This window comes from Bos indicus x Bos taurus, chromosome 19, assembly GCF_003369695.1.
Source record: "Bos indicus x Bos taurus breed Angus x Brahman F1 hybrid chromosome 19, Bos_hybrid_MaternalHap_v2.0, whole genome shotgun sequence".
NCBI lineage: Eukaryota > Metazoa > Chordata > Mammalia > Artiodactyla > Bovidae > Bos > Bos indicus x Bos taurus.
The window spans coordinates 6611102-6755280 of NC_040094.1; the positions used below are offsets into that span (position 1 = coordinate 6611102).

The 144179-nt window shown below is 43.3% G+C and overlaps 1 protein-coding gene across 9 annotated transcripts; it reads right to left on the reverse strand.

Moving 5' to 3' along the window:
• Positions 1–533: 533 nt before the first annotated feature.
• MMD (monocyte to macrophage differentiation associated) lies at positions 534–61240 on the reverse strand. Of its 9 annotated transcripts, XR_003506991.1 has the most exons (9): positions 59621–60660; positions 52999–53080; positions 47964–48124; positions 44432–44506; positions 42813–42914; positions 40626–40695; positions 15347–15551; positions 13880–15191; positions 12570–13249 (listed from the first exon to the last, which is right to left on the reverse strand). XR_003506991.1 is itself a non-coding variant. In XM_027519560.1 (7 exons), exons 1-7 carry the CDS (start codon positions 59776–59778, stop codon positions 32965–32967), a joined length of 849 nt encoding a protein of 282 aa, XP_027375361.1. In that variant the 5' UTR covers positions 59779–60177; the 3' UTR covers positions 31209–32964. The 9 variants fall into 9 exon arrangements, 3 of the variants coding, with proteins under 3 accessions (XP_027375361.1, XP_027375362.1, XP_027375363.1); XR_003506993.1 differs by lacking the exons at positions 12570–13249; positions 13880–15191 and adding an exon at positions 534–2163; XR_003506990.1 differs by lacking the exon at positions 13880–15191.
• Positions 61241–144179: the final 82939 nt, after the last annotated feature.

Below are 144179 nucleotides of genomic sequence, written 5' to 3' on the forward strand. Positions count from 1 at the left end.
TGTTTGTGACCACAGAGACCCAGCTACTCTTCCTCTTGCTAAGGAACGCTTAGAGCCATTCACTGGGGCCTTATTTAAAGATATTACATTGATAAATTAAATGGAATAATATATCCAGCTTGCCTAGCACATAAGAAGGCTACTTTCTTTCCACTTCAGTTATTATACAAACACAGTGAAACAATGGACAGCACACATTGCTCTAAAGAATTGCTTTTCCCTCTGAATTTTAAAATGGCAATAACTGTAATACTGAAGCTATTATTGCTCTCGTTGACTCTAAGTCTCTTGGCATTGGCTGGAAGTGTATGTGAAGTGAGTCTTTTCTTGGCCTCTCCCCCACAGGCTTGGTGATGCAGCCTGGTCTAGAAAGTGGTCTTACAGCAATTGTGGTAATTACCACCCGGATTGAGATGCTCCTGCACGTCAGTTAGGTCTGTACTGGGCATATGTTCTCTCTATTTCCCAGAACCTCTGTGAGTGAGGTAGCAGCATCCTGATCTAATGGATGAAGAAACTGAAGCTTAGGAGAGTCTTGGCCAAGACGGTTTTATTAATGATGAAATTCATAAATAAAAGGTTTTATTTAATACCTGCCATGTCAGTGGTGAAGCATAGCTAACCCTTGATTAGAATCTTCTGAAGAATTTTAAACGCTTTCCAAACTATTTTTTAAGCTTGGGTCACTGTGACCCAACACCAAAGGCGAGCAGTTGAGAATGGCAGGTGGGAATTCTTGCCCATCTTACCTTCCTTTTTCCTTTTTTGGGCGGTGCCAGGTCTTCATGCTGCACTGGGCTTTTTCTAGCTGTGGCTAGCGGGGGCTTCCCTTGCTTGCCGTGCGTGGGCTTCTTGCCGCCGAGGCTTCTCTTGCGGAGGAGCATCGGCTCCAGGCGTATGATTTCAGTAGTGATGGCTCGAGGGCTCTGAAGGACACAGGCTCAGTAGCTGTGTTGCTCGGGTTCAGTCACTCCGAAGCACGTGGGATCTTCCTGGATCCCAGATCAGGGATCAAACCCATGTCTACTGCATTGGCAGGCAGATTCTTAACCACTGGAGCACCGGGGAAGGCCAGGAGGCAGATTTTTTTTTTAATTATTTTTTTATTTTGGTTATGCCGGCTATTTGTTGCTGCGTGCAAACTTCTTCTTGTTGGTGTGGGCGGGGGCTCCCACCAGAAGTCTGGTGGTCACGGGCTTCTCATCGGGGTGGCTTTTCTTGTCGTGAAGCCTAGGCTCCTGGAGCACTTCAGTGGTTGCACTGCGTGGGTTCAGTAGCTGTGGCTCGCAGGTGCTAGGGCGAGGGCTCAGTTGTTGTGGCGAAAGGCTTTAGTTGCTCCCGCCAAGTGGGATCTTCCTGGACCAGGGCTCCAACCCGTGTTCCCTGCACTGGCAGGCAGATTGCTATCCACTGCGCCACCAGGGAAATCCCTAGCTTCTCTTTCTTGGACACTGCTGATTTTGATCAAAACATCTCCAACTATAGGGGTCTGCCCTTGGGTTTTCCCTTCTCCTTTGCCACTGTCTCTGGGCAACTTTACTTATGCTTAGGGCTTTAACTGCCAACTCCATTCTGATGATTTCCAAGTCTTTAATTACAGTTCAATCTCTTTCCCGAGTTCCAACCCATTTAGTCTTATAAAACTTAATTTTTGTTGGTTAACATATACATTTTACACTTAGCAACAGGTGTAAACTCTGAAACATCCATCAGAAAAGAATGTCCCTGAGGCACTTACACAAGATATCAATAGACATTCACACAGTGACATCTCGGACAGATAAGTGCCCTTAGATCAGGTCACCAAATAGGAAAGATAGACAGCTTGAGCGGAGAGCATGGGACATAAAATGAAATACATATGTAGAGACTGACCATCATTTGAAGCCAACCCATTTATATCCAGCTACTCATGAGATGTCTCCTCCTGGGTATTCCTAAGGGACCTCAAGCTCAATATACCCCAAACCGAACCCATACCATTCCCCCAAGCAAGTGTCCCCTCTTCCAGTTTCCATATACCCAGAGAGTCACGGCTGGAACCAGCAGGTCACAGAATCCTCCCACTCTTTCTGTCTCTCTTCCTGTATCCTGTTGGTGGCCCAGCCCTGCAGAGGAGAGATTCTTGGAATAAGGTCTCCAGACCACCTGCAGCAACTCCATCTGGAAACAAGTTAGAAATAACGATGCTTGGACTCCATCCTTGTTCAGAATGAGCATCTTTGGGGCTGGGACCAGCAATCTGTGGTGTAACAAGCCATCCCTGTATTCTGGTGACACTCTAAACTGACCTGGTTTATTAGCTCTCTAATTACTCCATTCTGGAAGCTCCTAAGTCAAGTCTTCCTCTTCTCGCACCTGAATGAGTACAATCATTTCCTAACCATGTACCTTTCTCCAGCTTCAGACCCCTATGAACTTCCTCCCCTTTCTTGCCAGCATGCTCCCTCCAAATGAAAATTTGATCATGTCTCTACCACACATATTAGGTTGGTGCAAAAGTAATTGCATTTTGCAATGTTCCAAATAGGAAAAGGAGTACGTCAAGGCTGTATATTGTCACCCTGCTTATTTAACTTCTATGCAGAGTACATCATGAGAAATGCTGGGCTGGAGGAAGCACAAGCTGGAATCAAGATTTCCAGGAGAAATATCAATAACCTCAGATATGCAGATGACACCACCCTTATGGCAGAAAGTGAAGAAGAACTAAAGAGCCTCTTGATGAAAGTGAAAGAGGAGAGTGAAAAATTTGGCTTAAAGCTCAACATTCAGAAAACTAAGATCATGGCATCTGGTCCCATCACTTCATGGCAAATAGATGCGGAAACAGTGGAGACAGTGGCTGACTTTATTTTTCTGGGCTCCAGAATCACTGCAGATGGTGATTGCAGCCGTGAAATTAAAAGACGCTTAGTCCTTGGAAGCAAAGTCATGACCAACCTAGACAGCATATTAAAAAGCAGAGACATTACTTTGCCAACAAAGGTCCATCTAGTCAAGGCTATGGTTTTTCCAGTAGTCATGCATGGATGTGAGAGTTGGACTATAAAGAAAGCTGAGTGCCGAAGAATTGATGTTTTTGAACTGTGGTGTTGGAGAAGACTCTTGAGAGTCCCTTGGACTGCAAGGGGATCCAGTCAGTCCTTATCCTAAAGGATCCTGATCCTAAAGGAGATCAGTCCTGGGTGTTCATTGGAAGGACTGATGTTGAAACTGAAACTCCAATAATTTGGCCACCTGATGCAAAGAGCTGACTCATTTGAAAAGACCCTGATGCTAGGAAAGATCGAGGGCAGGAGGAGAAGGGGACAACAGAAAATGAGATGGTTGGATGGCATCACCAACTCAGTGGACATGAGTTTGGGTGGACTCCGGGAGTTGTTGATGGACAGGGAGGCCTGGCGTGCTGCGGTTCATGGGGTTGCAAAGAGTTGGACACGACTGAGTGACTGAACTGAACTGAACTGAATGTTGAACTTTGCTATTTGATATTGGAATACATTCATAAATAAATGTGGTTTTGCTATACATCATTTTAATGCATATTTATTGCCTTTTTTTTTTTTTTGCCAGTGACTTATTACTTGCTGTGTATTTTATATTTATTTTAGACTATGGAAGTGATGTTAGATAAAAAGAAAATTCGAGTAATTTTCTTATTTGAGTTCAAAATGGATTGTAAAGCAGCAGAGACAGCTTGCAACACCAGTAACACATTTGGCCCAGGAACTGCTAATGAATGTACAGTGCAGTCCTGGTTCAAGAAGCTTTGCAAAGAAGACAGGAGCCTTGAAGATGAGGGTGTGGTGGCTGGCCACTCGAAGTTGACAATGACCAACTGAGAGCTATCATTGAAACTGATCCTCTTACAACTACACGAGAAGTTGCTGAAGAACTCAACATCAACCGTTTTACAGTCATTTGACATTTGAAGCAAACTGGAAAGGTGAAAAGACTCAATAAGTGGGTGCCTCATGAGCTGACCAAAAGTAAAAAAAAAAAAAAAATCATTGTTTTGAAGTGTTGTCTTCTTTTCTTCTACACAGCAGCTGTGGACGGTTTCTCAATTGGATTGTGACATGTGATGAAAAGTGGATTTTATACAACAACTAGTGATGACCAGCCCAGTGGCTGGACCGAGAAGAAGCTCCAAAGCACTTCCCAAAGCCAAACTTGCACCACACAAAAGTCATGACCACTTTTTGATGGTCTGCTGCCCATCTGATCCACTACAGCTTTCTGAATCCTGGCGAAACCATTACATCTGAGAAGTATGCTCGGCAAACCAGTGAGATGCATTGAAAACTGCAATGCTTGCAGCCGGCACTGGTCAACAGAAAGGGCCCAATTCTTCTCTAGGACAACACCCAACCGTAGGTCACACAGCCAACACTTCAAAAGTTGAACAAATTGGACTATGAAGTTTTGCCTCATCTGCCATATTCACCTAACCTCTTGCCAACTGACTACCACTTCTTCAAGCGTCCAAAAACTTTTTGTAGGAAAAATGCTTCCACAGCCAATAGGAAGCAGAAAATGCTTTCCAAGAGTTTGTCAAACCCTGAAGCACAGACTTCACATTACAGAAGTAAACAAACTTATTTCTCATTGGCAAAAATGTATTGATTGTAATGGTTCCTATTTTGATTAATAAAGATGTGTTTGACCCTAGTTATAATGATTTAAAATTAATAATCCAAAACTGCAGTTACGTTTGCACCAACCTAATAACTTTCTTCAAAGTTTCTCCAGTGCCTAAGGGGCACTCTTCCCAAGAAAATATAATGCAGGCACATAGAATTATTTAGTGTGGCTACTAGACAATTTTTTAAGTTGAAAAAGAAACTGGACTTCCCTAGTGGTGCAGTGGATGAGACTCCAGCTGCCAGTGCAGAGGACATGGGCTCACTCAGTCCCTGGTCCAGGAAGATCCCACCTGCCTCGGAGCAACGAAGCCGGGTGCCACAAATACTGAGGCCACGTGCTGCGACTCCCGAAGCCCAGGCGCCTCTGGGCGTCTGTGTTCCGCAAGGAAAAGCCCCGCAGTGAGCCACAGGGAAGAGTAGCCCCCAGCTAGAGGAAGCCCTCACGCATCAGTGAGGACCCAGTGCAACTACAACTAATTAATTAAAAAAGAAAAGAAAGAAACCAAACGATCCCACATGCCACAAGTAATGATCCTGAGTGCCGCAACTAAGATCCAGCACAGCCAAATAAATAAATAAATATTATAAAGATAAATGAATTTAAATAATTATTAAAACCCTATATATCTAAATGTTATTTCAACATGCAATTAATATAACAATGAATAAGGTACTTTACTTTTTTTTCCAAGTCATTGAAATCTGGTCTATATCTTCACGCTTACTGTGTATCTCATTTCAGATGTTTTCATGGAGAATATTTGGCTTATATTTAGATTTCATAAAATTTGCACGTTGAAAGAGTTGAAAGCGTAGATGTACTTATCCAAGGTGCTCCAAATATACTTAAGGGTTTTTCGATAGCTGAATTGAATACCACTTTTAAAATTTAAATGAATTAAAAATGAACTTCTCAGTCAAGAGACCACATTTCTAATGCTCTCTAGTCGCACCGGCAGTGCCGCCAGCCCTCAGCGTGGCTTGGAGAGCGAGCCTGACCCTCAGCCCCTCTGGGACCTGCTTCCTCCCTAGCCTCAGTGCCGCCCCTCCCTGCCCTGCTTCCCTGAATGGTTCACCACAAGGAAGTGCGTTTCCTGAGATACTTGGGTCGTTTCAGTGCCTCAGGACCTCCCCCATGACACCTCCTTCCCCTCAGTTCTCTCTCCCTCATCTCCTTCTCGATGTGGCAAAACCACTTATTTTTTAAAGTCAGCCCGAGAGACACCTCCTCCATTAAGCCTCCATCTCTGCTCCCCAGGACTGACCAATCCTTCTCTGAGCTGAACTGTATCACCTTCTAAGACTCATATAAATACTGAATTTTATTTACTTGCTCATATTTCTTTTTTTAATTAAAACATTGCTTATTTTATATCGGCATATAGTTGAGTAACAATGTTGTGTTTGTTTCGGGTGTACAACAAAGTGATTCAGTTATACATGTATACATATCTCTTGCTGCTAGTTAGTAAACTCCTGAAATCTTGTTATTCATTTCTTTTTACCCATAGCACCTAGAACACCACCCCAATGAACACATGAGTAATACCCAAGTTTGTGCCTTTTTGTTATCACATACTCTCCTCCACGGACCTGCAGGGCAGCGGTTCACTATGACTGAAGAATTAGTAAAAATTGTAGCTATGTGAGACGATGGATCTGTTAATTAATGTGATTGTATTAATCCTTTCACAGTGTATACATGTATCAGAACATCACACTGTATATCTTAAATCATATTGTACAACCTAAATATATACATATTTTTAAAATATATATATATTTTATTTAAGTATAGTTGACTTACAATGTTTCAGGTGCACAGCAAGGTGATTCAGTTATATGAATACATATATATTATTTTTGAAATTATTTTCCATCATAGGTTGTTACAAGGTTGACTCTGGTTCTCTATGCTATATGGTAAACCTTTGTTGATTGTTGCATATTTATTTTTTAATTAGAAATCTAGCATTCTATTCACACTAGGTCAAACGAACGGAATCAAAATGTCATAATTTTTTAAATTAGGCAAAAATTCATAAGTTTTCTAAAATAGTACTTATTTTCATATATGTATATTAAAGCTTTTCTACTACACCTGATAGAGGCTTGAGGAAGATTAAAAACAAAGAAGAGATGGAGAAATTGGAGAACATAAACTAAATGAAATGGGAGCACTGAATATGAAATAGAAAAAGTGAAATAAACTAGATAAAAGTAAGATCATCATATAGTACAGTTGTTTTTAAATATGACTGCTCGTTAGAAACATATCTAGAGCTCTGGAGGAAAAAACCAATACCTGAGCATTTGTATTTTTCAAAAAATTTCAAGATAATTCTGATATGCACCTGGATTTTAAAAAGCAATTACAGGTTTTTCTATTATATCCTAGTTTTGGTGATATAGAATTCTATTATTTTTCTGTTGACCAATCGTGATAAATGGTGTTAAGTGAGTAATAATAGTAATAATCACAATAGTAAAAGAAGTTTGTCAATTTTCACAATCAATAGTCAGACAAAGAATAAATGATAATTACAATTGCAAGCCATAATAGGAACATGATTAATTTAACAATATGAAATAATTACATTAATTACATACAATTTGGGGGGCGGGGGTCAAGCAGAGTGATGTGGTAAGTGGAAATGCATTTACATTCAAGGTAATTATTGATAGGTATGACACTATTACCGTTTTCTTAATTGTTTGGGGTTTGTTTTCTTTACATCTTTTCCTTCTGTTGTGTTTCCTGCCTAGAGAAGTTCCTTTAACATTTGTTGTAAAGCTGGTTTGGTGATGCTGAATTCTCTTAATGTTTGCTTGTCTGGAAAACTTTAGGTTTCTCCATCAAATCTGAAGGAGAATCTTGCTGGGTAGAGTATTCTTGGTTGTAGGTTCTTCCCTTTCATCACTTTAAATATATCATGCCATTCCCTTCTGGCTTGTAGCGTTTCTGTTGAGAAATCAGCTGATAACCTGATGGGGTTCCCTTGTACGTTATTTGTTGTTTTCCCTTTTTGCTTTAAATAGTTTATCTGTAATTTTTGTCTTGATGTGTTCCTCCTGGGACTCTTTCAGGGACTCTCTGTGCTTCCTGGACTTGATTGACTATTTCCTTTTCCATGTTCAGGAAGTTTTCACCTATTACCTCTTCAAATTTTGTCTCAGGTCCTTTCTCTCTTTCTCCTTCTGGGACCCATATAATATGAATGTTGGCATGTTTAATGTTGTTCCAGAGGTCTGTTAGGTTGTCTTCATTTTTTTTTTTTTCATTTTTTTTTTCTTCAGTGGCAGTGATTCACACCATTTTTTCATCCAGATCATTTATCCATTCTTCTGCCTCAGTTATTCTGCTACTGATTCCTTCTAGTGTATTAGTCATCTGTTTGTTCTTTAATTTTTCTAGGTCTTTGGTAAACATTTTTTTTGCATCTGCTCAATCTTTGCCTTCATTCTTTTCCAGAGATCCTGGGTCATCTTCACTATCATTAATCTGAATTACTTTTCTGGAAGGTTGCCTATCTCTATTTTATTTAGTTGTTTTTCTGTGACCTTATCTTGTCCCTTCATCTGGGACATAACTTGCTGCTTTTGAATCATGGTTAACTTTCTGTAGTATGATTTTTGTTTTAGCTGCTGTGAGACAGTGCTTTTTCTTGCTTCTTCTGTCTGCCCTCTGATGCATGAAGCTTCTTGATGGGAGGGACTGGTGGTGGGAAAAACTTGATCTTGCTCTGGTGGGCAGAGCTTTGCTGAGTAAAGCTTTAATCCAAATACCTGCTGATGGGTGGGGTTGCCCTTCATCCCTGGTAGTTGTTTGGCCTCAGGCAACCCAGCCCTGGGGTCTTTGGGCTCTATGGTAGGGTTAATGGTGACCTCCAAGAGGGTTTCCGCCAAGGCAGACCTTCCAGTGTCCCCTTCCCTGTGGGGCGCCTACTGACCCACACCTCCACAGGAGGCCCTCCCACACTAGCAGATACTTTTGGTTCCGTCTCCTGTGGGTCACTGCCCCTCTCCTCTGGGTTTTGGTGGGTGCACAACTTTGTCTGTGCCTTCCAAGACTGGAGTATCTGTTTCCCTCAGTCCTCCGGAAGGCTATAACCAGATCCCACCAGCCCTCAAGGCCCGATTCTCTGGGGATTCCCAGTCCCTTTGTTGGGTCCCCAGGCTGGGAAGCCTGAAGTGGGGTTCAGAACCTTCACAAGAGTGTGAGAACTGCTTTGATACCATTGTTCTCCAGTCTGTGGGTCACCCGCCTGGTGGGTATGGGATTTGATTTGATCGTGACTGTGTCCCTCCTACTATCTCAGTGCAGCTTTTTTGTCTTTGGAGGTGGGGTATCTTTTTTTTTTTGATGGTCCTCTTGCTGATGGTTGTTCAACAGCTAGTTGCAATTTTGGTGCTCTTGCAGGAGATGTGGAGAAGGTGATGGCGCCCCACTCCAGTACTCTTGCCTGGAAAAACCCATGGATGGAGGAGCCTGGTAGGCTGCAGTCCATGGGGTCGTGAAGAGTTGGACACGACTGAGCGACTTCACTTTCACTTTTCACTTTCATGCATTGGAGAAGGAAATGGCAACCCACTCCAGTGTTCTTGCCTAGAGAATCCCAGGGACAGGGGAGCCTAGTGGGCTGCCGTCTACGGGGTGATGAGCGGACGTCCTTCTACTCCACCATTTTGCTACAATTCTCATTTGAAAAATCATACTTCCATAAAACTGGAAAGGAAAATAAATAAAAATTTGAAAAAAAAAAAAAGTATTTGTGCTCTTGCAATTGTCATGTTATGGCAATGTTCCTAAAGCTGAAGGACAAGAGATGGGCCTTCTGCCTTGCCATTTGTTCTTTCTCCAAAGGTGACAGGCACACTGCTGAGTGTTCCCTTCACAATGGAATTAGAAACAGAAGACTGTAAGCTCTGGTGATTGTTATCTTTCTCTGGTTTTCCTGGACTCAGTGCTTTAACTTCTCTGAATCTTGGTGTCCTCCTCTGTAAAATGGATGATGAGTCGTGCTGTCACTTCAGTCATATCTGACTCTTCGTGACCCTATGGACTGTAGCCCGCCAGCCCCTGTGTCCATGGGATTCTCCAGGCAAAAATACTGGAGTGGGCTGCTATGCCCTCCTCCAGGGGATCATCCTGAACCTGCATCTCCTGCATTGCAGGCCAATTCTTTACCCACTGAGCCACCTGGGAAGCCCTAAAATGGATGATAACCTAATGCACTAAAGAATGTAAAATGTGCTATAAACTGGAGTTAAGCAAACGTAAGGTCCTATTATCACTTACTCTCACAAGGTCACTAACAAAGATGAGAAGAGAGGAAACGCCTCCTTTATGCCTGTGGAGGCAGCTGAGAAGCGAGGTGCGTGGATGAGGCATGGATGAAGTCACGGCTGTCTCATCCTGTTTCTTCATCACATTATGTCTCCATAGGGAGGAGGTGCCGTTTTGCACTCTCATTGGTTCTGGGGTGTTACCCAATTCCTATGTCTGGCTTTTTCTCCTCCAAACCTTCTTTTACTGTCCTGAGATCTTTCTATATACAGGCCACTACATAAAAGATTTCTGAAGTTCAAGGAAGGACTGAAAAGCAATAATAACATTGTTTAATTATTGGGAGTTAAGATTGTCAGGTGTAAGCTGTAATGATTTAGCTCAGGATACTTGCTGAGCTGGGGACTTCTCTGGTGGCTTAGCAGTAAAGAATCCACCTGCCAATGCAGAAAATGTGGGTTTGATCCCTGGGTCAGGAAGATCCCCTGGGGAAGGAACTGGCAACCCACTCTAGTACTCTTGCCTGGGAAATCCCGTGACAGAGGAGCCTGGTGGACCACAGTCCATGGGGTCACAAAGAGTTGGACACAACTTAGCAACTCAACAAAAAAACGACAAAGACAGCTTGCTGAGCTGGGTTCCCTCTGCCTGCCTACTCCTCCCAAGGGGAAGAACGTGACAGGGTTGGGAGGAAAATAAGACAGCAGGTGGTGAGTGTACCCGAGAAGGGGTGCTCCTCCCCAGAGTCAGCTTCAAAGGGGGTGGGGCGAGTGGCCCTGGAAAAGTGTGAGTTCCAGCAGCGGGGGGCCCTGCCCTAGGCCTGGGCCCCAGTGGCGCCTTACATGCCTGTGGCTTGAGAGCAGAAGGGAGATATAATGCCAGAGGCTGAGAGCAGAGAGAGTCCAAAGCAGCCAGTGGCTCAGTTTCCTAAGCTCCAGGGAGCCTTCCTAGGGAGACACTCACATTTCTTTGTGTATCCAAAAACGAGTATGAGAGAACTGGTCGACCTGATGGTGTCTGCGTCACGCTGGGGGAGCTGGTCCGCCAGCCACACTGCAGGTTAGGCAGAAGAGAGGTCTGGCAGAGGCCAGCACAGTGCTGACAGGTGCCCCCTCAAGTGTCTGATGCCTCCCCCACCTCTAATGCCCACTCACTGTGTGATGATCAGAACTCAGATGCAGTCCTTGCAACTGCTTGGAAGGAAAAGCAGAAGACATGGGATTAATCAGGACAGCCTGGAACTGGCTTGGCTAAGAATTCAGTCAGAAGCGGGTAAGGCAGGGGATGGAGACTTTTATAGAGATGAAGTCAAGTTACACAAAATAAAGTTGGGATGCAATTAGAAAAAGCCTGCGCATAGAAATAAAGACCAAGTGCAACCAAAAATTAAATGTGTGTGTTAGTCTTTCAGTCGTGTCCCACTCTACAGCCCCATGGAGGCCAGGCTGCAGTGTCCTTGGGATTTCCCAGGCAAGAATACAGGAGTGAGTTGCTGTTTCCTTCTCCAGGGCATTTTCCCAACCCAGGGATTGAACCTGGGTCTCCTGTATTGAAGGCAGATTCTTTACTGTCTGAGCCACCTAGGAAGCACCAAAACATAAATACATAAAACTTTTTTTAAAAAGTAGGGGAGAATAACCAATTTACCCTGTAGAAGAATTCTAGATAATTGATGTCGACATTCTGCCCTCAAGAGGGGCAGCCAACTCCCCGCTCCCTAGTGTGGGCTGTGTGTGTGCTTGGTGACTTTTCAATTTGGACATGCCATACAGCATGCAGAATCCTAGTCGCTGACCGGAGATCACACCCAGGGCCCTGGGTTCTAGGAGTGCCCTAGAGTGCAGAGTCTTAACGACTGGATCACCAGAGAAGTCCTGGCATGGTGACTTTCTTCCCAAGAGTGCAGGGTGGGAAAAGAGGGAAAAGGGTAACTTGCCAGTGCAGAAAGCCAACAAGCAACGGCTCAGCCAGGTGGACCCAGGTCAATGTCAGGAGTGGTAGGTCGTGTTGATAGTAGGCACTCCTGGTACGACATCATGAGAATGGCACTTTGCCGATTTCCCTCTCAAGATCCATAACCCTGTCTTACCATGTGCTAAACATCAGACACATCCCAGGCGAGGAACATTCTAAGGCTACCTGACTCGTCCTCCTCAAAATCGTCAAGGTCGTGACAAACAAGGGAAGACTGAGAAGCTCACAGCCGCGAGGAGCCTGAGGAGACATGATGACTCATTGTATCTTGGATGGGATCCTGGACCAGATAGAGGGCATTAGACAAAAACTAGGGAAATCTGGATCAAGTATAGACTTAGTTAATCATGATTAAGCAATTGTGATTCATTAATTATGGCGAATACACCATTCTAGTGGAAGATGTTAATAACAGGGAAAGCTGAGTGAGGGGGTATATGGGAACTCAATACTATTGGCACGTTCTGCAAATCTCAAATGATTCTAAATTTAAAGGCCTATGGGAAATACATGAATCTTTTAAAAAATGATTAATTGGGACTTCCCTGGTTGTCCGGTGGTTAATACTCTGTGCTTCCACTGCAGAGGGCACAGATTTGATCCCTGCCCATGAATGTTCCATCTGTTGTACAGTGTGGCCAAATAAATAAATATATCAATTACACAGTGAAAAACACCGCTGTGCCTTTATTACTGGCGTTATCAGGGTAGGGCTGAGAGGAAGGCACTATACAAGAATTATCCTATTTTCCTGTGACTCAAGTGGGAGTCAGTCAGTTTTGGTTGAAGTAACACAGAAAAGCTTTTATATTCCTGTCACAAATATGTGGCCCCTCCAGTGCCTGGCTGATTCTGGATGAACACGTTTTCTGCACCATCGTCTCCACAAACTTTGCTCTCTGATGTTAATAACTGTTAGCAGCTCTTTGGTTGTTCCTTGAGCCAGAATATCTACTACATCAGCTAACTTCTTTTCAGAATCCAGAAAAGAATGGAAGATTGGAAGTCAGAGTACCTTTGAGTGTCACTTGATCGCCATGCTCTTTGACTTGAGCTTTCTCATCCCTTACTTCTTTAGCCATGAACTGATGATAATGATGGTCCCGGGGGTAGTACAAGCTTAAATGGTGGAAGGTATGTGAAAGCATTCTGTGACCTAGAAAGGGCTGTGATATTTTATTTTAGAACGTGCTTCTCTTCTGGGAGATTAGGACTTCCTGTGTCTCATCCCCTTTTAAGCAACACTCTGGCTTATTCACTCAATTCAGCTTCACAGACATTTGTCAAGGATCATTAACACGTCAGCCACATGAAGTGCCTCACCTGGGTAATGACGTCCCTGAAAAAGTAAGAAGTAGAGAAACTCAGGTTTGTCAGAATCTCCATCGCTTGGAAGAGTTGCATGTGGCTGGATGGACAAGCTGCTTGGGTGGGGATTATAATCCACAAGAGGCATTCGTGAGTCCTGACACCTTTGGTTGCTGGACATTGAAAACCTGAATCAAAATGGCCTAGATAAGCTGTTGGTTCACCTAACTGGGAGGTCCAGTGTTAGGAGGTCTTCAGGGTTCCATGATACAGTGGTTTAACCACAGCATCAAGGGTACAATTTTTCCTTTTTCTGTTATCTGTAGTGATGGCTTCATCCTGTAACTAGCTCCTTTCAGGGTATGGGATGGCTGCCAGCAGCAAGTGGAGTTCTTAGCTTCCTTGTTCATGATAAGGCAGGATGGGGAGGGCACTCACACCTCGTGACCTTGACCGTCTTATCTTAATTAGCCACCCCCACCTCCTGTCTCTTTCTCTAATCTCTCTGCATTCTTCCTTTCACAGTTTGAACTATTATTTACTTTGCTATTTTGCTTATTATTTGTTTATATGTTTACTCATTTATAGTCAGCTCCCTGTCTGGAATATCAGCTTCGTGGGGTCATGGATTTCATCTTGTTCACAGTGGTCCTTGACCCACCTTCTAAGGAGAGTGGGGATCCTCCTTGACCTACAAGAGAGAGGCTGAGCCTGCAAGGGCGGTCCTCCTTTCCTGCCTCCTTCCTAAGTCCACAGTGCTTCTTGCCTGGGTCCTGACCCCTTGGTGGACGTCGAGATGTTACTGGAATTAAGATGATCACAGGGGCCACTTTGAAGAGGTCTTTCCAAATAAATCATCTTGAGTTGGTTTAGTCTGGTTAGAAAAACAGAACTGTTGACCAGATTTATCTGGGGAAGCTGGGAAGACAAGGTTGATGGACAAATTGTCCCTGCAGTGAGAAGGGCAGCAAGGTCAAATGGGTGACCAACAAAGTGGCATAAGATGAACAGATTAGGACCAAGTCGGAGCAGAGGCGGGCCATGGTCGGGCTTCTCTCCTGCAAACCTCTGTCTACATTCCTGAGCATATTAATCACACTCTTGCATGGCTATGCTCCAAGGGTCCTATGAAAGATTAATAATAGTTCTTCACAGTTTTAGAGCATTTCATAACTTATAAGACATATTCCCAGACATTATCTCACTTCATTGTCACAGCCATTCTGTGCAGTTGGCTTGATCACTCCTCTTTTGCAAGCAAAGAAACCAAACTTCAGAGCGACTTTCCAAAAGCCATGAAGTTCAGAAGAGGGAAAAACTGGGTACAGACGTTTTCCTTCAAGTCTTGAGTTCATGCTGCCTCAGTGCAGCTGAAGAAAAATGGGCTAATGATTTCCTAATGAAAACACATCTTTAGGCCTAGGCTTTTTTATTTTGCATTATTTGTCATTCCATTTAGAATTGAGTTGCTCTGTACTTTTATATACATATGTAATTTTCCATAACAGAAAAGCTTAAAAAATTAAAAGGATGGGGTTAAATGGCTTGGCCAGCCCCCAGCAGAGAGAACCACAGGAAGGTCAGGCCCCAAGGAAGTCAGGTGCTGAAGGGTTTGGGTTTCAGTGCTTTAAGATTTGACTTTAAAAAAGAAATGAGAAAAGAACATTTGAGAATAAGAAATAAGAAAAATCACGTGCATGCACAAGCAGCTAAAAAAAAAAAAAAACACACAAAGGGATGAGTTGTTCCCTCCAGGTTTTATATTCTCTTGCCAGATCATTTAATTATGTTTCTATTCTTTTTTTCCCAAATTTAATTTTCCCCCAGACTTAAATAAGGAGCAGCTGATGCTTCATAGAAGACTTTGTGGAGCAGCCTTTCTGGAGGTGTTATTTGCAGGTCCTGGCTTGATGTCCATTTCACTGTGTGATCTTGGGTTATTATTTCCCTCCTAACAGGTTCACTTTCTTTGACTGTAACATAGAAATAATACTGTTTACCACCAAATGACCTCCCAAGAAAACTGAAAAAGAAGGCAGGGTGATAGCCACGAAGGTACTTGGAAATTTTCCAAAGTAGAATGTCTTAAGCTGGGAGACGTTATTATTAGAGTATTCCTTGGACTCACCTGAGTTTGTGGGTCACTACAGTCCAGGACTCTGGCAGCCCCTGCTGCCCTGGAATTAAAGTTGAAAGGACTTAAGTGGTCAACCTGCCTGGGATCTTAGAGTTTCTGAAGCTGGATGTCTTCTGGTTGATTTGGTTGGTTGGACACAGATTTCATCCCAGGAGGTATTATTGATTTGCGCAGATGATTCAGGAACCAGAGTGTCCTGAGAAAGAGATGTGGTCAGTCCTTGATTATCCATGCTAAGGGGCAGATCATAATCTCAAAGAACAGGTCATCTGAAGGACTGGGATTATTTATCTATTGGCAATACCTTGGCATTCAGGATCTTAGTTCCTTGAGTATGGATCAAACCCATGCCCCTTGTACTGGAAGTTTTAATCACTAGGCCACCAGGGAAGTTCCAAGGAGTGGGATCATTTTAATTCAACATCGCAATAATACAGTTTTGTTTTTTTTTTTTTTACCTCCTTAACTTTGTTGCTCAGGCTTGAATTTGTAAAATGGAAGAGGGTTGACCAAGATAGATTTTGGGTGGAGGGAGGAAGGTCATGTGGGGTTACTAAGCCTGGCTCAAGACTCATCTTTCTTTGCTTTCCCTTTCAAAGGCTTCAGGACAGGTGCTGTTGGCTTATCTTGTAACAGGAGGGAAAGGGGCAGGGCAAAACTTTTGAAAGAATGACATACCCCAAGGACACAACATAAAGCAATTAGAATCAAATGGGTCCAAGATGGCAGACAGGTTGACTTTGATTAGACCTTGATCCTCAGTCAGCAAGCTAAATACACACCCAGAGGCGCCATGATAGTTTCAAGGCACGTCAAAAGACCAAGGAGTGGCCCAGTTCCTGGAAATCTCCACCCCTTCTCCAAAATAGATGGAATAATCCTCCCACTCATTCAGTTCAGTCGCTCAGTCCTGTCTGACTCTTTGTGACCCCATGAATTGCAGCATGCCAGGCCTCCCTGTCCATCACCAACTCCCGGAGTTCACCCAAACTCATGTCAATCGAGTCAGTGATACCATCCAACCATCTCATCCTCTGTCGTCCCCTTCTCCTCCTGCCCCTAATCCCTCCCGGAATCAGGGTCTTTTCCAATGAGTCAACTCTTCACATGAAGTGGCCAAAGTATTGGAGTTTCGGCCTCAACATCAGTCCTTCAAATGAACACCCAGGACTGATCTCCTTCAGAATGGACTGATTGGATCTCCTTGCAGTCCAAGGGACTCTCAAGAGTCTTCTCCAACACCACAGTTCAAAAGCATCAATTCTTCGGCACTCAGCTTTCTTTATAGTCCAACTCTCACATCCATACATGACCACAAGAAAAACCATAGCCTTGACTAGACGGACCTTTGTTGGCAAAGTAATGTCTCTGCTTTTTAACATGCTGTCTAGGTTGGTCATAACTTTCCTTCCAAGGAGTAAGCGTCTTTTAATTTCATGGCTGCAATCACCATCTGCAGTGATTTTGGAGCCCCATAAAATAAAGTCTGACACTGTCCCACTCATTAGCATATGACATTACCCAGCGTATAAAAACTAACCATGCCACATTTCACATTTCACTCACTGTCTGCGATTGCCCACAGTCTGTATGTGGAGTGTGCTTCTCTCTGAATCTGAATATGTACATTTCTTACCTATCACTTTGTCTCTCACTGAATTCTTTCTGTGATGAGACATCAAGGATCTGAGCTTCATTAGGTCCTGAAACCGTGTACCATGGGTTTTGGCTGGGTTTGAGTCCCAGACACATGGGTTCAAGTCCCAAGGAGGGTTTTGGCTGGGTTTGAGTCCAGTACATGGGTCCCAATCTGTGGTAAATGGTTTCAATCTGACAGCCTGGTTTCTAAGTTTCTTCTCAAGAAGACGTTCTTTCAACAAATGCTCCTGTCACACGAGTGTATGTTCCTCGGTTCTTTGTCTCGTCACAACAAAGATTTGGAGCGACGGACATTAAAGCCCTCGGCGCGTCACAGCTCTCGGGTCTTGGACAAACTGTGTTACAGCTCTTAGGCAAATCAGTGTTACAGTTCCATTTTATTTAGAAGATAGCAGGAGAGTGAGAGAGAGAGAGAGAAAGAAAAGAGCGCACGCACGCGGGAGAGAGAGTCTGTGAGAAAGCGCTTTGGCTCCTCCTTTTATATGTTTTTTCCTCCACCTGGGCCTGCCCTATGCAAATTGGGCTTAGCCAGGAGTGCTGTTTGTTCTGCCTGAAGTCTTCACTCTGGTCCTCGGACCTTCCTTTGACCTTCCTTGTCTTTTAGCCACCGCCATTTTGGACTCCTTTTCCCTATTCTACCTACCTAACAATCCCATCAGTGCCATTAACTTTATTTAATCATTCATTCATTTGCTTATTCAATGTATGCTACAAGTAGCTCCTATGTGTTGAGTACTTCTTAAGGATCAGGTGTACAAAGATTAGAAACTTTCCTTTACCTTGAGGTCTGTTGTGGGGAACAGATGAGTCCCATATGGTGTGATTAATAGCTGTCATAGTGGAATGTCTTTGGTGACTGTGAAGGAGGAGCCCTTCCTAAACCCAGCAAAGACAGTAAAGACTTCCAGGAGGAGTTAACACTTGGACTTGAAGCCTCAGTAGGAATTTTTCATGTGGATGGATATTAGTGACTGTGGGGTGAGGGAAAGCATTCCAAGAGGAGGGCACAGCATGTGCAAAGGCATGCAGGCATGAGACAGCAATGGTATATTTGAGGAACAGCTAGTATTCTGATTGGCCGGATGGTACCTGTGGATTGGCAGTAGAGGAGTCCAGGTAAGTAGGTCCCAGATCCAGCACCAGGCTTATCCTGAAGGACATGGGGAACCACTTCCGGGAGTCAAGTCATTCTCATTTTAGAAAAAATGCTCTGGCAGGAATGTAGATACTAGAATAGAGACATGTGAGATTGAAGGAATGGGGTGGATGCCCCGTTGGGAGCTTTTGAAACAGGAGGGAAGGGGACAGGGCATGTTGTAAAAGAATGACGTAGCCCTAGGACGTGACATAAACTGATTAGAATCAGACAGGTCCAAGATGGTGGATAAGTCTACTTCTACTAGGCCGTGAGCCTCAGTGTAATACATTAGCAAGCTAAATGACACACTCATGGGCACCATGACAGTTCCAAGGCTGACCGTAAAGACAAAAGGTGGTGGCGGCCCAGTTCCTGGAAGTCTTTGCCTCTTTCCTCTGACTCAGACGGTAAAGAATTGCCTGCGATGAAGAAGACCCAGGTTTGATCCCTGAGGCAGGAAGATCCCCTGGAGGAGGGCGTGGCAACCCACTCCAGTATTCTTGCTCAGAGAATTCCATGGACAGAGGAGCCTGGTGGGCTATAGTCCTTGGGTTCACAAAGAGTTGGGTATGACTGAGCGACTTTCACACTTTCCCCCAAATAGTGGGAATAACCCTTCTACTCTTTAACCTATGAAATTACTCAGCCTATAAAAACTGACAACCCCCACACCCTTGTGCTGCTCTCATTTTCTGAGATGGCCCGCACTCTGTCTGTGGAGTGGGTTTCACTCCAAATAAATCCACTTCTTACCTATCACTTCTCTCACTGGATTCTTTATGTGATGAGACATCAAGAACCTAAGCTTCATTAAGTTCCAAGACTGGGTGTGATCTCAGTTAAAAGACTGTGGGTTCAAGTCCCAGTGTGGGTTTTGGCTGGATTCGAGTCCTAGCCCATGGGTTCAAGTCCCAGTCAGAGGCTCACAGTTTCACTTTTATAGTAAATGAGCTGAGAATGGATAAAGGCCTCCACTCAGCAGGTGTGGATGGAGGAGGGGAGAGTGGAGAGAGAGATCTGAGCAGAGGGTATGAGACTAAGGAGCTGGTGGAAGGTGGGGGTCTAGACTGACTCCCCTGTTCCTGGCTTAGGTGACTGTGATGACCAGCCCACTGGCTTACATAGGAAACACAGGGGGAGAATCAGGCTTGGGAGGAAGTTGATTTATTTCGCTTTGAAAAGACTGAGGTGAGTATGGGACATCCATGTGGAAATAGCCAGTATGCAAGACACGAGAGTGTTTGGGGCTAGAGACCCTCACCATGGACATCAGTGAGGTCACCCAGGATGAGTGGGGAGGGAGAGGAAGCAGGCATCTGATGGTCGTTCAGTCGCTAAACTGTGTCCAACTCTTTGTGACCCCATGGACTGCAGCACGTCTGTGGTCTACTATCTACCGGAGTTTGCTCCAATTCAGGTCCTTTGAGTTGGTGATGCCATCTAACCATCTCCTCAGGAAACTGATGTTTTAGGTGAAGTAGAGCAGGACAATCCAGGAAAGAAGACTGAGTAAGAGAAGTCAGAAACGCAGCGGGGAGCCAGGAGGCAGCATGTTAGGGAGGCCAGGGCGGATTTCAGAACAGACAGTGGACAGAGTTGTCAGGTTCCTAGGGAGGGTAAGTCTGATAAAAGCCAAAAATAAGGGGCCTGGTTGGTAGAGCAAGGCCTGTAACATAACTGGTGGGCTTGAGGAACAGCCTTATCGAGGAGGAGGGCTGCCCTTCACTGACAGGGGAGATGTAAAGAGCTGGGAAGGAGAACCTCCTTGTTCTAGTTCCTCAGGTCAGTTCAGTCCAGTCGCTCAGTCGTGTCTGACTCTTTGTGACTCCATGAACCACAGCACGCCAGGCCTCCCTATCCATCACCAACTCCCAGAGTTTACTCAAACCCATGTCCATCAAGTCAGTGATGCCATCCAACCATCTCATTTCGTCCCCTTCTCCTCCCACCTTCAATCTTTCCCAGCATCAGGGTCTTTTCCAATGATTCAGCTCTTCACATCAAGTGCCCAAAATACTGGAGTTTCCGCTTCAGCATCAGTATTTCCAATGAAAATTCAGGACTGATTTCCTTTAGGATGGACTGGTTGGATCTCCTTGCAGTCCAAGGGACTCTCAAGAGTCTTCTCCAACACCATAGTTCAAAAGCATCAATTCTTCTATGCTTAGCTTTCTTTATAGTCTAACTCTCACACCCATACATGATTACTGGAAATACCATAGCTTTGACTAGAAGGACCTTTGTTGGTAAAGTAATGTCTCTGCTTTTTAATATGCTGTCTAGGTTGGTCATAGCTTTTCTTCCAGGGAGCAAGTGTTTTTTAATTTCATGGCTGCAGTCACCATCTGCAGTGATTTTGGAGCCCCTCAAAATAAAGTCTCTCACTGTTTCCATTGTTTCCCCATCTATTTGCCAGGAAGTGATGGGACCAGATGCCACGATCTTAGTTTTCTGGATGTTGAGTTTTAAGCCAACTTTTTCATTCTCTTCTTTTACTTTCCTCAAGAGGCTCTTTAGTTCTTCTTTGCTTTCTGCCATAAGGGTGGTGTTCCTAGCCAGGAGCTAGTCCACATTCTCCAGGGCACCTCTGATGAGGAAGAACTTTTGGGAATGGAATTCAGTGCCTCCTGATTGTCAGGTCCTGTGTTAGACATTTCATGCAAATAATGTCACCATAGTCCTAGGAGGGGACAGCCTAATCTCCCTTTTCAAACAGAGGACATCAAGGCTTAGTCGAGTCACTTATTCCTCTCTGTTCCACCGGCCAGGTCACAGCCTCCAAAGCAGATCTGTGAAGAGCCAGCCCTTTGTCTCTCACTGGCTCAAGTTGCTAAAGCTGATAAGGAAAGAAGATAGTCTTGGGCCAGACACAAGGTAGATTTCCACCACTGAGGCCACCACAGAAGCAAGTTAAATCAATGGGCAGAACAGAGATAAGACACTGCACAAAGCAGCTTTCTTTTCCGGGAGCAAAGATCAGCTAGGGAGGGGTGGAGGTGGGGGCAGGTAGGGGAGAAAGTCTGCAAATCTCCCTCTTAAACAATCAGACAGTTCAAGGCTGCTTGTGAGGAAATACACGGGCCCACTTCTTATTTCTAAGATTGGTGCTCATTTTTAAATTAATACTTTTACAGTGTTTGACTATATTCTGAGATTGGTTTTATTGCTAAAATCTGCATTTTAAAGATAAACCAAGACCCAGGGTCTTGCACATGTGCTTTTCTGCTATTTAGGAAATGAACTGCCCAGCCACAGTTCATTATTGAGAGCACAGCGTTGGGATCTCTCTAGATGATCCCTCAAGGAATTCCATCGCTAATCACAACACCAAACATGTGCCCGCGGACCTTACAGTGGCTTCCAAAGCCCTATATATCCGCCATTCAGTTCCCCTTTTAAAGGAAAAATAATCCATGACACTTGTTAAAGGTGAGTAGGCAGACTCTTTCAGAGGCTACCGCAATGGCGTTTTGGAGTAAGGGCCACTAAGCTCAATACAATGACCGGGGGGAAGTTACAGTCAAGGAACGGGGCTGCGGGCAGGAGTGGGGTGGTCAGTGGGTGGAAAATGACCGAGCAGGCCAGGGTTGTAAGATACCAGTGCTGGGGGATGAGGAATTTCATTAGCTCCCAAAGGTAAGGATTTTCCTTTTAACTGACCCAGCAGGATTCATGCTAAGACTGGACTAAACAGGCCAAGGACAGGGCCCGAGGTCAGGGACTTGTCAGAAAGGGAACTCGGGAGGCTGAATCGAACTCGGTCAAAGGAGACGGGCTCTGGCAGCCTCCCTGACTTCGTTGCCAAGAGTGCTCCCACCCTGCTCACAGGGCTCCTCCCGGCCCCCTCTGTGCTTGCGCGGTCCCTCCCCAGGAAGGCCTTTCGCAGCGGCAATCGGCCCCGCGGGTCCTTCCAGTCTCCCCTCTCAGAGAGCGCCTGTCCTGAGCACAGGTCCTCCCGCCCCCACGCCCCCTGCCTCTCTCCTGCGTGCTTTCCTCCACGGCACCATCTGCCAAGCCGTTTACCTGTACATTTTGTTTATAGTCCCTTTCTCCTCCAGGAGAATGTCAGTCCCATGAGGCAGGAATTTGCTGTCTCCCCAGTGCCTGGAACGGCATCTGGCATGTCAGAGGGGCTCACGCTTTGTTGAATGCATTGAATGCCTGGATGCTGAGGGTCTCCATAATACCTTCAGATCTTGATTATCTACGTCCATAGCAAAGGATGACAGTCTCCAGGGTCGGAAGCCCCTTCCAGCCAACTCATAGCTTACTTTTACCAGGTGTTATTTCAACTTGTATACAATAACCCAAGAATCACCTCAGATGTTGCTCAGTCACTCGGTTGTGTTCGATTGTTTGTGACCCCATGGACTGCAGCATGCCAGGCTTCCCTGTCCTTCACCATCTCCTGGAGCTTGCTCAAACTCATGTCCATCGAGTCAGTGATGCCATCCAACCATCTCATCCTCTGTCGTCCCCTTCTCTTCCTGTCTTCAGTCTTTCCCAGCATCAGGGTCTTTTCCAATGAGTCAGCTCTTTGCATCAGGTGGCCAAAGTATTGGAGCTTCAGGTCAGATGAACCCTGGAATATTTGCCACCCATAAGAATTCTAAGGTGTTATGTGCTTAGGCGGGGTTGAAAACGGGAAAAGGAAACCCAGAAATATTGAAACAAAGAAACCCATCTAGGAGTTTGCTGCAGAACACTTCACATGCATACAGGGTCATCTTCCTCAATTGCCAGAGGAATAGATGAGTGCCCCACCCTGCTTTTGTCAAAATCTTGGCTCCCTGTGCACCAATGAGAAACAGAAATACAGACGCAGTTATGAAGAAGGAAAGAGTGGCTTTATTTCTTTGCCAGGCAAAGAGGGAACACAGTAGGATAGCACCTCAAGGATTGTACCCCTTTCCTGGTGAAGTGTTGTTGTTTAGTCACGGATTCGTGTCTGACTCTTTTGCAACCCCATGGACTGCAGCCTGCCAGGCTTCTCTGTCCATGAGATTTCCCAGGCAAGAATACTGGAGTGGGTTGCCATTTCCTTCTCCAGGGCATCTTCCCAACCCAGGGATCAAACCCACTTTGGCAGGCAGATTCATTACCACTGAGCCACCATGGAAGCCCGATTAGAAAAAGATTTGTCTATTTAGGCAGGCGTATGTGATAAGGATCAAGGCAGTAATAGTTTACTTCTGTCTTCTGCAAGTTTCAGAAGGGTGGGGTTGCTGACAACATTAGGGTGTGTGCAGGGTCTGAGGTGGTCTAATCTCCTAATCTTGATGAGTTTCCCTTTAATCCTGTGGTTTTGTGGCTGCTCCTCCCTTGATTAGCAACTGTTTGAATCTGCTCTTTGGAACTCAGAGAAGGTCACGGAGGCTGGAGTCTTGCCTATAAGAAATGGTGAACAAAAAGGCCATTGTGCCTGGGAGTCCCACAGCGCTCTGTTCAGCATCACACCCTCTCTCTTCTCCCGAGAGGTCGTGTACAACAGGCCCTTAGTAGGCAATCACACAAGCTGCTGCTACTATCTGCCGTCAGCATCATCTTCCCTCCAGAGGCCCCACGCAGCGTTTCTCAGGAGCACCCATGCTGGTTAGGAAACCTGTCGGACTGTTCGCTGCCATGCGCCCCTGCTTATTCTTTCCCTGTGCCCAGACTATCATCTCCGCCCTACCCTGTCTCTACCCACTGCCCCCTTATTTCTCATCTCCCTAGTAAGTCCCCACACACCCTGCCAGTCTCAGCTGAAACTGCCTCTACGGGGAGGACTTCGGACTCCCCTGGGCAGGGTTAATCACCTCCTCCAATAGCAGCCAATACAAACACTGTGATTAGGTTGTATTATAATTACTAATTTGTCCCCAAGTCCTCTCCCCAGGAGAACACGGGGGCCTAGAGGGCACAGACGCAACTTACTGTCAGCGCCAAAGGAAAGGTCTCAGCGGGCAGGTGTCTCTCACGCCTCACCCTTGCCTGGGAGGCTGGGGAAAGCCCACTTCAAAAGCACCTGACACGCTTCTGAGCTTCTGGAGTGCAGGGAGGCTCTGAGAGCAGACTTCACACAGGCTTCCTCTAAGGCGTGTTCTTCCAAAGCAACAGCTGATTTTCAGAGGATTTGAATCTGGCCCAGCAGATGCAAATCTACTGCCCTGAACAAGGCAGCTGTTGAAAAGCTAGTTAAAGCAGCCACTTCCTACCTGTGGGCTCACACTGGCATGTTGACTGGCCACTGTCATTTGGAAAGTGCCAGAAAACAGGTCAGCAAAACTCCACTAAGGCCTTGGGACCAGATAAAGGAGTGGAGCCAGGGGATCATCTGGCCTGAGTGACAGGCAGGAGTTTTGTCTTTTTATAGCATCCGCGGTAGGAGATCAGTCTCTAGCACAGATTTGATACCCACAAAACAGTTGATAGTGGCTCAGACATGAGTCAGACCATAAAGAAAGCTGAGCACTGAAGAACTGATGCTTTTGAACTGTGGTGTTGGAGAATACTGTTGGGAGTCCTTTGGACTGCAAGGAGATCCAACCAGTCCATCCTAAAGGAGATCAGTCCTGGGTGTTCATTTGAAGGACTGATGTTGAAGCTGAAACTCCAATACTTTGGCCACGTGATGCGAAGAGCCGACTCATTTGAAAAGACCCTGTTGCTGGGAAATATTGAGGGCAGGAGGAGAAGGGGATGACAGAGGATGAGATGGTTGGATGGCATCACCAACTCAATGGACACGAGTTTAAGTAAACTCTGGGAGATGGTGAAGGACAGGAAAGCCTGGCATGCTGCAGTCCATGGGGTCACAGAGTCAGACACAATTGAGTGACCGAACAACAACAGACAGTAAAGAATCTGCCTGCAACGCAGGAGACCTGGGTTTGCTCCCTGGGTTGGGAATATGCCCAGAAGAAGGGAATGGCTACCCACTCCAGCTGGACACAACTGAGTGACTGACACTTTCTCTTTCAAACATTTGATGGATGAACGTGCAACTTCAGGGGGAATAAGTTGAGATAAGACGGAGGAGACATTGTATATTGTAGTTAACAGTAATTCTTCATTTTTAGAAGTCCCTCAGTTGTTTCTCTGCGGCTGCCCTGGGCCCTGGTCGCTGCTCGAGGGCTCTCTCTGTGGTGGGCGGGGCTGACCTCTGGCTGCGCTGTGGCGGCTCCTTCCTGGGGCGGCTGCTCTTGTGCGGCCCAGGCTCCAGGGCACAGGGCTCAGTAGCTGCGGCTCATGAGTTTACTTGCCCCGCGGCGTGGGGGACCTTCTTGGACCAAGGACTGAACCCATGTCCTCTGCATTGGCAGGCGGATTCTTAACCACTGAACCACCAGGGAAGCTCCTAGAACTGATTCTTGAACAAGCCATCGAAGGTGGGTCTGGTAGGTGAGCCTCCAAAGTGGCACGTGTAGCAGTAGGCATGGACCACATTGCTGCCCGGGAGTGTGGCCCAGTCAACCGGGGGCCTCCGGGTTGACTAGGTGGAGGGCGCATGTTCCCCTCTGGGCACAGAAGGAAAACTGTCCAGCTTTCCTTGCCCACCTTTGTCCACATAGTGCTCTGGATCTGTTTCAAGAAAGCAATATTTAAAGAACATTGGTAACAGAGGGCACTAAACCACTAGAAAGCCAGGGGTGACCGCCTGCCTCAGTTTAGCTTCAGCCACAGTCCCATGAACTTCTAAGAGCTAAAAATTGCAGGAGACTTTTTAAGAGCGCCACTAACTGTTCCTTCAGGTTGCTTCTGCTTGAAAATCTCTGCAGGTGGGCTAGAATCATTTAAAAGCTCAGCCATATGGGGAGGCCATTTGTGTAGCGCCAGTCATATGCCAGAATGCATGAACTAGGCACTTCTGGGGTATCATTTCATCCTGGGGCTGCAGCCCGAGGGAGGTCCTGGACCCCTTCTGCAGGTGGGCATGGAGGCTCCAAGGTCACGAGGGATTTACTGAAGCTCATCTTCACTGGCAATCTGTCCCAGGCTGGCTGATCCATGCCAATTCAGTATGCAGCTTGCAGATGAGATCAGAAAACACTCATGTTTTAAAAGAACCAAATCTTCTTGATGGATAGCATTTCCTGACCTTTTTGGTGGCTGACATTGTTTGGGTGTCGTAAATCTGATCTGGCACGGAATACCAGGGGTAGATGCAACCTCTCCCGGCTGGGGCTGACAGCATGTTTCCCAAGGCCCTCCTGAAGCCTGGCCAGTTGTTTGGCCTTGGCTTCCGAGTGCAGGCAAAGTCTGAGCGACAGTGAATTGTGTAGAAGAACGAGAGAGCTGTTGTGTTGGACAGGCTCCTGATGGCAATAGTTTTGACTCGCTTTGCAAGTGGCTAGACTGCACAGTGGCACTGCTTCTTGGAAAAATCACCCCGCTGATACATCACAGGGAAGCATGTAGGGGGAAGAGGCGCAGAATGTAAGAGGTTGGCACTGTCTGTTCCAACTAGCAAAAGCAGCAGAAAGACGCGAATGCAGTAATTCTAACCTTGTTAAACTAAAAACATTTCTCAGGTCCTCTTGGGAAACTTTATTTTGCTTCCCAAGGAAGGGAGTGAATCGGCTTCTTCGAGGTCAGTTTCATTTGGAAATTTTCCTTTTTCACTTTCCATCTAATTGGCACACAAGAAGAGTAGACATAACCTGAAAATGTCAAGCAAAAATCTGGAGGTTTGGAATGAGTCTCATTTTTAAAAGGTCTTCCTTTGGGCTTCGCTAGTAGCTCAGTGGGTAAAGAATTTGCCTGCAGTGCAGGAGACCCCGGTTCGATATCTGGGTTGGGAATATCCCCTGGAGAAGGGAACGGCTGCCCACTCTAGTATTCTGGCCTGGAGAATTCCCTGGACTGTATAGTCTGTGGGGTCTAAAAGAGTCGGACAGGACACAGCGACTTTCACTTTCACTTTGGGTAAACCCATTAAGAAAACTTTGACCCAGGGATTGCACTCTTGAGAATGAAAACGCTGACTCCAGGATCCCTGGGTTTAATCTGGCTCTGACACTTATCTTGAGCAAGGAAATTCATTTATCTGTGCTTGTTTTCTAATCTGTAAAATGGAGATAAAACTGTCTACGCATAAGGTTTTTTGTAAAGAGTGAGATAGTCCATGTAACTAGCACAGTACCAGTCCCCCAGACATAGAAAGTACTCAAATTGTTTCTTATTATCTCAAAGACCCAGTCACAAACAGGGGCAAAACTTTATGCAAAGCTGTTCATACAGCACTGTTTACAGTAATGAAAAATCTGAATCTAAAACCCCCCAATTAGGTGAATGACACAGGCTGCATGTCTGGTCTGGAAAGATGATGGAGCCATTAAAAATGTTGGCTATGAAAGCTATATAATAATTTTTTAAAATGTTAATATAATAAGCAGGAAAAAGCAGTTACATAATTGCATATGTGGCATATTTACAACTGTACAAAACAAAAACCAAATTCCTTAAATAGCAGGGGAAAGAATGGCAGAAAATACAAGATAATGCATTAGGATGAGTGGACTCCTTCTAATTGAGGGCAGTCTGCACTGAGGCTCACGGGTTGCAGAACCAAGTGTTATTTCAGTTTATTATTACATGCAGAGAAGAGGACCAGAGGGAGGCAGGATAGGCAGAACAGCTTTCCAGACTTTCATAAGTTTAGTTCCAGTTGGAGGATAATCGCTTTACAGTGTCATGTTTGTTTCTGCTGTGCAACGTGAATCAGCCAAAGGTATGCATGTGTCCCCTCCCTCTGGAAGCTCCCTCCCGTCCCGCCGGCATCCCTCCCCTCTAGGTCGTTACTGAGCCCTGAGCTCCTGTGTTGTACAGAAGCTTCCTGCCAGCTGTCTGATCTCCACACCGTAGTGTCTATGTTTCAGCGCTATTCTCTCAGTTCGTCCTGCCCTCTCCCTGCCCTGCTGCATCCGCAAGTCCGCTCTGCATGTCCGCACCTCCATCCCTGCCCCACAAACAGGTTCATCAGCACTGCTTTTCTAGATTCCGTATATATGTGTTAGTATACAATATTAATAGGCTCTAGGTTCATCCACTTCAGTTCAACCAACTCAAATTTATTCCTTTCTATGCCTGAGTAATATCCCATTGTCTACATGCACCACAACTTCTTATTCATTCATCTGCTGATGGACAACCAGGTTGCTTCCATGACCTGGCTATTGTAAATAGTGCTGCGATGAACATCGTGTTGCATGTGCCTTTTACATGATGGGTAGTCGGTCCTCTGAACCCTTCGGTAATCTAGCTTGGATTTTCCCTTATTTAGGACACAGTCTCATGTTTCCATGCCAGTTTCTCATCAACTTTTACTGTGGTCGCTATGAATGTTCTAGCGGACCCTTGGTCAGGGAAGCCAGTGAGGCCAAGGAACTGGAGTCAAGCCAGTCGGTGCGAGCCGCATTGGCTTTCAGGGACCAGATCCACTGGGTATAACAAGTGTGTCCTGAAAACACTTTATGTTGTCTTTCTCACGCATGACACCACCCTCCAACCTGCCCCTCCCTTTCCACTCTCATTCCCAGGCCTCTTTACACTTCTGCTGTGAGGGTGGCGCTGTGCTGCAGATGGAGCTGGGTGAGACTCAGCTCCTGCCTGCAGAGGGGTGGTCCCTACCACAGAGAGGGCAGACAGACAAACACTCCCCAGGGCAAAGGATGGGGCCAAAAAGGGGCAGCGGTGCTGAGGCCCAACTGGGAGGGCACATGGGGCCGGAGCCTGGGAGTGCTGGTGGAGGTCTGGACCCAGCAGAGCCTTCCAAGCCGAGGAAGAGCGGGTACGAAAGCACAGGGACAAAGGCACCATGAAGGCAAGACGTCATGGGGCTAGTCCGTGGGGTTCAGTCGGGGAAAGAATAAGGAAGAGTCAGCATGAAATTAAAAGACGCTTGCTCCCTGGAAGAAAAGTTATGACCGACCTAGACAGCATATTAAAAAGCAGAGACATTGCCAACAAAGGTCCATCTAGTCAAGGCTATGGTCTTTCCAGTAGTCATGTATGGATGTGAGAGTTGGACTTTAAAGAAAGCTGAGCGCCGAAGAATTGATGCTTTTGAATTGTGGTATTAGAGAAGACTCTTGAGAGTCCCTTGGATTCCAAGGAGGTTGAACCAGTCAATCCTAAAGGAAATCAACCCTGAATATTCATTGGAAGGACTGATGCTGAAGTTGAAGCTCCAGTACTTTGGCCACCTGATGAGAACTGACTCACTGGAAAAGACCCTGATGCTGGGAAAGATTGAAGGTGGGAAGAGAAGGGATGACAGAGGATGAGATGGTTGGATGGCATCACCAACTCGATGGACATGAGTTTGAGTGAACTCCGGGGGTTGGTGATGGACAGGGAGGCCTGGTGTGCTGCGGTCCGTGGGATTGAGGAGTCAGACACGACTGAGCGACTGAACTAAACTGAGCATGTGAAGAGGCCACAAGCCATAGGCAGCCTGAGCCGTACAGAGCCATACAACCGTCAGTGGCAGTCCTGAAGCAGGGGAGAGACATCCTCATTCTTTCAGGGGGATGACGCTGGTAAGCGTGGAGGATGAGCTTGTCTATTGAGTGTGACCAGTGGCGGGTACACGAGGAAGTGGCTACAATAGTCTGAGAATCGCTTTCTAGGGCTTTATAGGGAGCTGCAGTGGGAAATGGGTTGAGGAACCAGATCAGGGAGCTGGGCCTGAGGTGGAGGTGACAGCTCTGGCTGCCTGGTTGAATCTTGGGGGTCGGCAGTCAGAGAAATCAAGGATGTAGACGGCTACGGCCATGCCATCAACCAGGATAAGATATTTCAGAGATGAGTTTGGTGGGGGAATGAAGATGACCTCAGCTTGGGACCGGGTGAGGAAAATGTGCTGGAGGTGGGGAAGAGGCAGTTGATTAGAGAGGTCTGGCCTTCAGAGAACAGTTTAGGCTGGAGGTACTGATAAGGATTGATGCTTTCAAACTGGGGTGCTAGAGAAGACTCTAGAGTCCCTTGGACAGCAAGGAGATCCAACCAGTCCATCCTTTAGGAAATCAGTCCTGAATGTTCATTGGAAGGACTGATGCTGAAGCTGAAACTCCAATACTTTGGCCACCTGATGTGAAGAGCTGATTCATTTGAGAAGACCCTGATGCTGGGAAAGACTGAAGGCAGGAGAAGGGGACGACAGAGGATGAGATGGTTGGATGGCATCACTGACTCAATGGACATGACTTTGAGCAAGCTCCAGGAGATAGTAAAGGACAGAAAGGCCTGGCACGCTGCTGTCCATGGGGTCACAAAGAGCTGGACACAAATGAGCGACTGAACAATTGATAAAGAAGGAGATACACAGAGTGAGCAGATGCTCCAGGAAGAGATGAGGTTACCCTGGTGGACTAGACAACAGAATTCTAAATAAAACCTCAAGACACCCAATCTTCAAATAGATTTGACAGAGGTTTGTGTGTGGTTTACTGAGGTTCTAAACTGTGTGAAAATTGTTTTCTTTCCCATGTGTATGCCTGACCAATTTTCATTTCAAGTTTTTGATCCATTTGTTCTTGCTGACTCTGACAATGCTGTGATGCAAACTGAACAGGAGGCTTCAGAACTGGAGAGAACCTGGGTTCCTGTCCCAGCTCCCTGAATGAGCACGAGGCAGGTAAGCCTGACTGTTTCCTACCCTGCAGAAGAGGGAGAATGAAATCCAACACTCACAGAGTTGCTACTCACTTACAGTATGTGTCTGCTTGGTAACAAAAAAGCATGTAAGCTCAATCTTATAGGATATTATATAAACTAAACCAAAAGGCTTCTCTGGGTAACATCATTTATAAAATTTATAATCCTTAGGCCCAGACTGGCATATTTTAAGCTGAAAATGTGGTTAAATGTTTGCACTGGTTCTAGCAATTATTAAAAAGTGGACTAGAAAATTCTAGATGACAGGGTACATTTGTTTTTATTCCCATCCTGACTTTTCAAAAAAAAAAAAAAGAGAGGAAAAAAAGGCTAGTATACAAATTACATATGCTAGATGAGCTCAGGCGTTCAAAAATGCATTATCATTTTCACAGTCATCTAATTTAGAGACAGTGGAACAAGTCCAAGTAACAATTTTATTTTTGTCTACAGCACAATTTTTTACATACACTTTAGTGGTTTTGACAGTGGTACTTTTGAGCAGATTTCAAATGAATCCACAAAAGTTAATATACTTAAAATTAAATATACACAAAAAACAAGAGGCATCCAGATGCTCAGAGCCATGCAGAAGGGATGGTCTGGTTGGCGTTTTCACTGGGTACCTTGCCTATTTGGGGTTGCAGAGAGTCGGACATGACTGAGCAACTATTAACTTTCACTTTTGCCTGTTTCAGAATTCATCAGCAAAAGGCAGTTCTTCTGCTCCTCATTCCCATATAACTTATCAACGTCAGAGTTCTAAGCATACACACACACACAAAATAAACCCTCCTTTAAGGCTACATCAGTACAAAATTTCAATGAACTGAATTCAATATACTGTCAAACTAACAATTCCAGTGATCTTACCCAATCACTAGAAAACAGGCAATATCAGCACCCGATCTAAATGCAAGGTTATTTATTAAAACACCAACAGGAGATTAACCAAAAAGCAACTAATATGTTAATCTTAATATAAGACATTGAAGAAAAACCAAAAACAATATATTAAATATCACTCCACTGAGCCAGGCTGTAACTGATGGACAACAGACACGTGAGTTTGTCAAACAGTGCTTTAGATACTTTTCTAAGATAAAAAGTGTATCAGGAGATGCAAAGGAAAGGGAGAAATGTGAATTTATGCATTGAGTTCCACAACTTAAAATGACTATCAAACCGATAATATAAAGCTAAGTGACAATAACTTAACCACTGGGCACCAGACAGGTATGACCACTATTCACTGTAATTCACAGCGCTCTTCAGGAGTGTTCGGTGGACGGCCAAGCCAGCAATCCTGTCTTAATACAGACTGGATACTCCTCTGTGGGAAAAGACCCCGAAGAAGTCACGGCAAAGGCATAGAGAAAAAGTTCAACCTTTTGAAAAAGTTAGTGATATCAAAATGCTTTTCTATCGCTGGGAAACCAAACTAGGTCAAATATGTGGCCCAAAGCAGCATGGAATTCAGAGTCAGAGGTTGGCAGGAAAGTTTTGGAAAAGTTGCAGCTTTTAAAAATTGGCAATCTCTCCATGCTTAATAAAACTCTCAGAGAAGAGGTATAATGTTTGTTCATTTGTGGAATGTTGACAGACTGCTGCAAAAATTCACATGAATGAAGAACCGCACAGATGTGCTTCAATGAAGTATTTTTTAAAAAATTTACAAAAAACTGAAGTTTCTATTTAAAAAATAACTACGTATGCCAAGATGAAACATGGTAAAAAGTAGTGTAATTTCTAGTCATGATTCTTTTAACAGCTAATGGGAAAGTGATAGAAATCATTTTCTCTTAAAAAGGAAGTTTTGTTATTGCACTGACTTTTACAATCTGACCTAGTAATTTAGAAAAATCATGTAGTAAAATCTGTAAAATTAAAATACAAAATTCTGGTTTGTAAACATCAGTTGGCCAAGTCTCTCCAGAGTCCTTCATGATAGTGGAATGGAATGAATAATTAACTCACTACCTTATTTACTTGCTGTGAGGGGGAAAATCCCAGAACACAGCTTTCATAACTTTCACAGTAATTATATTCAAAAGATATCAAGAAAGTCAGTGCAGTTGTCTTCTTTTCTTCCTCTGTGCAATTTTCAGCTCTTATCCCACTCTTAAGTGCCATAACTGAAATAATACTGGTTTGGAGACCTAGTACAGATTGGTCATAAATGTCGCATAAAATCTGTAGGACTTCGGTAAAGATATTTCCAAATGGCATAGTAATGCACTGCAGCTGCCGTGGCCACAAACAGGTGCCAGATGGCATGCGCAAATGGAATGATGCCATCGCTCTTGAAGAACACAACTCCCAGGCAATAAATTAAGCCCCCGCAGGCAAGTTCGTGAAGTCCATCCGTGTTGTTCTGTCAACAGAGGAAAAAAACGAAAAGGTTTGGATGTTACTCTGATGACAGCTAAAACCATCCCTGCAAATGCCCCCTAAGTCTCCTGATTTTCCAGACAACAAAGCAGCTCTGCGCAAACAGAATCCTTATCTGTACACATGAACTACACTTAAATCGACCTGGATTAACCTCGGAAATCGGCTGTCTGGATCTCACCAAGCAATCAGGTTATAGGTTCCAAGGCAAACAGCAGCATCTTCTGCTCATCTATAGCTTGTTTAAGCAGACTGCAATCGCATCTAAAATGAACGGTCATTCATTTGATAAAGTACAGTCCTTGGCTTTCATCTTTCTCTTGAGCAGCCTTCTTCCCTACTAAGGTACACTCAAGCCGCTCTGCTTATAATCCACATCTCCAGCACGGTTTTCACTCCCTTTGTCTTCCTCAAACTCTGTTCTACACTAATCACTTTCCTCAGACTCCTCCTGTTTCTGTGAGCTTGTGGCTCCCTTACAGCTGACATAGCCAGAAGGAAAATCCTTGCTAGGAGTGACCTCTGAGATCGTACAGCACAATACAGTTCCTAGCCTTCTAGATGCACCAGGCCTTTGTGTCTTTGTGCTTGGGAGTGTTTTAGCTCAGCAGGAAATTAACAGTCAGGTGTGCTTTAGCACAAAAAGGAGACTTTATAAAGTACTCTTGGTTTTCAAAGCCCTTGACTCATCTACAAGATGAGACCGGGCTGTGTGAATGGCAGGTGAAGAGAACAGAGGCAGGGCTCAAGATGCTGATGGACAAACTCACGAGGGTTTCTGGAGACCAGAACAGGGAGGTCTCCGGTTCCGCAGGGTGAGTGGGAACCTACAGCAGCTTGTGGCCAGGCCTTGGAAGGGACAACGGTGGGGGTGTTCTGGAGGCCTGGGCCCTGCAGCCTTGGGAGCCTTAGAGCAGGGCCCTGCAGAAGTCCAACAGGGGACTGGGGGGCCCCGATGCGTGGGCTGCCTGTGCCGAGGTGAGGGCGATGGCCACATTGGACACAGAGCCAGGCGTGAGGACCCAGGCCGGGGGCGAGGGCCAGCCCCATCTTCAAAATTCACATAGGCACCGTGGTGTTCTGCAGGATCAAACAATGAGGAAGGAGACTTCTCAGATTGCTCCTTAACCTTGGTCAGATGGGACATCAGTCAGATTTCATTTTCTTTAAAAAGTAAAACATAGCAAAACAAAACACCAGACACATTTATTATTTCCTAGAGGTTATAGAGCAATTAATATCCATTAATAAGAGTACATCATAAGAAATGCTGGGCTGAAAGAAGCACAAGCTGGAATCAAGATTGCCGGGAGAAATATCAATAACCTCAGATATGCAGATGGCACCACCCTTATGGCACAAAGCCCAAGAAGAACTAAGGAGCCTCTTGATGAAAGTGAAAAAGTTGGCTTAAAGCTCATCATTCAGAAAACGAAGATCATGGCATCTGTTCCCATCACTTCATGGGAATTAGATGGGGAAACACTGGAAACAGTGGCTGACTTTATTTTTTTGGGCTCCAAAATCACTGCAGATGGTGAGTGCAGCCATGAAATTAAAAGATGCTTACTCCTTGGAAGGAAAGTTATGACCACCCTTGATAGCATATTCAAAAGCAGAGACAGTACTTTGCCAACAAAGGTCCGTCTAGTCAAGGCTATGGTTTTTCCAGTGGTCATGTATGGATGTGAGAGTTGGGTTGTGAAGAAAGCTGAGCGCCGAAGAATTGATGCTCTTGAACTGTGGTGTTGGAGAAGACTCTTGAGAGTCCCTTGGACTGCAAGGAGATCCAACCAGTCCATCCTAAAGGAGATCAGTCCTGGGTGTTCACTGGAAGGACTGATACTAAAGCTGAAACTCCAATACTTTGGCCACCTCATGCAAAGAGTTGACTCATTGGAAAAGACCCTGATGCTGGGATGGCAGGAGGAGAAGGGGACGACAGTGGATGAGATGGCTGGATGGCATCACCAACTCAATGCACATGAGTCTGAGTGAACTCCAGGAGTTGGTGACGGACAGGGAGGTCTGGCATGCTGTGATTCATGGGGTCGCAAAGAGTCGGACACGACTGAGCGACTGAACTGAACTGAGTAATACAAAATTCCCTGTATACATGTATTAGGGACATTTTCCTTAGAGAGGATTAGGTTTTCCTAACAGAGGGTTAGGATTCTTACAGGAGCATCTGACCCCCCCAGTGAAGAGTCACTCATCTAACATAGCCTCCTTATTTTAGAGATGAAGAGACTAAAGTCAGAGAGATAAGTACTGCTTTATCAACTTTCAAAGAACCAGAACATGGTTAATCTTAAAACCAGATTATGTCTGCTTCATTATCAACACCATTATTGTGTTTCTATGTCCCTATTAAACGTTTGAAACATCCATTTAATCTTCATAACCCTAAATTAAGTATTTTTATCCCAACTCCACAGATGAGGAACCTGGAACACACAGAGGATAAATAATTTGCCCACGGCCATGGAGCCTTTAAGTACCAGAATCAGGACTTGAATCAAGACCAAGGTGTTTTGTTTCCTGAAGTTACATTCCTTTTTTAGAGAGGGAGGGAAGTCTTTTAAAGACTGATGATTCATTTATATAGTGTAATGCATAGATATTAAGTGGACTGTAAGGTTTTGTGAAATGCATACTTTTATGTAATTCATATCACCCCTATGAAGATACACAAATATCCTAACACTCAAAGTTCTTTGGTGACCCTTCCCAATCCTAGACAACCCCTTCCACTAAGGCAACCACTGTTCTTGTTGCTATTACCACAGACTAAGCCTCTCCATTCTAGAAGCTCACATAAATGGAATTATACTGTATGTACAGTTCTGCGTCTGGCTTCTTTTTTGCTCAATATAATATTTTTGGTGCTAGTGATAAAGAACTCGCCTGCCAATGCAGGAGATGTAAGAGATGCGGGCTTGCTCCCTGGGTCAGGAAGATCCCCTGGACGAGAAAACAGCAACCCACTCCAGTATTCTTACCTGGAAAATCTCATGGACAGAGGAGCCTGGCGGGCTACAGTCCATGGGGTTGCAAAGAGTCAGACACGACTAAAGTGACTTAGCTCGCAAGTGTGCACATGTATGCATGCTGGTGCTAATGTCATTCATTCCTTTCTATTACTTGGCATTTCATTAAGTTTTAATATCCTTTCCATTTGGGGGCTATCATGAATAAAATTTAATCCTTAAACTGTTTTACAAGTCCTTTTGTAGATACATGTTTTCATTTTTGCTGAACTATAAATGTGTGCTTAATTTTATAATAAACTGCTAAGCAAATTACCAAAGTGGTTACATTTTATATTTTCCAAAACAATGAATCGAGGCTCTAGTTATTTCACATCCTTGTTGGTATTTGGTGGCGTCAGCCTTTTTAATTTAACTATTGGGTATGGTGTGGTGGTAAGCTTTTAATGTTCATTTCCCTGATTTCAGAGATGACTGGTGACATTGAGCAGTTTTTCAAGGGTTTACTGGATACTTGTATCTCTTTCTCTTTTTATTATTGATTTACAGTGCTACAGTGTTTGGTACATATCCTTTGTCAGATACATATAGAGAAACCAAATTTCTCCCAGCCTGAGGCCTGACAGTTCAAGTTCATTGATCTTTTCTTCTGCAGTATCCCATCTGTTCTTAAATTCCTCCAATACATTTTTTTTTCAACATACAGTTTTCAGATCTAGAATTTTCATTAGGCTCTTCTTGCTTATCTAGCAGTATTTGTTTAGTTAATGGATGCCAAGAGTACAAATTTTGTTGTTTTCCAAACGTTGAGTTTGTTCTGCCATTTATTTACTAGAGGATCAACTTTATCCTTTGAGGTTTCTGGGCTTTGTTATGGGAGTGCCACAGCTTTGTCTAAGATGTGATCTTGCTAGGGTCAATGGAATACTTATTTTGCTCTGCGTGGTCTCTCCATTCTGGCTGGTTGGAACTCTGGGATCTCCAGTACTGGGCTCATTCAGGAATATCCACTTACTTCACAGCCTTTCAACAGCTATCTTCAACCAGGGTATGCAGCGTCTTGCCCAGCACAAATGCAGCTTAGTATTTGGGCAAGGGCACAAGGAAATCCCTTTGCAGATTTCTGGAGACTCTTCTCTGTGAAGCTCCCTCGTCTCCAGGACCCTGCCCCAGCCCAGTGAGCTGAATTGTTGGTTTGTTTCCTCCACCCAGATGGCTGCTCCTGGACTCCACTTTCTTTCACTGTAGTTTGGAAAGCATTCCAAACAGGGAGAAAACTGCAGTGCATTTGAAGCTCATCTTTTGGTTTCTCTCTCAAGAATCATAGTCCTATATGTCTGTGTCCAATGCCAAAAAATTGTTATTCATGCACTTTTGTAGCATTTTTATAGCTCTTTGTGGTAGAAGGGTAATTCTGACACTCGTTATTCTGACTGCAACACCAAAGGTTTGAGTCTTCATCATCTGTGCTGTTCCTGCTCCTTCAGATGCCTGGTTCCTTTTGACCTGGTCTCTGCTCACCGGTTTCATCACAGAACTTGTGTCATCTGCACGGTCACACCCCTCACATGTCTATGCACATTCAGACGCTGCTTCCCTGTGCCCGGGCCTCCCTCCACGCTGGGTCCGTCTCTGTGCCACCTGCGCCACTCTTCCGCCTCTTGGCTCCCGTCTGTCCTTCTGAATCAGCGTGAATAGCATTTCCTCGGGTATTCTGTCAGGCCCTCCCAGAGTAGGCTGCACTTTCCCCAAAGCCTTATAAAACTTGATGACCACTTCTTATTTTATATGAATGGTATTTTTCTGCTTGATTCTAAGTTCTATCAGGGCAAGGGTGGGGATTTTCCTGTTTGATAAACGTGAACAGTAGTCACCTGTTATTGTGCCACTTGAAAATGTCCATGAAAGATTTACACTAGTAAAAATACTGGATAAACTTGTTTTTACGATACCCAGAGGGAATTTACCTGAAGCTTCACTCTAACGATTAGTAACCTATCACACAGACCTTGCTCTGGGTGTCCTCAATCGCCTTCCAGGCAGATTTTCTCACTTCTGTCTTTCACCTCCCTCCTCTCACCATTCCCTGATGCCTTTACCAACTAAACTATATATATTTTCGGTGCAAGGTAAATTACTAAAGCCATTATAAATCTTGTATCTCAAAGAACGTATCTCGTTACAATCTCATAAAGCATACCCTTTGAAAAAACACAAGCAAACATAAATCCTAAATATTTTACAGGCATTTTTGTGACCAGAGCGAGAACTATATACAGCAAAATTCTTACAAAGTGCCTGTGAGCTCAGGAGTGAAATTACAGGTACATTTCTGACCCTTGCAGGCTAAGAAGAGAGTTCAACTAAACAAACCATGACTTCCTTAATTAATACAGTAGCCAGTGCCCAAAAATGCAGAGTATAGACTGGAAATACATAAGCTAAAAGCACAAGTGAGCAGTGGGTGGGATTGTGAGGTCGTTACGTTATTGTTCCAAACTGACAAATGCACATGGATTTCTCAATACTGATTAGTCTGACTCCTACAGGTAATGCCACGTTTTCACTCAGTAAAGTCCCCAAAGGACAATTTCAAGCAAAGTTAAAAAAAAAAAAAAAGCACTTTCCTGGGAAAGAGAAATAATACGACTTAAAAGCAAGTGAAAGGAAATGTAAGAGTGAAGGGATTCAAGAAATATCCAATAAAATGTTGAGCCAAATGACCTTTTGAAGTCCTTCCAATGCTTAAATTTTAAGAAGTCATTAATTTAACTGTTTACAATAGCCAAGACATGAAAACAACCTAAATGTCCGTCAACAGAGGAATGAATAAAGAAGATGTGGTACATATATACAATGGAATATTACTCCACTATAACTGAGTAATATTTTTAATATTACAAGCCATTAAAAAGGATGAAATAATGCCATTCGCAGCAACATGGATGGACCTGGAGACTGTCATACTGAGTGCAGTCAGTCAGAGGAGAAACACTGTATGACGTCCTTTATATGATACTGAGCGCAGTCAGTCAGGGGAGAAACACTGTATGACGTCCTTTATATGATACTGAGCGCAGTCAGTCAGGGGAGAAACACTGTATGACGTCCTTTATATGATACTGAGCGCAGTCAGTCAGGGGAGAAACACTGTATGACGTCCTTTATATGATACTGAGCGCAGTCAGTCAGGGGAGAAACACTGTATGACGTCCTTTATATGATACTGAGCGCAGTCAGTCAGGGGAGAAACACTGTATGACGTCCTTTATATGATACTGAGCGCAGTCAGTCAGGGGAGAAACACTGTATGACGTCCTTTATATGATACTGAGCGCAGTCAGTCAGGGGAGAAACACTGTATGACGTCCTTTATATGATACTGAGCGCAGTCAGTCAGGGGAGAAACACTGTATGACGTCCTTTATATGATACTGAGCGCAGTCAGTCAGGGGAGAAACACTGTATGACGTCCTTTATATGATACTGAGCGCAGTCAGTCAGGGGAGAAACACTGTATGACGTCCTTTATATGATACTGAGCGCAGTCAGTCAGGGGAGAAACACTGTATGACGTCCTTTATATGATACTGAGCGCAGTCAGTCAGGGGAGAAACACTGTATGACGTCCTTTATATGATACTGAGCGCAGTCAGTCAGGGGAGAAACACTGTATGACGTCCTTTATATGATACTGAGTGCAGTCAGTCAGGGGAGAAACACTGTATGACGTCCTTTATATGTGCCATCTAAAAAGAAGTGAAACAAATGAACTTATTCACAAAACAGATACAGACCCACAGACTCAGAAGAGGAAGTTATGGTTGCCAGGAGGGGAGGATGGCAGGAAGGGCCAGGGAGGGAGTCTGGACTGACGTGCACACACTGTTATATTTAAAATGGACAACCACAAGGCCCTACTGTACAGAACAGGGAACGCTGCTCGATGTCATGTGGCAGCCTGGATGGGAGGGGAGACTGGGGGAGAATGGATACATGTGTATGCAGAGGTGCTTTGCTGTGCAGCTGAAACTATCACAGCATTGTTAACTAACTATCCTCCAATATAAAATAAAAAGATTTTTAAAAAATGAAAAAATTTACCCTTGTCCATGGATTTAGGTTTAAGACACTAAGTAACTTAAAAAATTCCCACCTTCACATTATCTCACACCTCTTTGGGTAAAGGGTGGGAGTGGGGTTATCGCCAAGAACAAATACAGCAGATTACCACATGGGAGGAGACACTTGGGTGTATAGCTTTTCCAAACTGCAGACAGCAAGTAGTGCAAGTTGTAGCACTTTGTAATTTATATATTTTTTCTTTTGAGTCTCTAATAGGCATATTACAACTTCAGAAATAAAAGCTACAGATTGTATGTATAGACATATTAAAAGTCACAGTGATTGGAAAGAAAATAAGGTGAAATAACTAAATTATGAAGAAACTTACCATTGATGTTACCACCAAGGCAGGAGAAAAGCCCATTGTGAGATAGAAAAAGAGCTCAATCACCTTATACCTGCAGAAGAGAAATGTGTTAATATAATTTATCTATTCCTACAACACTTAAACCATTTCCTTGCCATTTTTTCTTTTGAAAAACAAATGTAAACTCTTAATGAAATGTATTTTCCCTACAGGAGACCATTACAGACTGAAATACTGTAGTTGAGTATAACAATGAACGAATACTTCTTTCAGGATTGTTGTTGTTTAGTCATTAAATCCTATCTGACCCTTCTGTGACCCCATGAACTCTAGCCCTCCTGGCTCCTCTGTCCATGGGATTCTCCAGGCAGGAATACTGGAGTGGGTTGCCATTTCCTTCTCCAGGGGATCCTCCTGGCCCAGGGATTGAATCTGCATCTCCTGCATTGGTAGGTGGATTCTTTACCACTGAGCCACCAGGGAAACCCTTTCAGGATTGATAAGGCATCAAATTCTACATGCTACATGGAAAATGTTCTTTGCCCAAAGTTATCACTGAATCCAATTAACCGTGCACCTTCCCTTTCTAATCCCAGTGTTTGCCTTCACCGTCATTCCAATTCATCACTATAAGACACTGAAATTATGAAGCTGCACAAGGAATAGCTTGGCGCCTCCTCTATCAGTGGCAAAGGGATGGGAGCCTTAAAGAACTAAGGGAATGTGTTTCTGATGGTCTATTTTGTATCTGCACAAACTCTTAATTTGTAAGGCTCATCATCTTAGATGCAGATTATTTGAAAATGCTAAAAAAACACACTGTACTGAAATTCAAGTTATATTTATGCCTAGTCAAACTACACTTTAAGTTTCTCGAAGGCAAGGGCCAAAGTATATTTATGTTTGGATCTGCAGGGCCTAGAACAGTATGTGGCACCATTTAGGTTTTCCCTAATACCTGCCAAACCAAATGGCCAAGGATGACTCGCATCTCGTTCTTAGTGTTTTGTACTCAAAGTCCACCAGGAGGTAATCATATCAGGGAACTGGGGAAGAATGTGGGTTTGGTTTACATCAGAAGGCCTGAAACAGGATAAAAAATAGTTGTCTTACTTTACTTCCTATTTTATCCAAGGGTATAAATTAGGGGTTTGAGTCTGAGAAGCAAACTGTTCCCTTGGATATATATATATATATATAATGCATAACACCACTCAGAATTGCTAATTATGGTCAAAAATGCACTTAAGTGAATTTCAAAGTTACAGAGAAGTTAGCTAAAACTACTATTTTCTTCTGAAAAGAGAAAACAATTTATTACTTTGTGACAAGCACACGTTATAGTCAATTCTGAGGGCCATTCTGCCAAAAACAATAGATAAAGAATTTAATAAACTGTATCCAAATAAATGATTTCATGGTTGTGAGTTTCTCAAGTTCAGGCATATGAAATGATGAGAAGAGCCATGGAATAGGAACTAGGCCACCTGGGTCCTAATTCCAGATGTGTCACTGATTTCATGCATGTACTGAATGTTCTCAGTTTTCAAGCATGAAGCAGAAATAGACGACTTGAAGGTCTCTTCTAGAACTAAGATGCTAAATTTCAATAAGCTTTCTTTTTATATTGCTTCACACACTAGGACCTTTGAATACCAGGTTAAAAAAAAATGTGTTCCATGGTGAGGATACTAAGAGTTCATATACCCTTCCAAACATCCCCCTTTCCAGGAGTCTTGGGTTGGAACAGCTGCTGGGCTCCTAACTAGGTTAAGTGTTATGCTGAGGGCTTAATATCGATTATCTTCAACCTTCCTAGAAACTTAGAAAAGCAGTTATTTTTCTCATGTGGTAACTGTAAGTCACAGAGGCAGGCTAGTTTGTAGTTACAACTAGTCTGGCTGAGGATGTGAAGTGAAGTCTGACTCATTTCAGAGTCAGAACTGAACTGCCATTGCAGATGAGAGAGAAGGCTACTTTGTCCTTCAGCTACATCATGTGTTACACAGGCACCATTCATTTGTCTACAGCAATCTGTCCACCAGTGATATAGAGCAAATGGTTCTGAAGATTTGTTAAAACAATATATATTCTGTTTATGTATTTCTACTATTTTGAAGTACAAATGTAAAGTAAATCATACTGTAATGTAGATAAAATTTAGGAAGTTAATTTTAAAGGTATTAAATGTAAATTATTTTCTCTTACTTTTCATGGTAGAGAAATACATAAATGGTTCCTCCAGCTGCCATGAGCCAGATAAACCAACGCATATGAGATGCCAGGGGTCCAAGTTCACGGAGATTTAACCTAAAAATGTAAACATGACAACAGAGAACAGAAGTGATAAATGAAAGGAATTCATAAAACCTGTGTTTTCCTCTAGTCCTGAAAACTGATAGAGAAGGTAAGAGGATAAGACCAGAAAGAAAAAGCACTCAACATGTGGTGGAGGTATCTGGGCAACTGGGGTAAAATTAATAACTTAAAGAGACATGTACAGGTGAGCCCCAGCACACCACGACACCCGACTTTCCTGATTAGGCGGGCTGCTGCAGAGGCCACTTGCCTTCTCACTCCTGACTGTGTACTTGAGAGCAGACTGTTTACAAAGATTACTGAGAACAAAACCCTCAACTGGATCCCACACACACAACAGATACCTAATACACAGACCAAGTATCTCTGCCAAGAGAAAACATCAGAAGAATTAGCCCAACATATGTCATGTAAGATATTTTGTTAGAATTTAACCATGGACTCCTGTGAAGCCTGAACTTAAAATGCTACAAATTCATCTGTACTAAATTCTGATTAATAGATATGGGGGAAAAAATGTTATTCTGAATGACTATTACTACAAAATTAGTATTTCCAAATGGAAAAGGTACCATCTGCATATCGAAGACTTACATGTGAACAAACTGTTTATTGTAATATTTGTTTCCTCAGTCTACATTTAAAATTTTTATTTACTTATTTTAAATTGAGGTATACTTCACAAAAGCCTCCAAGTATTCTCGCTCCAATATGATGCAGACCTATAATTTAGTAACAGGTACTGGGGAGAGACAGCACTTACTTTTTACTACAACACATAATTAGGTTTCTTTTGAATGATGGATGCTACATTAGTCAGAATCCAGAGACTGGGTGTTTCTAATGACTATAGTAGTTGACGGCATAATATCAATTTCCGAGTGGTTAAAACTGGACCATACCGTGGTAGAGGAAAACTAATTTTTCTTTAATTATGGATTCAAAACAGCACAAGACTCTATCTTGTCTATACCGAAAAGACAGGAAGAACCAGGACACTGAACTGAATACCAGGCATTTTAAATGGCTAACTAATTAGGCTAGCTCTCTTATTCACATAGCTGAAGAAATGAGAGACGCATTCCATATATAGTAGCTACTGTGCTGTGAAGACAAGCAGTGTGAATTTCAAAAGTTAGCTTGTTTTCTTTACATATATATTTATAGCATTTCCATTTAAACAATTAGATGTCCAAGTATTCTGAATAGCAGAAGCACAAAGAAAGAAAATGGAAGGCAAAGGTAATCTATTTCCAAAGTGAGCGTGCTACCTACACACAACTTTGTAGCACTTCTCTGGAACATTCCAGGGCAGATGTGTATTCTGAGTGTCAGCAACCTTGTTTCCTTACAGTCTGCAAGCTGACTCAAGCAAATCAAAATGGGAAAGGAAAAAAACCCGTGTATGTATGTTTTTTGGGGTGGAGGGCAGGGACAGGAAGACAGGAGGGAAGAAGGACTGAGAATTCTCTCATAAAAATGCTGTCTTCAGAAAAACTGTATCTTACCATGGAGCGTAAGACGCAGCAATGAAGAAATAGATGACCATTCTATCGCACATGTGAAACCAATGCTCCACTGTCCTGTGGGGGCAAACACATCAGACAAAGTTTTCAGAAAACTGTAAGACTGGAAGTAGGGGTTGTCACTCTGCTAGGCCACAACAGCCACTCTTGTTCCTAGTTCTCATGGCATACATAAATGGGCTTTCAAAGTCACACAGCTTTCTTTTTTTTTAATAAAATGAAGCCACAAATAAAAGCTTTATTATTAAGATTACACATACCAAAGATTCTCTCCATGTAAGAACCCCACAACAATCAGAAACTCTGAAACTATTAAACAATAACAAGCAAAATCTGTGCTTTCTGATGTTTTCCATTTCTTTTAGATCCTATCTAACAGGAAAATGAAGTTCCCCGAGGACAGACCACCTCTCAACCCCTATCATGGTGCAGGGCACAAACCTTTGAGGGCTCAGTAAAATACCCCCTAAAGCCACAGTCTTTTTAGAATGTCTCTGAAGCAGCCTTTACTCCAAGTACCTTAATGCAGACAATAAGTTGCAATAAAGCAAATTTAGAAACTAATTTAGGAACAGCAATGACACAAACAAGGGGAAAAAAAAAATGGTTATCTGCTGTCAAGAGGGTAGCCGCCTGCGCTTCTAAGCAAGTTTTCTCCTGCAACTGAAGGGTCAGGAAGTGTACAACGATCCGGCTCCCCAAGGTCTATTCACAGAGCGGATAAGACAGGATCTGCCCTTCACTGAGGGAACGTAAAAAGTACAAACGCACTGCACTGTCTTTAATCCACTTTCAGCCCAAGTGGTGGACACGACGGCTTGGTGGTTGACCAGCATTAGACCTGCCTCGCCACACACCCTGGGGTGGCCAGGGCAGGCCGAGGGTGTCCAGCCAGTCAGTGCTGGTCACTACATTAATGTTCTCAAGCCTGACTGCCTTTCAGAATCGTCCAGGGAAGCTACAATACAGTCACAAACTCCAGGCCAGCAGATCCTGACTTAACAGGGCTAGAAGATGAGGCAGAAGGTGGAGGGAAGAGGGGAATCTCTTTTTTTAACTGCTTGGACGACTGTGATTCTGAGCCAGTTCTGGGGCCTTTCTAATTCTGCTTTCCAGACGGTGGCAGCACCCAAAGTCAAGCTGCAGCTTGTTCAAGACCCACCCCGTAGGGACTGCCCTGCCGGCCCAGGGCTGAGACTCCATGCTGCCAGCACGCGGGGCCCAGGCGTGAGCCCTGGCGTGGGAACTAGACCCCACCTGCCACAACTAAGAGTTCATCTGCGGCAGCTAACACCTGGCGCAGCCAAGAAAATAAACAAATGAATAAAATATTAAAAAAATAAAACCCCACCACCCGCCTCTCTGACACTCACCCTCCAGAAACAACATCTGTATCAGAGTACGTATGAGCATTAAATGAGACGATGCGGCCATGTGATTAGCACAGCACCCAGCACATAGTAGGTACTTAACCAATACTCATTCCCTTCCCTCTTTTACTTAAATTAAGGATATACTGGGATATTTTTAAGAATTAATGCAATTAAAATAAATAAAATTCCACCCACAGCTTATGATTCTAGCAGTGTTATTGCAAGGTTCAAGAGAGACTGGTTTCTCTTACACCTTCTTCTCAGGCCTTGGCAGGGAGGCCCTGAATACTGAAGCAGGTACCTACAACTCTTTATTGATTCAGAAATCTAGACAGCAAAGCCAAGTCAGACAAGGCAATCACAGGCACTGCACTATGCCAAAAAGATAATGAAGAGGCTCTGGCCTCTGCGACAGTGTGTCCTGAAGAGTCAGGATAGGTACTTTTGAGGCATGCTTCTGAGTGTGTCCCTGGGCTCCTTCATGATTCAATGCTGTGGTTTTATTTTAAGCTCAGGAAACTGTCAGCTTCTGGGTGAAGGTAGCAGACTACAAACTATAAGCAATAATGTGAAGGGTGTGGTGGAAGTAAACCTCAGGACCGGAGTCAGAGGACCTGGGATGATCAGATTCTGCTGCAATCGATGACTTGGGCAAGTCAGGGAGCTTCTCTGGGTCTCAGTTTCCCCAGGTGAAAATGATGGGTCTTGGATTAGATGTTCCTTAAGAATCCTTCTTGGAGAAGGCAATGGCACCCCACTGCAGTACTCTTGCCTGGAAAATCCCATGGACGGAGAAGCCTGGAAGGCTGCAGTCCATGGGATCCCTGAGGGTCGGACACGACTGAGCGACTTCACTTTCACTTTTCACTTTCATGCATTGGAGAAGGAAATGGCAACCCACTCCAGTGTTCTTGCCTGGAGAATCCCAGGGATGGCGGAGCCTGGTGGGCTGCCATCTATGGGGTCGCAAGGAGTCAGACATGACTGAAGTGACTCAGCAGCAGAAAGGATCCTTCTGGTTCTAAAACTCTGATCTTTAAATGTGAGGAAACTAGTAATCATCTCATCACTAGCAGAATCCCAAATCCTGCTTTTAAATAAAGCATATCTTTTTAATGTTAGATTGTCCAAATAGCTTGAGATTTCTTTGAACATTCTATAAAACCAAAAATTACCTTCTAAAATTATACTAAATCACTTTTGGTCTGTTCTAAATCCTCCTGAGAAGAAACTTTGCCCTTTGGGGTTGTACAGATTCTATTTCATAAGCAACTAAATGGTGTGCTCTACCTTTGTATTCTCCCCAATTAACTCTTCACTCAAAGGATGATTGCTTTTATGTTCTTCTCGTTGGGAGGTGAGGGACCGCAGTATTGTTTGGAAAGCGTTTAATAGCTAATAAGTAGCAACATCTGTGTGTTTTGTTTGAGTAGATACACTGGATCTAATTCTGAAAGCTGAACTTCACAGAACAGTAACCTGAGCTGTAATATACCTGCAGTATGGCTGCAGTGATTGTAATTTTAAGTCACCCTCACATGCATCATCTCATTCACCTATCACAACAGTCCACCAGTCGGGCATTACCATTCTCATTTTAGTGATGAAGAAACTGAGGCTACATGAGGCCAGGTTGCAGGTTGCAGGGCTGGGACTGAAAACCCAACCGATGAGTCCAAGCCCAGGGTCCTGCCCACCACCCCTCAGCTGCAGTGGAGAACAGGCGTCAGGGTTCCACACTGTCAGTCCTAGGGAAGCAATGTGGGTTGGTTTGGTTGTTGGTTGGTTGGGTTTTATTTCGGCTGAGCAGCGAGGCTTGCAGGATCCCTGACCAGGGACTGAAGCCGGGGCTCCAGCAGTGAGGGTGCAGAGTCCTAACCAGTGAACTGCCAGGGAATTCCCAGCAATGTGGTTTTGTTTGTGTTTTGAACAAAGACCCACTTTTTAAAGATACACATGGGGGGTCCTCAAACTCCTTCCAATCCATAGAAAATTTCCTGAGCAATGAATGGGACAGTTGAGTCTACCAGGAAGGGCAATGTCCACTCTTCGCCTCAGCTGCCCAAAGCATGCCAGCAGGAAAGGCCAACCTGAACCAGTGATTCTGTGTGATCTGTTCAAACAGCTGCCATTCACGGTACCTTAAGTGGCTCTTTTTCCATGCTACAATGTGAAATACTGTGGAAACGATGAAGAGGGCACAGAGGCCCATTCCATAAATCCAAGCTGTTATCTTTTCCCAGCAGTCATCAGACAGCCGGTGAAGGAGGGCACTGCCCACAATGGCCGGAACAATGAGGAACTGAGAGAGAGGGAAAGAAAAATAAATATTCAGTAAAACGCTGAATTGAGAGCTGTTAAAAATACCCAAGTTTATGAGGGACAACTTTAGGAAGATCACTTTAAAACACACATCTCCTTTCCCGGATAATTAGAACAAGCACCAGATGAAGCTGACGTTTTGCTGCGCTGAGAACAGGTGCTGTGTTTAGGGCCCGGAACCTGTGCCTGCCAGTGGGGACATGGTCAGGCAGCAAAATTACTCAACTGTTGCAAAACAGACGTCCTCTATCCTAATTTTGCTACCAAGCACGTATCCAGATTTCCCAGGGATGACTTGATCTTGAGATAGTCCTTCCTGTTTCCCCAAAGTGCTACTGAAAGCCCAAATTTCAGCAAAGGGTAACTAAATGAATTAAATCAGTGCATATAACGCACATACCACACTCAAATCATTTGTCCCATCATACGTCCTCATTTCTAGTCGGGATGTCTACATCCCACCAGTTTGGGGGCTACTGTAGAGTGAAAAGGGGTGGAAGGGTCTTTGCATTATCTCATTTTCTGAGATTCATTTACCTATTTGGCTGTGCCAGATCTTGGATGCAGATGCGCGATCTAGTTTCCCAACCAGGGGTTGAACCCAGGCACCCTGCACTGGGAGGATGGAACCTCAGACATGGGGCCACCAGGGAAGTTCCCGGGTTATTTCATTTTTAACAGCACCTTTCAAGTAGACAAAGGTAATCCATTCCTACCGAGTCAAATAATTTTAAGAGACTAGGATCTTAAGAGGGAATTTTGCTTTTACGCCATATTTTACACTACATATGGACACAAAGTGCAAAGTCTAGCCATAACAGTATGACTAATAAACATTTTATAATAATAGAAATCATCAGGAGAAATCAACTACTTTATTAGATACCAGAATAAACATACCTGGCAAAGAATGCAAACTTTAGAAATCTCATCTATTTTTGTCTCCAACACCTATGTTTTCTCTCTTGCAACAGAATATTAACTCTTCCAGATAGGATCAGCACTGAATTTCAATGCTGATTACAATGGCTGAGAACAAAATGTGAAAATTAAGGACAACAAAGTAAATTTTTCATAAAACAAAATTTATTTTGAGACTATGTCCTTTCTATTTTTTTTTATGTTAAAGTATCTTCCTGAGAATTAGACGGAAGTTTTTTGTTTTGTCATTTTTAGAAATTTTAATGCTCTCTGAAATCCAAAAATCAGGGATACAGTTTAGTAAGTTTAATAAGATGACGTTTTCTGTTCTAAAAAATTAATGTGTATGTTTTGTCAGTTTTCCCTTAACTTTGGTTTATATAAGTGTTCCTGATGACCATCCAGGAGAGATAAACTAAAGGATTATTCAGGTCTATTTCAAGAAAATACTATTCTTAAAGGTGACCTGTGCATCTCAACAACCAAACAATTATATTTAAATGCTCAGCATTATGCTAAATAATAAGCACTTCACTGGTTGCTTTCATAGGTCAGTATTTTGAAAACTATCAGGACACTATTTTTCTACCTTTTATCAGTACTTTGCAGTTGGTAAACGGATACAATGATGGATGTATACTGGAACAATAAGTGAAAGAAAAGGCCATATAAGCTATCATTCAAACTTTATATCCCTTATATCCTAATCCTGATGTAGACTTAAATACATACACACACATACACACACACACTTATTTTCTTAAGGGCCTGTGGACAATTATCTTAAGAAATAACTTTAATTTTAGCTCTGTTAAATTCATCAGACATTTAGTTAAGAATAAAAAATGGAAACCCAAATGTCTGTCAAAAGATGAATGGATAAAGAAGGTGGGATATGTATAAACACATACATACATATACACATACACATGTAATAGAATATTACTCAGTCCTAAAAAAATGAAATATTGCCAATTTGCAGCAATATGGAGGGACCTAGAGATTATCGTACTAAGTGAAGTAAGTCAAAGAAACACATGATATCATTTATATGTGAAATATAAAAAATAAAATAAATGAATCTATACACAAAGCAGAAACAGACTCACAGACATAGAAAATAAACATGACAACCAAAGGGGAAGGGGAGTGGGGGCAGGAAGGGGGATAAATTAGCACTACGGGATTAACAAATACATGCTACTAGACAAAATAGAAACGCTCAAAGATTTACTGTATAGCAGAGGGAACTATATTCAATATCTTATAATAACCTATAATGAAAAAGCTGGCTTAAAATTCAACAGTCAAAAAATGAATATCATGGCATCTGGTCCCATTACTTCATGGCAAATAGAAGGAGAAAAAGTAGAAACAGGGACAGATTTTATTTTCTTGGTCTCAAAATCACTGTGGACAGTGCCTGAAGTCATGAAATTTTAAGACGCTTGTGCCTTGGAAAGAAAGCTATGACAAACCTAGACAGTGTATTAAAAGGCAGAGACATCACTTTGCCGACAAAGGTCCGTATCGTCAAGGCTATGGTTTTCCCAGTAGCCATGTATGGATGTGAGAGTTGGACTGTGAAGAAGGCTGAGCACTGAAAAATAGATGCTTTCAAACTGTGGTGCGGGGTAAGACTCTTGAGAGTCCCTTCTACTGTAAGGAGATGAAACCAGTCAATCCTAAAAGAAATCAATCCTGAATATTCATTGGAGGGACTGATGCTGAAGCTGAAGCTGCAAAACCTTGGCTACCTGATGCAAAGAGCCAACTCATTAGAAAAGACCCTGATGTTGGGAAGACTGAAGGGAAAAGAAGAGTGGCAGAGGATGAGACGGCCAGATGGCATCACTGCCGCAACGGACATGAATCTGAGCAAACTCTGAGACATAGTGAAGGACAGGGAAACCATGGGGTCACAAAGAGCCACACACGACTTACTGACTGAACAACAGATGAAAAATAATCAGAAAAATGTGTGTGTATATATATACACGAATAAAACTGTATCACTTTACAGTACTGTTGAAACTGTCATAGTATTTTAAATCAACTACACTTCAATTAAAAAAAAGAATAAAAGATGGGTATCTAGAAAGTACAGCTAATAATCAAATTAGGCTGTGCATTCTTTAAGTATGGACTCTAAACATTTTGACCCTCTGGGGTTGTGAGGCTCACTTCACAAAATATGTGTCATTAATGCAAAGACAGGGGTCAGCTCAAATCTAGAGAATTTCACCAAATCCTTCCTGCCCTAAGAATCTAAGCCGCAGGTCCAGGGAGACTGTCCACTAGTGAGGTTACTCCAAATTTCATTACCGAAGAAGCCCTTTAACGGGGCTTCTTCAGGGCAAGCATGTACAAAGTAGGTAGAAACTCTTTTCTAAAGAAAAAATACTCAGCAAGATTCTAGCATTTTACTTATTTAAATAAAAATATTTTGAGCACCTAAAGAAAAAGGACAGTGATAAAAGAGAGTAACATTTCAATACCACAAATAACATTTGAATTCTACTATTATAATACTAGGGCATGGCAACCCATTCCAGTATTCTTGCTTGGATAATTCCACGGACAGAGGAGCCTGGCAGGCTATACTCCATGGAGACTCAAAGAGTCGGACACAACTGAGCGACTAACACTTTCGCTTCACTATAATACATAGAACTGATACTTTAGAAAGTTGGATTTCTGCTAAGTAATGACCAGACAGCATTGTTCTATTAGATTACAAGGGAATCTACCAAAAACTAGTTGATTTCAGGTTTATTTGGCATCACGTTCCTTTATAGAAAACACTATTCTCTGGAGAAGGGGCTTAAAGAAATGAAAAGGCACAACTTGAATTCAAGCAAATTTTATTCCAATAACATTTATATGTAACCTACATATCATACTAACACTGTCTAAAATAACTGAATCAGCCTGTTCTAAACACTCTTCACTAAAGAGATAAATTGATCTCCTCTATCTCTTATCTTCAGACTACATACCAACCACCATTTCCCCTCAAAAAATTTCACTAGATGCAACTTTCAAAGGGAATAATGAAATCATAGATAAAAGGAAGTTTATAGTGACACAAGAAAATGCCAATAAAATGAAAATACACACATAAACACAAACAATGGGCTTCCCTGATGGCTCAGATGGTAAAGGGTCTGCCTGCGATGCGGGAGACCTGAGTTCAGTCCTTGGGTCAGAACGATCCCCTGGAGAAGGAAAAGGCAACCCACTCCAGTATTCTTGCCTGGAAAATTCCACGGACGGAGGAGCCTGGTGGGCTACAGTCCATGGGGGTCACAAAAGAGTCGGACATGACTGAGCAACTTCACTTTCTAGATAGTTTTGCTTTTCTTATGTATTTTTCAGTATTTTCCATTTTTCTTAAAATGAACATGTTTTGCTTTTAGAAGGAAGAAAAATCTGAATTCAGGAATTAAACTTTTCTTTTACAGTAAGGACTAACATCTGCTCTGAGAAGCAATGACGACCGTGGGGATGGGAAGGATGTGGCTACCTATTTTAGGGGATCACTCAGGGGGAAAAAATCTTTATCAGCAAATGGGGTGAACACTTCTTGCTAAATGAACACAGCTGACTGTCTTGAAAAGGTAATTCATTTCATTCCAGGGGTGACAGTCTTTATAAATAATTTCCTTTGGTTTTTCTTATAACACTTAATTTCTTTCAAAGAAGATCTTATCTGAGAAAGCAAATTCAGGATCAACAGAGCTGACTGTAGGTCAGAGCACTCAAAGTATCTAACGGCTCACAGTTTCTGATGACATGTACTGATACGAGGTCAGGAAAGGTCACAGGGATGGGTGAACCGGATTGACAGGGCTGAGATTAACAGAGATGATCGCCCCTTCTTCCCACCAAAGCGCTTGGGAAGCATGGAAAAGGCAGGCAGCTCGTACTCACTGCATGTGTGTAACAGTTAGCAGCATGTTCGTAACAAGTTGGCTTGTAGCGGCCATTGGCAGGGGCCCGGTGGTTCATGAACCTGTAGAAACAAAAGACATCCCATGAGAAAAGCTCAGAGTGTGTAAAGAACGATGGGAAAGCTTGTCAGAGTTTGCCTGGTCTTTCTAACTGAAGAGGTGACTGCTGGAAATACCTAGCTACTGGAACAAAACCAAAGCCACAAAGCCGGTGTAAACTGAATCAAAGCCTTTGTCTAAAGTGCATGCCCTAGTTAACTGGATTCAGTATTCTTTCAGTTCATTCAAAAAAATCTTCTACCAATGAAAAGCAAACAAAACTCCTATCTATCCCCTTCAACGGGTACTCTTCAACTGGGATACTTAAAAAAAATAAAAAATTAAAAATGGCATAACCAAATCTGAAATCTAAAAAAAAAATCAAGGTCATTTTCCTAAACTTTATAAATACCAGTAACCACGATTTAATGTGAATTCAATGCGTTTGAAAGTTCCTATTTTGTCTCTCAAAATGTATAAAGCTTTATATATATTAGATCTTTAAATGCTCCATCCCATTATTAGCAGGGCTGCCAAACTAGTTTCCCTGTATTGCATTACCTGTTCCGGCCCCAGACAGCTTAAATAAATGATACTTGGCTGCCTCCAGGCCACTGGAAACAAGAGGTCCATTTTCACCTGCATTCTTCCTGAATTAAAAAGAGTTTGCTTCAAAATCTAAATATGTGACTAGTGCCTGACACACTGGCCAGAACAGTCATGTGTGCCTGGGCTTAGTCGTGTCTCTTTGTGACCCCCATGGACTGTAGCCCCTCGGGCTCCTCTGTCCATGGAATTTTCCAGGCAAGAATACTGGGGCGGGTTGCCAGGATCTTCCCAACCCAGGGACTGAACCTGAGTCTCTTGCGTCTCCTGTAGTGGCAGGCAAATTGTTGATCACTGAGCCGCCCGGGAAGCCCCTAAGAGCGCCTGAATCTAAATACCAACACTTGGTGTGTACACGTGACCTGCCTCCTGAGAAACCTATATGCAGGCCAGGAAGCAACAGTCAGAACTGGACACGGAACAACAGACTGGTTCCAAATAGGGAAAGGAGTACGTCCAGGCTGTATATTGTCACCCTGTTTATTTAACTTCTATGCAGAGAACATCATGAGAAACGCTGGGCTGGAAGAAGCACAGGCTGGAATCAAGGTTGCCGGGAGAAGTATCAATAACCTCAGATATGCAGATGACACCACCCTTATGGCAGAAAGTGAAGAGGAACTAAACAGCCTCTTCATGAAACTCAAAGAGGAGAGTGAAAAAGTTGGCTTAAAGCTCAACATTCAGAAAACTAAGATCATGGCATCCTGTCCCATCACTTCATGGCAAATAGATGGGGAAACAGTGGAAACAATGTCAGACTTTATTTTTTTAGGCTCCAAAATCACTGCAGATGGTGAGTGCAGCCATGAAATTAAAAGACGCTTACTCCTTGGAAGGAAAGTTATGACCAACCTAGACAGCATATTGAAAAGCAGAGACATTACTTTGCCAACAAAGGTCTGTCTAGTCAAGGCTATGGTTTTTCCAGTGGTCACGTACGGATGTGAGAGTTGGACTGTGAAGAAAGCTGAGTGCCGAAGAATTGATGCTTCTGAACTGTGGTGTTGAAGAAGACTCTTGAGAATCCCTTGGACTGCAAGGAGATCCACCCAGTTCATCCTAAAGGAGATCAGTCCTGGGTGTTCATTGGAAGGACTGATGCTGAACCTGAAACCCCAGTACTTTGGCCACCTCATGCGAAGAGCTGACTCATTGGGAAAGACTCTAATGCTGGGAGGGACTGGGGGCAGGAGGAGAAGGGGATGACAGAGGATGAGATGGCTGGATGGCATCACTGACTCAACGGACATGAGTTTGGGTAAACTCTGGGAGTTGGTGATGGACAGGGAGGCCTGGCGTGCTGCAATTCATGGGGTCGCAAAGAGTCGGACATGACTGAGACTGAACTGAACTGAACTGATGGGCTTGGGGCCTGCAAGATGTCAACAGGCTTTACACAATAGTGTAGGTTTTTGCTTGAGTTAGTTTAAGGGGGTGTGGGTAGGAGGAGGAGACTGTTACTTGTCACTAACAAGTTCTGACTAGTCATGTCTTATCAATTAACACGATGGAAAAACGGTACCAGGCTAAACCAAATGGCACAGACAGGTTGCCAAAAACTGACTAAAAACACGTGGCCAAGCAATTCCAAATAGTGTCCAGTTTATGAACAGAAGACCAGCCAACATTTCTCCCTGAGTTAAAGAAGGGCCTGGTAGCCCTAGAGCAAATGAGTAAAGATCAAGTGGCAGTCCCTGCCAAGCTGACACAGAAAGTTCGAGTGGAAGATCCCTTAGGGAACGGAGTTGGCACTGTGAAGACACCTTCCCTGTCTTCACCAAAGGGCAGCTATCTAACTAACATGCAAAAGATACACATACTGAATGGGATTCATCACACGGCTTGGAAACTATTAGAGAGAAATGTACAGTTAACAGCTTCAGAATTACTCCAAGATATTCTCACACATAGATAAATAAATCTTTTCTCCCCTGACAATCCTTTAAATAATTTCACTAATTTCCTAAGGGACTAGAGTGTCGCTATACGGCAGTTATTAGTAAAAAGGAAAATAATTACACTCTTGGGAAGGAGGCTTTAAAAGTGTCCCCTGCATTCAAGGGCCTACAGGATTATCAGCCTGAGACACAAAGACAGGGCTCTAAGTAGCATACCCCATTAGGAATTGTAAAGGGTAAAGAGTAAGGCTCCAGGGTGGCTGAGGGTAGATTAAACTGCAAGCACTCTCTGCAGGGCATGCTCAGGAGGGTTGTCCACCCACCACCAGCCTGCAGGCTAAAACAGCAATTTATATCTCTGGCAGCCCAAACTAAAAATAGTCAGGCTATAACAGAGACAGGGATAGACTTTAAAAGCAAGGAAGCTGAGTGGCCATGTGTGTAACATGTTTGTGCCCACCTGGAATCACTCAGGTTAAAAATGAACTCAGAAGTTGCAGAGAAAAAGATTCCTTCCATGTGACTTAAGGTAGTTTCTCTCTAAGGGCAGGGTCAAGATTCTGGCAATAAGGAAAGGGAACAGCAAGTATGTCAGGCACCGTCTGGGGCCCCATGGGATGGCACATGGTTCTGCCAGGAAATTTACATTTTCCATTTCTCTCTGATACAATCATGCCTCCCATTGCCTCCTGAAGAAATCATTATGAAGAAATTAGTCACCCAAGACCTACATGAAAAGCAGATGTAAAATGCAAATAAACCCCCCAACACTGAGGCTATTCTCTTCGCCCCAAAAGAATGAGGAAGGTTCTCAAGAGTTATGGGAAACAGCACCCACTTAGGCCAGACACCTCCACTTAAAGCAAAGCCATTCTGATGGTCATCCAATGCTAGAAAACATTCTAACACTGGGTGTGTTGCCCATGCCGCAACAACAGAAGCCCCCCAAACAAGTGCCACAACTAGAGGAAGCCCACGCGTGCGGGCTAGGTCACTTCAGTTGTCTGGACTCTTTGCGACTCTATAGACCGTAGCCTGCCAGGCTCCTCTGTCCATGGGATTCTCCAGGCAAGAATACTGGAGTGGGTCGCCATGCCCTCCAGGGCATCTTCCTGACCCAGAGACTGAACCCGTGTCTCTTAGGTTTCCTGCCCTGGTAGGTGGGTTCTTTACCAGGAGTGTCTCATGGGAAGCCTGGAGGAAGCCCCTGTGCCCCAAGAAAGAGCCCACATGCTACAGCGAAGATACAGCACAGCGTTCCTTCCCCCCATCCCAATTTTTTTAGCCCAAAACAGTGCCTTCTGAAGGTAAATCCGAAATGCACCATCAGACCTCAGAGCCTGAGATCAAATCTCAGAAGTTGTCCTTAATTCCTCTGTATTTCCCCATACTCCAAATGCAAGTACTGTCTGTGCTATCTTCAAAATACATTCCAAAACAGTCCCAGTCTCTACAGTTTCAAAGTTACTACCTTAAATCAAGACATCGACTCCTCTGGTCTGTAGACAAAGCTCTGGTCTCCCTGCCCGCCCGCACATGGACTCTCTTCTTTACCCAGCAGCCACGAGTCTCTTAACACCAGATCACATCACATGCTAAGCCCAGCTTAAAACCTATCTGGCTTCCCAAAGTGCTTGGCAACAGGGCCTCCTCTGCAGGCCATGAGCCCTCCCGACTTCTCCAGCCAGGGGCTCCCTTCCTTTCCTCTCCCCCTCCAGCCAATCACAGCCTTTCTGCTTCTCCAACCAACCAGGTCTGATCTGACTCAGAGCATCTGTGTTTGCCGTTTATGTCTGCCCAAACATTCTCCTCCAGTGTGCCCAGCTCTCCTCTCACCTGTCAAACTCGGCACAACCATCCTACCTAAAGTATCAATTCAGCAGAGCCCTTATCACAATTAGTAAGAACTGGACTTTTTGAACTTATTTTTTATTTCATCTTTCCCCACTGTAAAGTGAATTCCATGAAGGCTGCCTTGTCTATTTTTTCATTTCCAGTCCCAAACACAAAGTCCAGCTGATTGTTGGAACTTAATAAATAAGTGTTGAATGAGAATAAAAAGACAGACATTTTGCTGCTGCTGAAGCATTTTATTATCCTAACTGAGAGAGATCCTGCCGGCAGTTAGTTTCACTGGGGATTTCTGTATGCAACAAAAACAGGCAGTCTTAGAGCCAAGAGAATCCTAGATCTTGTGAAAACAAAATGGACAAAGGACAAGACCATGAACATTTCAGGGGCTCCTTCAACATCATTCGAAGGGGCAACAGAACTGATCCCTACATAGAACCCTACTATTGATATTAGCTGTCCTGTATGAATAAGCATGATGTTTAGGAGAAAGTGCCTGCAGTCAGAGGTGGCGATAGTGGTGGCAGCCATTTAACTTAATTACTAAATAAGGGAAATGGCACATATAAGGAAACAACTTCAGTGTTCTTCAGTGTTCACTGAACGGTGTATGATTCGATGCTCTGAGAACATGGAACAAAAAGAGAGGCAACAGGCAGCACTGGAACACTTCCTAATGCTTTAGAATAAGACGCCTTACCACATACTCAATTTGAAACTAACCAGTGGTCACAAGGCTGGAGCTAAGAAAGCAGTATCCTTTTCCTTGGATTTCTGGTTGCCAGGCTGGAGAAATGAGCACACACCAACAGGACACTTTAGAAGCTCTGGGTCCTAGGCCTCTGCACTATCACACAGATGTTGTGTGTGGGTGGGGAGACAGAGGTAAATGGCTGCATGGGTGGTGGAAAGGGACATGAACCCTTCTGTCTGCCCCGTTCTAGCTGTGTGATGATAGCAGGCTCTTTTATTCTCTAAAGCTCTTCTATTAAATGGGTAGAAGTTTGCCTTTCAGGGTTACAGTTAGGGATGAGATGAGTTACCTACAAATACCCAGCTACTGCCTGGCACTGATAGGCACTCAATAAATGTTAGCAAGTATTCTAATCAGTCAGAGATGCTGTGAAAGGGAGAGAATGACTCTGTGCAGTGTGGGGGTAGAATCAAGAGCGAAAGGGATACAGCACAAAAGATAAAAGGTGTCCCAGTGGGATTTTTCACATCCTAAGATTTTTGAGAAGCCATGCCTGCATAAAGCCCTCCACACTGGATTAGGCGTCCTTATAGCTCTTCTCCACATATGGCAGAGCTCTGGAAGTTGATCCAAAGCCACAGTGACCGCCAAGTTTCCATTATGAACAAACCAGCAGGATGTTCAAGTTTTCTTATAAGTTAGACATAGCCACAAAGGATGGCCTAATGAAATGTTTTTACTGCAGTCAAATGCTCTTCAATGGAGTCCTGGTGAATCTATCAAAAGGAACACAAGGGCTTAAAGATAAGTGTGTTCCTCTTTCTGGTTCCTCTGTCATTTACAACCTGTAACTATCCTAAATGCTCACAAGATGGATAACAAACAGCTTTTAAGAGGTGCAGAACAGTACTCTCAATATGTTAATGTATAGACCACAATATATTACTTATTTGCAGACTTTATTTCTAAGTTCAAGTTGATTTATAGAAATATCTTTGCAAACAAGAAATTACGGGATCATTCATTCTGCAAAGAAAATCAGGGCAGGTCTAGATGTCATCAAGAAAATAACTGTTAAATATCCACTGACATTGTGCAGTTGCTGCGGAAATTACAACGTCTATGCTATACCAAAAGAAAATGCCTGTATTTTTAATTTTTAAATGAATGGAATAGAGGGCAAAATCACATTACAACTGTGATAATAAGGACTGCATAGATTAGTGTCCAGCAAACAAGAAGAGTTCAATCAGCTGAGATGGTAGGATCTTAAATAAAGATGTGTTTGTTTTTCATTTCTCTTAATACTGCTAATGTTTGTGCAACAAACAATAACACAAGTTCCTTTTTTTTCTTTCTTTTTCGAGAGAAGAACTGAAAGGATAGAAAAGAAATAGAACTCTTTAATCTAACAAAAACCGGTAAATGCACAGAAGACTGCCACGGTTCCCGGAAAACAGGAAGAGCACAGATGTGCAGAGAAGTAAAACCAAATTAAACACACCACATACAGGGTTTTGCCAACCATTGCTGAGCCTGTGTTACATCCTCCCTTGAAGCCCCTCCAGTCCTCATGGCTGACTTCATGTTCTAAAGACAGAACATCATGGTTCCTTTTTGCCTTTGGAAGAACTGATGATGTTCCCATTAGGCGAACATTGCCAGGCATTCACCACACTGAGTGATAAGCAATGTTCAAAAGTTAATCCAAGTCTTCATCCTGATCACTCCAACTCTCCCTGTGCAAATGTCACTCTGGAGAAGAAATGAGACCAGCAGAAGAGGTGAGAGGGTTTCTAGGGATTAAAGCATTGGAAAGAAAAAACAAAAAAAACCCATACTTCAAAATCCTGTAATAAAAAGCAATGCCTAAAAACGCAACAAAAGCCTTAAGAGATTTCATGCTTTTTTTTTTTTTTTTTCTTCAAATTCTACTGCACACTAAGCTAGCCTGCTCAGGGTGAAGGCCTGGGAGTGGGGATGCTAGCCTGATTCAGACAAAGGGATGGAGAGTTACCACAAACACACGACACGTGAACTTTCACCCACTTACACGAAGGAGCATTAGGGGAAAAAAAAAAAAAAAAAGGGCAGAGCTTCCTCTCGAATTATGGCCAGCCTCCATTCATTGCTAGATGGCAGGGACCTGGAGTCAGGATTAAGGCCAAGTTATCTCCCCAGGCTGGCGTTCCCACCGGCTTTCCAGCCAAAGAGCACCCGGCCATCCTTCCGGGGGGCCTCCTCGGTTCCTCGTTTCCTAACCCAGGCGTCTCAAACTGCAGGTCTTACCGCCCAGAAGCTAATGCCCCGGCGCGGTGACCCAAAATAGCACACGCTGGGGCTCTAAGCCCGAGAACCCCGCAGGCAAGGCTAAACCGGCGGAGCCTGCCTCAGTTTTCCCCACCGCCACGGCAGTTCAAAGACAAGCGCCGGAAACCCCCAGCACCCCTGCGGGGCAACCTGGCTCGGGTCCGGGCGCCTCGGGGGCCCCCCAAGGCCGGTTAGGGATGCAGGCCAAGGCTGGGGTCGGATGATCCGGGGTCGGAAGATCCGGGGCCGGTGCCCGCGGCCGGCGTTCAGGTCCCCGGAGCAAGCGAGAGGCTGTCCCTGCAGGGCGAAGCTGGGCGGGCAACCGACCCCCCGGGGAAGGCAACCGGGGTCCGAGGGCTGGGGACTGCAGCCCGCAACGAGCAGCGGGGTCCCGGGCCGGCGCGAGACCAGCTCCCGGAGCGGGGCCGCCCGGGGACGGCGGGGCGGGGAGCCCCCGGAGCACGAGAGGAGGACCAGGCGGGGCGCCGGGCCCCACACGGGCGGAGGCTGGTCCGGGACCCGGTGCCGGCGCAGGCGGCGGGCCTGGGGCGCTGCCCTCTCACCGCTGGAATCGACTCTGGAACCGCATCGATGCTCCTGCTCCTCCGCGGGGGCCGCGAGCTCCGTCTCGTCAGCGCCGGCGCCCGGGTGCGCGGCCCGCAGGAGCTGGGGCGGCTCCGGGGGCCGCAGCGGGCCCGGCGGACCGCTAGACCGGGCAGGGGAGACGGGGCCGGGCCGGGGGTCGGGACCGGGCCAGAGCCAGACCGGGCGCCTGGGGGCGGGAGGGCGGCCCTTAAACGGCCCGGCCGCCTCCCGCCACCTCCCGCCGCCCGGCCCTGCCGCCCCGGCAGGGAGGCCCCGCCCCACCCGGCGCCCAGACCCGCCCCCCGCTGCCCGCGCCCCGCCCGCCTGCGTGCTCCCGCGGCCGCCCGCGCGTCACCGCGCCCGGGGGCCAATCAGCGCACGAGCGGAGCCGCGGCCGCGCTGCCATTCATTCCCGCTGGGGCAGGAGAGGGACGGGGCCTCCCGGCCGGGGGCGGGGCTACAGAAGGGGCGTGGTCTCCCGGCGGGGCGGGAGACAGAGGGCGGTTCACGGCTCGAGGGGTGGAGTTGGAGCGAGAAGATAGAAGGGCCCGATGACAGGAAGAAAAATGGTAAAGGAGGATGTGAGGCACGGCTCTTGAAAGCGACTGTGGTGAAAACAGCAACAAACAAAGGACCTCTGTCTGTGTCCTAGTCCTGACTCTGTGTCTTTCGTTCTTCAGCATTCCTTTCTTCATCCCTCCGTTCGTTTATTCCTTCATCATTTTCAAGGTCAGCTACCCCGAGGCTGTTATGCGAGGTTCTGGGGTAGATTTTTAAAATCTTTCCTCGCCTGTCATGTAGGGATGCTTACATGTAATCCTTTCATTTATTTGCTTAATCCAAGCAACTTCTAAATAAACCAAAAAGTAGATTTGAATCAGGGTCCTGTGGGAAAAATATAAACTCAGAGGGCTTCCTGTAAGAGGTTCAAAGAATATTTAATGAATGATGATTTTTTTTGGGGGGGGGGGTAGAGTTCTTGGGATGAACTAAGCTATGTACAACTTTTAATCATCTTCAAAGGCCTCCATGATAGTTTGTTTTTCAATTTTTATATATTTATTTATTTAGTGCTGGGTCTTCATTGAGTGCAGGCTTTGTCTCGTTGCCCTGAGTGGGGGCTACTCTAGTTGTGGTGTGAGGTTTTCTCATGTTGGGGAGCGTGGGCTCTAGGGTACATGGGCTCCAGTAGTTTCTGCCCGTAGGCTCAGTACTTGTGGCGCCTGGGCTTAGTTGCTCCGTGACATGTGGGAACTGACACGGATCAGGGATGGAACTCGTGTATCTTGCATTGACAAGCGAATTCTTACCATTGAACCACCAGGGAAGTCCCTGGTTTTATTTTTTCTTTTTTAATTTTAATTTTTTTCCCAGCTGCATCACATGGCCTGTGGGATTCTTGTTCCCCAGCTTGGGATCAAACCTGTGCCCTGCAGTGGAAGCCAGGAGTCCCAAACCACCGGACCTCTAGGGAAGTCCCAAATGGCTGATTTCTTGATTCCTTCCCTTGATATGGCTCCTTCCAGGTATCCTGTCCACACCATCACTGACACCCCAAACTTCAGGCTCTCAAGCGGACAGTAGGTCAGCCTACTGGAAGTGTTTAGTCGACATGCAGTGGGAACATTGGAAAGCTGAGAAGTAGTTCACCCAAAATTCTGGTTTCTTTTCCTTTAGCACCTTCCAAGTTGGCTGGATCTAGAAGGGTGCTTTCCATGGTTATTTCCATCAGTTTCCCAGGAGATAAGCATTATCTTACTCATTTCACAGATAAGGAGGCTGAGAAGTTTAGAATCTTACCAAAGGCTAGGATTTGCTCCTAGCTTTGTCTAACATTAAAGCCTCAGATCCTTTCAGCCCCAAACTGCCTCTCCCTAGATTGTAAAGTTGTATATTTCTTTAATTTTTTTTTTTCTAAAAGTCAGAAAAATGACCATGGATTGAAGGTTTACTAAACTGCTCTGTCCAGCCATTGGGTTAAATGAATTGGTGGGGGAGGGAAAGGTCACAAACGAAATAACTGATAAAAACAGATTTAAAAAATAACGATATGAAGTAACATAGGAAGGATTGAAAACAGTGAACCAGCAGATGCTAGGTCACATCCTAGCAATGGTTTAGGAATGTGCAGGAGACTGAGACGCTAAGTGTGGTGAGGCTAATTAGGAAATGGGACACATGAGAGAAGGAAGTCTGGAGATGCATTTTTAAAGAGATGATGGGCATGACTTGGCACACATCCTTTCGTAAAGTATAACAGCTTGGAAAACATAGGAGATGTGATCAGTATGGGGAAAACTTGTGAATGGCCACCTAGGTTTAGAAACATCATTATGAATGGCATTTACCAAGGTGGGGGAAAATGAGTGAGATAAAAATTAGATCAAATCAGAATAAAATATCTTGACCTATTTTGTCTCTTCCATGGAAATATTGTAGGAATATAATACACAGGAATATTTAACAAACTAAAAATGGCTTGTGTAAATAATATGATCACAAATTAAAATCAACCTCATTCTTAGTGACTCTCCCAAGTGAAAGCAATTCTCGAAAGATAAAAATAAAAACCATGAAAGAGTTTAGAATTGAACACCGCCCCTCCTCCCTTTTGTACTAAGGTGTCCATTTCAATCTTTGTTGTTATTGTTTTCATCTTTTTGAGGAGAAATCTTGAGTATGTTTTCAGAAAAGAGGTACTACATTCAACTTAGAGATTAGCATTTTTAAGTGAAATAAAATGGAGTTTTTCACATTAGCAGGATGTGACATTTTTGTTGAGCTCAGAAATATACTAGTTCTTCTTTCTGCAAAACAGCAGACAATTATTTGCATAGCCTCTGCCTGGAAGAAAGGATTTGCAAAGGAGCAGATGCCAGCTGCAGAGGAATCTCTTGGGAGAACACCTGTCCTGCTTGCTGAGGGCCACAGAGTTCCTGACTGGATGCTGACCATACTAGGAAGTAGCTGAAACCTAGTCCTTCAGCTGCCATCATCCAATCCGAAAGTAGCAGCTCTGCTGCAGACTGTGGCCTCAGATGACCAAGGAGGTTGCCTGAACTCCTAATTGCAAATCGTATTCTATGACTGGCTTTCAGTGTGTCTCTTTACAAATATGACAATGTAAAGCAGTTATTAAAATGTAAATGCTCCCATCCTTTTTTCCCTTTCCTGAAGACAGGAATGCTATCTTAGTCTTAGTTCTTAGGGTTTTGCCCACATTTCCTTATTGTCTTCGTCCCTACTCCAAGCTGCATATGTTGAAATCCTAATGCTCAATGTGATGGTATTAGCGGGGTGATGGGAGAAGGGGTGAGAGGTGATTAGGTCAACCACCACCCTTATGAATGAGTTTAATACCCTGATAAAAGAGCCATGAGAGAGATCTCTGGCCCCCTTTCATCATGTGAAGACCCAAGTCAGCAGTCTTCAACCCAGAAGAGGGTTTTCATCAGACCCTGATCATTCTGGCAGTCTGATCTTGGACTTCTAGATTCCAGAACCATAAAAAATAAATGTCTGTGGTTGATAAGCCACCCAGTCTTTTTTTTTTTTTTTTCTTAATAGCTCAAGTAGACTAAAACCTGACCTTCAAGGAATACCTGTCTCTTTCATGTTCAGTTCCTAGACCTTCACAATGAAAACAGCTGGAGAGAACAATGGGAAGAAAGATCTAGAGAGAAAAAAGAGGCCTTGGCAGAGAGGCTATATTGGTTTACAAGATGGAAATGAGTGAGAGAAAAACTTTCCATAATCTGGGGGATATTGACCGTTATTGACCCTTGTGCCTTCAGTCAACTAAATCTTGGACTCTGTTGACCTAACTCCCAATTCTGTGCTGAATTCCCCTCTACTGAAGACATGAATATGAATATATTAACATCTGCCCTTAGCTTAAGACTTTCCCAATTTTGCTGTTCTTGGAAACACTGCTTTGGGAAAGATCCACAGTATTTCCATTGCTTGCTGTAAGTAGTCAATCCTTCCTTCTCCTGCTCTTTGGCTTGTCTGTGTCTTTTGGCCCCACACCAAAGTGAACTCAATTTTCCAATAACAAGTTTTGACCCAGATGGGATATCTCACCTAACCTCTTTGGCTTCCTCCAGCTCCGAATATGCTACGCAGTGGGCTGTGGTAGCTCACCTGGGTGAATCTGTCTGTGTTGCTGGGGGACTGTGGGGAAGGGCATAGGAGAATCCCTCTTGGCACCTGATTGTCAAGTGTGCACAGCAGACACTGTGGACATCTTGATTTAAGGAGTTGCTTTGGAGAGGTGAGTGACATTTATTCCACAAGTTAGCTTCAAAGCTCTGTCCCCATCTCAAGGTGGGAGAATGAATGATTCAGGAACTGAATAAGTAATCAGATTTGCTCTGGTTGTCTTGGAGAGTCTGAGAGATCTGAGAGGTTGTAAGACATCCCTGCCCTCTGAGTCCTGGAGGCTGATCAAGGATGCCTGATTGCGAAACCCTTCAATGACACAATCTGTATTTCTCTTGGTTTAGACCCTCATTAGGGGGCTTTGGTAACTTAAATTATTTCTAGAGGAGTGCCAGCTTGGTATACCTGAACAACCTGCATATACACTTAAAAATCTTTTTTAACTTTTTTTTGTATTGAAGTATAGTCAATTATGGAAAATTCAACTGTGGGAAATTCTGAAAGAGATGGGAATACCAGACCACCTGACCTGCCTCTTGAGAAATCTGTATGCAGGTCAGGAAGCAACAGTTAGAACTGGACATGGAACAACAGACTGGTTCCAAATAGGAAAAGGAGTACGTCAAGGCTGTATATTGTCACCCTGCTTATTTAACTTCTATGCAGAGTACATCATGAGAAACGCTGGGCTGGAAGAAGCACAAGCTGGAATCAAGATTGCCGGGAGAAATATCAATAACTTCAGATATGCAGATGACACCACCCTTATGGCAGAAAGTGAAGAGGAACTAAAGAGCCTCTTGATGAAGGTGAAAGAGGAGAGTGAAAAAGTTGGCTTAAAGCTCAACGTTCAGAAAACGAAGATCATGGCATCTGGTTCCATCACTTCATGGGAAATAGATGGGGAAACAGGGGAAACAGTGTCAGACTTTATTTTTTTGGGCTCCAAAATCACTGCAGATGGTGATTGCAGCCATGAAATTAAAAGACACTTACTCCTTGGAAGGAAAGTTATGACCACCCTAGATAGCATATTAAAAAGCAGAGACATTACTTTGCCAACAAAGGTCCGTCTAGTCAAGGCTATGGTTTTTCCAGTAATCATGTATGGATGTGAGAGTTGGACTGTGAAGAAAGCTGAGCACCGAAGAATTGATGCTTCTGAACTGTGGTGTTGGAGAAGACTCTTGAGAGTCCTTTGGACTGCAAGGAGATCCAGTCAGTCCATCCTAAAAGAGATCAGTCCTGGGTGTTCTTTGGAAGGACTGATGCTGAAGCTGAAACTCCAATCCTTTGGCCACCTGATGCGAAGAGCTGACTCATTTGAAAAGACTCTGATGCTGCAGGGGGTTGGGGGCAGGAGGAAAAGGGGATGACAGAGGATGAGATGGCTGGATGGCATCACCGACTCAATGGACATGAGTTTGAGTGAACTCCGGGAGTTGGTGATGGACAGGGGGGCCTGGTGTGCTGCAGTTCATGGGGTTGCAAAGAGTCTGACGTGACTGAGCGACTGAACTGAACTGAACTGAACTGAATGTTTCTGCAAAAAGTGTTTTGTCTTCAAGAAGATTCACAGGAAGGACTTTTTGACAATTACTTGTTTCTGATAAATTTCAGATCATACTGCTGAACTGGATAATAAATTAAAGAATCTTAATGAAAACCCCAATGACTTCATAAAACTATTAAGAGAAAGGATTAGTTACCTTATGAAAAGTTTCAGCACAGTTAACTTAAAAAAGCCTACATGGTCCATTCAGTTCAGTTCAGTTCAGTTGCTCAGTTGTGTCCAGTTCTTTGCGACCCCATGAATCGCAGCATCCCAGGCTTCCCTGTCCATCACCAGCTCCCGGAGTTCACTCAGACTCATGTCCATTGAGTCAGTGGTGCCATCCAGCCATCTCAACCTCTGTCATCCCCTTTTCCTTCTGCCCTCAATCCCTCCCAGCATCAGAGTCTTTTCCAATGAGTCAACTCTTCGCATGAGGTGGCTGAAGTACTGGAGTTTCAGCTTCAGCATCAGTCCTTCCAAAGAACTCCCAGGACTGATCTTTAGAATGGACTATTAACCAGACTTAATTTTGCAAGCAAATTAGTTTTAATTTGGCTATACTTGTTAGAAATGAGGGTGATTTTAGGAAGAAAAAGATTATGTTTCAGGGGATATTAAATTCTAGTTTTGTTAACTACGGTCTGTATTTACTGCCTAAAACTCACTTTCCAGATAGTTCCTTGCTGCTATGTTATAGTACTGTAAAGTTTAATGGAATTATTAAAGTGACCCTTTTCAGAAGGGCCTCTGCATTGGACTGGTCTATACAAAGGCTGGTGACCCTAGAGGACATCCGCACCAGGAGTGGAAAAGACCACAGCAGTGATAGACAGCTGACCTGGGAATCTGGACCAGGACCAAGACCCCTCCTACTCATTTAATTGAGCTCTACCAAATGTTTGTCTCATTATCAACTCTGGAATTTCCCTCAATGTTTAGGATGGAAAGGAAATTCTCTAGTGTAATTGTCACAGAATGTAACTACTCGTGGTCTGTATTATGGCTTGCTTTAAGTCTACTGCTAAAAGCACGTGTACAGACTTTCTGTGACAGTTCAGTATAATTGATAACATGTATAGTTTATAACATTTTCCTCCATTAACATAACTATAAGCTTGTTCTTAGAGTTCAAAACTCTAAGAGTTCAAAACTCTGATTAGTTTTCCCCAAATGTGGATGACTAGGCAAATATATGAGCAAAAAGGAGGCCTTGCATCGTTTGAAATGATGGAGTTATGACAGGCAGCAAGCACCCTTGCATGTAGGGACAAATATTTTGATCTATCGAAATATTTGCAATCAAAAGATAGAAATTTTCCAACTGAGGAGGTTATTGTGACCAGCACATGATTTGAATCAAACTTGACGCTGACTAGAGTGGTCAGTTTTGTGACCTATAGACATGCATTGTACATCTGTTTGGCTGTTGAGGAGGGGAATACATTTCAAAATAAAAAAATAGAGGACATTGTCACTCACATAGATGTTTTAAGGAATTTTACCCTGTAAGCCCTAAAAGATAGTAATCAAGATGCCAATCTGCTGAACTCAAATGTTTCTATGATTAAAAAAAAAATATGGTCCCACGAAAACACATGGCCCTTGATATTTTAAGTCTTTCAAGAAAGAACATGTTATTATATAATACATATCAAATGCTACTTTTTTGTACCTGATGAGACTTTTAATGTGATTCAACTTATGATATATATAAAAAATCAACCCTCATCTCTGAATTATTCCCTTCCTGTATTTAGTTGCTCAGTTGTATCTGACTCTTTGTGACCGTATGGACTGTAGCTCACCAGGCTCCTCTATCCATGAAATTTTCCAGGCAAGAATACTGGAGTGGCTTGCCGTTTCTTCCTCCAGAAGATCCTCCCAATGCAGGGATCAAACCCAGGACTCCTGCATTGCAGGCAGATTCTTTACCATCTGAGCTATTTGGGAAACCCCTTCCTAGGTTAGGGGAAATATTAGAAAACTAGTCTGACTTAGGGGAGTCTTGGCTCATATTTCTACATCGCAAAGTTTCTGTTAATTGTTTCTCTTGCTATGCCTCTCCTATACATGCTACAATAATCCTATTCAAATGAGGTGCAAATGCTACTTCAGTTCAGTCACTCAGTCGTGTCCGACTCTTTGCAACCCCATGAACCGCAGCACGCCAGGCCTCCCTGTCCATCACCAACTCCCGGAGTCCACCCAAACCCATGTCCACTGAGTTGGTGATGCCATCCAACCATCTCATCCTCTGTTGTCCCCTTCTCCTCCTGCCCTCAATCTTTCCCAGCATCAGGGTCTTTTCAAATGAGTCAGCTCTTCGCATCAGGTGGCCAAAGTACTGGAGTTTCAGGCTCAGCATCAGTCCTTCCAGTGGACACCCAGGACTGGTCTCCTTTAGGATGGACTCATTGGATCTCCTTGCAGTCCAAGGACTCTCAAGAGTCTTCTCCAACACCACAGTTCAAAAGCATCAATTCTTTGGCACTCAGCTTTCTTCACAGTCCAACTCTCACATCCATACATGATTACTGGAAAAACCATAGCCTTGACTAGACAGACCTTTATTGGCAAAGTAATGTCTCTGCTTTTGAATATGCTGTCTACGTTGGTCATAATTTCCTTCCAAGGAGTAAGCGTCTTTTAATTTCATGGCTACTTCATGAATGCTACTTCAGTGGACTCCAAAACTTATCTAGCTTGAGCAGCAAGAGTTTCACTCATCTAACTAGGGATTCTACAATACCTGTTCTCAGTGGGAAGCAGTTACAGAAGACTGACCTTAGGCCCTGTACTGCTTGAGATTGAAGAGTGAAGTATCTCAAGGGGGGATTTTGTAAGCAGATAGGGTACAGGGTCTTTTGGCTTGATACCCACCAAGAGGTGAACTCGATTTGGGGGTAACAGAGACAGCACAGCATATGCAAAAGCATGATATGTTTTAAGAGCTGCAATTCCACATGCTTTAGGTCAAAGGCATTTGTGGAGAATTGTCATAGATGAAGATGGAGTCATAAGAAGGGTTCAGATTAAACAAAGGACTGATGTGCTAGACCAAGGAGATTTGGTGTTTTTTCTGAAAGCAGTAGAGACCTGTTTAAAAAGTTTGAACACACAAATGAAGTGATCAGTTATATACGATGAAATTTGTTTGGAGAACTAGAGGGGTGTGGACAAGATTGTCGGTACATCAGTTCTATCCAGTGTAACTTTCAATGATGACAGACATGTTCTATATCTATGCTGTCCAATATCATGGTATGTAGCCACTTACACTACTGAGCACTTGAAATGTGGCTAGTGTATCTGAAAAACTGAATTTTGCCAATACTTAATTTTACTAAATTTAAATGTAAATGGCCACACGTGGTCAGTGGCTACCATATTGGGCATCACTATTCTATATCATTTCCTTTTTATCTGTCCTAAGAGAGACCGAGTTTTTCAGCTGGGCACGTGGTTGCACAAAATAAAGATGCCTTATAGCTAAGTGTGGGCCATATGACTACATTCTGGGTAAAGAGATATGTGAGCTGAAGTGCAGTTGCTGGATGGTGGATGAAGGACTTCCCCCGCACCCAGGTCCCTTTCTCCACAGACTGAACTGCAGTGTAGGGGAGTATGCGGCAGAGCAGGGCAGAAAGATAGACAGAACTGGGCCCCCTTGGTCCAGAGTTGTCATGACAGCCAGACTTTTGAGCAACAGAGAAATAAAGTTCTGTCTTGTTTATACCACTCTAATTCTGGCCTTCTCTCACATGCAAGCTATTCTAATGGTTACTGTGAATAAAGCTGGAAATGGAGTGAGCAGGTGAAACATGATTAGAATAATCCAGCCAAGAAGTGATGCAGGCCAGAAGTAGAGTAAAGCCATCGGGAGGCAGAGAAAGGAGCTCATCTGAGAAGGATAAAAGGACTCTTTATACAAAGCCTGAATCTGTGAAAACTCAAGGAGGAATAGTTCCATCCATGACTGCTTCTGTGAGCATCAAGTTAAACTCACAATTCAGTACCATTTAAAAGTAGAAATCTAAAGAGTAAAGAGAAACAAAAATAGAACATATGCTCTTCTCCACATTCAGCTCAGGATGGTAGCAATACAGATAAAATTAAATCAGTGTAGTACCCTTACCTATTCAGAAACTTGAGAAATCTTTGTATTTGGATTAAGTTACTGAGAGCCAACTTACAGTAAAAATCCTAGAATAATTTAAATATCTGTCTTTTGTGCCTATATGTCACCAACTCCATGTCAACAAAAAACATTGATGGCAAGTGTTAAAAGATGTATTAATGAAAAAATAAGATTAATTAAAAAAATAAAATGCAGCATGTCCATTGCTTGCCAACAGTTTCTTAAGACAATGATATTTTAAGCAAATTAAGCAAGTTTTCTATTCTCTTTTTTACACTAAACCTTTGCATCAAAAGCTGTTTCTGCACATTGTGAAAAAAAGTTCTGGTTGAATACAGTTTGATTAGGAAAGATCTTATAGTATTTTGAATGAAAAAAGGAACTGTCACCCTTACTGTGCAGGTCAAGCGGCCGGGCCCAAACCTGTTTTCAGTCATATAGACTAACTGTGTTTTATGAACAAGATGACACAAAGGCCCTCAACAAACCAAAACTGACCAGCTGGATCCAAGATAGTGACTAACAGTCACCACTTTCATTGCCTTGATTTATGTCTCTGTTTCAAGAGTACTTGATGTCCGGCAGAGCTGCTTTTGAGCTATACTTTGAGAGATACATGCTTTGAGAGGTATACAATAGTCAACGGCTTCACACTGGCTCTGGTTTGACCACAGGAAAGAGCCTGTTCAGGTGAAACCTGGAAGTGCTTGAAAGTTACCTTTGCTTCACTGCCATGCTAAGATATCCACCCAAAGCAGTAGATTTGTGCTCTGCTGGGCACAATTTGTGCCATGTGCAAGGGAGTCTGAGGGCCTGCACGTGCCATCTGTTTCTGGAAATCCCTGTCCTCCCCAGTTTCTGATGATGCTCCTGCCTCTTGTCCCTTGTAAGTTCCCTACTTTCCTCCCTTCGGAATCATGAGTGCCTCTCCTACATTCTCTGGCCACTGAGTAAAAGCCTGTCTGGCTTGTGCCAAACTCAGTTTTGTTACTGACAACGTGAATATAAGCAGGAAACTATTCCCTGACTGAGGCAGGTGACTTTGGTTCAGATAGGCTTGGGGGTGTTTTTCTGAAAGCTATTCCTCTTTCTCTTTTTTGTGGGGGTGGGCGGTGCTGTGCTGAGAGACTCGTGGGACTTTAGTTCCCCAACCAGGGACTGAACCTGAGCCCTCTGAAGTGAGCGCACGGAGTCTAACCACTGGACTGCCAAGAAATGCCCCTAAAAGCTCTTCCTTTGAAATGGAATCAAGGGCCTATGTCTCCCAGTCTTGGTGGGAAGATAGATTCCTTGCTTTAGAAACTGCCAGCTACCCAACACAGCTGGCTGCTAGATTTACACTAACTAACCTTTTGTGCAAAAAAGCAAAATGGCTATATGGGGAGGCCTTACAAATAGCTTTGAAAAGAAGAGAAGTGAAAAGCAAAGGAGAAAAGGAAAGATATAAGCATCTGAATGCAGAGTTCCAAAGAATAGCAAGAAGAGATAAGAAAGCCTTCCTCAGCTATCAATGCAAAGAAATAGAGGAAAACAACAGAATGGGAAAGACTGGAGATCTCTTCAAGAAAATTAGAGATACCAAGGGAAGATTTCATGCAAAGATGGGCTCGATAAAGGACAGAAATGTATGGACCTAACAGAAGCAGAAGATATTAAGAAGAGGTGGCAAAAATACACAGAAGAACTGTACAAAAAAGATCTTCATGACCCAGATAATCACGATGGTGTGATCGCTCACCTAGAGCCAGATATCCTGGAATGTGAAGTCAAGTGGGCCTTAGAAAGCATCACTACGAACAAAGCTAGTGGAGGTGATGGAATTCCAGTGGACCTATTTCAAATCCTGAAAGATGATGCTGTCAAAGTGCTGCACTCAATATGCCAGCAAATTTGGAAAACTCAGCAGTGGCCACAGGACTGGAAAAGATCAGTTTTCATTCCAATCCCAAAGAAAGGCAATGCCAAAGAATGCTCAAACTACTGCACAGTTGCACTCATCTCACACGCTAGTAAAGTAATGATCAAAATTCTCCAAGCCAGGCTTCAGCAATACGTGAACCGTGAACTTCCAGATGTTCAAGCTGGTTTTAGAAAAGGCAGAGGAACCAGAGACCAAATTGCCAACATCCTCTGGATCATGGAAAAAGCAAGAGAGTTCCAGAAAAACATCTATTTCTGCTTCATTGACTATGCCAAAGCCTTTGACTGTGTGGATCACAACAAACTGTGGAAAATTCTGAAAGAGATGGGAATACCAGACCACCTGACCTGCCTCTTGAGAAATCTGTATGCAGGTCAGGAAGCAACAGTTAGAACTGGACATGGAACAACAGACTGGTTCCAAATAGGAAAAGGAGTACATCAAAGCTGTATATTGTCACCCTGTTTATTTAACTTCTATGCAGAGTACATCATGAGAAACGCTGGGCTGGAAGAATCACAAGCTGGAATCAAGATTGCTGGGAGAAATATCAATAACCTCAGGTGTGCAGATGACACCACCCTTATGGCAGAAACTGAAAAGGAACTAAAAAGCCTCTTGATGAAGGTGAAAGAGGAGAGTGAAAAAGTTGGCTTAAAACTCAACATTCAGAAAACAAAGATCATGGCATCTGGTCCCATCACTTCATGGGAAATAGATGGGGAAACACTGCAAAGAGTGTCAGACTTTATTTTGGGGGGCTTCAAAATCACTGCAGATGGTGATTGCAGCCATGAAATTAAAAGACACTTACTCCTTGGAAGAAAAGCTATGACCAACCTAGATAGCATATTGAAAAGCAGAGACATTACTTTGCCAACAAAGGTCCGTCTAGTCAAGGCTATGGTTTTTCCTGTGGTCATGTATGGATGTGAGAGTTGGACTTTGAAGAAAGCTGAGCACCGAAGAATTGATGCTTTTGAACTGTGGTGTTGGAGAAGACTGTTGAGAGTCCCTTGGACTGCAAGGAGATCCAACCAGTCCATTCTAAAGGAGATCAGCCCTGGGTGTTCTTTGGAAGGAATGATGCTAAAGCTGAAACTTTGGCCACCTCATTCGAAGAGTTGACTCATTTGAAAAGACCCTGATGTTGGGAGGGACTGGGGGCAGGAGGAGAAGGGGACAATAGAGGATGAGATGGCTGGATGGCATCACCGACTCAATGGACATGAGTTTGAGTGAACTTTTGGAGTTGGTGATGGACAGGGAGGCCTGGCATGCTGCAATTCATGGGGTCACAAAGAGTCAGACATGACTGAGTGATTGAACTGAACTGAACTAAATAACAGCCTCAACTTCAAAGGTATTGTGAGGAGTAAATAAGATAATGTCCTTATATACTCTGAGTAGTCATGACACATAATACGTGCTCAATAAATACAGCTGTGTTATTATTACAGGAGCTCCGGTATTTATAGCTCTTGGTTAAATACTCCAAATCCCAATATGACATTCTCAGTTTGGAGAGCCATTAGCTGAACCTTATCTCTTGAGGTTTTAGGTTTCTATGAAGCAGGCTTTCAATGAACTGACTTCCCTCATCCAATTAACTCAGGCTAGAAGATGAACTCTGACAGAACAACACAATTGACTCATCCATCATTTCTCCAGGGGCTCTAAGTGCGGGGACAGTTCTTTCAGAAGAGGGTGTGAGTGTGGCTAGCTCCTGATGTATACAAGAATTTGTTCTCAGACATTGAATTTTAGTAAGTGGTTGCACCCCCTGGGTTATAGGCATCTACTTTTTGTTTTGCCACTTGGGCTACATTGTATTCATGGGGTTCTCAATGGACCATAAGGAAGACTGAGCACCTAAGAATTGATGCTTTTGAATTGTGGTGCCAGATAAGACTTGAGAGTCCCTTGGACAGCAAGGAGATCAGATCAGTCCATCCTAAAGGAAGTCAACCCTGAACATTCATTGGAAGGAGTGATGCTGAAGCTGAAACTCCAATGCTTTAGCCACCTGATGTGAAGAGCTGACTCTTTGGAAAAAACCCTGATGCTGGGAGGGATTGAGGGCAAGAGGAGAAGGGGACAACAGAGGATGAGACGGTTGGATGGTATCACCAATTCGATGGTGATGAGCATGCTCCGGGAGGTAGTGAAGGACAGGGAAGCCTGGTGTGCTGCAGTTCATGCAATGGCAAAAAAATCGGACACCACTTAGCCACTGAACAACAATTTGGGCTACATGAGGAATTCCCCCCATCTTCACCCTTATGCTTTCTTACATCCCAGAGATTCATGGACCCAGCCCCCATCTGTCAAATGCCTACAGTGTATCAGGCACCATAGTCCGCATTGTGCAGGGGGCAGTGCCGGGGTCAGGTCAGAGGACGGATGGAAAGACGAAAAAGGAGCAACTTCTGTCTTTCAAGGTACTTAAACCTGGTGGGTTTCATAAAAATAACTCTAAACCAAGGGAGCGTATGATGAATATGGTATGCCTCCATAGGCATGAAGGGTTGACTCCACAGAAAGGGATAAATACATTCCGTCCATCTGCTGGGATTATAGAGAAAGTCTTCACAGACAAAGTCATTTGGCCTGGACAGTGAACGGTGGTGGTAGCTTATGGTGAACGATGTCAGATTCGTGATCTCCAAAGATTTAGCTTCGGTACCAGGGACCAGGCTTGATCACCCAAGAGCTTTTGTGTAGCAGAGTTTTATTAAAGTATAAAGACAGAGAATGCTTCTGACACGGACATCAGAAGGGTGATGGAGAGTGCCCTGGTCTTATCAAGGTCTTATGTACTTTTACCAGACCCACTCCCACAACATACTTCTTAAATTAGCAAGGTTAGAACTAACAATAGAGGGACTCTCTCTCCCGCGTGCGTGCGCTCTTTTCTCTCTCTCTCTCTCTCTCTCTCTCTCACTTTCCTGCTATCTTCTAAATAAAATGAGCTGTAACACTGATTTGCCTAAGAGCTGTAGCACGGTTTGTCCAAGACCCAAGAGCTGTGACGCGCCGACGGCTTTAATGTCCGTCGCTCCAAATCTTTGTTGTGACGAGACAAAGAACCGAGGAACATACACTCGCGCGACATCTATGGTGCCGTGACTCGGGTTTAACCTGGCTGAAATAACCTCTACGTGGAAGAGGCCAAGCACAACAGGAGCCCAACTCAGCGAAGCTCCCGCGCTAGAGGTGGAAGGCGAAGAAACCCAGCACAGGGGAAGGCCCATTGTGCTGGAAACCGGGACAGCGAAAAACAAACTCAGCAGAGAGCTCACGCGGCCCAGTCTCAGATTCCAGAAGACCTCCGGTTAAGGTCAACCAGCTACAACATGCAGTGCCAGTTCAACAAAGATATAAAACTACAGCCGACCATGGAAAATATCACACACCCTTGGACACTGCTATAAGGACTCTGAGGCTTGAGACTAGCAAGAAGGGGAGGCCCAATACCCCTCGCCATCCCAGTTCAGCAGGAAGTAGCCAGAAAGACCTCGACGCCCCTATTCCCAAAGAATTGGGCTTCCCATCTCTTGAGGGGGGAATGTTAGGTAGGTAGAATAGGGAAAAGGAGTCCAAAATGGTGGTGGCTAAAAGACAAGGAAGGTCAAAGGGAGGTCCAAGGACCAGAGTGAAGACTTCAGGCAAAACAAACAGCACTCCTGGCTAAGCCCAATTTGCATAGGGCAGGCCCAGGTGGAAGAAAAAAAACATATAAAAGGAGGAGCCAAAGCGCTCTCTCATGGACTCTCTCTCCCGCGTGCGTGCGCTCTTTTCTTTATCTCTCTCTCTCTCTCTCTCACTTTCCTGCTATCTTCTAAATAAAATAGAGCTGTAACACTGAAAAAAAAAAAAAAAAAAAGAACTAACAATAGAAAAGTCTTACCAGACCGACTCCCACATAAGATAACATGATTAGTATACCTTGTTGTTATATAATCCTTAGTATGGAGTTAAGATGAGTTGTTTTGCTGTGTGATCATCAGCTCTGGGCTTAAAGAAAATAAAAAGGTATAGCTTAAAGAATATATAGTAACTAATAACTTAAAGAAAATAGCTCTAGGCTTAAATAAAAGTCTTGTGTGACTAAGACTAAGGAACGTTTATCCTTTTCTCCTCCTTGAGAGCCCTGGACCTCTTTCTTGAGGGCTCCAGACTCCTTATTAACCTAAGAATCAGCTCTCTCAGTGGGAAGATACTGACCAATTAAGATGAGTAAAAACTATATTACACACAAGTTTTGTAAATATCATGAATGAGATTTTAGAGGTAAGAAAGGACAGAGCCCATTAAGTCCCAGTTAATGGTCTGGCTTTGTTCTACTATAGGTTATTTTCTTAATGAGGAAGAATGTGTCATGTGTGTAGAAACATTGGCATCAGATCATAATGGACCTTGATCCCAAGCAAAAGAGTTGGTGCTTAATTTAAAAATGCAAGTTGAATCTATTAAAGTAATAAAATCAGTTCAGTTCAGTTGCTCAGTCGTGTCTGACTCCTTGCAACCCCATGGACTGCAGCACACCAGGCTTCCCTGTCCATCACCAACTCCCAGAGCTTACTAAGTCTCATGTCCATCAAGTCAGTGATGCTATCCAACCATCTCATCTCATCCTCTGTCATCCCCTTCTCCTCCTGCTTTCAATCTTTCCCAGCATCAGGGTTTTTTCCAATGAGTCAGTTTGTCAAATCAGGTGGCCAAATTGTTTCAGTTTTAGCTTCAGCATTAGTCCTTCCAATGAATATTCAGGACTGCTTTCCTTTAGGATGAACTGGTTGGATCTCCTTGCAGTCCAAGGGACTCTAAAGAGTCTTCTCCAACACCACAGTTCAAAAGCATCAATTCTTCAGTGCTCAGTTTCCTTTATGGTCCAACTCTCACATCCACACATGACTACTGAAAAAAACATAGCTTTGACTAGATGGACCTTTGTTGGCAAAGTAATGTCTCTGCTTTTGAATATGCTGTCTAGGTTGGTAATAGCTTTTCTTCCAAGGAGCAAGCATCTTTTAATTTCATGGCTGCAATCACCATCTGCAGTGATTTTGGAGCCCCCAAAATAAAGTCTCTTACTGATTCCATTGTTTCCCCATCTATTTGCCATGAAGTGATGGGACTGGATGCCATGAGCTTAACTGTTTGAAAGTTGAGTTTTAAGCCAACTTTTTCACTCTCCTCTTTCACTTTCGTCAAGAGGCTCTTGAGTTCTTTTTCACTTTCTGCCTTTAGGGTGGTGTCATCTGCGTATCTGAGGTTATTGATATTTCTCCTGGAAATCTTGATTCCAGCTTGTGCTTCACCCAGCCTGGTATTTTGCATGATGTACTCTGCATATAAATTAAATAAGCAGGGTGACAGTATACAGCCTTGATGTACACTTGACTTCACATTCCAGGATGTCTGGCTCTAGGTGAGTGATCACACCATCGTGATTATCTGGGTCATGAAGATCTTTTTTTGTATAGTTCTTCTGTGTATTCTTGCCACCTCTTCTTAATATCTTCTGCTTCTGTTAGGTCCATACTATTTCTGTCCTTTATCATGCCCATCTTTACATGAAATGTTCCGTTGGTATCTCTAATTTTCTTGAAGAAATCTCTGGTCTTTCCCATTCTATTATTTCCCTCTATTTCTTTGCATTGATCACTGAGGAAGGCTTTATCTCTCCTTGCTATTCCTTGGAACTCTGCATTCAAATGGGTATATCTTTCCTTTTCTCCTTTGCCTTTAGCTTCTTTTCTTTTCTCAGCTATTTGTAATAAAGTAATAAAATATCTACTGTCTAATTTTGCTTTATGTTCTTACTTATCGGCTGCATGTATTATAGAAGTATGTCCATTTAAGTGATCTTTCTCTCAGTTTCTGGAAGGCAGGGATTATATAATAACTAATGTAGCCTGAGTACTCACTCACCTTTGTATCTGCCAGGTGCTAATCTAAGCACTTGACCTGAATTATGTCCTCCTACTAACTCTGTGACACAGGTACCATTATCTTCATTTTACTGATGATGACGTTGGCACTGAGCAGAAAGCAATCTGTTTGCCTGGAAAACGATAAAGCTGATACGTGAATGTGGGCACACTGGTGTGTCACACTGCACCTTGCTAGCAGTTAATCCTTCGCAGCAACACCCAATCTAGACCAAGCAACAATTCTGGCCTTTAAGGAAAATAATTCCATGCACAAGGTGATGCTTTTGACAATCATAAACATACAGGATGGAGGAGGCCTTGTTACCTATGGCCTAATTATCCATGCATGGCCTTTCTCTGCATCTGAGAAATAAAAATTGTAGCCTTGACCCAGACTTGGGCTGTGGAAGAAGATCCCTGCCTCAATCAAAGACCAGAGAGCAATTCTCTAAAGGACCCCAAGCCCTGAATAATTTATGAAGTGACTCATTCTTCCTCTTAAAGGAAGCTTTTACTTTCAAACCAAAAGAACAAACAGAAGGACAGGTGTTTTCTTAGAATCACCAAGTATCAGACTTAGAAGGCGTTTTAACTACTGCTACTTCAATGTCCCGGCTCCAAATTCAGTTCTTGGATTTCCCTTTACCACAGCACTATCTGTCTCAGCAGTTCAAAGCCCTTGTTTTGTGTGATACACCACCTTTGCTAATGAGATAAGAGTTGGTGTTCAGTTCGGTCACTCAGTCGTGTCCAACTCCATGCGACCCCATGGACTGCATGCAGCACTCCAGGCTTCCCTGTCTGTCACCAGCGTCCAGAGCTTGCTCAAACTCATGTCCATTGAGTTGGTGATGCCATCCAACCATCTCATCCTCTGTTGTCCCCTTCTCCTCTTGCCTTCAGTCTTTCCCAGCATCAAGAGCTGGTGGGTTGTGTGCAATTCCTGGCACCTGCTTTTGCCACGCCTTTTATTCCACTCAAAGAGAATACATAATGCACACAGTTAAAAGGGATGCTGTTACAGAGACAGACTTGATTTTATTCTAAAGTATGCAATTTTAAAGTCATTCGTTCGCAAAAGTTGGCAGTTTAACTCTTAATAGCCAAAATTACTGGTAACTCTTAATAGCCAAAATTACTGGTAACACCCTGCTTGGCTGTTCTTGATACATAGATTTTGTGCATGAAAAGTGCTAAGGTCACCAGTGGTTGAAATCATCCAGGGATGGGGAGTTTGCCCTTTCCAGTGGGAGCCAATGACAACTTTGGCAGTTTTACCATCAGCAAATTCTTCCTTTTATTCAGTTGAAAAATTTCTCTAACTGCAGTGGGCCCTTTACAGCATTGGGGAATCCCTTTGTCCCTGGCTCTGCCTCTTCTCCTAGTGTTCTGAAAACCTGTTCTGAATCTTCACAATTCTCTTCAAGTCCTCCATTCCACTTGTATTTCCCACACTCAGAAGATGACCTTCCTTGGGACATTCTAACTTCTCAGGAAGCGTCTGCTGGGTGAATATCTCTTCCTCTACCAAATAGTTAACATGAATGCCCTAAGGATTCCAGATTCTATCCTACCAATGATTTTTAATTTTAGTCACATGTCAGAATCACCTGGGAGCTTTAAATAAAGATGCTCAGACCAGTGAAACCAGAACTTCAGAGGGTAAATGTGGGAACCAGATTTTGGTATCATTCCTCTTGGGCACTGGTATTTTTAAAGCTCTTCAGGTGATTCTGAGATAGGAGGGGGGTAGGGCACAACCTTCAAAAGAATGACATAGCTGTTGAGGGCACTACAGAAACTGGTTAGAACCAACTAGGTCCAAGATGGTGAAAGATTCAACTTCCCGTAAAACTTAATCTTCATTGTACTCATTATAATATTGATCCATTAGCTAAATGACATACCCACAGGGTCCGTGACAGTTTTGAGGCTAGCCATAGAAGACCAAAAAGTGGTTGGTGGCTCAATTCTTGGAAATTCCCACTCCTTCTCCAAAATACTTGGAATGAACTGTTGAAATTACCCAGCCCATATAAACCAAACACCCCATATTTGGGGGCCACTCTCACTTTCTGGGATGGACAGCATTCTGTCTGTGGAATGTGTATCTCTCTAAATGCTGTGGCTAACTCTTAAATTCTTTCCTTCATGAAGCCAAGGATCCTCACTTGGTGGCCCGTCCCACAAACCTGCCTGAGACCTGGGACATGACCATCCTCTCATGCCCTGTTTTTCTTGCAATAATTCCAGGGTGCATCCACGTTTGAGAACTTCTGGTCTGAAACTCAATTCCTGCTGTACAAAACATGGTCCTAGATCACCACCATCATTATCATCTGAGAGCTGGTTAAAAATGTAGAAACTCAGGCCTCACCTATTGAATACGAACCTGCATTTTACCAAGATACCCTGGGATTTCTATGCACTTTAAAATTTGAGAAGCAGTGGTCTAGACACTCTAAAGCAGGATTCACTGAACTGAAATCCTTAGGTCAAATCCCACTCACTGCTTTTTTTGTAAATACAGTTTTATTAACAAACTTCCTTCATTACTTTACACTGTTTATGGTTATTTTTGTGCTACAGTGCAGAGCTGAATGGGGATACCATGAAGCTGACAAAGCCTAACATGTTTACTGTCTGTCCCTTTACAAAAAATGTTTGCCAGTCACTGCTTTAGAAGATGGAGTGGTTAAGTTCAACCATGAAAGCATTTGTCAAGGCATGGGTGGAGGGCAGGGCAAGTGTCCCTGCCCTTATATTGGTGATGCCCCTTGTGAGGACAGGGCTTCTGGCACATAGGCCTTTTATATGTACTTACCAGGGCCATCCTGCCAAATGAGCCTGCTATTTCTTTTGAAAACTTAAAAAAAATAATTTTATTTATTTTTAATTTCAGCTATGCTGGGTATTTGATGCAGGGCAGGCTCTTCTCCAGTTGTGGTGAGTGGGGCCTAACCTCTAGTTGCGATGCAGGGGGGCTTCTCATTGCCATGGCTTCTCTTGTTGTGGAGCACAGCTCTAGGCATGTGGGCTCAGCAGACACGACTCCCAGGCTCCAGAGCACAGGCTCGGTAGTCAGGGTGCTCAGGCTTAGCTGCTCTTCAGCACGTGGGATCTTCCCGGACTGGGGATCGAACCTGTGTCTCCTGTATTGTCAGGCAGGCTCTTTACCACTTAGCCACTAGGGAAGCCCAAGCCTGTTTATTGCTAACAGAATTAATTCCGGATCTACTCTCCAGAGAAACAGATGGGCTGGCACTGATGTGCTTTCAGACTCATGCTCAGATCAGACACAAGCAGACATTTTGTGTCATTTAAATGATGTTGCAGAATCATTTGACTAATGCAATATTGCAAAGTCTCTACCAGAAAAACAGGACTGCGTGAGTCAGGAAGATGAGCCTTGTGCCTGAAAATCCAGATGATCTTCTACTCTACTTCCCCCTCAAAGATAAAAGGGTTTCTTCCCCCACCACCTGGTGTCAGCTTGATTATATCTTTTTACAAATGTGTGTGTTTCACGTTCATTAACCACTGGCCTCCAGTGAGAAAGTCAGAATTTACTTGATTTGTCCAGGAAAGAGGCCTTTGAGCTGACCTGCTTTATGGGCCACTTTGGTAGCTAGCACAGATTGGGAAGGTGCCCATCTTTCCTTTGTAATCATAGAACAGAGAGAAGCTAACTAGCCTGTGGCGATAGAAGCTTGCTCCAGTGGACACTACATAGTATTGCTTCTCAAACTCAAACATACTAGAAATCACCTGCCCAGCTTGTTAAACTGCAGATTTTGATCCAGTAATTCTGCACCTGTGCCTGGGAATCAGTATTGTCTAGCAGGGTTCAAGGTGAAGTTGATGATCCTGGCATCATGCCTTGGAAAATAAGAGTCAGGGTGAGGGTTGCCAAAGCATGGCCTGTGGCCTCAAGTGGCCTGCAGCCTGCTTCCAAAAATGAAGTTTTATTGCAGTCCACCCATCTCCTTTATCTGACATCTTGTCTGTGGCTGTTTTCATGCTACAACAGTGGAGCTGAGCAGTTGACAGAGGTTATCCAGGCCTTCCCCAGTGGCTCAGTAGTAAAGAATCTGCCTGCAATGCAAGAGCCACAGCAGACTTGGGTTTGGTCCCTGGGTTGGGAAGATCCCCTGGAGAAGGAAACGGCAACCCACTCCAGGTTCTTGCCTGGGAAATCCCATGGACAGAGGAGCCTGTCGGGCTATAGTCCGTTGGTTCGAAAGAGTCGGACGCTGAGCAGCTGAGCACGCATGCGCACCTGACCTGCCATGCCTAAAAGAGAAAAAGTCTAGAGCGTCAATTCTCCAACCGTGGGCCAAGGGTGGCCTGCATCAGCATCATTTGTAGGGTTGGTTCCAGATATCGATTCCCAGTGTCATCCCAAGCTGCCTCTGAAGACAGTCTGGGGTGAACCTGACGAGCCTCGTGGTTGTCAAGCTGCCTGGGTTCCGCTGATGGGCCACCCTGTGCAAGTTCGCGGCCCGGCGGAACCTGCCAGAGACGGCCACGCGGGGACGTCTGCCCGGCACGGGAGGCGTTTCTTTGGGGAACGCCTACTTCATTAAATGCATAACTCTGGCTCTTGCTGAGGCTTTTGGAGCCCTGCTGTCTCTCTTTCCTGCCATCCAAGTCCTGATGGAAGGTGGGCTGTTAGAATCACAGTGGCGTTGGCTGGGTCCTCAGGAGGCTGAATCTTAAGTGGAAATGTGTGTGCTAGAGCTTTATTAGGGACTGGTCTTGGATTAGCACCTGTAGAAGAGAGAGAAGGGGGACAGAGTGGGGAGGGGGGAGACAAGCAGGCCTGGGGGAGGGCGAGAAAGTGGGCTGTAGGGTGGTTTCAGCTGCGGCTGTAGGCAGCCCACGGGAAACTCTGAAGCCCAGACAGCCCTCACAAAGAGGGTGAGAGGGTCACAGCTCGGTGTTTGGAGCCACTCCACAGCTGCCCTAAGAGGGCACGTCATTGCCCTGCCCTCTTCAGCCAAGACCATTCCTGAACAGGGCTGAGAGTGGAAGGCTGTCTCCGAGCAACTTTCTCAGCAACTGGAGAAACAATTCCTGCCTTTATTCTGAAAGGGGGATCTGGAAAGTGCCTCACAGCCTCCACTCCACAAAGGGTCATATTTATAAATGGCAACTGCCATTCACCAGACTCCCATCAGGTGCCAAGCAATACCTTCGTTTATTTCATTCTCATAGGACTGTTCAGTTCAGCTCAGGTGCTCAGTCGTGTCCGACGCTTTGCAACCCCATGAATCACAGCATGCCAGGCCTCCCTGTACATCACCAACTCCCGGAGTTTACCCAAACTCATGTCCACTGAGTCAGTGATGCCATCCAGCCATCTCATCCTCTGTCTTCCCCTTCTCCTCCGGACCCCAATCCCTCCCAGCATCAGGGTCTTTTCCAATGAGTCAACTCTTCGCATGAGGTGGCCAAAGTATTGGAGTTTCAGCCTCAGCATCAGTCCTTCCAAAGAACACCCAGGACTGATCTCCTTTAGGATGGACTGGTTGGATCTCCTTGCAGTCCAAGGGACTCTCAAGAGTCTTCTCCAGCACCACAGTTCAAAAGCATCAATTCTTCGGTGCTCAGCTTTCTTCACAGTCCAATTCTCACATACATACATGACCACTGGAAAAACCATAGCCTTGACTAGACGGACTTCTGTTGGCAACGTAATATCTCTGCTTTTTAATATGCTATCTAGGTTGGTCATAACCTTCCTTCCAAGCAGTAAGCGTCTTTTAATTTCATGGCTGCAATCACCATCTGCAGTGATTTTGGAGCCCCCAAAAATAAAGTCTGACACTGTTTCCACTGTTTCCCCATCTATTTCCCATGAAGTGATGGTACCAGATACCATGATCTTCATTTTCTGAATGTTAAGCCTTAAGCCAACTTTTTTACTCTCCTCTTTCACTTTCATCAACAGGCTTTTGAGTTCTTCTTCACTTTCTGCCATAAGGGTGGTGTCATCTGCATATCTGAGGTTATTGATATTTCTCCCAGCAATCTTGATTCCAGATTGTGCTTCTTCCAGCCCAGTGTTTTTCATGATGTACTCTGCATAGAAGTTAAATAAGTAGGGTGACAATATACAGCCTTGACATACTCATTTTCCTATTTGGAACCAGTCTGTTGTTCCATGTCCAGTTCTAACTGTTGCTTCCTGACCTGCATACAGGTTTTTCAGGAGGCAGGTCAGGTGGTCTGGTATTCCTGTCTCTTTCAGAATTTTCCACAGAAACCGTTAGGAGACTGGAATTATGAGCTTCCTTTTGAAGATGGCAGGACAGAGGTTCTGAGAGGGTAAGTACATTCCCCAGGGCCCCACAGCAAGTAAACAATTGGATAGTGATTCCAATCTAGACTTGCTAACACCAAAGGTCACAATGATTTTCCATTAAACCTGCATTTCCCAGTTTGTATTCTTCAGAACAGATTGTTGATAAGTATTGTATGAAAGAGAGAGAGAGAAAAAAAAAAAAAAAAACAACAACTATATGGTCAAATAGCTTTTGGAAGAGCTTCCGGGTAGCTCAGCTGGTAAAGAATCCGCCTGCAATGCAGGAGACCCTGGTTAGATTCCTGGGTAGGGAAGATCCCCTGGAGGAGGAATAGGCTACCCACTCTAGTATTCTTGGGGTTCCCTGGTGGCTCAGACAGTAAAGAATCCACCTGAAATTTGGGAGACCTGGGTTTGATCCCTGGGTTGGGAAGATCCCCTGGAGGAGGGCAAGGCAGCCCACTCCAGTATTCTTGCCTGGAGAATCCCCATGGACAGAGGAGCCTGGCGGGCAACAGTCCACGGGGGTCACAAAGAGTTGGACATGACTGAGTGGTGAAGCAAAGCACAGATTTTGGAAATCTTTCATTAAACATAAACAGGTTTATTTCTCAGAACCTTTAACATGTCAATGTGAAGCGTGAATCTCTGAGAATCAGTAACATGCAATATTCCCCAACCTTATTTAAAAGGGAAACTGTTTGGTAGCCGAATGTGCATGGACCGCCTTTGCGGGGAGGATGCATTGCTCTAAATGGCCTCCTTTTAAGCTTCCTTCTGTGGGGAGATGGAAGGATTTGCCCTGAAAGCAGGCAGCCGGGTACCTCCGCCCTCCCTTCCATTGTCAAGAGAGCTTTTCACATGGCTCTCTTACTGAAGGAATGGAATGTTGAGTTTATACTTTGTTACAGCCTTTGGTCCTGATTTAGAAACACTGGGGCTGGGAGTCCTGAGCAGAGGGAGGGAGGTCAGCCTCCCAGCAAGGACGGCAGAGTGAAAGTCGGGTAAGGCCTTTGCATGATTCCACAGGAGCCCGGCACCCTGCTTGGGACTCCCCCAAATTCTGTGTGGTCTGGGTTTATGGCTACATCTTGTAGTTGACAATATACTACACGTGTCTTTAAAGCTAACAATGGCAACAGACAATAGAGGCAACTTTAAATTCCTTCCAAAGGAAGTTTGAACCACCTCCATTTCATACATACATATTTAGTGTTTGTGTGAAACAAAGGCAAAAAATCAATCAGGATGCAAAGTTACTCTTAGGAAAAACCTTTTCTCAAGTAAGAAAATGCCCAGGGAGTGCTGGGAGGTGGGGGCTGGAGCTGGGGGGGCTGGCGGCCACAGAATGGATGGAAGGTGGGTGGGTGGGGGTTTAGGCACCGTCATCTGCTTTGCTGCTTACTTTGAGAGTTCCAGTTGAAACATGGGGGTAACTGCAGACCTGCGTACAACTTGTAGTAATCAACCCCATTTGAGGATGCAGTTAGAGGATTAGAATCCGTATCACCTCTAACCACTTGGAGTTGGCCTCTGTCATGCTCCCCACCCTTAAGATGGAAAAGCTCTTTGGCTGGACAGTTTTGGAGACCGAACCGATTTGAGCAGAATTCTTGTGGTCTCCTCTTCCCATCTGATCTTCCTGGCCTGTGGGTAATTTAGGGTATATGTAGTGCAAACCCTGCTACTGGGGATAAGAAGTTGAGGAAGTGAGGAAGGCTGCAACTGAGCTTTGTGTTTCAGACCATTTCTCTTCTGAGAGGCAGGCTTGCAATTAAAAGTCCCCCCACCACGCGCCCACGTTTGAATCTTGAATCTTTTGGCTCAGATCACAAGGAGTTTCTACACTTAGTCACCAGATAAACAGACTGGTGGGGTAAAAAAAGGGGCCTGGGAGTGGTTGCCGAAGACACTTTTGAAACAGAACCATAAAACATTAAAGGGAAGGATTTGCTCAGCTCTGAGAAACTTTGTTTAAAAAATTCCACAATTGAACAAAACAGAACAGATCAGTTGTGAAACCGACTATTCTAAGGTCAGGTTACAACAGGCTAAGTTGCAAAGAATCTTTCACTTTTTTGGCCAGACTCTTCATTTCCCAAGAGAAGGGCCCAGAAAGGTAGAATCTGTTTCCCACGTCCAAGCCCCACGGCTGTTAGTTGTGGAGGTAGGAGGAGAGTGCTGACTGCTTCCCCTTCTCACTATCAAAAAGGAACGATTCGACACCTAAGTTACAAACTGAACAATGTTGTGGCAGGATTGAGGTGGTTTTATTATATACAACTTCCTAAGAGATCAGTAGCTGCATTAATGAATATTTAAGGGGTAAAAATGGAAGACATGAATTTCCTGAGTCAGAAGAGCATTAAATAATCCGGAATTCAGGTGGCTTTCATTTGAAGCTTGCGTCATATCTGTTTCTGGCATTTACTGTAAGTGGGATAATTCACCATCAGGGGTTGGTCTTGAGACAGCCCCATGCTTTTAGCTTGAGAGATCTGTACTGTAAATTGAATATGTTCCTCATCATTAAAATGAGAAGAATATTACAACCTATCTCAAAGAGCTATTATGGTAATTAGATAAACTGTGAATATAAAGACCATTGCCTGCCACATAGCACACAGTCAGTAAACATTAGCTGTTTTTTGTTGTTCTAATTTTGATTTTTTAAATAAATTCTAATTTGGAAAAAAGTTCTAATAGTTACAAAAGTTGAGAGAATAGTACGATGATCACCCAAATATCCAACATCCAGATTTCACAACAGTTAAATTTGCTTTCCCTTCTTATAGGCACATGTGTGTGACTGTGTTATTTTTTGTTTTTTGGCTAAGCCTCTTGAAAGTAAGTATTAAACATTGTGACACTTTGGCCTTGCATACCTCAGGATGTGTGCCCCAAAAACTAAGAATGATTTCTTTCATACTATATCATTATAAGAACACGATATTAGTTCCCTAATAACTAATTTCCAGCCTGTAATCAGATGTTCTTCATTGCCCATTTTATAGCTTCTTTGGAGCCACTGAAGGTTTATATGGTGTATCATGCCTTTCTAGTTCTTTAATTGCCCCTAATCTAGACCAGTGACCCCCACTTGTTCCCATTGGAATTGATGTTTTGCAGAAAGAAGGCCAGTTGGTCTTGAAGAATGTCTTACTTTCTGTCATTATATAGTTGTGGTGTGATATAACTTATTTCTCTGTCTTGAATATTCCCTGTAAGCTGGAGACGAGGTCTAGAGGCCTCCTGATATTCAGGATAAATATTTGGGCAAGAATACAGCGATTCCCATGTTGTGTTGGCCCTTCACGTTGTGTCACTTCCGTAGGCACATCATGTCAGCTGTTATTTTTACCAAGAAGGGGTGTAGTACTTCAGCCTTCCTCAGCGGTCCTTTGAGTCACGTGTCCAGGACATGGTACCAAAAGGTAGAGTTAATCTCCGTGTGTCGTGTGACGGTAGCTGTGGGGTGAGGGACGAAAACCACCACCATCACCAGCAGAACCGATGATTGCCATGAAAGACTTTGGGTTACGCAGAATCACTCTACGGGCTGGTCGTATAGAGTGTCTCCTGTGAGGTTTGGGGTGACATTTCCAAATTTTAATTCAGCTAATTAAACATTTCCAAATATTGTCATTGGCCAGATATCGTGCCAAATACCTGGGTTGGGAGATGAATCTGAGCAAAAGAGTTACAGTCTAGTGACTTTCCAAAATTCTTTCAATACTGGCTAAAGGGAAGGGCTAATTTTACTCTCAGTAAGGCCATTATTTGTAGGTTGTAGGAGCCCAGTGAATTCTTTAATTATTCTCAAAGTTCAAGCGGAGCTGAACTAGGGGATAACACAGCAGACGAGGCCATTGACAGAGCAGACTTAGAAGGATGTGGTTAGGTAGTATTCAGTGAGTGATGAGTTAACTTTCTTTCTACTCACCCAGTCATCATCTGGAAAACCACTTCAGGTCAGGAAATCAGCTTGTGGTAGACATGAAAAGCTAATGTTTACTCAGTAGTAACTTCTGCTTTGTCTGGAAATGAGTGTTATTACTATCTGATTTTTTTTTTCTCCCCATAATAATTATCACATGTCAGTTAAATGGGTTCAAACCCTGGCTTCCCCTCTAATGGTTGTGTGATTTGGGACGATGAACCTCATCGTTTCCATAACCATTGTTTTTAGCTGTAGTAAAACATGCACAACACGAGTTTTTGCAGTTTTAACCATTTGAGAGTGTGGAGTCTGGCAGCCTTAAGTGCATTCACAATGCTGTGCAACAGTCACTGCTCCCTGTTTCCAGAGCTCTTGCATCATCCTGAATAGAAAGCCTGTACCCCCCAAACCACAGCTCCTGCTCTCCCCTCCCCTTATCCTCTGGCAACACCTGTTCGGCTTTCTGGCTGTGTGTATTTATCCATATTAGGTGCCTCATGTAAGTGAAATCATATGTGTGCTTTTGTGTCTGATTCATTTCACTTAGCATAATGTCTTAACATTTTTTCTTATTGAAGTATGGTTGATGTACAATATTATACAAATTATTGGCGTACGGTACAGTGATTCATGATTTTAAGAGTTATATTCATTTATAGTTATTATAAAATATTGGCCATATTCCCCACGTGGTATAATATATCCTTGGAGTTTATTTTATACATAATAGTTTGTACCTCTTAATCTCCTGCCCCTATATCGTCCCTTCCCCTTCCCTCTTTCCATGGATAACTACTCATTAGTTTCCTATATATGTGAGTCTTGAGCATAATAATGCCTTAATTCTTACCTATGTTGTACCATATACCAGAATTTCGTTCCTTTTTAAGACTGAATAAAATTCCAGTGTGTGTGTGTGTGTGTGTGTGTGTGTGTGTGTGTGTATATATATATATATGTATATATATATCAGATTTTGTTTATCCCTTCATCCCATCATGGGTATTTGTATTATCTCCATATCTTTTAAAGGGGACAATAATATCCATTTCACAGGGTTGTGAAAATAACCAGGAAAAGGCCTGGGACATAGTAGGTGCTCAGTTAATGTTCTTTTCTTCCTTTCTCCCTGGTACGAAGTTCATGTATTTCCTCTAGCACTTAAGTAAGGAAATGTGATGAGAAGGACAGGATAATTCTTTTCCATTTCCTGTGCCTTTCTCATCCCCTGTTACAATTCCTCTCATCTATTGCTTGGCTCTTTAAGTTATTTATGGGAGGAAGTTTTCCTGAGGTGTCCCTCTTCCTGAGGTGTGGGAGGTGGAACGGAGCGGGCGGGATGAGTGTGGAAGACAGAAGCAGGCTCAAGCTGGTGGTTGGTTCCGGGACGTGAAGAATACTTGTTAGCTGAAGGATCTGCTGACTTTTTCCAAAACAGCAATAGAGCTCTTGAGAGAGATAGAGATCTTTGAAACTTGACCCTCCGTATTGCAGAAGCCTCAAGTGTTTAGATCTGGGTCAGCAACACTGGAAAATGAAGATTTTTATCTCACTTCGATCCTTTTCTTCTTTCTAGGTCAATTCCCCCAAACTGCAGTAAATAAGGGCAACATTTTTCCTTCTGTAACTTAGAGGAGACATATGTTTCAAAAGACTCTGAGAAGGAACATATTTAATTTTTAATTTGAGGAGGTTCAGAGCATGCCTCCCTTTATAATAGGCCACTCTGACATAGGATTATTTTGAGCCAAGGGCAATGAGAAAAAGCAGACTCAAGAAAAGCTCTCTGCCTTCCCCTTCTCTGCTCCGAAGGGCAGGATGATTGTTAATCACTGAAGACAACTTTGGACCGAGATGGCCCCAGGGGAATCTAGGTAATAAACTTTGCTAAATAGCCCTTATTTTCCATTGGTTTTCTCCATGTATTTACCTTCTCGCAATTTGCTGCCCCTGAAAACTTGAAGGGCCTCTTCCTTTGTCTTGTCATATCGCTACAAATCTGTTGTTCTTTTGCTAAGATGCTATAACAAACCTAAATTCTAACCTCCCTTTTGAGCTATTTATCACTGAATCCTCCCATCTGTATGCATGATACATATACTGACAAACCTCTGTTTCACTCTTGTGAATCTGTCTTTTGCCCGTCTAAATTGCAAGGACCATCAACCTGGGCCTGGGCCGAATAAAATGTTTGTTTGTTTCTTTCTTTCCCTACAAATTCTTCTTATGGAATATAAGTAGTGTGAGTTTCTAGAAGCCAGTCACATTAAGCTTTCCTCTCTCTCTTTTTTGACGTGGATTGTTTTTCAAAGTCTTTATTGAATTTGTTACAATATTGCTTCTGTTTTGCGTTTTGGTTTTTTGGTCATGAGGCATGTGGGATCTTGGCTCCTAAACCAAGGATTGAGCCCACAGCCCCTGCATTGGAAGGTGAAGTCTTAACCACTGAACAGCCAGGGAAGTCCCTTGCCCTAGTTTATTGAACAAAATAAATCATCTGCAAAAGTCCACATTTTAATATTGCTAATAAGTTATGTGCATCCCATCTCACAGTGGATCATAGATCACAAGGCCAGTGGTAACTAAGGTGGGTCTAAGATGCCTACCTGTCTGACGTAGGTGCAGCAGGCTAAGATGTACCCTTCTGAGCAGCTCGTGGTCTACCTCGCCTGCATCCAGATGAAGCCTCAAGCTCCTCAACAGACAGACAACCTCCCCCAGGCCATCAAGACAGATGACATGCAACCACCAACGCTGCCCTGCAGTGTTAGCCTTTGAGGGCTGGACCACAGCTCTGGTCACTGAGGTTCTAGGAGAATATCTGGCAGGTGCCAGCATTCCTTGGCTTGTGACCACATCACTCCCACATTCAACGGCCAGCACCTTCAAATCTCTCTCTGCTCCATCCTCTCAATGCCTTCCCTTCTGTGGAGCTAGGCTTCTCCCTTTAGAAACCAATGCCCAGACAGCCAGAGAGACTTGCCCGCCAGAGTCACAAAACAGACTGGTGAAGAGGAGGGACTAAAATCCGAATCTCTCATGCCAAGCTGAGCACATTCTTTTGCTTCTTTACAAATCAGCTGATGTCTGGTTGACTTTCCGGTCTTTGAGTTGTAAGTGAAGTGCTCAGGGTATGCTTACTGAAGGGTTTCTTGAAGTTTCTGTTTGGGAGCAGTACCTATTGAAGAGCTATCTACCCTATGCAAAGTCTTTTACTAAACACTATAATGGAGAAATGAAAGACATAAAAGTCATCGTGTAATGGGAATCCTGGACAGGAAGAGGGATTACCCTGAAAATGGTGTGGGGACATTTGGAGTGAGGTGGTAACTGATAGCTGTGGTGGGCTTGGTGATGGTTTCATGTTACAGAGGAAGTGAGTGAGGCCCTGGGAAGTGAGTGCCTTGCCCACACTCTCACAGCTGCTTACTGCAAAGCCAGGCGTGGAACCCAGGTCTTTTGATCCCTGGGTTTTACTCTTTGCTTTCTGCTTAGGACCTAGTGAGAGGGAACTTGCAATTGAGTTAGGAAACAGAGGTTCACAGCCACAGAAAGACAGGATGAGCAGAGCACAGATAAAGTGCTGAAGCATGAGTTGAGTCCAGACGGTAACTGGAGAGTTCCATAGGCACTCCACCTGGACACATTTCTTTCTTTTTTTTTTCAGTTTACCTTCTGTCTTTATAAGTAAAGTTTTATCAAGACATAGCTATGCTCATTCATTTGCATGGCATCTATGGCTAATCTCGGAGAAGGCAATGGCACCCCACTCCAGTACTCCTGCTTGGAAAATCCCAAGGATGGAGGAGCCTGGTAGGCTGCAGTCCATGGGGTCGCTAAGAGTTGGACACGACTGTCCAACTCACTTTTCACTTTCATACACTGGAGAAGGAAATGACAACCCACTCCAGTGTTCTTGCCTGGAGAATCCCAGGGACAGGGGAGCCTGGTGGGCTGCTGTCTGTGGGGTCACAGAGTCGGACACGACTGAAGCGGCGTAGTAGTATGGCTAATCTTATACTTCAATAGCAAAACTGAGTAATTGCAGCAGAGGCTACTTATGACTTCTGTCGTTGTTGTTGTTGAATCGCTCAGTCGTGTCCGACTCTTTGCGACCCCATGCCCTGTAGCCTCTCAGGCTCCTCTGTCCGTGGAATTTCCCAGGCAAGAATCCTGGAGTCGGTGCCCATTTCCTCCTCCAGGGGATCTTCCCAATGCAGGGACCGAAGCTGCGTCTCCTGCATTGTGGGTGGATTCTTTACCACTGAGCCGCCTGGGGAAGCATATGTGAACAGCCAAGCCCAAATATTTGCTCTCTGTCTCTAGAAAAGATCCCAGTTTTAGACCTATGGTTCACAAACACAGGTCAGAAATCCATACCTCGTAGGCCACATCAGATCCAAAGAGGAACATAAAATATGTTGACATAAAATAATAAAATAGCCAAATTACACATGTGTGTACTTTTTCAGAATACATTTCTAGTTCACTCTCTTCTCTCCATCTCCCTTGGCAGCATCTTGCTACTTAAAGCCCCCCAGGGGCTCCTTATCACCCTTAGCCTGAGATCCAAACTCCTGATTGTTGCCACCAGGCCTTGTGTGATCCAGTCCCTGCCTCTTCCCCAACCTCATTTTTCACCACTGTCTTCTTGCCTCACTGTCCTCCGATACCACCAACCTGGTCAGACCCGACCAGCCCAAGATCTTCCTGCCTTTGGGCCTTTGCACTTGCTCTCTCGTTTGTCTAGAATGTTTTCCTTTTGGCTTTTCCTGTGGCTGACTCATTTTTGCCTTCAAGTCTCAGCTCAAGTAGCTCCCCAAAGAGTCCTTAAATTGGGTTCTAGCTATTTCCTTCTTATGCTTCTTACCACATACTGACGCCGTCTTGTTCGCTGCTTTGTTTTCTTCTCTTGCCACTAAAATAAAAATGCTCTGAAAACGGCCTTGAGAAATATGTATTTTCCAGGCACCTGGAACAGTGCCAGACACATAGTAGCTATTTGACAAATACTTGTTGAATAAAGGAATTTACCAGCTTTCCTAAACTAAGCTGCCTGAGGAATTACTATTTATTCCTACAAAGAAGATTTAAGAGTGTTTCTTTTTTCTTTTTTTTTATCTTCTGGGACACTGATAGTGCCTATCAAAGGCTCTGAGAAGTTCTAAAGTAAACACTTAAGAAAACTCAGCAGTCCCTGGGTGTATTTTTCCACATATCCTTTTGTCAAGGAATTTGCATGAATATCCCTGAGTATAGGTGCTCCACAGAACATAGTCTGGGAAGTTCTGGTATAGAAATCCTGCTACATTCTGTTAAACTACCAGTTTGTTTGAAAACAGCTGTCGCCTCTAGACTATACACACGTGTGTGTAAACACAGCGTTGTCTATAGAAAGAGCGGAGCAAAGCTGGTGGCGGAGTTGGGTTATAACGGTGATGCCAGAAGGAAAACTCGCAGGATGGAGAAATAGGAGATTCTCAGGTCGGCTCATGAATCCCTGGCATTGAATGGAGGAAAGTGAGGTAGGACGTGTTCTCAGCTTCTAGTGGAGGTTTGACCATGACCCGGACAAACCACAGAAGCCACAGAAAGCTCCAGCTCTTCTGCTCCGAGTGCTCCCCTCCCACAGTGACTGTCCTGTGCTGGAAAATGGGCTTTGTCGACCCTCAGTGTATGTCCTGAGTGACCTGAGAGGCACCCATGAATGTTTAACTTTGCTTTCTAATAAGAAAAATGATTCTGACAATCATTGCTGCCTATTTTTTCAGTACTCCCCAACAAATTATGTCTTTTCGTTTATCACCCAGTGAAGGCAAAGCTATTAGCTCTTCTGTCCATGAGAATCTCCAGGCAAGAATACTGGAGTGGGTTGCCATGCCCTCCTCTAGGGGATCTTCCCGACCCAGGGATTGAACCCACATCTCTCACATAGCCTGTGTTGACAGTTGGGTTCTTTTTTTTTTTTTTTTTAATATAAATTTATTTATTTTAATTGGAGGTTAATTACTTTACAATATTGTATTGGTTTTGCCATACTTTACCACTAGCAGCATTGTGGAAGCCCAGGCCATGGTTAGGAATATAAAATATCCTCTTTTTCTAGCTGGCCCAACCTGAAGTTCAGAGATGAAAAGTGCAGTGCTCAGCGGTCTGCCGCAGGTGAAGCCTGTGGTAGGAGGCTGTATTCCCACGTGGTCACCCACCCTCTTCTCTGAAACACACCACCTGGGCAGTTCCTCAGACTATGAGGCCATGCAACTTGGTTTCCAAGCATAGGTCTCTCTTATTTTCCACTCTCCTTCTCCCTTCCTTTCACTCTCAAGTGAAAATGCAAAGCATATCCATTATCCTACACATGTCTTGGCAAGGTCAGCACTGATCCGACTGAAGATTCTTACTCTGGGGATGATAATAGTGGTCCCCAGGTGGATTTATCTTTTAAACTTTTACTGAAGTATAACATATATACTACATGGTCGCATATGTACACTGAATGAATCTTTAGAAGCTGAATACCCTTACAGCCAGCACTGAGAACAAGAAACAATATGACCAGCTTCCTGGGAGCCCCCATCACTCCCGTCTCCCCCTGCAGGTGTGGAGACATACACCACAGTGTATTAATCCAGTCTACTGTTAATGACAGGTCCTAAGGTTCCAATACTTTGGCCACCGGATGCGAAGAGCTGACTCATTAGAAAAGAGCCTGATGCTGGGAAAGGTAGCAGGTGGGAGAAGGGGATGACAGGATGAGATGGTTGGATGGTGTCACTGCCTCAATGGACATGAGTTTGAGCGAGCTCCTGGAGATGGTGGAAGACAGGGAAGCTTGGGTGCTGCAGTCCATGGGCTCGCAATGAGTCAGACACAACTGAGCAACCGAACAACTGAACAACAGGTTTTAACAGTAATTTCCGCAGATGCTCAGAATAGTTGATCAAGACTATTTAAGCATGGCAGTGGTATGGCTCTTCATTGGGTGACATGTGAAATAATCTACAGTTGTGTCCTACTCAATGGACATGAGTTTGAACAAACTCAGGGAGATGGTGAAGGACAGGAAAGCCTAGCTTGCTGCAGTCTCTGGGGTCGCAGAGTCATACACAACTTAGCAAGTGAACAACAACAACAACAACAGCAGTATTGTCCCTTTTGAGGGCAGTAGCAGAACCCTGGTTTTCTAAGAAATACCGACCAGCGTGGCATTGTGGGAATTTGCCTTCTGGTGTGACCCCATCAGTTCCCTGTTTAAACACTTGTCTGGCTGGAAGGATCTCAGGGCAAGTTAGAGTCAAGCCTACTTCCTCTTCTCTCTCATTACTAGCTGATCACTCAGTGTCATCTGGTCAGCTGTGGAATTTTTGACACAACCAGAAGTAGCTTTCTTAGACAGTGGGTTTTGAATGTGTGTTCGGTAGGAATCTTCATAAATAAACTAATAGGTAAGCTAAAAGATAAATGAAGGCCCTACATAAATTATCCCAGACAAAATAAGTCTTCAAAATAAGGTAGGAAAGGAGGAGAAAGGGAAGTGTGTGTGACATTTGGATGCACATTACAAAAGCGAAGAAACCAGCCCAGGAAGTCCAAAACTGTCCTGGCGAGGTTAACTTTCTCAGTCAAAAATAATCACACCCGAGGGATTGCCATCTGTTGAAAAATAACACCTGTATTGCTTTGTTTTTAAAACGATCACTTGTTACCCCAATAAAAATTTTTAAGAAATGATCACGTATTTTTTTGAATGTAGAAAACATAGAAAAACAGAGCAAGAATTTTTAAAAGCTAATTTCACAAGTAGGGGTTACCATTATCAACTTTTTGATGAATATCCTTGTAGTTTACAGATCTATTCACGTGTCTTTTTATAAGAATGATAGTATGCTTACTTCTCTGCAACTTTCTTTATTTCTCTAAATGTGTGTCATGGGCTTCCTATGCAAATAAGGCACACCGGCAAGTTAAAAATCTCTGGCTTCTCATTTGAGAAAAACACAATAGGGAAGGTGAAATAGTCAAGACAAATGTAAAAAATTCAAAATATGTCACAGGCATTTCCCCCACTAACAGCTCTTCTACAGTACAATGATCATATTTTTTTTTTCCGTCTTGAGAAGGTGCCATAATTTATTTAACATCCTCTATGTGTAGAGACTACTGCTAAGTTGCTAAGTCGCTTCAGTCGTGTCCAACCCTGTGCGACCCCATAGACGGCAGCCCACCAGGCACCCCTGTCCCTGGGATTCTCCCGGCAAGAACACTGGAGTGGGTTGCCATTTCCTTCTCCAGTGCAAGAAAGTGAAAAGTGAAAGTGAAGTCGCTCAGTCGTGTCCGACTCCTAGCGACCCCATGGACTGCAGCCCACCAGGCCCCTCGGTCCATGGGATTTTCCAGGCAAGAGTACTGGAGTGGGTTGCCATTGCCTTCTCCAATGTTTTTGTTCATAAGTAGAACAAACACTCCAGTGGATAGTTTTGGAAATCTCAGGGAGTGTTCATTGTTGTTTACTTAGAATAAATCCCTAGAAGAAGTATGCTGCTGCTGCTAAGTCACTTCAGTCGTGTCCGACTCTGTGCGACCCCATAGACGGCAGCCCACCAGGCTCCTCCGTCCCTGGGATTCTCCAGGCAAGAATAGTGGAGTGGGTTGCCATTTCCTTCTCCAATGCATGAAAGTGAAAAGTGACAGTGAAGTCACTCAGTCATGTCTGACTCTTACGACCCCATGGACTGCAGCCCACCAGGCTCCTCCTTCCATGGGATTTTCCAGGCAAGAGTACTGGAGTGGGGTGCCATGCCTTCTCCGAGAAGAGGTATTGCCCATTCCAAAGCTATGCACTCAAGACATTTTGATACTGCTTTCCAAATTGCCCTCTAGAAAGATTGTACCAGTTTAAAGAAGGCTGAGAGCTGAAGAATTGATGCTTTCCAACTGTGGTGCTGGAGAAGACTCTTGAGAGTCCCTCAAACTGCAAGGAGATCAAACCAGTCAATCCTAAAGTAAATCAACTAAATCAATCCTGAAGTAATTCAATCCTTGTATATTAATTGGAAGGACTGTTGCTGAAGCTCCAATACTTTGGCAATCTGATGGGAAGAACTGACTCATTGGAAAAGACCCTGATTCTGGGAAAGATTGAAGGCAGGAGGAGAAGGGGACAACAGATGAGATGGTTGGATGGCATCACTGATTCAATGAACATGAGTTTGAACAAACTCTGGGAGATGCTGAAGGACAGGTAAGCTTGGCATACTGCAGTCCATGGGGTCTCAAAAAGTCGGACATGACTGATAAACTGAACAACAACAAAATAGTCCCACCAGCAACTTTTATGAGTGTTTACTAGTGCTGAGAAAGTGTGAGCATCCAAAGAAGTGTCTGGAAATGTGATAGGGAATATATGGTATTTGGTGGATTTTTTAACTTGTGTTGTACATGAGGTATCTGTTCTCTTTCTACTTTTGACACCTTTCACAATAGGGCCAGTGCTCATTTTTCCAATCCTGCCTCCTATTCTTCTATACACACACACACAACACACACACACATACACACAGATTCATGTGTTCCTAACTTTACTTTTCCAGTTTTTCTTTTCCCCAGAGTACTCCATCTACTCTCACCTTAGCCTTACCAATAATATGTCTCAAAATCTATCATCTGAGACTATTTCAAAGGTCACATCCCTCATCAGGTCTTTTTTGACACTCTAAAACAAACGCAATTTTTCCCATTTCTTTTGTAGTTCTTTCCTGTTACTTATCTCACTTTATCTGAGTCATAGCCATAGTTAGCTCCAGAATGAGAGATGTGGCCCATGTCCTAGTGGTATTTGGCAGTTGGGGCAAGTCATTTTCCTCTATAGCATCTCAGTTTTCTCATTTGTAAACTGAAGACTAATTAAGACTGGATGGCTTTAAAGTACATTTCACATTTAACAATTTATCATTCAATCTTTATATATGACTTATCCCATGACTTGGGACTTCCCAGGTGGCACAGTGGTAAAGAATCTGCCCGACAATGCAGGAGACCTGAGTTCGATCCCCGGGTCAGGAAGATCCCCTGGAGGAGGAAATGGCAAACCACTGCAGTATGCTTGCCTGGAAAAATCCCATGGACAGAGGAGCCTGGTGGGCTACAGTCTATGTGGTCATGAAGAGTCTGACATGACTATGTGACTGAGCATGCATGCATCCCATGACTAAGACAGAAATCCTTAAATATCCTCAAGTCACTGGTGCCTTTGAGAATCTGATGAAAGTTTTTGAGCCCTATTTTTCCCCCAATGGATTTAGAATTATGAATATTTAAAAACAATATGTTTATACAAGCATCACTTGAAGCCCATGTAAGGCCTTGAGGTTAAGAACTATAGCTCTCTTTTTCCAAAAAGAAAAAAGTTATTTATTTTGGTTGCCAGGGTTCTCAAGAATTTCCCACAGTTTGTTGTGATCTGCATAGTCCAAGGCTTTGTTGTAGTCAATAAAGCAGAAGTAGATGATTTTCTGGAATTCTCTTGCTTTTTCAATGATCCAACGGATGTTGGCCATTTGATCTCTGGTTCCTTTTCCTTTTATAAATCTAGCTTGAACATCTGGAAGCTTCTGGTTCACATGCTATTGAAGCCTGGCTTGGAGAATTCTGATCATTACTTTGCTAGCTTGTGAGATGAGTGCGGTTTTGCAGTAGTTTGAACATTCTTTGGCATTGCCTTTCTTTGGGATTGGAATGAGAACTGACCTTTTCCAGTCCTGTGGCCACTGCTGAGTTTTCCAAATTTGCTGCCACATTGAGTGCCGCGCTTTCACTCTTTCATCATCTTTTAGGATTGGAAATAGCTCAACTGGAATTTCATCACCTCTACTAGTTTTGTTCATAGTGATGCTTCCTAAGGCCCACTTGACTTCACATTCCAGCATGTCTGGCTCTAGGTGAGTGATCACACCATTGTGGTTATCTGGGTCGTGATGATCTTTTTTGTGTAGTTCTTCTGTGTATTCTTGCCACCTCTTCTTAATATCTTCTGCTTCTGTTAGATCCCTACCATTCCTGATCTCCTGATCTTCCTTGATCTCTTGATTTCCTTGGAGATCTGTATGCAGATCAAGAAGCAACAGTTAGAACTGGACATGGAACAACAGACTGGTTCCAAATAGGGAAAGGAGTATGTCAAGGTTGTATATTGTCACCCTGCTTATTTAATTTATGTGCAGAGTATATCATGCGAAATGTCCGGTTGGATGAAGCACAAACTGGAATCAAGTTTGCTTAGAAAAGTATCAATAACCTCAGATATGCAGATGATACCACCCTTATGGCGTAAAGTGAAGAAGAACTAAAGAGCCTCTTGATGAAAGTGAAAGTGGAGAGGGAAAATGTTGGCTTAAAACTCAACATTCAGAAAACTAAGATCATGGCATCCAGTCCCATCACTTCATGGTAAATAGATGAGGAAACAGTGACAGACTTTATTTTCTTAGGCTCCAAAATCACTGCAGATGGTGACTGCAGTCATGAAATTAAAAGGCTCTTGCTCCTTGGAAGAAAAGGTATGACCAACCTTGACAGCATATTAAAAAGCAGAGACATTACTTTGCCAACAAAGGTTCATCTAGTCAAAGCTATGGTATTTCTAGTAGTTAGGTACGGATGTGAGAGTTGTACTATAAAGAAAGCTGAGTAATGAATAATTGATGCTTTTAAACTGTGAGGTTGGAGAAGACTCTTGAGGATCCCTTGGGCTGCAAGGAGATCCAACCAGCCCATCCTAAAGGAGATCAGTCCTGAATATTCATTGGAAGGATTGATGCTGAACCTGAAACCCCAATACTTTGGCCACCTGATGTGAAGAGCTGACTCATTTGAAAAGACCCTGATGCTGGGAAAGATTGAAGGTGGGAGGAGAAGGGGACGACAGAGGATGAGATGGTTGGATGGTATCACTGACTTGATGGACATGAATTTGAGCGATCTTCGGGAGCTGGTGATGGACGTGGAAGCCTGGTGTGCTGCAGTCCATGGGGTCACAAAGAGTCGGACGTGACTGAGTGACTTAGCTGACTGTCTGGGTCTTAGTCGCAGCACATGGGAGTTCAGTGAGGCATGTGGGCTCTCTAGTTGTGGCCTGTGGACTAGTTGGCCCCATAGCATGAGTTTCTAGACCAGGGTCAAAACTTGCGTCCCTGCATTGAAAGGTGGATTCTGAACCACTAGACCACCAGGCAAGTTCCAACTGTGGCTCTTTAAGTCTATGTTTTGTTAATTTTTGTTTCTCTTTTGAATATAGTAGGAAAGGTCAATAAATTTTTTTGCAATGAATCATTTATATGGTAAGGTTGCGAGACTAAAACATAACGAGTTGAATTTACTCTTTGAGATTCGAAGAGAAATTTCATTACTTTTTAGTTATCTTGGTGTTAAATCTCCACCCATATCAACATATTAAATAAGGCAAATTGAGGGGCTTTCAGAATACATTCAACATAGACCATGACTTTTAGTCTTTCAGACACTCTTAAACCTCAGGCATTTTGATGATTCTTACATAATTGTCTGCAATTTCAGATTTCCTATCCGAGGATTGCAGATCAGCAAGCAGTTATAATGTAGTGGTTTTTCCTCTAACACAAGAACACCGATTTTTAAGAGATAAGTTCATGGGGTAGGAATAGATTGGGAGAGGATAAACCAGGCATTTTTCACATAAATCTGCATTACTAGAAAATACAAAATTGCTCTCTAAATGAAGAACTGTGTTTACCAGGCTTACATTAAAAACAAAATCCTGTTGACAGCTCTCAAGTTCTTTATCAGGATCTATCACAAAGGGAAAACATTTGTAAATGCCATTAACCCACAAGCAGATCTTGAGAGTAATGGTAATGGAGAGTTGGGATTTGCATGCTGTCTGAACTGATTTACGCTGTTTTATATGCTCCCTGTTTTTAGACTGTTTCCTATTTGTTCCTCCTTCCTACTTCACATTAAATGGAAAACAATGCAATATAAGGGCTTCCCCCATAGCTAAATCAGTAAAGAATCTACCTGCAATGCAAGAGACCTGGGTTCAATTCCTGGGTCAGGAAGATCCCCTGGAGAAGAGAATGGCAACCCACTCCAGTACTCTTGCCTAGAGAATCCCATAGCCTGGCAGGCTACAGTCCATGGGGTTGCAAGAGTCGGACACAACTTAGTGACTAAATCATCAGCACCAATGCAATATAAAGTGTTTAGTCAATTTGGAGGGGGGCTTTAATCCTTACTTTGAACTTGGATTTTTCCTCTTGGTGCAATTCAATGCTAGAGCTGAGAGCAGTGACTTGATCCTGTTTCCAGGGGGTTCTGTTACTTGCTTTCTCTAATTTCACCTCTATCCAAGCAAACAAACAGACCTGCCTCTGACCCACCATGCATGGCAGGAACTCAATATTTCTTTTGATGATGCAGGCCTATTGTGATGACACATATTTACACAGAATAAGAAGGTGAGAGCACACTATTGATGATTCTGGACTTCAGTCATCTGTGTTGCTCTGCCATCTCTAGGTCATCAGCTTTGACTCATCTCTGCCACTCACTGGACTGCCACTGGCAGTCATTGCAGCCAGTTTTCTGCAGCTCAGTCCTAGATTTCTTTTGTTCAAACTTGCCCATCTGAAGAAAATGCAAAACCCATCTGGTATATGCACAATATATGTGACTTAAGTGTATAGGAGCCCTAGTTAAGGGGCAAAAAGTTGGCTAAAGTGCCCTCATCTCAGAGAGGCAGTCCCTAGTCTCAAGATGTGGTTCTGCCCTCCAGCTAGAAACTCTCATAATACTTAGTTCTTTACAATTTTGAGATTATTACCATCATATTTATATAGCTAATTATGGACTTACTTGTTGTCCATATTTCTTCATAAGGAACTGTGTCTTCTTTTTGTTTGTTTTAAAAAAATCAGTACGTTTAGAACATTTTTTATTTTGGCTGCATTGGGTCTTCATTGCCGTGTGAGAGCTTCTCTATTTGTGGTGAGAGGCTTAGCTGCCCTGAGTCACGTGGGATCTTATTAATAGTTCCTTGACCAGGGATCAAACCCACATTCCCCGTATTGGAAGGTGAATTCTTAAGCACTGGACCATCAGGGAAATCCCAGAACTGTGTCTTTTTTAAAACCAACAAACACATATATTTCTCCATATCTAGAGTTTAACAAAGTAGATGCTCAAAAATATTTCTTGAATAATTATTATTATTACTACCACTACTAGTAATATTATTATGACTGTCATTTCTAAAAATAGTAGTAGCAAGTATTGTAGAGTTATTTACAAAGTGCTACACATTAACTCAGCATGGACGGAACTTAAAAGCATTGCTGAGTGATACAGGAACATTTCAAGCTCTATATCATAACACCCTTTACTTATATTTAAAAGACATGAATATAAAAATCAGCACTTTGTAGATTTTAAAGATCTTCACACACCTAAGCACATACAAGAAGCGTATTAGAGAGGAAGAGAGTTTTGGGGGAGAACAGCAGTGGTGTAGAGAGTAAATTGAGAAACATGATACAATTAAGGAGTGAGTCCTCACCCAGACTAATGGTGATAGGAAAAAACTGAGGACTAAGAAATATGATTATCTCAGCTCTGACCTAAGACCAAGGAGGGAGAGAGTCATCTATATTAGATTTTGGAAAAACCTAAAGTAATTATTTGTACGACATTTTGAGTACATTCAATTTCTCAAATACCTAATTCTTGACTCAACATCCCCTTGTTCCTCCAAACCAACATCCTGTTCCTCTTCCTTCTCTGTCTCTTTTCTTTTGCTCACATGCTCTCAAAATATTTTCATCAAAAAGAAGTAATTATCCATTCAGCAACATAGATGACTTACAATGCATCATGCTAAGTGAAAAAAGGCCAGATGCAAAAGGCTGTCTATTGTACTCTGTTCATATAACGTTCTGGAAGAGGTCAAATTATAGGAACAGAGACAGGGCAGTGGCTGCCAGAGGCTGAAGGTGGGGAAAGAGGATTGACGGTAAAGATAGAACTTGTTAGAATGATGGAGGCGTTCTGCCTCTTGACTACGGTACAAGTTACACAGCTGTGTTAGTGGGCCTGGGGTTCTATGATAAAATATCACAGATGAGGTGGTTTAAGCAAATAGCTTCCATGAGTATCCAGAAAAATACAACTTGTGCATTTTTATGACCTATTTCTTTAATGAGGAAAAAATCCCTAGACATCTCCCTCACAGTGGTAGTCCTGAATGAGTTAAGAGTATCCGTGAAATTCTATTGTTTTTGATTCTGTAATATGGTTAATAGAACACTTCAGGGCAGAGAGTTCCTGTGGAGAAAGCTGCAAATGTGGGCAACATTAGGAACCCACTGGGAGAATGGTCTGGCAGAGCAGACGGGAAAGGCTGTAGAGAGCCTCTGGTGGGGGCCAAATTCCCACTTTTCAGGGTAAAGTAGAACTAACCCTCCACTTGCTCCCTTGTCTGGGGTTAGTTGAGATCAAACTCGAGAAAACAGAGCACAGATTTGAGGGCAAGCATGTTGGTGCTGTGGAAAGCGTCTGGCCTTAAGCTGAACCTGGGATTTAGATGGATACGCTTGGGTTTCCATAGTGGCTTCTCCACTTATTATCTTGGAAAGTTATTTAACTTCTCTGGATCTTTATTTCCTTGTCTGGAAAATGAGTGAATGAGAGCCAGCATTCAGAATTGTCCTGAAGATTAGAAATAAAGGATATAAAGCCCCGGGCTGGGGCTTTCTGTAGGGACTCAACAATCTACAACATTTGTTATGCATTGTGATTTGAAAAGCAGAATTCCGGACAGGTCATGTCCAGAGATAGAGCACTTGACCTACGGGATCACGGGCTTCTGATGTGGTCTAACACTCTAGAGAGCGTCTTTGGAGGCCAGTTTCTGTGTCTAAGTGATGACAGAAGACTTGTTTTTCTCTTCTAGAACCGCAGAGCTCCTTTCTGGATCTCTCTGTTAAAAGTCTTCCCTTATGATGACAAATTTAGTACCCAAAGAACTGGGGTTTTATTTGAATTCACCCAGGAGCATTTGATCTCTAAGTCAAAAGGAAAGGATCTCTCTTCTGCCTTAATGGGGGCTTCCAAGGATCCCCTCAGGCTTGACAGTAGTGCAGTTATGGGGTCAACACACATAACAGGGGAGTGTCGATTGGTAAGTCTGCTGGTTGGCGTGTTGGGAGGTGTTCTGCCTTAGAAAATAAGAAGCCTGAGCTATTGAGCTGTTTTTGTTTATCCGTTTTTTTCCTTTAAGGAGATGATTTGAGGTAAATAATTGGTCTTTGGGTTTCATTTTCTTACTGTATGAAGGGAGAATGTTGAATTAAATGACTTTTAAGGTCCTTTCCAGTTAAAGATATTCTAATATTCTATAGTTTGAAACTGGAGGAGGATCTTAATTGGTTGATTTCTACTGAGTTGGCCAAAAAGTTCTTTAGAGTTTTTCATAAAAAATATTATAATTTATTATAACATTATAAAATATATAAAATAACCAAATTATTATAAATAAATAAATAATATAGAAATTTATAATAAATAAATTATTATAAATAAATAAATAATTATAAAATATTATAGAAAAACCTGAATGAATATTTTAGCCAACCCAATGCAAAGCTTGAGAGCATCCACTCTATGTGGAGGCCTGTGCTGTGTTCCGGGCAGACAGGGAGGAACAAGCCAGGCCAGCCCACTCCCAGCCTGAGCTTGTATCTCTGTCACAATGCTTCATGTCTGGGGTCAATTTCTGTTTAACACTTTAATCAATGACTTCTAGGGCATGTTCATTCCATTTGTGGAGAGTTCAGAGTTGGGAGTATTGACATGGTAGAATCTGATTCTTCAAGTATCAGGCTCAACAAAAAAGTAATCACTTTTAAAATTTAGGAAGATGGACCAAAACTCACAAGATAAATATATAAGGTACAATTAAGTACAGATAGAAAATCCTTAACTAAGGTTTAAAATAAATCAGATTTGCAGGTACAGGATAAGACGTATTGGGTGGTAGCTTTAAGCATCTGATACACTTTTCTGCTCAGCCTCCAAAGGTTAAAGAGTCACAAAGTAACATTAGTCACAACGTTGGAGAAGAATTGAGTCCCTGGGAGGGATTGGGGGCAGGAGGAGACGGGGCCCACAGAGGATCAGATGGCTGGATGGCATCACCGACTCGATGGACGTGAGTTTGAGTGAACTCCGGGAGCTGGTGATGGACAGGGAGGCCTGGCGTGCTGCGATTCATGGGGTTGCAAAGAGTCAGACTGAGTGACTGAACTGAACTGAACTGAAGATCTCTGTGCTTGATAGTTTTATAACACCAGCGATGTGGCCGGGCACCAATTCTATCATCTCTTCTACTTCCATCCCCTTTCTTTTCTTTGCTCCTTTGACAGCAGGGTGTGCCTTATCTAACACTGTATCCACACCTGCATTTCTGGTCCATAGTTCCTTGATTTACTTATAACAGGCAATTTTTTATTTTTTCCAGAGAAAATTTGCTCCTTATTTGGGTACCAAAGGAGGTGCAGCCCTCCAGCCCAGGGGACGGGGGCACTGAGAAACGGAATGAGGGCCCCACTCCGAGCCCTCCCTAGATGCAGTAGATGAGGAGAGGAATCCCATTTTAGGCAATTAATGCAGTAAAATAATGCCTGATTTTACAATAGTCCATGTGGATTTTGATATCAGTGAATCGTGTGATAGAACTGCCAGGAAATACTAAGATCATCTTGGCCTGTATTAACAGAAGTTTGCAGTGGGCAGTAAGAGAACTCTGTATTCTGTGCTAGGCAGACACGTTCACAAACATTGCATCCCATTCTGGATATCACATTTAATGAGAGACATTAAAGTTGGAGACTGTCCAAAGAATAATGAACAAGTTGGTGGCTGCCTATCAGTTAAGGCCATCCACTTTGCAATCAGACAGACCTGCTCAGGTCCAAGCTCTGACACCCACTGTGCGACTTTGGGAAAGTTACTGAATCTCTCATAAGCTCAGTTTCTTCATGCAGGCAATGGAAATAATTAACGGTACCTGTCTCATTGAGCTATGGCAAGAATGATGAGGATGATGATAAACTATGATCTATATTTGAAGGAATTAGAATTGTTTAGCCAGAAAATTGAAGACTTGATGGGGAAAGGAAGAGGGAAGTGAAAGGGAGGTGAGATCTATTTTTAGACATTTGAACAACTGCTATTAGGAAGAGTTATTGGATTTCTTTTGGGTGATTCTCATGACAGAATTAGGTCAAATAGTAGGATTTGCAGAGAAGAAGATGATACTGTCTTAAACATATGGCAGAAAATTTTAACAAATAGCACTGTTAAAAAATGCAATTCAAGATCATACCAGAATGTTCAGGCAGGTGCTGACTTCCATGCCTTAGGATGGTACAGAAGGGAGTCCTATATTGAGTGAATGAGTTTGGGCTTTTAGGTTCTCAAACTTGGCTGTGTCTCAGAATCATCTGGGATCAGGGCTCAGGAATCTCTTAAGTACTTCAGGTGTTTCTGATAAAGTCAGTACCTACACAGGCAATTTAGACCCTTTGGACTGGAGGATGGGTCCCTTTGCATCTACATTAGACTGTGATGGGATTCTCATGGCAAGCTCCTGAGAGCAAGGAGACAGGAAGATTAAAAAAAAAAAGTGCCAAACATACCTTGCAGTATTGGGGTCGAACGGATGTTTCATGTAGATGGGTGGTTGGAGTCTAGTTGGAGTGAAGTTAGGGCCAGTGTGTGGAGAGTTTTAGGTGTGAGGTATGGAAGCTTGAGGTTGTATCAGGCAGGGTTCTGTGAGAAATGTGACACAAAGGAAGTTGCAAAAATCCCTCATTCTAGAAGGGTGAAGAAAGGCAGTTCCAGATGCTGTATTTCATTCCTCTTGGAGTTCACCATCTTGGAACCTATAGCTTGACTCATCACTTTGTATTTTCTTCATTTCTGAGCTACCATCAGTTGGACAATGTGTGGTGATAGATCCGTGATACGTTTTTAAGGCATCTTTGCATCCTTGGTATGTGGAAAGAAAGTGAGGACTTTCACATAGGTAGTTCTTCAAGGTAGTAGAGGAAGCATCCACAGATCTGCTCAAGTGAAAAGCAATAGTCTCGAGATCACAGTCTTGATGATGTCAGAGGTGCAATGGCTGGAAGCCAAAGTTCAGGGATTTCCTTAAGAGACAAGTTCTGCCTACATCCAAGCCACTGAATTCTGTAATGTAAGCACTTTTGTTTTTATCTCAAGGCAATTCTCAAGCTAATTAGTTACGATTACTAGCTCTCCTGCATGAGAATGCACAGCAACAAAAGCGGGAAATGAGGTCATCAGGGAGATACCCCTGAGTGTTCTGAGACAGCAAAGGGAGGAACTGCAACTGACCACACTGACCAATTTAAGTCTTAAAAAACAAAAATCTAAAACAAAAACCTACTCCCCAGTCCTCACGAGCCAAAGACAAATACTGTACTTTCACAGCGTTCCTTCTCATATCTGCCCGCCTCCTGCGGCCGTGTCACTGAAGATGGTTCAGCGGGCAGAAAGAACAGTGGGGCTGGTCAGAAGCTCTGCGTTTAAGGGCTTGCTTGCCTTTATCAGCTACGGGATTTAGGGCCAGCCAGTTCCATCACCTGTTGCAGGTAGAGATGCCAGCCTTTTAGGGTGTTGGGAGCCTTGTGGGTGAAGCACCTATGACCATACTTATAGTTTGACAAATGCAGATTGAGTTCATGTTGGTCTCCACTGTAGCTCTCTGACTGAGCTAGCACGTGATTTGCATGGTCCTACCTTTGTGCCTTCAAGATCATCCAGGATCGTCTCCACTATTCTAGCAATGTTCCTAGCTACATGTCTAAATTTGCATGCTTTCAGGGAGCATTGTAAGAAGGTGTATAAGGGTTTGGGAGTTCTATTTGTTTCTTAGAGCTGCTGTCACGAAGTACCAAAACCTGGGGGGCTTGAAACGACAGACGTTTATTGTTTCATATTTCTAGCAGCTAGAAGTCTGACATTCAGGTGTCGTCCTGGCCGTGCTCTCTCTGATGGCTCTAGGACAGGACCTCTTCTTAACTCTTTCATCTTCTGGGCTTTGCTATCAGCCCTTGCCATGCTCTGGCTGCAGACATATCATTCCAGCCACGTGGCTGTCTGCTCTCTGTGGGTCTCCACATTATCTTCCCTTTGTGTTGTCTTCCTCTGGTTTCAAAGTTTCCCTTCTTATAAGGATATTAGTCATGTTGGATTAGGGTCCACTCTAATGAGCTTCTTTTAAGCTGATTACCCCTGTAAACATCCTATTTCTATATAAGGTCATAAGCTGAGATAGTGGGGATTCGGACCTTAACATAACTTTTGGGAGGCATGCAATTCAACCTATGATAGGCGCCATGGATACCTGTGTTCAAACCTTGGCCTTGCCATCTATTACATATGATCTTGGTTGAGTTATTTATCTCTCTAAGCCTTGTTTCCTCATCTGTAAAATCAGGACTATATTATTAACCACCTCATGAGGTTGTTTTGAGGATACATTTTTCAAGTGTCTGGCAAATGATGAAGGAGAAGGGCATTTTCATAGACATATCACTGATTTTTAGAGAAAGGAAAGCCCTTTCCCCAAGCCCCCAGAAGGGGTGGGTCACATTCCCATGTCCTCAGCACAAGAAAGGCTGGGGAAGTGGATATCTGATATTTTCAACTCTCAACAATGAGACATGGGCCCTGCCAGCTATAAAAAAGTTAATATGCTGAAACCTCAGTTACAGAGAGTTGGCAGACCAGGAAAGGGCCCCAGATGACAGCGGAGCCCAGTGAGAAGAAGAAAGACTCTTCTTTCTTGGTGAGGACTCACTTACGGGCTCTTTGCTCGCGACAGCCTCTCACCTTCCTTTTCTTCTCCGTAAAAGCACGGTCCTCCCCTTGTGCTGTGGGGACTCACGTGTGGCTCACCCTGGTTGCAGATCCCAAATTGCAATTCTCTGCTGACTCTGAAAAAACCCATCTTTGCTGGGGAGATACCTGGCCTTCTGTTTGTTTTAGGTCAATGAAGCAAAGAAGAGGTAAGGTTTGGTGGGAAATAGTCATCAAGTAGGCAGTCAACAGTGTCTTTCCTATTCCTTTCCTTTGCATTTCCCCCAAAGAACTTGGGCTCTCTGTGAGTATTTATACAATAAGTCCTCAGGTATGAGTCAACTAACGGTGGGCAGTGGTAGAGTTGGCTGGGGTTCCTCTCCCCACAGTTCAGGGGCCTGAATGGCAGTTTCCTTCCACCCCTTGTGACCTGAATCACCAAACTTAATTGAAGATGTGACACTTTCCTCAGAGAAGAGTACAGTTTTGCCATCAAGGGTACCTGATACATTGGTCCCTTTACCATGTCAATAAAGGAATAAGACAGATACCACCAGCTGTGTTGGAAACTTATAGGAGGAGCTTATCCCTCAGATTTTGTTCAGCCTCAGAAACTAAGCCTCAGGTCCCCAATTACCCAGAAGTGTTTAGGAATGATAGTAGATAAATTCAGGAGGATAGAAAAGCTCTTTTCAAGCGTGTTTCTTAGCATGGAATTCCTTTTTCAAATAGACGCTTACAAAGGAGGCTAATGACTCAGAGGGATGGTACGGGGAGGAAGGTGGGAGGGGGGTCCAGGATGAGGAACACGTGTACACCCGTGGTGGATTCATGTTGATGTATGGCAAAACCAATACAATATTGTAAAGTAATTAGCCTCCAATTAAAATAAATAAATTTAAATTAAAAAAAAAACATATTTCAGCCATAAAAAAGTTGAGCTTTTAAGAACTGATGCTGTTTAAAAAATTTTATTTATTTATTTTTTATTGAAGGATAATTGCTTTACAGAATTTTGTTGTTTTCTGTCAAACTGCAACATGAATCAGCCATAGGTATACATATATCCCCTCCCTTTTGAACCTCCCTCCCATCTCTCTCCCCACCCCTCTAGGTTGATACAGAGCTCCTGTTTGAGTTTTCCTGAGCCATACAGCAAATTCCCGATGGCTATCTATTTTACATATGGTAATGTAAGTTTCCATGTCACTCTTTCCATACATCCCACCCACTCGTCCCCTCTCCCCAGGTCCATAAATCTATTTATTCTCTATGTCTGTTTCTCCATTGCTGCCCTTTCAATAAATTCTTCAGCACCGTTTTTCAAGATTCCATATATATGCACCAGAATATGATATTTATCTTTCTCTTTCTGACTTACTTCACTCTGTATAAGAGGTTCTAGGTTCATCCACCTCATTAGAACTGACTCAAATGTGTTCCTTTTCGTGGCTGAGTACTATTCCATTGCGTATATGTACCACACTTCTTTATCCTTTCATCTGTCACTGGACATCTAGGTTGCTTCCATGTTCCAGCTACTGTAAACAGTGCTGCAATGAACAATGGGATACATGTATCTTTTTCAATGTTGGTTTCCTCAGGGTATACGCCTAGGAGTGGGACTGCTGTGTCATACAGTAGTTTTATTCCTAGTTTTTTAAGGAATCTCAACAGAGTCTTCCATAGTGGCTGTATCAGTTTACATTCCCACCAACAGTGGAGGAGCGTTCCCTTTTCTCCACACCCTCTCCAGCATTTGTTGTTTGTAGACTTTTTGATGATGGCCATTCTCACCGTTGTGAGTTGATATCTCATTATAGTTTTGATTTGCATTTCTCTGATAATGACTGATGTTGAGAATCTTTTCATGTGTTTATTAGCCATCTGTGTATCTTCTTTAGGGAAATGTCTGTTTAGGTCTTTTTCCCATTTTTTGATTGCGTTGTTTGTTTTCCTGGTATTGAGTTGTATGAGTTGCTTGTACATTTTGGAAATTAATCCTTTGTAAATTGTTTCACTTGCTATTATTTTCGCCCATTCAGAAGGTTGTCTTTTCACCTTGCTTATAGTTTCCTTTGCTTTGCAAAAGCTTTTAAGTTTAATCAGGTCCCACTTGTTTACTTTTGTTTTTATTTCCATTAGTCTAGGAGGTGGGTCATAGAGGATCTTGCTTTGATTTATGTCATTGAGTGTTCTGCGTACATTTTCCTCTAAGAGTTTTATAGTTTCTGATCTTACATTTAGGTCTTTAATCCATTCAGTTTATCTTTGTGTATGGTGTTAGGAAGTGTCCTGATTTCATTCTTTTACATGTAGCTGTCCAGTCTTCCCAGCACCATTTATTGAAGAGGCTGAATGGATGCTTTTGAACTGTGGTATTAGGAAATACTCTTGAGAGTCCCTTGGACTGCAAGGAGATAAAACCAGTCAATTCTAAAGGAAATCAAGCCCGAATATTCATTGGAAGGACTGATGCTGAAGCTCCAATACTTTGGCCACCTGATGGAAAGAACTGACTTATTAGAAAAGACCCTGATGCTGGGAAAGATTGAAGGCAGGAGGAGAAGGGGATGACAGAGAATGAGATGGTTGGATGGCATCACTGACTCAGTGGACTTCAGTTTGAGTAAGTTCCAGAAGTTGGTGATGGAAAGGAAAACCTAGCGTGCTGCAGTCCATGAGGTTGCAAAGAGTTGCAGACAACTGAGCGACTGAACTGAACTGAATTGATTCTGCTTGAAATGGGTTAGTTGGGAAGCCCATCGTGCCTGATGCATTTGCCTTATTCTTTTGTAGTGTTTTCTAAGACACCTTTTTGGAAGTACTCAGCCACCTTGAAAGTTCAAAAACCACTGGATTAAATATTCATTGGTGAGGATGTTACTTTCATCAAGAGTACATACTGGAATAGGCGTTTTTGTGCATATCACCTCATTTAAAGTTATGATGGGAATACTATTAACCCTATTTATTATAGAATGAAACTAAGGCTGAGAAGTAATTTGCCCAATTTGTACAGCTGGAAAGAGGCAAAACTGGGTTCAAAAGCAGCATAGCAAGTGGAGGGTCTTGCTCCCAGCCAATGGGCTACAACCGGCACACAACCAGATTTGTGCCAGAATGTGATCTGTATACACATCTAGATGTTGCAAGGATCCGAATGCCTGCCTGTGGTTCTAAGCGATGCTATGGAGAAGGTTAGTCCTGTTCGTATGCCTTCGGGTGTTGTACGGATACAGAATCCTGTGGGAACACTGGCTGGAAGCTTTGTCTATGGATCAGAAGACCAGGAAGTCTCTGTTCCCTGAAGTTGGTGCAGGATTTGCAATTGACTCTAGGAATGTCTAGGAATAATGTGGGGATCCTGCTGTTCCACTGGGAACAGAGAGTACCCGCTCTTTGGGGAAATGGAGCAGATTAGAATTCAGAAGAAACCACAGAGAAGGAGGCTGCCCACGGGTCTGCAGGACCTGGAGAACTGGCCTGTGGGCTTCCTTTTTACTAGAGAGAGGTTCCATTCTCCTTCCCAGACTCAAGATCAGATAAAGACATTGTGGAGAGGAGTTGAAAGCAGCATCCTCGCCAATGAACATTTAACCCTGTGGTTTTTGAACTTCAAGGTGGCTGAGTACTTCCACAAAGGTGTCTTAGAGACACTGCAAAGGAATAACGTACATGTACCAGCAGGTGGGCCTGCAACCCCATCATATACTTTGAGTTCCTAGCTGAACCACTGATGTAATTTTTACTATAAACCTCACCCTCGACCTTTTGACCCTTCTTTCAAAAACATGATCATTGCTGAAAACTTCTTGACTTTTCCTGTGAGGCAGGGCCTGGCTAGTGGGAATGTCCTGTAGTAACCTCGTCACCGTGTCCAGCTGAGCACCGCAAGCAGAGGGAGAACAGAAAGAAACTGGGTGGGATCTTGTGCCTGCCTAGATACTCTGTTGTTTTGGCCTCAGCACGGGTGAAGGGGCTGAGAAGTAAACAGTGAGCTGCACAGGAAAGGCAGGGCAGGAAGAAGGATGTGCTGGGAAAAGAACAATGCCCTGCAGACTATCCGCAGCCCAGCCTGAGAACTAAATGGTTGGGAACACAAAGGCAGTTTGGGTTTCTCATAAAATCAAAACCCATTGTATTGTAGTTCTTATGGAGTTGCATTTAAGGGTGAAAACCTCTCCCAAACTTCTGGTCTCAATCCTAGATCTGCAAAAATAGACTCAATAATGGGACCTGAGCATCCATATTTATTTTATTTTTTAACTTTACAATATCCATATTTTTAATAAGCTTTTCAGGTGTTTCTGCTTAGCTTGCTCTTTGAATGGATTTTGGGGATGCATAACTCACATCTTTTGGTTAAATCCCCCCAATCCATGTGGTTTATAAGAAGCACTGAGGTGCAAGATTTCCTTTGATTTCTAATAATAATTATCACGTGGGTAGCATTTCATAGTAGTTGAAAGAACTCTGGTTTGGGAGCTGGAGATCTCAGATCTAATCATCATTTTCTTTCAATTTCCAGTGATAATTTGGACTAGCCACATAACTGCTGTTTCTTAGAGATAATGGTTGCTCCTTGCACTATCTTATAATCATCACAGAGTCTGTGTAATAGCAGGGGCATATCTCTTATATGCAGTGTTACAAAATTTCTTCTCACTTAGATTTTCCAATGCTTCTCAATTTCTTTAGGCAAATTATAGACTGCAGCATTTCACTCATCCTGAACTTAGCTTGCCATACAATCACAATAAATGACTGTAAGGGAAAAGCACATTTACGTGTGCGCATGTGTACAAACATCCATTTTCTTTCTCTCTGTTTCCCTCTCCCTCTCTCTCACACACACCCCTTTAATTAAACGGCCGGACCAGATGGCACTAAGTCTCAAGATACTTTACATGCACGTAATCCTCTTAGACCCTTACTCAGAGCTTATTTACTCTTACTCTATGTGTAATTCTAACAGAGCTTGGTGATCTGGCTGCTAAGCCTTATGTAGAACAGAAGCAGCAAACAGAACAAACATGGGATGAGATGGGGGGATGCTGAGACCATCAAAATCGAGTGTTGTATGCTCAGCAAAAAAGACAGAAAAAGAACGAGAGAAAGAAAAAATGATAACAAAGCAATTTGGAGCCACTGAGTTTAGGGATGCACAATCCCTCGTGCCTCCATGGAGCCTGGCAATGCTGTGATACAGCACAGTCCGATCCTTTCTGTTTCTGAGGCTGACTCTGAATCATCAAAGTGGCTAAATTAGGTTCTGTATTTTAGGCTTGAGAAACACGGACATGGGTACTCTAGCTAAGAAAGATGTATATCTAAAACGTTAAAAGCCTTCAGAGAAGATTTGGTTTCTGAGAATCATTGGAATCACATAGTTTTAGAACTGGAAAGTGTCATAATCATAATAGAATTACAATTTATTACGTAATGTCTTGACAATAACCTTCACAATTGAGCTGACCAGACACGACCTACTGTTTCCTGTTAATAGAAGTTGGTGGGCTAGACAGAGGAAGTCTTTTTGCCCTCTTTAGATGAATCTTAAGATCCTCTCCAAAAGTATAGAGAAGGAAGTTAGAAGTAAAGAATTTATAAAGTGCTACTCAAGCTGCACATGTCCAGACATCCTTCCTACTCCTTCCCTTTGAGAACCCTGTATTCCCTAGCACACCTACATACCATCTGCTCCATCCTGGCCGCCCGTGTGAGTGTGCGTGCTCAGGCACTCAGTTGTTCTGACTTTGTGACTCCATGGACTGTAGCCTGCCAGGATCCTCTGTCTATGGGGTTTCCCAGGCAAATACTGGAGCAGGTTGCCATTTCCTACTTGGATCCCTAGGTCGGAACTTTGGGTCCCTAGGTAGGATTTTCCAGACCTAGGAATCAAACCTGAATCTCTCCCATCTCTTGCACTGGCATGCAGATTCTTTACCACTTAGCCACCTGGGAAGCCCCTGTCCACCTACCCACCCAGGCCCAAATCTATTTCTGTTCCTCAGTCTAGCTCAGCACCACCTCCTCCAAGACACTGTCAGGAATTTTTAGTTGAAACTGATCTCTCCTTCTCTGAATTTCCATGGTATGTTACTAATCTCTCTCATTGTACATTTCAATTTCTATATTGTAGCACTTTGTTTTTAAATTATGGCTTCTTCCTTTTAAGAACTTGTAAATTGCTTGAGGACAGAATCTGGATTTGGTTCATTTCCGTGTCTCCAAAAGCTCTTGCACAGTGTTTCACAAATACGAGGCATTTGATAAATGCTTGTCGAGTAAATAAATGAATGAATCAAGCCAGCCAGATATCTGTCATTTGCATTTGTCAATGCTACATTGCTGTATTACAGAAATAAATCAGGGACTCCAGGGGAAACATGAATTTACAGACAGAGGTATTAACATGGAAAGTTAGTACACTGATTCTTTTACCTTTAGGGAAGTAACAGCTTTCCCTTTTCTTAAAGTATGGGGCTGAGTGGTGGTCTCTCTCAAACGAAGAGAAAGTCATTGATTATCATCAAATTGTGGCCTTGTACTTATGGCTGCAGCTTTAAAGCACACTTGCTAGACACTCTGATCCCTTGGCTGTTAACAAAAGCAGTCTAATAATACCTTATATTTGCATAACAAAGAGTTTTCAAAGTGCTTTAGTAAACATAATTTCTTTTAGCTGTCATGACAAAGTGTAATGGCAGGTAAGACAGATGTTATTATCTTTAATTTTCAGATGAAGACTCTGATTCTCAGTGAACTAATATAAATTACAGAAGAGAAGCTACATGAGAATTCCCACATGTGCCATTCTTGGCAGCTCTCAGTCTGGCACCTAAGCCAGTAAAACACACAGCAATAATTGATCCACACCTTTCTTGTTTGGTTCAGCCCAAGTGTTCTTCTGCATCTGTGAACACCCATAGTGAGCATTGCTTCCACCACTCATTTTTCATTTCCTAACTTATATTGCTAGTGCTTTTTTTTTTCATAGAGGTGATATGATGGTTAATTTTTTGTGTCACTTGACCAGGTAGGCCATGGTCAAACATTAGTCTACATATTGCTGTGAAGGTATGTGTTTTTAGATCAGATCAATATTTAAGTCAGTTGGCTTGGTGGAGAACATATTGTCTCCCATAATGTAGGTGAGATTCATATAATCAGTTGATAGCCTTAAAAGAAGAGGAAGTTTCCCTAAGAGAGGATCTTGCCTCCAGAAGCCTTAAACTTGAGTTGTAACATTGGCTCATTTCTGGCTCTTCAGTCAGCCTGCCTGCTCTGCAAATTTTAAACTTGACAGGCCCACAATTGTGTGAGAAAACTCCTTAGAGTAAATCTCTTTCTCTCTCTACATTCATACATATACAGTGTGTGTGTGTATAACTGTATATACACACACACACATTCACTAGTTCTATTTCTCTGGAGAACCCTAATACTGACAATTCCTAATTTATGAAGATAATTAGTTTTATAAATATGTTTAGCTTTAGCATAGAAGAACTCAATGAATTCATAATGACACAAACATTTAAAAAATGATATCTTCCCATCTGAAAGCAAACAAACAAAAAACGTCAACAACAAAAATACCCCAAAACTCTGGGCAGCATTGGAAGAGTTTCAACTCCTTACTCTGAAAACCGATCATCACAAGGAATGAGTTCAGTGTTTATTCTGCCCTTCCTATAAACTGTACTGAAAGTAACCCAGCCCTAACCAATGAAGGATATTCTTCTTTTTATTTTTCTCTTCTTGACTTAAATTTTTAATTTTTATTTTGTATTGAAGTATAGCTGATTGTCAATGTTATGTTAGTTTCAGGTGAACAGTGAAGGGACTCAGCTGTACATATACATGTATTCATTCTCCCCCAAACTTGCCTCCCATCAAGGCTGCCATGTAACATTGAACAGAGTTCCATGTGCTATACAGTAGGTCCTCGTTGGTTGGCATATACTTCTTTACAAAAGAATTCTAGTTAATAAATGTGGAAGGAGTGATGGAGCTAGAATTATTTCTAACTCCTAATGCATGACTCTATTTCTTTGCACTGATCACTGAGGAAGGCTTTATTTCTCCTTGCTATTCTTTGGAACTCTGCATTCAGATGCTTATATCTTTCCTTTTCTCCTTTTCTCTTCTTGACTTAAATTTTTAATTTTTATTTTGTATTGACGTACAGCTGAAGTATAGCTTTTCACTTCTCTTCTTTTCACAGCTATTTGTAAGGCTTTCTCAGGCAGCCATTTTGCCTTTTTTGCATTTCTTTTTCTTGGGGATGGTCTTGATCCCTGTCTCCTGTACAATGTCACAAACCTCCATCCATAGTTCATCAGGCACTCTATCAGATCTAGCCCCTTAAATCTATTTCTCACTTCCACTGTATAATCATAAGAGATTTGATTTAGGTCATACCTGAATGGTCTAGTGGTTTTCCCCACTTTCTTCAATTTAAGTCTGAATTTGGCAATAAGGAGTTCATGATCTGAGCCGCAGTCAGCTTCTGGTCTTCTTTTTGCTGACTGTATAGAGCTTCTCGATCTGTGGCTGCAAAGAACATCATCAATCTGATTTTGGTGTTGGCCATCTGGTGATGTCCCTGTGTAGACTCTTCTCTTGTGTTGTTGGAAGAGGGTGTTTGCTATGACCAGTGTGTTCTCTTGGCAAAACTCCATTAGCCTTTGCCCTGCTTCATTCTGTACTCCAAGGCCAAATTTTCCTGTTACCCCAGGTGTTTCTTGACTTCCTACTTTTGCATTCCAGTCTCCTATAATGAAAAGGACATCTTTTTTGGGTGTTACTTCTAGAAGGTCTTGTAGGTCTTCAGAGAACTGTTCAGCTTCTTCAGCATTACTGGCTGGGGCATAGATATTGAATGATATTCAATATATTGATATAGATATTCAATGATATTGAATGGTTTGCCTTGGAAATGAACAGAAATCATCTTGCTGTTTTTGAGATTGCATCCAAGTACATTCAGACTCTTTTGTTGACTATGATGGCTACTCCATTTCTTCTAAGGACATGGAACAACAGACTGGTTGCAAATAGGAAAAGGAGTACGTCAAGGCTGTATATTGTCACCCTGCTTATTTAACTTCTATGCAGAGTACATCATGAGAAACGCTGGGCTGGAAAAACCACAAGCTGGAATCAAGATTGCTGGGAAAAATATCAATAACCTTAGATATGCAGATGACACCATCCTTTTGGCATAAAGAAGAACTAAAGAGCCTCTTGGTGAAAGTGAAAGAGGAGAGTGAAAAAGTTGGCTTAAAACTCAACATTCAGAAGACTATGATCGTGGCATCTGGTCCCATCACTTCATGGCAAGTAGATGGGGGAACTGTGGAAATAGTGGCTGATTTTACTTTTTTGGGCTCCAAAATCACTGCAGATGGTGACCGCAGCCATGAAATTAAAAGACACTTACTCCTTGGAAGGAAAGTTATGACCAACCTGGACAGCATATTAAAAAGCAGAGACATTACTTTGTCAACAAAGGTCCATCTAGTCAAGGCTATGGTTTTTCCAGTGGTCATGTATGGATGTGAGAGTTGGACTATAAAGAAAGCTGAGCTCTGAAGAATTGATGCTTTTGAACCGAGGGTCCCTTGGACTGCAAGGAGATCCAAGCAGTCCATCCTAAAGGAGATCAGTCCTGGGTGTTCATTGGAAGGACTGATGTTGAAGCTGAAACTCCAATACTTTGGCAACCTGATACAAAGAGCTGACTAATTTGAAAGGACCCTGATGCTGGGAAAGATTGAGGGCAGGAGGAGAAGGAGACAACAGAAGATGAGATGATTGGATGGCATCACTGACTCAATGGACATGAGTTTGGGTGAACTCTGGGAGTTGGTGATGGACAGGGATGCCTGGTGTGCTGCGCTTCATGGGGTTGCAAAGAGTCGGACACGACTGAGCAACTGAACTGAACTGAACTTGACTTAGTGACTGAACAATGCAATCATTCAGGCAATGATCGGCAATGAATGAAATCATGAGATGAAAGGTCGATGGAGAAATTTATGACGGCTTAACCATGTGGACACCACTTGAATCCATTCATCAATTTCTTATTACTAAAAGTGGGACAACCAGACATTGTATATCTCTTGATATGAGGCAATATATAGCAAACAGAACCTTTAAGGAAGAACTCTTGCCAAAAAAGTTTTACCCGAACAATGTATAGGAAATACAGCAGCTAAAAAGTAAATAATGAAACAAGTGAATCAACTCCAAGTGTGTAGGGTGACCAAAAACAGAAGAGTGTTATTCATAATTATGCTGGGACAAAAGACATAAACTGTACCAGGCAAAGCTAGAAGAAAGATCATTGTAAAAATTGAGTTTTCTGATTGCAATGACATGGCCCAATTTTGCTCACCTATTTCCTTCTTTTGGTGTTCAAATAACACTCAAAAGTTTGCTTCCTGAGTCAGACAAAGATACAGTTCTATGTCTGCTGAGTCTGCAGCGAAGACTACAAAAACGTGCCCACTTGACTCTTGGAGGCTGGAAGAACTTGCATCTCATCTGACCACCAGGCAGAGGTGTCCCCTTGCCAGTCTGTGGGCATGGGGGCTGCATTATGAAGTGCTCCCCCAATGCATTTCTGTCCATGAGGCTCCCAAAGAGTTGGACACAGCTTAGCAACTGAAGAACTACAATGACTGAGATTCACTGTAGTAAAATGGAAAAATACATCTAAATACAAAGAAGAAAATTTGCACGATTTCCCAGATGCAAAACTAATATTAGGTTGCTGCAAAAGTAATAGCAGTTTTGCCATCCTCAGGGCCCCTCAGAAGTCAGGAGGGTCACTTTCTTCTTGCCATCACTGTTCTTGGTGAACTTTGCCTTCTGCATGGCAGAGACATTTGTCCATCCACTTGCATGTCTCAGGGTTACTCAGCCTTCTCCAAACATGGGGTCTGGGCCTGCCGATGGGAGTTTACCCAGAGTCTGCGTGTACCCCGCCTGTGAGGCTAGACATGGGGCTCCACTGGCGTTTGGATGAATGGCGTTTGGGTGAATGGCGTTTGGGTGAATGGCGTTTATTGAATTCTGCTGTTTGATATTGAATACATTCTTAAATAAATGTGGTTATGCATCATTTTAATGCGTAATTCTTGATTTATATGTATATTTTTGTTGATGACTTTTTACTTTCTATTTATTTTATATTTATTTTAGACTAGGGAAATGTTAGACAGAAAGCAAATTTGAGCGGTTTTCTCATTCCAGTTCAAAATGGGTCATAAAGCGGTGGAGACAACTTGCAACATCAACAACACATTTGGCCTAGGAACTACAAATGAATATGCAGTGCAGTGGTGATTCAAGAAGTTTTGCAAAAGAGACGAGAGCCTTGAAGATAAGGAGGGTAGTGGTAGGCCATAGGAACTCGACAATGACCAAATGAGAGGATCATTGAAGCTGATCCTCTTAGAACTACACGAGAATTTGCTGAAGAACTCAACGTTGACCATTCTAAAAGTAGATTATGACAACTGGCGATGACTAGCTCAGTGGCTGGACTGAGAAGAAACTTCAAAGCACTTCCCATTCTTCTTTCTCAAGACTGCTTTGGCTATTCGGGGTCTTTTGTGTTTCCATAAGAATTGGTAGAGACGTCTGACAGAATGTGGTCCACTGGAGAAGGGAATGGCAAACCACTTCAGTATTCTTGCCTTGAGAACCCCATGAACAGTATAAAAAGGCCAAAAGATAGGGTACTGAAAGAGGAACTCCCCAGGTCAGTAGGTGCCCAACGTGCTACTGGATATCAGTGGAGAAATAACTCCAGAAAGAATGAAGGGATGGAGCCAAAGCAAAAACAACACCCAGTTGTGGATGTGATTGGTGACGGAAGCAAGGTTCAATGCTGTAAAGAGCAATATTGCATAGGAACCTGGAATGTTAGGTCCATGAATTAAGGCAAACTGGAAGTGGTCAAACAGGAGATGGCAAGAGTGAACATTGACATTTTAGGAATCAGCAAACTAAAATGGACTGCAATGGGTGAATTTAACTCAGGTGACCGTTATGGAGTGAGTTGCCATTTCCTTCTCCAGGGGAATCTTCCTGACCCAGGGATCGAACCTAGGTCTCCCGCATTGCAGGCAGACGCTTTACCGTCCGAGCCACCAGGGAAGCCCGTAAATCAATGAAATGCACTGAAAACTAGAATGCCTGCAGCCGGCATTGGTCAATGGAAAGGGCTCAGTTATTCTCCACGACAGAAGCTGACTGCATGTCACACAACCAATGCTTCAAAAGTTGAACGAATTGGCCTACAAAGTTTTGCCTCATCCGTCACATTCACCTGAACTCTCGTCAACCGACTACCACTTCTTCAAGCATCTCGACAACTTTTAGCAGGAAAAATGCTTCCACAGCCAGCAGTAGGCAGAAAATGCTTTCCAGGATCTCAAAACACAGATTTTTCCCCTATGGGAATAAAGAAACATTTCTCATTGGAAAAATTGTAATGGTTCCTACTTTGATTAATAAAAATGTGTTTGAGCCTAGTTATAATGATTTAAAATTCATGGTCCAAAACTACACACAGTTACCTTTGCATCAAACTAATAATACTTAAGTACATGTGCTTTTAGGCAGACATATGTATAATTTTTGTACTGTAATGGAACCATATTGTATATGCTATTTGGAAATTTGCTTTTATGCACTTAATATTATATCATTAATATATTACCATGTCAATAAATTCACTGCTACAATGAATGCCTACTATTCCATTGTAATGCTGCACCATAATTTGTTAAACCATTTCTGCTTTTAAACATTTAGCTTGTTGCCAACATTTTGCTCCTAATTAAACTTTGTTATGTTTCCATCGAAGAAATTTATGAAAGTGAAACTTCTGGGTTAAGATGCTCTCAAATTGTAAAGGCTTTTGGCACATACATCTGGTCAAGTTGCCCTACAAATAGTTCGTATATATGTATATGCTCAGCAAGAGCATGTGAGCCCTCATCTTCACCCCCTGCCCCCAATCCCAACATCATCATAACAGCTAATGTTTATTGAGCTCTTAGTATGTGCCTGACAATGTTCTAAGCATTTTATTCTTGGCAGTTCACTTAATTGTCAAAATTTATGTGTGGTAATTACTAGAATGATTCAAAACGTATGACGGGAAAACTGATTATACATAATTGTATTTTAAAAACAGAAGTATGTGTGGGATTTCCCTGGTGATCCACAGGTTAACAATCGGCCTGCCAACCCAAGGGACATGGGTTTGACCCCTTTCCTGGGAATGAAGACCTCACATGCTGCAGGCTAACTAAGCCTGTGGTCCGTAACTACTTAGCCTGTGCGGCCTAGAAGCCATGCTTCACAACAGGAGGAGCCACCACAGTGAGAAGCCCAGGCAACCGAAACCAGAGAGTAGCCCCCAGTCCCTGCAGCCAGAGAGAAAAACAGGCCGAGCATGGCAACAAGGAGCCTGTGTGCCACAAGACCCAGCAGAGCAAACACACAAACAAAACCCCAAAACTGAACAAAACACCAAAAACGATTTTAAAAAAAGCCCCAAAACAAAATCTAGAAGTGTGTGAATAAAAGCAAGTAAATAAAAAGCTATTTCCCCATCTTAAAATCCCACTCAATTGAATAAACACTGTTAAAATTTTGTGTGTATTTGTCTAGGTATTTTCTAAGCTTACGAAACGTGTGTAAATGTACTTTGTTTTTTGAACACAGAAGAGATCATGCTACATATACAATCAAATTCCTCTACCATCAGTATTTTCCTTCTAATGATATATGATGGCCACTTTCCCACGGCAGTTCCCACAGATTGACCTCATTCCCTTTCACACTTGCATGACATTCTATTGTATGAATGTGCCATATTGGCTCATGTCTCTCATCTCTCTGACCAGGCTGTGAATTCTATTATCTATAGCACAACTCTTTGTCACTTAGCAAGATTTTAGCTCATAGAAAGTGAACAATGGGTGGAAAAACTGTAGAGTGTGTTTTTGTCTCTGAAAATCCAGGTATATGAAATGGAATAGCCCATCTGAGAATTGTCACCTTTAGCAAGTTGCTGCTACTGCTGCTAAGTCGCTTCAGTCGTGTCCGACTTTGTGCGACCCCATAGACGGCAGCCCACCAGGCTCCCCATCCCTGGGATTCTCCAGGCAAGAACACTGGAGTGGATTGCCATTTCCTTCTCCAATGCATGAAAGTGAAAAGTGAAAGGGAAGTCGCTCAGTCGTGTCCGACTCCTAGCGACTCCATGGACTGCAGCCCACCAGGTTTCTCCATCCATGGGATTTTCCAGGCAAGAGTACTGGAGTGGGGTGCCATCAACTCTTTAAAGTTATTTTAAAGTTAATGCCTTTAGCAACTGGTTCTATTTGGTTGTGTGTTTTTTGTGACTCATAACATCTTTGAAGTTTACCAATCAGTTGCACCACCCAAAGCATCTCAAGTAGATTGGAAAATCACTAGAAAGGTACTTGGGAGGCCTGGGTTTTGGTACTGACCATGCCGTGTGACCTTGAGCATGGCACTTTTCCTTTCTGCTGCTCCGTACTGTTGCACTAGGGTTTGGGACTGGGGCCATGAGATTCTAGGCTTTACAAGTCAGAGCATTATCCACCTCTGTGAGCCATGCAGTAAGAATAGGCATGACAGCTCATGTTCCCTGAAGAATCATGTTACCTCTTGGCACGTACACTTGACATTTATTAAGAAGGAAAAGTACAGAAAGGAGAGCATATGACACAGTCTTAGAATGAGAGTGAGAAGTCAGCCAAATCTGCTGTACGGCCTCCCAGAAGCAGAGCTGGAGAAAACCGGTCTGTGCTACTCACTCTCTCCTACTTCAGGCACCTTCCAAACAGATTTGCAACCACAATTTGGAATGCCAATAAAAGGGAGACAGTAGGGTCATATGTAAATTCAGTTATTTTATTTAGAAAGCAAAAGAAAGATACCACCTTATACATACACACACTCTGATTACTAATATGAAAAATGTACGTACAAGTGGCAGAAAATGCAGCAAAATAGTATGGTGATTATCTCTGTGTTATGGGTGTTTCCTATTTTATTTTCTATACTTTGCTCAAATTTTCCCTAAAGGATAGATAGTCCTTTTACAGTCGGAAACATGCAATCACCAATACACAAATACTAGTAAAAAAAACCCAACCATGCAATTACACTAAATACTACCGGAGATCACTTAGGGTAGTTGAAATCATCATTATCTTTCTTTTCTGTTTCCAGAGTTTTTAAGTTTACCTTAACAAACAGGTATTAATTTGAGAAGGAAAACAATCCCACTAGGGCAGTTGAGTACACCAAATTCATTCTCTCCCTTTTCTTTTCCAAAGAAACTCTGAGTTGGTGGGGGTTGGGGGAGAATATCAATGTATCCATAAAAACTGCACCTTCCAGAGACAGTGGGGAAGACCTTTGATTAAGTTCTAGCCAGTGAAATATGAGTGGAAGTTGTTGAGCCTATTTGACAGGTATCATGAGCATGATGCCTCTTTGCCCTTCCCTTCTTATTCCTCTCTCTCTTTGCCCGGAACGCAGATGAAAGGTTTGGCAATGCCGTGGCGATTTTGTACAAAGAAGATAACCTCAGAGTTAGAAATCATGAAGGAAAGCTGGTGGGGAGAAGCAAAGTTTCCTGGGCCCTTGGGGGTATCTTGGAGCCATTGTACTTGGTTGAACCATCTCCCTCCCAACTTCAAGATGCAGGAGAGGTGACAGCCTTCATTATGTTTCAGCCTCTGGGTTTTGTGTCATGTTAGTCATAGCTGAGCACAATCTCTAACTAATACATCCACTTACAAAAAAGCATTTTAATTCCTGACCGCTGTGACTATGTGGAAACGAGTTTTTAGGGGGAAGGCAGTTGAATTCACTTAGGATGGAAATAAAAGGCAATGTTCTACTAAAAATTAAGGACTGTCTCTGAGGCTCCAATAAATCCAATCTGTTTCACATTGTCAGTGTTTCACGCTTGGTGGTAAGTTCATTATTTTTACATTTGGGGACAATAAGTTTGTTAATATATCCCAGCAACTAGAAATCAATGCATCACCAGACGCCTAAACTGAGACCATTTGTCACAGTTTATGCTCCTTCCAAAGAGTGCAAAACAGACCTTGACTTGAAGAAGCACCAACGTGGGGGTAGTTACTTGAAATGTCAGATGGAAAACATGTTCGAAAATGGGGTGTGTATACGACTCCTGTGAAAGAAAAGGACTCAGCCCTCCATTAAGCCTCCTTTGTGGCTCCCTGATCAACAACAATGCCCCAACCAAAGGCATATTTTCAGGACAAATCCTCCTATCTGTAGTTGTTTCGTCCTAAAATGCCAGGAGAGAGGAAAGGTCAGGAGAAAGGAGAGATGTGGGGTCAAAAAAGCCAGAGCTGGACGGACCTTGGGTGGCTGCTAATTAACTTCACTACTTTCTTCTCTAGGTGAGCAAGTGGGGCCTGAAGCCTCCCAGGAAGTGAGTATTTATGGTGAATTTAAAGTTCTTCCTTAGACAGGAAAGAATTTGGAGAATAAAGTGATAGATAAGAAGTGGATTTATTTAGAGAGACACACACTCCACAGACAGTGTGGGCCATCTTGGAAGACAAGAAAGGCTCAAAAGATGGTGTGATTAGTTTCTACGGGCTGGGTAATTTCATAGGCTTATAAATGAGAGGATTATTCTGATTATTTTGGAGAAGGAGCCAGGATTTCCAGAAATTGGGCCACTGCCCACTTTTTGACTTTTTATGATTAGCCTCAGAACTGTCACAGCCCCAGTGGGCATGTGACTTAGCATATGCCGACATATTAAATGAGTATAGAATGAAGCTCAAGGTCTACTGGAAGTCAAATCTTCTGCCATCTTGGACCCAGTTGGTTCTAACCAGTCTTTGTCATGTCCTATGGCTATATCGTTCTTTCAAAGGTTGTATCCTGCTCCCTTTACTCCTATTTCAGCAGCAGAGTTGACATGTGGCAGGACAAAGTACAAGAGAACTTGCAGTTGTTTTCCTGGTGGTTTAGTAGAGGAGAAATCAGAGGGAAAGAGGAAGTTGGGTGGTTTGGTGGTGCCGGGAATGGATGGAGAGGTGGAGGGACTCACCTCCACTGCTCTGGTTGCCCAGCCTCTTCGCCATGTGCCTGTGGGCGAGCAGAGGGGGGCGGCCCAGCATCATCCCGGCTGCTTCGCTCATTACAAGATTACGTACTGCGTGGGGACGTCAGAGCAGCCCTGCTCCGTGACGTGGGGACGTCACAGCTCCCTTCTGTGTCTGGGGCAGTTTGTTTCCATGGGATAGTCATTCCTATTCTACAGCTGAAGTAAGACGTCTCCCTTTCTCCAATAGGATGAATATTTCCTGATGTGTTCAGTCCTTTACTGGGTGCTGGGGGTGCTGAGACAGGCACACTGGCCTCTTTTGTTGGAGATGTTTAAGATCCAGCCAGAAAAGAGAATTCAAAATAAAGGAATAGGATTTACAAAGTAGAAGAACTTGCCTTTGCATATTAGAAAAAAAAAAAAAACTCATCAAGGAATTTGCCAAAGCAGCCTTAGCTGTACAAAGATCTAGTCCAAACTTGAAAACTACTGCTCATTATTAAAAAAAAAAAAAATTTCCTAGACAAGTTTCCCAACCCCATTCATCCAGAGCAAAACCTAGAGTTAGGTGGGGAGAGATTAGAGGCAGATTATTCCCCTTATACACAGACAAAATATGGGAGCAATGTGGTGGAATGGTGTGGAGCAGTGGTCTCCAAGGTGAAGTGAATAAGAAAATTTGTAATGCAATAAAATGTGTAAATACATATGTGTATGTATAAAGCATAGTAGGTATATATAAAGTATAACTAGCTACAAATCTAGACTTAACTTAAATATGTATTTTAAATCAATGTATACTTATTGAAATATACACACAGAGATGAATAATAAATTTTTCTTTACTGAAAGGAACATAGGCTCAGAGGTGCTTGGAGGTCACTGGTTTGGAGAATGGGCTTTAGAGTCTTAGCTGCCCAAAATACATAAGATTGGGAAAAGGTCAGTACCTCTTAGAGTAACTAAGAGGTAACTTATATGAAGAGGCAGACAATATATGCAAAGTGCTTAGGAGTTTTTCCGGCTACTTGGCAAGATTTGTGAGGACGAGACTTGCATCTGTTGTGGGCTTAATGTATTTCTTGGGCCTGGCACAAGGCCTGTAAAAGGTAGGTCAAATATTTGTCAAATTAATGAGTGATCAATAGCCATAATATACACAATTGCTTCCGTGTTAGCTGTCATTGTGCTCGTACCTGTGCTGCCCCAGCAACGACGTTGGAATACACGGAAGTGACAATGGCATTGTGATTGAGATTACCTTTAGTTCACCCCAAATTTAAAAATAGGTAAATCATTCACAAACTTAGGTAACTTATTTTTAGTTAACACATGACTTGTGGACACCTCACGACTGATGGTGATTCATCAATATGCTATCACTGTGATCACCAAACTTACTATATTCTGTGGTGTAGTCTGATTGGATTCTTTCATGAGAGATGTTTATACAAATCACCATATAAACAGTGCTTTTTTTTTTTTAATAAAACTCAGAAAGGGCAAATGAGAGAAAATGATGATAAAGTATAAGAACAGAAGAGATTTAGGTTAAATTAGGGTAGACTTTCTTGTCGTTTAAGAAACCAATTGTTTCCTTAACTGGACCTGATTTTCCTCCTGATTATGTGTCTAATGACTGTTACATAGAAATTCTTCTCCAAAACTCTGTTGTAATATTAGGTTTTCTGCCTTCCTTAATGGCAAGCAACGTGTCATAGGTAAATTTCCGTGGTAAGAGTGTCCTTATCAATTCTGATAAACAGTTCAGACTCCAAATTCCACTGCCGCGTTTCCCCTGCCGTCCTGTTGGCCAATTATAAGCCTCCCCGTGGAGCCACAGGCTTCTCTCTCCCTGGTCTCCTTCATCCTCACCAAGTCCATATTTTTCTAGTCTCTCATAAGCCTTGCACAGCTTTCAATCTTAGATCACAGGTGAGCCCCCCGAGCTGTAGATGCACCCAACAGAGAACCAGCAGATCCTATCACATGGCCGGTGTCTAATTTAGTAACAGTCAAGTACTGAGAAGCTTTGAACGAAGAATAAGTATGTGCAGACAATTTCCCACTGTCTTAGGAGGATGTGAAATAACTGAGATCTTTCTTAATCTTAGTGTCACAAACCCTTATCTGGAACAGTGACAGCCCCGAAAGGTCAAAGTCGAGGTGAACTGTTACAGCAGGGGAAGACACTGTTCTCAGGGAAGATGAAATAATGAGAAAAGGCCTGTTCTTCGTGCTCTTGAGCAACGCTGGGCTGTGTCCTCTAGTTTTCAGGGGCTTTTGCCCGCCTCAAGAGGATTGTGTTATTGGTGTTCCCTGAAAGTAAAGGCAGTGAGGGATGTACTGCAAAAGTGTGCACTCAGTAGACCCTGCTGAGTATGCTCTGCTACTCTGCATAGACTCTGAGCTGCTGTGAAACTACAGGCAAACTCGGGGCTGAGCCAGGGTCCCAGGGCTCTGTGCATCCCATTCTGTCCCCTAAAGGTTCAGACAAGACAATCTGAAATTCCCTTGTCCCTAAACTAAGAACAATGGGTTCCTCCTACAAATTTTCTGGCAGTGAGAACAGTGAGTATCTGGCACTGACTAAGTGGCTTTTGAAGTAACGATAGCCTAGCTGGAGGGATGTGGGTTCTTTAGGGCTAGTTCTGAGGGCTAGTTCTTAGTTTCTTTTCTTCCTTCAACCCAGTAGGTTTGCACTTGGCCTCAATACTATCTTTTCTTTGTGACTGGCTCTTCCAGTTTATAGAAGTGAGAGTTCCTTCCTCTTAGGCCTCTCGGTTACCCTTTCCATTCTGTGAAGCAAAACCACAGCACATCTTCTTTCTAAAGACATTTCTCCTGTACTCCACTCTCCTTAAAATCACAGCAAATGACTACTCTGTGTAGTTCGATTTCCCAGGTAACTGTGAAAAAGCTTGGCCTTCTAGCTTCTGCCCAAGGCCCCAACTCAGCATGGTATCATAGCCAAAAGAATCATGTCACTAACCCCAAGTGAAAGTGAAGCTGCTCAGTTGTGTCCGACTCTTTGCGACCCCATGGACTGTAGCTTACCAGGCTCCTCTGTCCATGGAATTTTCCAGGCCAGAGTACTGGAGTGGGGTGCCATTGCCTTCTCCAGAAACTAACCCCAAAGGACCTTGAAATATTAAGCATCCCATTATGTGTTGCAAACATTATCTTGGAAATGGCAACCTACTCCAGTACTCTTGCCTAGAAAATCCCATGGACAGAGAAGCCTGGTAGACTACAGTCCATGGGATCGCAAAGAGTCAGACACGACTGAGCAACTTCACTTTCACTTTAAAACCTATCCTAACAACTACCACAAACCAAGTGGCTCCAAATTTGGCTCAAATGGTAAAGAATCTGCCTGCAATGCAGAAGACCCAGGTGCAATCCCTGGGTTGGGAAGATCCCCTGGAGAGGGGAATGGCAACCCACTCCAGTTTTCTTCCCTGGAGAATCCCATGGACAGAGGAACCTGTGGGCTACTCTCCATGGGTTCACAAAAAGTCAGATGTGACTGAGTGACTCACACTTTTAAGTGGCTTAAACAACAGGAATTTATTGTCTCACAGTTCTGGAGGCAAGAAGTCTGAGATCAAGATGTTGGCAGGATCATGTTTGCTTCAAAGGCACGAGTGTAGGATCTGTTCTGGACCTCTCTCTTACCTCTGGTGTGTGTGTTAATAGCCCAGTTGTGTCTGACTGTTTGCAACCCCATGGACTGTAGTCCGCCAGGGTCCTCTGTCCATGAAATTCTCCAGGCAAGAATCCTGGATTGAGTAGCCATTCCCTTTTCCGGGGGATCTTCCTGACCCAGAGATTGAAGCCAGGTCTCCTGCATTGCAGGCAGATTCTTTACTGTCTGAGCTCCTTGACAAGTGGTAGAATAGTCTTCACAGACATTCTCCTTATGTGTATGTCTGTGTCTAGATTCCCTTTTTCAGAAGGACACCAGTCATGTTGGATTAGGGGTCTGCTTGGCTCCACTATGACCTCCTCTTATCTAATTACACCAGCACTGATGCTGTTTCAAAACAGGATCACATTCGGCAGTAGCAGGGGTAATGACTTGAACACCCATCTTCAACTCGTCACAGACACTTTCTCTTATTTCCAAATTCCTGTGATGTGTGGCAGCTCTCCAACCCCATCCTGCTTCTCCTTGAAGCGCCCCAAAACAAACCTGAGTCTTCAGGAGCATCTCCACCTTGGAGTGACGGGGCTCCCATACAATTTCACCTTATCAGCTGGTATTATAATAACAGTGGCTTTCATTGTGTTGAAATCCTACCATATGCCAGATATTTTATGGATATCACACTAAACCTCACCAACATTAACTTTATATTTAATGGGCTTCCCTGATGGCTCAGTTGGTAGAGAATCCGCCTGCAATGCAGGAGTCTCCAGTTCGATTTCTGGGTTGGGAAGATCCCCTGGAGAAGGGATAGGCTACCCATTCCAGTATTGTTGGGCTTCCCTTGTGGCTCAGCTGATAAAGAATCCTCCTGCAATGTGGGAGACCTGGGTTCAGTCCCTGGGTTGGGAAGATCCCCTGGAGAAGGGAAAGGCTACCCACTCCAGTATTCTGGCCTGGAGAATTCCCTGGACTGTATAGTTCATGGGGTCACAAAGAGTTGGACACGACTGAGCGACTTTCCCTTCACTTCACTGTGTTGGAATCCTACCATATGCCAGATAGTTTATGTATATCATTCTAAACCTCACCAACATTAACATTATGTTTAAGTTGGGAAAGGTTTCCGCAGTAACAGCAGGTACTGACAGAAGGTTTTGAGCTTGGCATTTCTGGTACAGAGCTCTGCCTTAGGCCGCTTATCTCGGTGTCTTTTGGAACATCAGAAAATTCTCTGGCCCAATTATCCTAATTTATTTTTTCTTTGCTGGAAACCGCAGTCATCTTATTCAGAAGAGAAAATGTGAAAAACCGTTAGACTGTTTAACAACTTTTATCGAGCAACCTCCCAGGTATGTGATTCTAGCATGGGAGAGAGGAAACGAAGAACAAACACGGGTGTGGATGGCTGAGAAAACATCGAGAGCAGAGGCGACACGCTGAGGACTGAATTCAGACGCTGCCTCCCACGCAGACCAGCTGCGTGGCCTTGCACAAGTTTAGTGTTTTCCTGAGCCTCCATTTTCTTATCTTTAAACGACCCTTAGTTGTGTCTGTCTCACAGGGGAGGGTGAGGATTAAAAGAGATGTGAATAAAAAGGGTCTGTTATGCAGTAGATTCCTGATAAACCTCTATTCTCGTCCTCCTTTCCTTTGCCTTGAAAGTGTTTTGTTCGTGTCCTTCCCATGGCTGTCATCCAGATAAAGCCAAAATACTGCATTTGCTTTAATAAAAATGGTGCGTGATGGGAGAATAATGTTAAAATTAAAAGAAGGTGAAATAAGGGAGCCTTAATTCCCAAACAAAGCAAAAATAAGGCTGTAGAATTTGACTATAAAAGGAACTCCTTGGTTCTAGTTGGCATCCATTTCACCAGGCTTTAAGACATTAGTTTCATAACTGTGCAACTAAAAATTCCACTGGGAATTAAAACTTCATTTGAGAAATAAGAAATAAATCATAAAGTTTTAAAATACAAACAGGAAAAAAAAAAAAATAAAATAAAAAAAAATAAAATAAAATAAAATAAAATACAAACAGGTAAGAGATCATGCTTACCTGAAAGACGACTGGAGGACAAATAAGGGAAAGGGAATAATGGGATCTTTGCGTCTGTCCGGAAGCCAAGTGTTCTTGGGGAAATCACTCTTCCTTCTGGGCTATTTCCTCATTGGTAAAATTCTTAAAGATACTTCTTATAAGATTCTAAGTGTACATTGCCATGCAGAAAAGATTGTTTTAAAAGCTGGAAAGCTTGTTCCTTTTGGAGAACACAACTCCAAATGAACCACAAATCAAATGAAACAAAGACGTGGTAAAGCTTAATACCCTTTATTCCAACCTTCACCTTAGAGTGTCTTTGGTTTCCTCCTTTCCTTCTTTTTTCTTTCCTCTGACTTTATTTCTGTTCCCTTTTCTGTTGTAGTTGTTATTTTAACTATTTGGTTTTCTGTTCTTCTCCTTTCTCTTAGAATTTATTTTTCTTTCCTTCCATCTGTTAATTTTTTCTCTTCAACTGACCACAATATGGAATTGAAATATAATTGAAAGTTAGGATTACAATTAATATTTTTGCCATCAGTTTTTTTGTGGCCCATGGGTTTTTTTTCTTCACTGATATATTTTTGTCTCCACTAATTTATATACATATCCCCATGATGGGGAAGTAAATAAGGTTAGTCCAGGTGAAGTTCACACTAGGGCAAGGGCAAGTTCTTAGAAGCAGCCTGTGAATTTACTCTATTTTCCCATTCATTTTATATTTTAACTATTAAGGTAAAGATGATTTTTGAGTATAAAAGAAAAAAGTTCCTCTGAAAGATTTTCAATATAATTTTCAAATCACACATTTAAGAGAAAATATGATTTTATGATAAAATATAAAGAAAAATTTTAAATTATGAAAATGAAATTACTGGGGTTTTCTTTATCCAAAGACCCACTGCTGAAGTTAACAGGGCAGACTGGGACAGTATCTCCTCTTTAAGTTTTCTATAAGTTAAAATGAAATTTAATTTCTCATTTTTTCCTCCCAAGTTTTGGAAGCCATCAAACTGTCACAATCCGTGAACTCTCTAATCTCTGTCTATACTATCTGTTCTGTCTAAAATGCCATCTCCTATCCTACTGAGAAAGAAGCCCCCAGCACACTTCTGTCCTCCTAGAAAATGGTTGCTTAATAACTTTCAAGACAAATCATCTTGTCTTTGAAGCCTGAGTCTAAGAGGATATTGTTTACTCAACATTGTTCAGATGTTTCTTGAGCCCCTTCTGTGTGCTAGGCACCCGTGACTCCTCAGACTCCTGAGCTCTGGGCAAATTCCTAGCAGAGGCTTGGCAGTGCTTTCTTGTCCTTCATCCTCTGAGTCACGCCTGATTCCTCCTTTTCCTTTTAGGCAACAAAAGGAGGGGGGTCATGACACACTCATTTCTTTGTATTCCGACAGGGCCTGACTAGAAAAAGGGGTTTAGTAAATCAACAAGTGAACATGTAAGTTGCTCTGAGCTCACAGAAGGGAGGGTTAATAAAAACACATATATACAATGGAGATGCTAATTCAAAAGGTGGTTAAGACTCCAGGCTTCCAACGCAGGAGGCATGGGTTTGAATTAATTAAAAAAAAAATTGTGCAAATAAATGAATGAGCAGGAAAATAAATTTATGATTAGTAGCAACAAAGATGGAGAAGGAAAGGGCAACCCACTCCAGTGTTCTTGCCTGGAGAATCCCAGGGACGGGGGAGCCTGGTGGGCTGCCGTCTGTGGGGTCGCACAGAGTCGGACACGACTGAAGCGACTTAGCAGCAGCAGCAGCAACAAAGAAAGAGGACAAGAAGACAGCAAGTAGCGCTGGGGGGACTGAAACACCAAGCCATGGGCCCTGATAACTTTTGCAGAGTCCTCAGTAACTTTGCATTGGACCAGGTCAGACTTGCTGCTGCTGCTGCTAAGTCGCTTCAGTCGTGTCTGACTCTGTGTGACCCCATAGACGGCAGCCCACCAGGCTCCCCTGCCCCTGGGATTTCACAGGCAAGAACACTGGAGTGGGTTGCCATTTCCTTCTCCGATGCATGAAAGTGAAAAGTGAAAAGTGAAAGTGAAGTCACTCAGTCGTGTCTGACTCTTTGCGACCCCATGGACTGCAGCCCACCAGACTCCTCCGCCCATGGGATTTTCCAGGCAAGAGTATTGGAGTGGGGTGCCACTGCCTTCTCTGGGTCAGATTTGAGGACTGAAGATTAAACATCTTGATCAGAGGGGTGAAAGGGAATACTGCTAATATTCATCATAGCAGCTCACCTTATGTGCCAAGCATCGTCTCAAGTGTTTTCAGTAAATAAACTTGTTTAGATAACCCTAACAGCCTGGAGGTCTGACCACTAGCTCTGAGTTTGACCACAAACAAATGGCTCTGGTCATACAGCTAGTAAGTGGAGGAGGCAGGGTCTGAATCAACTTCATGGTTAATCACCACACTCTTCAATTACTGTGTTCATTTTATTGACCCACAGTGAGAAGTAGAATGTGAAGAGCTGGCATTTATAGAAATAGTTATAATCTTAAGTCTGCGAAAGCTCAATGGTTGCCTTGAAAAGAGAGGATATGCAAAGTATGCAGTAGATTTGAGCTAGTTCCATTTCTCATTACACACACACACACACACACACACACTATTGCATTCTCTTCTTTAAATCTTTACTCAAACGTTAGTATCTCCTAGAAGTTGCAAGGACAGCTTCATCAGGAATGTGCTTGTAACCAGCTTTGACTAACCAATAGTATTGCTAAGATTTTGTACCTGGAGGCCTTGACCAAAGGCCACTGTGGGCTTCTTACCTTAAATAGTTGCTTTATCCACAAGGAGGATGACGAGAAAGCAGAAAGGAAGGCAGAGCTCCCACTTGCATAGGCCAGCGAGACGTGTGTGCAGACAGCGCTGTAGCCCGTGGGGACCGGCTTGTCCACAGCCTCTTGTGTTCTCTCCCAGTATCCCCCAGCCAGGCTTACACCACGGTGCTCTTCTTCCCCACTGGGGTGTGATTCCCAAAGTGGAGGCTGGACCTCCGTGCCCAGGGGGCCCCCGGGGAGCCTTGCTGCATCACCACCAGGCGGATGGAGGGCTGGGCATCCAGGGAGGCCTCGGGTGCGTACTCCTTACTGGGGTCCTTGCCTCGGCAGTCATAGAGCACGCAGGAGATAAGGAAAACCAGGAGCAAGATGACGTAGCTGGAGACTAGGATGATCAGGTTCAAGGTGACAGGGTCGATCTCTAAGTAGAACTCCATCACATGGCACACGGTTGGGAAGTGGGTTTAGAGCAGGGCAATGGGGCCAGTCGAGGGTTCTGGGAGCAAACCCTAGCTTGATGGAATAGCTACATTGGCTCTGGAATAAAAATACATTAATCCCTACTGCTCCAGGAGACTTCACAGATTAAAGCTGCCCGGTTTAATAACTTAAGCTCTTCTGCTAATACTACAGCTACCAAAGCACAGACACTGTCTCTCATCGCTTCACCTACATAGAGAGAGAAAGAGAAAAAGAGATAGTTCATATGCTACCCAGGTGTGGTATGTAAGCAGGAGGTCCATTCAGTGTCCAAACAGTTTTGTTGAGCAGAAGAAAATCAGTTCAGTCAGTCAGTTCAGTCACTCAGTCGTGTCCAACTCTTCGTGACCCCATGGACTGCAGCACGCCAGGCCTCCCTGTCCATCACCAACTCCCAGAGCCTGCTCAAACTAATGTCCACTGAGTGAGTGATGCCATCCAACCATCTCATCTCGTCCCCTTCTCCTCCCGCCTTCAATCTTTCTCAGCATCAGGGTCTTTTCAAATGAGTTAGCCCTTCGCATCAAGTGGCCAGAGTACTGCAGTTTCAGCTTCAGCATGAGTCCTTTCAGTGAATATTCAGGACTGACTTCCTTTAGGATGGACTGGTTGGATCTCCTTGCAATCCAAAGGACTCTCAAGAGTCTTCTCCAGCACCACAGTTCAAAAGCATCAATTCTTTGGTGCTCAGCTTTCTTTATGGTCCAACTCTCACATCCATACATGACTACTGGAAAAACCATAGCCTTGACTAGATGGACTTTTGTTGGAAAGTAATGTCTCAGCTTTTTAATATGCTGTCTAGGTTGGTCATAGCTTTTCTTCCAAGGAGCAAGCATCTTTTAATTTCATAGCTGCAGTCACCATCTGCAGTGATTTTTGGAGCCCAAGAAAATAAAGTCTGTCACTGTTTCCATTGTTTCCCCATCTATTTACCATAAAGTGATGGGACCGGATGCCATGAACTTAGTTTTCTGAATGTTGAGCTTTAAGCCAACTTCTTCACTTTCCTCTTTCACTTTCATCAAGAGATTCTTTAGTTCTTCACTTTCTGCCATAAGGGTGGTGTCATCTGCATATCTGAGGTTATTGATATTTCTCCTGGCAATCTTGATTCCAGCTTGTGCTTCTTCCAGCCCAGTGTTTCTCATGATGTACTCTGCATAGAAGTTAAATAAGCAGGGTGACAATATACAGCCTTGACATACTCCTTTCCTGACTTGGAACCAGTCTGTTGTTCCATGTCCAGTTCTAACTGTTACAGAAGTAAGTGCATACAGTTAAAACTTGGGTTGTTCTGTAAAAATTGTGAAGTATGGTCATCTTTAATATAAGAGAGGCTTATTAATTTTATTTTCAAAGTGAAAATATAGTTTATTTACAATATTATAATTTCATGGTGCACAACATAGTGATTCAATATTTTTATAGATCATACTGTTTAAAGTTTTATAAAATATTGGCTATATTTTCTGTGCTATTTATCTTAGTCATTTTATACATAATAATTTGTGCCTCTTAATCCCCTACTCCTACCTTGCCCCTCACTGCTTTCCTCTCCCCACTGGTAACCACAAGTTTGTTCTCTATATTTGTGAGTCTGCTTCTGTTTTATTTGCTTCATTTTTTGATTCCACATATAAGTGATAATATACAGTATTTGTTTTTCTCTGTCTGAATTACTTCACTAGGCAAAATACCCTCCAGGTCCATCCAATTGTCATTATTGCAAACGACAAATTGTCATTCTTTTTATGGCTGACTAATATATGTATTGGAGAAGGCAATGGCACCCCACTCCAGTACTCTTGCCTGGAAAATCCCATGGACCGAGGAGCCTGGTAGGCTGTAGTCCATGGGGTCACCAAGAGTCGGACACTTACTGAGAGACTTCACTTTCACTTTCATGCATTGGAGAAGGAAATGGAAACCGACTCCAGTGTTCTTGCCTGGAGAATCCCAGGGACGGCGGAGCCTGGTGGGCTGCCATCTGTGGGGTCGCACAGAGTCGCACACAACTGAAGCGACTTAGCAGCAGCAGCAGCAGCAGCCATATATGTATTAGTCAGTCACATCTTTATCCATTCATCTGTTGACTGACAGACACTTAGGTTTTGTCCTGGCTATTATAAATAATGTTGCTGTAAAGATTGGGGTGCATATATCTTTTCAAATGTTTTCATTTTCTTCAGATATATACCCAGGAGTGGAATTGTTGGATCATATAATAGTTTTATTTATTTATTATTTTTTTCAAAATGAATCCATCACAGGTATATATGTGCTCCCCATCCTGAGCACATGTTTTTAATGGTTTTTTTTTTTTTTTGGTTGAACCTCCATACTCTCTTCCATAATGGCTGTGCCAGTTTAAAATTCCCACCAACTGTGTACAAGGGTTCCCTTTTCTCCACATCCTTGCCAACATCTGTTATTTGTGGTCTTTTTGACACTAGCCATTCTGAGGTGTCAGGGGCGGGCTCACTGTGGTGTTGCTCTGGGGTTTCCCTGGTGATCAGCGATGTTGAGCATCTTTTCATGTGCTTGTTGGTCATCTGTATGTCTTCTTTGGAAAAGTGTTTATTCAGGTCTTTGCCCGTTTTTTAATCAGGTGGTTTGTTTTTTTAATATTGAGTTTTATGAGCCATTTATATATTTTGGATATGAACTCCTTATTGGACCTATCTTTTGCAAATATTTTCTCCCATTCAGCAGGCTGTCTTTTTCATTTTGTTGCTGGTTTCCTTTACTGTGGAAAAACTTTTAAGTTTAGTTAGATTCCATTTGTTTATCTTTCCTTCTGTTTCCTTTTCTAGCTAAGGGATATTTTAATGCCAAGTATCCATCTTTGGAAGGATTTGAGTCTTGAGAATGGATGGTTTTATTTAATAAAAAGACCATACTCAGCCCCTGACGTTTTCACTCTTTTTCCTTTGTTGGTGTTTTTCATTCATTAATTCAAAAATAGTTTTTGAGCTCCTCATATGTTCTAGGTACTGTGCTAAGCAATATTGAGACAGAATTATTCAGTCTAGCAGGGGAGACAGACATTAAACAAATACTTGCAGAAGTCCCCATTTAAGAACAGTGGGAATTGGTTTATAAAAGACAAGGAGAGGGTGGTAGGAGAGTGTATCCCAGGGTGAGTGCGAGAAAGTTTCCATGAGAAAGAGACATTTAACCTATGACCCCAATGAAGGTCAAAATTTAGCCGGGTTGGACAGGGAGGCAAGATTCTTCAAGCCACAAACAGCATGCATGAAAGTTCTGAGCAGAAAAAAGCCTGGAAAATTAGAGGAGTTAAAACAAGGGCAGCGTAACTGTCGTACAGAGAAAGAATGGGGAGTGTAAGGAGAGAGAATGGGGCAGGGGTCAGAATGCAAAGGGACGTGTGTGCCCTGCTCAGGGCTTTAGAGTGGGTGCCAGAGCGAGGCTGCCCCTGGATCAGCTGATACAGGGGAGGGAGGGGCCAGCTGGACTTCAAAGAGCTCCCCTTAGTCACTGTGTGCATGCAAGAAAATAAGCAAAATGAAAAGATCAAATAAAAATACAGATATTCCTTGATTTATAGTCATCTTCCTGCCTCAGTGCAGTGTGTGTGCTAGGCGGGTCTGACTGTTTGCAAATATACGGCCTGCAGCCCACCAGGCTCCTCTGTCCGTGGCCTCAGGGGCAGCCTGTCCGAGTAGCCCTTCAGAGGAGGGCTGAATAGGCCTGAATAGACTCCCAGTAGACGTCACAGGCGCGGGACCTGGGCAGTTGCACAGGCCCCTTGCTCAGAACTTCACACTTAGTTTAGTGCCCTGCTGTCTCCATCTTCAAATTTTTAATAATTTTTTATTGTGCGCTGGGCTCACAAATTATGTATCTTGCTTGGTCTCATATGTATACAATTTTGGCCGGACAGGGCCATTTCTCCAAGAGCTAATGGGACTCTTTTGATGCTGCTGGTTAAAGGTCAAAGGTCCTGGAGATCTTCTGGCTTATCATCACAGTTAAGCTTTAATGTCCTAGCAGCTTCGGTCTATTCCTTTATTCTCAGCCTCTCTGGGAATGGGAGGGCTTAGGGCTGCTGTAGAAAAGCATTCTTATTGATCTGGAGACCTTTTCCAAATAAAGTATGTCATGAGTCCGTGGTTCTGGACGAAGCTGTGGGATTATACTAAAGAAGATGAGTGGTTCTCAAACACGGCAGATGCCGAGCCACCCTCACCATCATCAGCTGGGCTTCTTAGGAATACAGAGTCCCAGATCAGTGCCAGATCTATTGAATAACTCTTTGGGGCTGGAATCTGCGAATCTGCATTAGTAACAGACTTCGTGGACAATTTTGATATGTGACCAGGATGGAGAATCATGGCTACAGACGTGTGAAAGAAGGATGTGTGGAAAATGGGTCACCAGGGTAGTTGTTGGCCACTGAGATGCCAGAGGAGGCATACAGCAGAGACATCACACTGTCCAAGGCTCTGAGTCAAAGAGGCTCAGAAAGTTCATTTTGTCATGGGAAAGTCCTTTTCCTGGTGGTCATTCACATCTATCAAGCTCACAGGAGACTGACATTCAAAACAGAATACCAGTTTATTCAGTTACAGTGAAAAATACACCTGTCACAAAGTTGGGAGGTCTTGTGCTGAAATGACCATAGTTTTTACCTCCCTGGAGGCAAATCTACAGACGAAGTTCATTTATAATAGAAAGTTTCTTGCTGAGCACAGAAACTCAGCAAGTAGGGTTGTCTGGTGCTTCTCTAAGTCGCATCGGTGATCCCAGACCACAGGAAGGCTATTTAAAAGCAAGTATATACCAGGTAGTTACTTAGTTTTGTCCACACTGAACTCTAGATTCCTAACTTCTACAGTAAACTGACATTCACACAGCACAGGCTCTTCTGCATAACACTATTTGGAGTTTTTCTTTTTTTTGATAACTTTAAACAAATGATACAAAAGCTTGCTAAAATTGAGACGTACATGCAGTTTGTGAGACTGAGCCTACTCTTTGCTACAGCATGGATCGTAGCCTGCCAGGCTCCTCTGTCCATGAAATTCTTCAGGCCAGAATACTGGAGTGGGTTGCCATTCCCTTCTTAAGGGAATTTGCCAACCCAAGGATCAAACCCAAGTCTCCTGCATTGCAGGTGGAGTTTTTACCATCCGAGCCACCAGGGAAGCCCATAACCCACCAGGCTCCTCTGTCCATGGGATTCTCCAGGCAAGAATACTGGAGTGGTTTGTCATTTCTCCAGGGGATCTTCCTGACCCGGGGATGGAACCCAGGTCTCCAGCATTGCAGGCAGACGCTTTAACCTCTGAGCCATCAGGGAAGCCCATATACAGTTTAGTCCACATTAAATTAAACTGAAATGTATGCAGCAGCTCTGCCACATGTAGTGGAGTTTCCGCATCAGCTCCACGTTTCTCTGTGCAACAGTGATGACCAGCAATCATGGCGGCTGACCTGGTCTGGCCACCTCTCTTGCACTGTCTCAGTTCTACTGATTCTCTCGTGATGTCCCAGAATATTTTGTTCAAGGCTCTTGTCTTTGAATCGGTATCTCATTACTATCTGCAGATAGCACTTTTTTCTTTGTATCTACCAGTGCCCAAAAGGTCATTTCAAATCCAGCCTTATGGAGGCTTTGCTTCCTTAAAACGTGTTCCGTGAAACGCTGGCTACCTGGTTTGTTCACCCCAGGGGATGGCTGCCTTATTCCTACTGCAGCCCAACATCTCAAAGCATCTTCCTGGCACGCCTGATCATTAAAGAACTTTCCTTTTGTGCCATCTAGTGGCCAAAGCAGAGACTGCTAAAGGGAAAACTGCAATGTCAAGCTGGAAGGACTTTCTGATCAGCAGTAGACGGTGACAGCCACAGTTCAGAACAACCCCTTGAGGTAGTCAGGCATGGTCATTCTTTCACTCATTTACAAACATGTATTGTGCACTTACCATTTGGCAGCCTGCTCGACGATGTGATGAATGCAGAAGCTGAAGGGAGAATGCTAGTGAGTAGGGAGGGAGAGCATCAGCTGCATCCTAGGAATGAAGAAACTGAAGCTCACAGAAGCAGTGGAGTTCTAATTAGCTCATTCTTGTTCCCTTTCTCCCTCTCACCCTTCCGCCTCTCTTTTCTCCTGCCGAAATATAAATAAAATATCTACATAGAATACGTTCTGCTGTGTGTTCTAATCAGATAGATTTTCCCTGGGCTCCCAGTTATGTACACACTCATTCATAATCTAGACCATTTTGTCTGCTGAGCTAGAACATCACCTAATAATGCCAGACAAATGTGTTCCATTTACGTCTGGGCGAGAACGGATACCTGTATGTGTATGGTTGAGTCCCTTCGCTGTTCACCTAAAACTATCACAGTATTGCTAATCGGCTATAACTCAATACAAAATAAAAGTTTAAAAAAAGTGTGTTCCATGTAAATGCATTTACAAGCAGCTAGTGTTTATTTCCTTTTTTAAAAAATTTATCTTGGCTGTGCTGGGTCTTCGTTGCAGCACGAGAGAGATTTTTAGTTTTGGCCTGTGAACTCTTGGTTGCAGCTTATGGGATCTAGTTCCCTGACCGAGGATTGAATCCTGGTCCCCTACCTTGGGAACCTGAAGTCTTAGCCACTGGACCACCAGGGAAGTCCAAGAATTTATTTCTTAAAACTCCAAAATATTTTTGTATTTTAACCATGCTGGATAGGAGTTTAACTGCTATTCACACTGCCTTGCTTCTTCAATAAAATACAGGATTCCAAATGCCTTGTGTATAAGCTAAGTTGCTTCAGTCATGTTTGACTCTTAGCGACCTTATGGATTGTAGCCTGTCAGGCTCCTCTGTCCATGGGATTCTCCAGGCAAGAATACTGGAGTGGGTTGCCATGCCCTCCTCCAGGGGATCTTCCTGACAGGGACTGAATCTGTGTCTCTTATGTTTTCTGCATTGGCAGGTAGGTTCTTTATCACTAGTGACACTTAGGAAGTGTAGTTTCAATTTTTAATAACTTTAGAGGTAAAAAAGTCACAAACTTACAAAGGAGTCATTGGAAGTCTAATTATTTTACAGTTGAGGACAGTGAAGCTCATGGAAGTGATTTGCCTTAGAGCCAGTTCAGTTCAGTTCAGTTCAGTCGCTCAGTCATGTCTGATTCTTTGCATCCCCATGAATCGCCGCACGCCAGGCCTCCCTGTCCATCACCAACTCCCAGAGTTCAGTCAAACTCATGTCTGTCGAGTCGGGGAGCCAAGCAGATGGTAAATGATAGAATCAAGACTTAAAGCCAAGTTTTGAATTCTAATCTAATGTTTTTTCACTGGAGTTATTAACTAGGTAGAGAGGAAAATGAAAGAGGTCTAGCTGTATTAGATGTTAGAAAAGCAAGAATGGCAATCATGGCCATTGATATGGCCAAATGATAACCATCTGTATTTTCAAAAGTCCACTTGACCTAAACATTTTCCCTGAGAGAACATAACTCCACCTCTAACCCACGGCCCCTCTCAACTTTCCAGTCAGAATCTAGTGTGTGGTTCACCTGGGACCTACTGGGAAAACACTGCCACAAATTATCACAGACCAAATTTAAGATATTTTTCCACCTCAGTTCAGGTCAGATCAGTTGCTCAGTCGTGTCCGACTCTTTGTGACCCCATGTACTGCAGCACACCAGACCACCCTACCCATCGCCAACACCCGAAGCTTGTTCAAACTCATGTCCATTGAGTCAGTTATGTCATCCAACCATCTCATCCTCTGTCGTCCCCTTCTCCTCCTGCCTTCAATCTTTCCCAACAACAGGGTCTTTTCCAATGAGTCGGCTCTTGCATCAGGTGGCCAAAGTATTGGAGTTTCAGCTTCAGCATCACTCATTCCAATGAACACCCATGACTGATCTCCTTTAGGATGGACTGGTTGGATCTCCTTTCAGTCCAAGGGACGCTCAAGAGTCTTCAACAATACAGTTCAAAAGCATCTTCAGTGCTCAGCTTTCTTTATAGTCCAACTCTCACATCCATACATGACTACTGGAAAAGTCATAGCTTTGACTAGATGGACCTCTGTTGGCAAACTGATGCCTTTACTTTTTAGTACACTATCTAGGTTTGTCATAGCTTTTCTTCCAAAGAGCAAGCATCTTTTAGTTTCATAGCT

Bases quoted from the DNA above. Each gene is read 5' to 3' on its own strand.
- MMD (XM_027519560.1), bottom strand. From the start codon at position 59,778: ATGCCTGGCAATGTTCGCCTAATGGGAACATCATCAGTTCTTCCAAAG. The intron at 44,507-47,963 runs GTACCGTGAATG...TTGCCCCCACAG, and splicing joins TGGAAAAAGAGCCACTTAAG to GACAGTGGAGCATTGGTTTC. The intron at 42,915-44,431 runs GTAAGATACAGT...TTACATTTTTAG, and splicing joins GCTGCGTCTTACGCTCCATG to GTTAAATCTCCGTGAACTTG.